The sequence below is a fragment of the Perna viridis genome, chromosome 4 (assembly GCF_037379345.1).
Source record: "Perna viridis isolate PV_CMFRI_1.1 ecotype Kerala chromosome 4, ASM3737934v1, whole genome shotgun sequence".
NCBI classification, from domain to species: Eukaryota; Metazoa; Mollusca; class Bivalvia; order Mytilida; family Mytilidae; genus Perna; species Perna viridis.
Window position 1 is genome coordinate 10004712 of NC_142448.1, and position 111661 is coordinate 10116372.

A 111661-nucleotide genomic window follows, 5' to 3' on the forward strand; every position below is an offset into this window, starting at 1 on the left:
GATGGAGAAGTGGGGGACCAACAGTAACATATGGTACAAAATACTGATCATCTGTTATTATCAAGTCAATCAGTGAGGAAGAATGTTCCGTAAAATGTGTAGGCTATTCAACAAATTGTTGCAGGCTAACCTGGTGCATACACTTTTCATTTTGGGGTTAGCTAAGAAATGATTGTCATTAAAATCACCAGTAATAATTATATGATCACGATTTATAACATTTCTTGCGGACTCCACAGAGTCCTCGACCTTTCTCCAAATGTCAACAGGACTGCCAGGAGGAATGTAAAAAGTCCCATATAGATTTGTTTTTAGTATGAATACAGACCTCGAGCCAAATAACCTCAACATCTGTCGGCTCAAATTCTAATTGTCTAATAGTATGAATATTTTCTCTAACGTATACATTGACCCCGCCCATTTTTATCAATGCCCCTATCCCTCCTGAAAGGTCTGTGATAATTTAAGAGAAATAACTCATCATCGGCAACAGAAGTATTCAACCAAGTTTCTGTGAATGATAAAATATCGAATTCAGAATCTTCAGCAGTTACTACATCTAGCTTTGGAACTATACTTTGGATGTTCAAATGCAAAAAAGATAACGAGGTGGAAAATGTTTCAAATAAGCTTGAAATATCTGAGAATTCAAAGATATCACCTTGTGAGCCAGTCTCACTACCATCAATAAATGGACCAGGATTAGTTTCCACTCCCGATATAATAAGTAGCATTTGAATAATAAAAATGACAAAGGAAATGTTAACAATATTGGTCGGGTCCACATACTTAGAACAAAATTGTTTTCCGAATTACACTTGGCTCTCTCAAAAACAAAAGCATTGCAATATAACAAGAGTAAAAATCTAATGGTTTTTATCTATACTAAAAAATACTACGTACACAAACAGCACTTCATTTACATTCAATGAATTTTTTGGACCAAGTTTATGGGTCATCACAAAATTACCCAATCTAATGCGGTATTGCTCTACACATATACCCATGATCAATTATGTAACACCAAAAAGGTGTGAAAAGAAACCGGGAGAGCGGGTTTTACGCACATTTTGTAAAATTTAGTGATGTTTTACAAATCTCATACAAGTTCAAAAATACTACATGTAGTATCGGATATTTATACAACAACTGCACCTCAGATAAAGAAGTTGTGAAGGATAAATAAGGATAAAAAAGAGGCAAGACGTAGTCATGTGTAAGAAAGTTTCTATTGAAAGAAGAGAAAGTGAATGTACAAAATATAATGAAGCAAAGTATGAAAATCTGCATCTTGGATGTATAGCAAAAGGCAAAATCAACACCACAGGGATGTTATCTCAGGATAATAGGATGTAATTCAACAAAAAATTGAAAAATAGATCTTTGATTATGGAATAAAAATACGTTCATATAAATAAATGGTAAGTACTTAAGTCTTTATCACAAATTAACTTAAAAATAATAACGAGTTTACCGTGGACCTACATTTGCTTGAAGTCAGAAACCTATCATTAAATTTAATTACAGGTCTATGACAAAGTGTACAAATTTATTAATAGCATGAATGGAAGGAAATAAATGTCATGTGACTACGAAATGATTAGTTACGCTTGATTAGCGATTCTAAACTTACATCCCTGGAGGTTGTTGAGTAAAAATTAGTTCATGAAAAATGTCATTTTCACATAAAAATCACAAATTTTAGGCTCCGAGTAAAATATGTGTCCCTTTTCCTTGGGCATGCGTCTTTTTCAGACCTTCTTTGACAGCTGTGAGTATAGAAGTTAAAAGTTTTGGAAGAGGTTTGGTGGTGCATTTTATTTTGCAGATCCAGCCATGTAAAGTTGTTTGTATGGATTCTTGTGGAGTTTAGGAATTCAGTACAAAGACTGTTAATCACAATCATCGTCCTTGGTAGAGAGACCAAAAGAGGATAGCACAGATTTATGGTTTTCCACAATCTCATCTTTGGAGAGTGTGGTAGCAGTCTTATCACTGTTAATGTTTTCTACGTCTACCTCAGATAATATAAACATTGGATGTAAAATCTTTGGAGACAAAAGCAATGTTGTTTTGGGCTTTGTCTGTTGGTACAACATATTTGTCATGTATAGTGTTTTTGCTACATCGGGGTCTTTGAAAACTGATGTAGCATTGGCACTTATTGACCTACTTAAAACTTCCATTTGTTTCAAAATAAAGACCTCAGGGCCTTTATCCACTCTGACAGAGCATTAATGTCTTCTTGTTCTCGTTTTATCCATTTTCTTACGATATCCATAAGAACTTAAAAGTTATAATTCCAATTTATGGAGCATTTTTCACGGTACTTGAGACCTTTAGAAAGGATATTACGCAGAGATTCGTTTTCGATGATGGACAAATCTCCTGTAACGACGTGACCGGAGGGACCATATTTGAATGGAGAGTTTTTGAAAGAACAGTAAGGTGGTTTAGCCTTGAAGTCCTCAATCTCGAGGTTCTGCAATAACCTTTTATAATTGAAAATTTTGGATACAATGGGTGAAGTATAGGAATATGGAATAATTGGTATGGATTTGTCTTTGATATGGAAAATATGGGGGAATTTTGTTGGTAACGTTTTAGTGATGGAGGATGTTAGCCAAATTAATTGCATCTATACCTTTGTTGACAAACGGTAGTGGAAGAAATGATCGTTTTTCTTCATCTTGACTTTTCACACAAACTGATTTAAAGAGTCTGTGGAAACCAATATCTAAATGATGGCAAGAAGTCTGTATAATAATGGGGTAGGATCAGAAACGGGAGTGTCAAGGCTTGTTTTGTAAAGAGAGTGTAGTAGAGTGAGAGATATAGAATACAGTTTGGTTCTAATGTGATGAAGTACAAGAGGTTTTTGTATCAAAGGAAGGAGACCATCTATGGAGACATCATGCAACTTAGGTGACGTATAGCGGCGATGGCCAAGACTCCTTTCCCGTCTTGGATTTTTGCCAGATAAATTAGCACATTTATGCTATTGTTGTATTGGCTTGAAAGGTTTCCTATACTTTTGGGTTTTCATAGTTTTCCTTTCCTCTTTCGACTACCCCGGACTTGACTTTTCATGAGCAACTCGGCGGGTGTTTCTAGAAAAGCAGAGCACGCTTACCCTACCGGTGCACCTGGTCCATGCTCCCAGTTTTTAGTGGAGTGCGAGTAGCTCGTTTGCCTTTGTTACTTTGTATGTATGAGTTTAGTTACTTTATGTTCTTTGTTGTGTATGTCTATTTCCATGTCTGGTCTTTGTCCCTGAATTACATTCTTTTGATTACCGCTATAACCTTGGTTCCCTTGGTTACTTTTTGATGTTGTCATTACATCCGTACGGTATTGCAGTACCTAGTCTGCGTATCCAGTACTCCTCTCTTTCCCTACGATAGTTTTTTACTTAGAACGGGACTGTTCGTACGAAGGTATTTTTTTTTCTAAAATACGAAACGATTGAATGGTCTTGTTGATTAAAATGTTGATAAACTGTCGGGAATTTGGTGGTATTTATTCCCGAACGATGACCACACATTCTTTTGTTTAATCGTTCTTGTGTTTCACCGACATATATTAGACCGCATAAGTTTCATTCTAATCCAAATACTAAGTTTGTTGATTTGCAACTTAAGTCATCGTGACTTCTTGTATGGAAGGTTTCGTTTGTAAGGGAACTAGAGAAGTAAGAGTCGGTTATAAGAATGTTCCATGTTTCGCAATTTTTAATACCACATTTCGATATAGTACAATGTGGTTTGTCATCGTTGTAGTCAAATATATCATTTAAAGTGATGGTTTGATTATTGATTATTTTGAAATAGTCAGAATTTTTGTACTGGAATAGATGGTCTACAGGCTGGACGTGTGATTGTGTACTTTTTGTTTGAATGGTCGGGGCACTATCCATACCTGATGTGAGTGTGCTAAGATTCCCATCTGGGGATACCACAGTAAACTGCCTTTTACAGCGATAATCATTTTTCTTCTTAATCGACCACAACTTTAAGATCTGAGCTATGAACAGATGTACATTTTGTTTTTGTAAGATACAAATCTAATAAAGATCCTTACTCTGTATTATTGACTGTCAGACTAAATCGGGCTCCTCATTACTTTAAGGTCTAATCCTAGACTAGTATTGATTACGTTATGAAGACTTCGTTCTCTAACACCTTATACCACAATTATTCCATATCTATGATTTTAACAATTACAGTAGTATTATGCCTAATATCTGTTACAGTTGTTAAAGGTGTTTTTAACTTAATCACACGTTTTGTCCTCTTATTATACATATTGTAATCGGACCTGCTAGGTATGATAGATTTTGAATTTTAAATCCTCTGTATACTTTTATTCTGACACATACAATGGAAGTTAGATTTGCCTTGAGATAAAAGAGTAATCGAGGGAACCAAGATTCTAGCGAAATGTAATCCTGGGGCAAAGACCAGAAATGAAAAACAGACATACACAACAAAGAACATGTAATAAATAATATAATACATACAAAGTAACAAATGTAAATGAGCAACTTCAACTGCACAAAAACTGGGAGCATGGACCAGGTACACCGGTAGGGTAAGCGTCCCCTGCTATTTTAAAAACACCCTTCGAGTTGCTCATAAAGAGTCAAGTCTGGGGTAGACGAAAGAGGAAAGGAAGGCTATGACACAGTGAACAGTTTTCATGGTGCAGAATGGTACACCATAACGATCCACGAGTTCATGATGTAATAAAGAAGTATTATTACCTTTTTGATGTTATATGGTTCGAGGGAAGCTTTTTTTCCTGAGATCGTCCCTAACAAAGCTCCAAAGTCCAATATTGATAAGTAAAGACTGCACTTCTTGGGAATTTAAACTAACGCAAATATATATACTGCCTCGTAGGTCAATAGACGTTTACTGACCGCTTCCGAACCAATATCATGTCCGTCATAAAAATAAAACTTGCTGTACCGCATTAATACTAACAGTTAAAGTCAATTGAAGTTCGTAATCTTAAAAAAAAGGAACACTAAGGGTTATTAGATTTAACGGGAGAAAATGTACAGAGGTGAATAATATATGATTCCTTATGATATAAAACATGAACCATCTGCTTGGTTTCAGATTTCTTTGCTTAAGTTAGTACGTTTACTTGTCATCATTAGTGATACATATTCAACATTGAATGTACATTTTTGACAAAACATATTTCACTTCTTTGCTCATAGCAGAAGGTCTCGTTTTAATTCCATCTGTATTAGGAAATGAATTCCTAATATTGTATCGATACAAATCACTTCACAAAAAACATTATATTTGAAAGCAAGTTTTGCAGTTTCTGATTACTGATTGGGCTTCTATGTATTCCATATGACATGACATCTGCATGTTCCTCAAGAATCCGCCCGACCTAGATAACACGTCTTTAACGAAGTGCGTTCTTGAATTGCCTGGTAGGAGTTTCAGATTTAAATTTATTAGTTGTTTCGTTAGACCGTTATTCTGCAATAAAATTTCCTTTTGGGCATATAACGATAAGTCCGTTTAACACATGGCAATTTCAGGCTGAAAACCGGAAAGTTCGAAACCGCCACAGTGGTCCTGATTTGGTAAAGTCAATTCAAAGGGGAAGGTGGGTAACGGTCCATTATTTCCAGTATATTTCAACACAAATAGGCAGCATAAAACTGCCGCCGGTCAAAATCGGTAAAATCAATAGTCAAAACAGATCAGATGAAATTAAAAATAAATAAGTGAAAATAAAAGGAACTAAATACAATAAAAATTATGTAAAGTTTCAAAAAGTCTTGAAGTTTTTTTGGGAAGGTGAGTTAAATTCAAAATGAAACTGCTAGCGCTAGAGCACGTACTAATTACTCAGATTTTCTACAACGCCATAAAGATCTGCATTACAGACTCCTGAATCAGGGGAATCCTTGAAATGGCTGTTCCAAGTCAGGATTATTGCAGTACCAGCTACTCCGGTGGTGTAATATCTATTTTGCCAGATTTAATTTGGACTTTGATAATGGATAGGTTAAGTGTTCGGTAATGTTGTTGGTACCCTCATTTATTGAAGACACTATGAAAATCTCTCATCTACAATTTACTTGTTAGAAACAGATTATTTTTCAATAAGATATGGATATCGGAAATAAAACTTTTTAGGCAGCGTAAGAGTCTTTTGTTTTTCTTATAACCTTAGTCCAAAAGCCGGTCTTGAATGTAACGGTGGCGTCTTAAGTCAGAATAATCGCTACTAGTCCTGATACCTCAACAATTGAAAAATATGAACACCATTTGCAAAGGAAACTGGTATATTCCTGAAGAAGAAATGGAAATTTACGATTTTAAATCAAAATTGTCTCGTTTGTCATTTATTTTTGTACTGAGATGACTACTGTCATCAAATTCGAGGTAAAGTTCTACAAATGACACTGTGTCAGTAGTCTCCTTAATTTATAGTTTTGGTGAATGAATTAACAGTAACTATTCTCCAATATTTAGCATTATAAATCGAGAGAACATATCGATATGTGAAATTAAAGGATCTAGCCTTTCAACCTGTTTGTCTTTATCAAGATTTTGGAGGAACTCTAATTAATGAAAATATAGAAATAGATTGGCTAGGAGAGGGGAACAACTAGTGTCTATTGGAATGCTGATACTTTTTTTTTTTGAAAAACTGCCCCTCCAAAGTGACAAATATATTGAGGAGAAACTTTTGCATACTGATCACTTGTTCTTCGGTGCAGATTTTTTTTTTATTTATTTATTTTTTTTTTATTATTTTTTTTTAGTGATACATTGTAAAATATGTAGAATCGTAGTATAAAAAATTGTGAGTATTACTACTCTTGCAGTAAAATGCTTTGTTGGTGATTTCTTATAGACATGTGTTCGATTTATCGTTTTACAAAGTTGTATATAATGTTATAAAGTCAAAAGTTTTAAAAAGTGTTAACTTCAGCTGAGGGTCAGATTTAAGATAATCTAACTGATCTTCAGAGTATTTCAGAATCAATTTCTTATTAATGTCACAACGTGAGTAAACAGTTTCACAGTATTTTTGTCCTCCTTCCCTCCCAGTGGACAATATTTTGGTAAACAGTGCAGACAGCTCTTTGTTGAACAAGAAGATGATCTTTCTATATACCTTTGCTTGTATGGGTTTTACGTAATTATAGAATCAGATACAAATATAGAATCCTATACAAAGTAAGTAAGTCCTCAGTTTTCTCGCTTGATGGAATATTCAATGAGGCCATAAAGGACTTGTGGTTAGCTGGGATTTCATCCTTGTTGAATATAGGGAGTTTGTATGTATGTTATCTTTTATTTCTAGCTCTTTTATCAATCATTTGTAAATGCGCTGTTCATACGCGGGTGTGTTAAGGAGTTTTCTTGTACATCTGGTTGAGGTCTGAACACGCACACAATACGTGACGTTTTAAGATGGGAGAATTTTTTCCGGAAGTAACCAAAATCTTTGTAAATAACACATAAGAATATTTTAGTGTTAAATGAAGTCCTCAGTTCTTTTGATATATGAAATTAATGATTGAATAAACCCTCATCTTAATAAAAGAAACACAACATAACAAAACTGGCAGCATTTTTTGTATCGATTTTGACGTCACAAAAAACTTGAAACGTTATAGCACCTGTAGTAAAAAAATGAGACGTCATGCTTGCTTTTACCGAGACATTACACTTCAATCATCGATGAATTCTGAAGTCATACATGTTACCAGTAAAACAGTTCTCCCAGTTTGGGTAAGTTGTACTTTAAATTCTCTGTTTTGGTAAAGTACGGTTGTAACTATGTGCGGGACCGGCTTGGCCGGGGTTCATTCATCACACATGAAATGATAAACATCAGGACAACCTTATATAATATATCATTTTAGTGTCAGTATGGAATCTCAAGTTAGAATATTACCAAATTTCAACAGTTTTCAGCTGAGATTGACAAGAAATTTGACTTTTTATTTGTGAATAAATATTCCCTGGATCTTAGATGCAGGATTCAATTTTGATTCCAAGAACTGTATGTAAAGTTAAGAGAAGGAAGCATTTACTTGCCATAATTCATGTGTACATTATACATGTACATTGAAATTGGATGTATTAGTGAAATACAAGTAGTTATATGTGTTCAATGGAAAGTGCATTTGAAAGAAAGTTTTGTGTCAAATTGTGTTTTAACTGCATTCCAATGCCAGGATGGAGGTGGTAATGGAATCATATTTTATAGGACAGGTACAGTGATCAATGTGATAAACATATCTTTCTATAATTGTGCTACATGTAACACTTCATGTTGTTTATACATAGTTAGTTTGAAAATAAAATGTTAAAAAGAACATAATTCATATCATAAATATTTTGCAGGGAATTTTGTTTCTAGTACATGTTCAAATTTGAAGACCCGTGATCCTGTAAATCACACATGTGTTAACTATGAACATTAAAACAGACCTTGAAGTATGTTCATAGCCATATTATACAAGAGAAAAGCATTGAACTATTGCATGAATATACATGTACGTATATAAACACATCGCCCTAGCATCTTTTTAAAATAAAAATTTGTGTAGTGGTGTACAGACATATATAAAGCTAAATATAGCTAGTTATGTACCCCCTTTAAATAACTGTTGTAAACATGTATTCCTTGAATGATGATACTTCATTTTGTACTGTGGTGAAGTGTATGTGTGTCTGTGTGTGTGTGGGGGGGTGCGGGGTATGTAAAAATAACAATCAAATTGCACTTTCAATTAATATAACTATTTTATTTTTGTATGGAGCAAAAGCACCAGAATGTTGTCTCTTCTTTATAGTTGATAAATTGTTCTTCAATATGATGATACCTCCTTATAAAACAATTACTTAAGAGAGTTCAAATTGTACATGTACACCCATGCAATGTCTTAAACATATCACATTTACACCAAATGCCAAGCCGCTACATACTTTAGTTATCTTGAAAAAAACCTTCTGTATTCACTTATGCAGATTTCGGAAAATGTCAAGTCATAACAAATTTTGAATGAAAGGAAATATTGCCAAGAAATTGTTGGATATGGAATATTTTCTAAGACAACATACAAAAGGGGAAAGGTAACCATGTTTTGTTCAGCAGAAAAAAGGAGACATCTGAAACACAGGTTATCGACTTTTCTGCAAATTATATTATGAATAACTACAATATTCAATGAAAAATGTTTTTATTTGTCAAAATATACGAAACTCAAAGCGTAGTCTGCTATCGCAACTAAATCGGTTCTTCACACGTATCCGTCACATGTCAACGTGTTTGAGGTCGTCGTTGCGCTTGTTTCAATGTCGCCGCTATGTGAATCAAAGCACCGAAGGTGCTGAAACTCGGAAATCGCTTGGCGTGCAACCTGCAAGATAGGTTCCTGATGTTTATTTTTCAAGCAGTGCGCTAGAGTGCCGGTCATGACATGGACCAAGGTTTGAGACTGTTTTGGTGTTGAACCCATATTTCCCTTGCAACCTGCAGCAAAACAAAACAAAGATGTACACAAATATCGTGAAAATAAGATTATTGCATTTGTTTATGTTCTTGAGATCTTAAACTTGAAAAAAAGGAAGCTGATGATGTTGAATGTGACGCTTCTTGACAAAATGATTTTGATTATAATACCATCCACGGGGCATAGTTAAAATCCAACACCCCCAAAGAGAGATAACTCCAATTAAATTGTATTGGCTTTTAACTAGACTGGTTTCCGATCACAATATTCAGTAGTCCCGGAAACCATGATTTTAACTATCTTCTTTGAAATTACTACGCGGCCAAAGGGCAAAAAAATAGTTTGGCGTCTCGATTTACCAGTTCGACAATATTTAGCTAAAATTAACACTTGAAAATGTTTGAAAATAATATCATTCACTTGGGATATCGGCAAATATTTAAAGTTTAAAAGAGAATCACGCATTAATTTGAAGACAGCATTTCCGTCCGTGAAGTTATCTGCCGGCAGCCCTTTTGTCATTCTTATACTTACAATACTCGAAGCCATTCACGTGACTTCCGAGTAAAAATTATATGGTTTAGAAAATGCAAAAGTGCAGTGGGAATACGCTACGTCGATTTACTTGATTTATATTTCATTTTATTGAGCATATTATATTTTACCTGCAAACTGCAGCGGGAAGTTATCTATCGGTAGCGTTTTGTTTTAATATTCGTTGAAATACAAGAAAACGCAAAAATATCTCATCACAAGCAAGTTCCAAGCCATTTTTTAAAATCCATGTAGTTTTCTTACACTTCCCACAGTACTTTTTGAAAAATATACATATTCATTGACCTACTACTGCACTTTTGACATTTATGTGGTCCGACCAAGGCTTGATTAACCGATCGCGTGACTCTTTTTTTTGTTGTTGCACATTTTGACATTTTGTTAATCTTTTCGTGTTTGGGAAGTTTTATTTTATGAACTTGTATACTAAAAATATGAACATCGACAAAATTTCACGTATTAAGATGAGTTTAAAAGTAGCTTGTTTTCATAGATGAAAATATGACAATTTATGACATTTCTGTTTAACACACCCGCGTACAAAAATAATTTTGTTAGAGCCTTTGTCCACAGGAACAACAACATATTTTTTATTGCAGAGAAGAGAGACATTTTGCATCTTCTACGTTCTTGAATACTGATTTGTGTTGATCATTCATGCAGCATTTGAGGTTGTGAATGCAACGCCGATCAAAGACCTAACTGCTTTTGCTCTATCTGAGTCGAGTTCTGGTTCCCGTTCCTTCTTTCGCTTTATCCACCATTTTGCATAATCTTCAACTTCGTCCAATATATTTTTAAAATTATTGTACCAATTTAATTGTTGCGCATTATCTGAACTCCTGATCGTGATAAATCACTTTTCGGCGATTTTCTTTTTGAATAATATTCAGATCACCATGGCATAACAAGAGGGGTTGTAAACAAAGGAAGATTTGGAATGGTCACAAGTCAAAAGGTTCTCGAATTCCGCTGTTTTATTTGATGGCGTTGACTGAATATATTATTTTTTACTACTCATTAATTTGAAATGTCAAGCATTGTGGGGTATTATTCTCCTTAACAAATATCGGCAAAAAAATACCGAAGCGTCAGCGGTGGGATTATTCAAATACTTTAAAATCCAAATACATGACCTAAACGTGAACACAGTAAAAAAAGGAAGTTCTACAGTAAACATATAAACAGTCAAACTTCATGAAAACTCAAAATTTTAACCATTTCTGATACGTAAAAAAATGTAATATATTCAACAACAATCGTTAATCATATATTTGATCATTAGTCAATAATAAAAGTTAAAATGTCGGTTAATTAAACATGATAAAGATTTAAAATGTCGGTTAATCAAACATGATAAAGATTTAAAGAGTAATAAGAGATTTATTGGCGATTCCGCAATTGTTTACGGAAAGTTTTATTGCTTTTAATAATCTTCTGACAGTATTTTTGGAAGTTAATTTTGAGATAGAAAAAAAGAGTGAAGTTAATTTTGAGATAGAAAAAAAGAGTGATGTGAATATAATAAATAAAAACACAGTGTTATTGTTAGTGCAAATCAACCATCATAAAAAATCAAGTGATATTTATCCCCGTCCTGAGTATGATCAATGATGTGTAAAACGAAATTGAAGGTATATTGACGAATAACAGTTCCCCAAATGTCTGTAAATGTGTTGTTGATACTATTATCCGGCTAGATCTTCTTTGTGTCTGCATTTGAATACAAACGTTGTATTGTTTACAAAACAAATTCTACAATGTAAGTAGAGGCTCAAGAGACCCTGAATCGCTCACCTGCTTTACCATTGTTTTTTTGAAAAACATGAAAAATGAGACAGGCTAAGTTAAACGAATTGTCAAATGCAGGAAATACTTTTAATAGCATTTAACATTTTAACACCTGAACCAGAATTTTAATATAGGCAACAGCTTTTGAGTTATTTTCAAAAATTGGTCTTCTGACCCGTATGTTCGCTTTTCAGTAAAGGCAGCCATATCTATTCACGGATTAAAATAGCAAGTCATTTCGAGCACAATACTCTAAAGAACTAATATGCTTTATTTTCATAAAATGATCTTAAATGGTTTTAGAGAAGAAGATTTTCAAAGTTGTACACGTGGGAAAAAAAATTAAGAATTGTTTCAGGAGCCATAATACCTACATCAGTAGACGAATTGTTTCGAAAATTTCGGCATTGGTCAGTCTCTTGATGCTGAACAATATTACTCTGCCATAAATTTGCTAAAGGCAACAGTTTTTGAGTTATTTGCAAAAAATGCCTTCAGACCCTATGTTCTATTATAGTAACGGCGGTCATGTTTTTTTTTCGCGGATCATAAATCCCAACGGTCATTTTGTGCACAATACTCTGAGGAACAGTCATACCAAGATTGCATCCTGTCGGTCCAATAGTTTCAGAGGAGATTTTCGAAAATTTGTGCCCGATGACGACGACGCCAAGTAAAGGCCTATCTCATAAATACAACCACGTTGTATAGGAACAATGTTCAGATTATCCACTGTTTAGGTACTACCGTCTTTATATTAGTTTTGCTAATCTGTATATTCATTTAATAGTTTTTTATATGCGTTTTATTAACTTATGTAGAAACTGTATCGTTATTGGCCGTATTCAAAAAGAAATACAAGATACGTTTCAGCAATGATACCATAGATAAGTTTTACGTCAATTTATAGTATGCTTAGAAAGAAAATTGAACTACCAATAATATTTCACAATTAAGAAATTAATACTTATATTGTAATTTTGATAATTATTTTTCTTATTTCTACCTCACCTGGCCGAAGGCCATATGAGCTATTGCCATCACTTGGCGTCCGTCGTCGTCGTCGTCGTTAACAATTTTTTCAAAACTCTTTTCCTCTGACACTACTAGACCAATTGGAAACAAATTTAATATGAATGTTCCCTGGGGTATTCTGCATAGAACTGATGTGGGGATTTTTGATCTGTCGAAAAACATGACCGCCGTTACTAAAAATAGAACATAAGGGTCAGACAGTTGTTTTTCGCATATATCTCCAAAACCGTTAGGTTTAGGTAAATTCTGATTTGAGCAAAAGTGTTTAGCATGACGAGATCTATCTGCGGTCATATTTTGATTTTAATCCGTTAAGCCCTGTTGGAGTTATTGCCCTTTTTCAATGTTTTTTGTTATGTCTAATGCTATTTCTTTCAAAAATCTTCTTCCTTGACACTACTTTACCAATTGAAACCAAACTCAGTACAAATGTTTCCAGGCGTATATTCCATAGAACTGATTTGGGGATTTATGATCCGTCAAAAAACATGGCAGCCATTACTAAAAATAGAACATAGGATCAGACAGTAGTTTTTGCGTATATCCCCAAAACCGTTAGGGTTAGCCAAATTCTTTCAATAGCTGAAATAATCCTTATTATTATGACTATAAAAGTTGTCAGTCGACTCCTTGTAAGAGTTATTGCCCTTGAAAGTGGAAAAATGACGGGTTTTTTTTACAGTTTTCAGCCAGTATCATGAAAGAGTAATCAAGGGAACCAAGGTTATAGCGGTAATCAAAAGAATGTAATCCAGGGACAAAGACCAGACATGGAAAACAGACATACACAACAAAGAACATAAAGTAACTAAAATCATACATACAAAGTAACAAAAGTAAATGAGCAACTCGGACTCCACTAAAAACTGAAAACTATGATAGATAGAAAGAAACTTTCAATTGCTGAAATGATCCTTATGATAAGTCCTACCAAAGTCTTCTTAGTTGAAATTGTTGGACAACTTCTTAAATTTATTGCCCTTGAAAGACAAAATTCAACCAGGTGAGCGATTCCGGCCTCTTGTTAATTTATTTTATTTTTGTATTATTATTGTTTTTATTTTGACAACAGACGTTTCAGAGATAACAGCAAGAAAATTACTGTTATAAATAAATTACAACACAACTACACGTACATTTACCAAAATATATATCTTAAATTAATATTTGTATGCCTACTAGCCATTGGCATTGATGAGCATGTTATTGGTGGACGCATTCGTGATGGTTCAAATATGAAATCTTTCCTTCAATAAACTTAATTGAAGAATAATAACAATTATCAATATTTGATGTATCTAACTTTATTTTACCCTTATTACTAATATAGTTTATTGAATTATTCCAATTATATGACGGCTAATCGAGTTTAAATAACGACATAAAATTTTAAAACTTTTAATGAATGATGTAAATGACAGTTAAAGTTCTCCTACCACTATAGGATTTGATTAACAGGTAGAAGCATCACTCGGCAGATATGACCTTAATAAACATTACAGAATTTTCACGTTATGATAAAACATTTTTTTTTTTGTTGTTTTGGTCTTGGTGGAAGATATCATGTTAGTTCCAACGGTTCTGGGAAATGCGTTACTGCTGTATTGTATATATCGGTTCAAATCACTCCACAAGAGAAACTACTATTTCATATCTAATCTAGCAGTCGCAGATTTGCTCTTTGGTATTTTATTTTTATCATATACCATGACATCTGCTGTGGCTCCTGAAATGCGCCGGAATAAAAGTTCATGTCTATTACGGGCAACGCTTTTATATTCGTTGATAGGAATATCAGCGCTAAATCTGCTTGTCATTTCACTAGAGCGTTATGTCTCCTTGAGGTATCCGATATGGCATCTTCAACGTTCAAGTAAGTGGAGTATTGCTCTTGTTGTTTCCACCTGGTTGCTCTCCATTTCCGCTTCATTGCTTCCCTTTATGGAATGGAAGAGTAATCAAGGGAACCAAGGTTATAGCGGTAATAAAAAGAATATAATCCAGGGACAAAGACGAGACATGGAAAACAGATATACACAACAAAGAACATAAAGTAACTAAAATCATACATACAAAGTAACAAAAGCAAATGAGCAACTCGGACTTCACTAAAAACTGGGAGCATGGACCAGGTGCACCGGTAGGGTAAGCGTCCTCTGCTTTTCTAGAAACACCCGCCGAGCTGCTCATCAAAAGTCAAGTCCGGGGTAGACAAACGAGGAAAGGAAAACTATGACCCGTTGAATAAATCAGTTTTCATGGTGCAGATGGATACACCATAACGATCCACGAGTTCATGATGATGTTCCAGAAGCTTATTCGTTAGAGTTCTAGCGCAAAAAGTCTGCGTAGTTTCGGCAAGCTCTGGCATAACGTATGAGTTGTGATATGAACACTCCATACGCAGGTGCTGAAGGGATGTTGCCACAGATGAAAGGAAAGTTGACAATTTTGAATGAAAAGTTATCACGTTTGTCGTGAAGTTTGGTCAATAGTTTTCCTTTACCATCGATTTCTAAGTGTAGGTAAAGAACTGAGGCTGACTTCACAGTGTTTGTAGTATCCTTTATCTGAAGTTCTTTGGGGTCGATGCGATGTATCAAATCCCCGAAATTAGGATTGTTTAAAGATAATACGTCATCTACATCTACATACTACGTTCATGGTATGCATATGTGATAAATAACCTTTATTTCATCTTTAAAATGTGTGTTTTCATTTTTGTTACTTTTTCTGAAAGTACGCAACTGCGTATTTGCGTATAGGCAGCTACGCCCCTGTTATAGGAACTATATTAGTATACAACGAAAAGCCAAGGGCAGAAAATTGTGGTATCGTACCTGCATGCTTTGTTTTCTATTGATTTGAATAGGAAAATATTTATTACTATATAATAATATAAAATATGTCATTGTGCAGATTTTATTTATACTCAGACAGTTTACACTGTAACAAGAGACAATAATATTATTCATAACAAAATGACAAACTAGATAAAGATGAACAAATTAACATTATGCCAGTATATAAAAAAAAGTTATTCACTAATTTAGGTGGTTGACAACTTTATACTAAGGTACTTAAAAGTTAATTTTAATATTCAACATGCAGATATATTAATTTCTGTAGTGTCGTTCATGGTACCAGAAGTTGCTACAAAGCCGTGAATAGTTTGTATACCGTTGAAACTGGCCTGTAATCCCACATTTTTGTGGAGTCTGGGTTGAAGATTTAGGGTAAGTACCGTTTGTGTTTATTTTATTTCGTTATGATATTTGTAAGGTCTGTCTTTGTACCTAATATAATGATAAACAGCGAGTTATTTGAATTGATATTGAGCTAGATCTTGTTTAGATTAAGTAATGCTTCTCCATCTTCTGATCTACTGTATTTGTTATCAACATTGTGATTTGTTGTACTGGTATTGTCTTGGCACATCTATATGTGTAATAAAATTATTGTGCAACAAGAAATGTAATTTCTTTATTGTTATGAACCTTTCAATGAAAACAGTGGACTTAGGAGAAATGCAAATTATATATAAATATTCCTTTTTTAAAACCTAAACAGCATAAAAACTTATAGTCTGGGCAAGTAAGTCTGAGTAAAACTAAAGCTAATCTATCCCACAAAGGTAAAAAAAACTTGTACTGAAACAGAAATAAAGAATAATTACTGGTAAAAACTCTTCACTAAAGGCGTGGAAAAAATGATGGAAGAAACAAATATTTTAAAGACGATATCTTTATTTTCCTTATAAAATTAAAGTAACTACAGAGATGATTGTCAGTAAGTTTGTTAACAATTAGTATCGGTTACTAGATATTAACCACTGAATTTAATAATCAAGAATATATGGCTTCAAAAATAAACAGTTAAATATATTCACTGCACAGAATAATAAATCATGAGAAAAAAGTGCCTACTGATCAAAAATATCAAATAAGTTATAATTAATTAATACATTAATTGACATATATAATGCATGTTCTAAATACATATGTTTATTAGATAATAACAATAACAAGTTTAATAGAAAAAAAGTAAAATTAAAGTTTGTATTTCAACCTGACTTTATATTGGGAAATTCTAGAATTGTAGAATCTTTTTTACAATTTTTTTTATTAAATAACCCACAAAGTATCAAACAATGAAGTAATTCTTTTTTTTTTTTTTTTTGCAATCACCAAAAGCATTCAAATCACTCAACGTATCAGTCTATATGCTAAAGTTTATGGTATTCACAATCAGGTTGAAAAAATAAAAATATTGAAAAGGGCATAAGAATTTATGATTTTTTTTGCATGAACACTTACAAGTGAATATAATAAAGCTCAAAATAAAATTTAAAAAAAACAAGCACAACGTCAAATTGTACTGTTAATAAATAACAGGTAAACAATTAAGAAATTTTTCATTGTAATTTTGTAAATCCGAACAGAACATTACGTATTTTAATAAACATATTTTCAATAAAAAAAATCATCATGGACAGAACAAGTATAAGAGAAAATATAAAGACATGAAATGAACCACTTATACACAAAAAGGGCAAATACAGTACAACCTCCACAAACTGAACCGGACTAGAATTATGCAGATATACCATTTAATAAAATTACACCGTATTAAAAATTAAACATTGTTTACTTCTTTTATGTGCATTTTCATAATAGTAAATCTTGCATTTTCAGTTTTAAAAAAATCAATAAGAAATTCTTGACTGAAAACTTGAATTCCACTTACACCTGAAGTCAATGCATTAATTGATGCATGCAAACATTTCAGAATTTACCCAAATTATCAATATAAAGTTGTGAAATAAAAAGTAAAATATAATAAAATGTTTTCTTTCATTCTAAACCAGTGATTATAATTTCATATATTTTTTTACCTCCAGGTGCCGATTTAATTTCAGAGAGAGATTTCCTCCCATTTAAAATCTTTGTTCAGATTTCATGGGAAAAACCAATTCTCCTTCAGTCTTTTCTTGATGTGTACTATTTCTCCACTCTCTATACTTAAATTACGATTTTAACATGCTTGCTAAAACTGGCATGTTGAAAATCTTAACTTAATATCTACTATTTGCATTTGATTTCTACATTAAATTCAAGAAAAAAGAAAGACGTTATAAATAAAACTATCAGTTCTTCAATGTTGCTTGGTTCACTTACAACAAGAAAACTAAATCTTTAAACGTTCCAAATAATCAAGGTGTATCTTGACCACATGCTTGTTGTACCCACTATATGCAGTATGCATGTACTCATGTGGTCAATCAATATAGGTAAGAGTATTGTCATAGTTGTAGATCATAGAAAGCTATTCATACTAATACAAAAAAACAAAACAAAACCAATACCAGCAATGAGATTTATAAACTTATTACATGCATCTTTTTTTAATTAAATTCAAGACGTTAAATATTCATACATATTAGCTAAAACATCATTTTATTTTCTAGACAGTAAATCATATGATCACTATGGCGATTAGTAATTTACAACTATATGAAAAGACTACTGTGATCTCTGCCATTTCAAAATTCCATAAATCCAGTTGGAATGACACAATATGTTCATCGTCATACCTATAGATCTATACAGGAATCAGACATGCCATACAAAACCAATATATAAAAAAAAAACTTGTATTTTGGAATTACATTACAGGCACTGCGGAAACAATCTCTTTATAATTGGTAGTGCAAGATCAAGAATGATAGAAAAAAAAATTAATCATTTCAAAGTTCACAGAAATACATTGTAAAATTGTCCTGCACTTTTATTTTATTTTCTGTTATTTCTCTTCACTCCAATATCACAGCACTTTATTTTACAATTGTTTTTTTTCATGTTTAACCGCCTTTTTGAGTCCGACAGTGACATGTACCTTCAGGATTGTATTATAATAAAGAAAGACAAGTGAGCACTTTATCAAATTTTACAAAAAGTAAGTAAATAAATATTGACATTGGTGAGCTAAATACAGAAATTTACTTGAACATAGTTGAAAAAGATGTGCTTTACACACAAATATACTTAAACACAGAAGAAAAAAGAATATGGAATATATAATATCACTGATATGCTTCATACAGAAATATAGTTAAACATACAGAAGAAAAAGGAATAGATATATGGACAAAATAATATCATACACTGTTTCATACAAAAATATACTTCAACACAGAAGAAAAAAAAAGAATGCATATATGGACAAAATAATATCACAGATTTGCTTCATACAGAAAAATACTTGAACACAAAAAGAATATAGATATTTGGGCAAAATAATATCACAGATTTGTTTTATACAAGAATTTACATGAACACAGAAGAAAAAAAAGGATATTGATTGCAGAATAAATAAATAATTTGATTCAAACACAATATGATATATAGTCTTTAGTCACTTATAAGTATTGCAATAGAACTTCAGAATCTTTGATTCATTTTAAAATCAGTATATTCAAGTATAGTTGTCATTTCATTTAAAACGTGAACATTATAATAAATTCATCTAACTAATATATGAACTCTGAACTTTCAATATAAATTTTATTGTATATATACAACTGAGACATTAAATAATAGCAATAATTGTATAAATATAGCAATAATTTTATTTTAAAAATTCCATTCATAAAAAATCAGAAATAATCTTATACAGCAAAAAATAATGTTACAAAAACATTATATAATAAAATAACAGTTGGAAGATGTTTTTTTTTCTTTGGCACAAATTGAGAATAAATATATAATGTAACATAAAAACACAAAATTTTTTCACAAAATACTTGTTTGAAAGTATTGCACCAACCTCTTGGGAGTATTGACTGAACCTGCTTAGAAAATAAGCATGGAAGGTCTCTATTGTACAAGTACAAGTAAAACTATTGCGAAAGAGATGTGTGTACCTTTCTGTAAGTCAATGTTACCACTTAATCTTTTCTTCTGTAGAAAAGTTTTAGTCCTTGATAGCTTAGAGATTGCTAATTCTTAATTTTTGTTATATATTTTTTATTTCATTATTTGTAGTTTTGTCAAATTAAGATTATGAATTAATATGATCATAGTATTGTTGGAGAAGATTTAGCATTTTCCTCCAAGAAGTACCGAGTTTACTCAAAAATAAGTGCAAAAGAGCCTATTCTATTTTAACTAAATCACTGTCCAAATACCCTATTCTATAATTACTATTTGGGTTGAACCATCATTTGGGTGAGTTCAGTAAACAGGTATTTAACTATTTAGGAAGAAAAATCATCTGGGTGACTTCAGTCAGCAGGTGTTTAACTGTTTGGGTAGAATCATCATCAGGGTAAGTTCAGTCGGCAGGTGTTTAACTATTTGGGTAGACCCATCATCTGGGTGAGTTCTGTCAGCAGGTGTTTAACTATTTGGGTAGAACCATCATCTGGGTGAGTTCAGTCAGCAGATGTTTAGGAAGCCCTATAAATGACTTGTGTCGGACTACTTCAGCCATGTTGTTCTGCATAAACTGTTCACACAAACCTTTTATGTGATCTGAAACAAAAGACATACAATAGAATAATTATGCCATCTGCCATTGAAATGTTTTTTTTTTATAATTTTGCAATAGAACTGACATCTCAGGTTTGACCCCTAGTAAGGCCAGTAAATTGCATTTTATTTTCATTTAATTTTAAAGAACATAAATCCACTTTTATACAAACTATCTTTTTTGATGACGAAATCATTTTTATTTATGGCCGCTTTTAAACATAACCCAGAAGAGGTCCGGTTTAGCAAACTAGAACAATTGTCATCTTTGTATTTTCTGAAGTTTCTGTTCAGTGCTATGAATATTGGGCTAAGAGCCATTCCCTAGAAGCATGTATGTATGTATACGGAGTTATATACATACTCTTCCTACAAACCATTTTGGCTAGTTCTAGAGACTGAAAATTTCAAATCTATAACCAACACTCAATGTTTGTGATTTTGTCAAGCAATGTCATAGTGAAATATATTTGCTTTTATTATTTAAAAAAGGGATCATTAACATTTTTATTATCTATAAGGGTTTTCATGTTTGTATGATGCATTATATTAGATGCATAAAAATTTAGATGAGAGTAATCAAGGGAAGCAAGGTTATAGCGGTAATCAAAAGAATGTAATCCAGGGACAAAGATCAGACATACACGACAAAGAACATAAAGTAACTAAAATCATACATATAAATTAACAAAAGCAAATGAGCAACTCGGACTCCACTAAAAACTGGGAGCACAGGACAAGGTGCACCGGTAGGGTAAGCGTCATCTGCTTTTCTAGACGCACCCGCCGATTTGCTCATAAAAAGTCAAGTACGGGGTAGACAAACGAGGAAAGGAAAACTATGACCCGTTGAATAAATCAGTTATCAAGGTGCAGATGAATACACCATAACAATCCACAAGTTCATGATGACGGCCATAAAACTTTTGTAGTGATGACTTCAATCTTGTAGCAACATAGGCCTGTTCCAGAAGCCTATTTGTTAGAGTTCTAGCGCGATAAAAAAAAGTCTGCGTAGTTTCGGCAAGCTCTGGCATAACGTATGAGTTGTGATATGAATACTCAATACGCAGCTGCTGAAAGGATGTTGCCACAGATGAAAGGAAGTTTAACAATTCTGAATGAAAAATCATCACGTTTGTCGTAAAGTTTGGTCAATAGTTTTCCTTTCCCATCGATTTCTAAGTGTAGGTCAAGATATGAGGCTGACTTCACAGTGAAGTAATAAAAATGAAATAATAAATCAAGATAATTTTTAGATGAAATTGAACTACAGGAATATTAAAAACACCTTCAGTTCAGCATTTTTCTGCTCAAAAGAAAATGGCAAACAACATATATATAGATATATATTTTTTCACTAAATGTTAATAGTTTTATTTCACTTCAGACTTCCTCTATATAGTTTGGTGTCCCTGTAAATTTTCTGTTGATATCATACATATCTATACTTTCTAATCAAACAGATACAATTGATTTATCATGACTTTCTCTTGCAACACTTGATTTCTCAGGCATAAAAAAGGGTATCTAATGCATCATGTACACATGGTGTACAAAAAATTTACCATCCACTTCATATCAGGCTAATGCAAGAGTAATCAAGGGAACCAAGGTTATAGTGGTAATCAAAAGAATGCAATCCAGGGACAAAGACCAGACATGGAAAACAGGCATACACAACAAAGAACATAAAGTAACTAAAATCATACATACAAAGTAACAAAAGTAAATGAGCAACTCGGACTCCACTAAAAACTGGGAGCATGGACCAGGTGCACCGGTAGGGTAAGCGTCCTCTGCTTTTCTAGAAACACCCGCCGAATTGCAACAAATTAAGTTTAATTAACAACCTCAAACCTATCATGGCAACTTAGTATAGGTAAAGTCCTATATAGGAGAAAATACATACGCTTTGTTGACACAAATTACATTGCTGAAACTTCAGTATATGGAAATAGCTACTATGAACTTACTCACATTTGCACAATGATCTTAAATATGGGTCACTCTATATATCACCACATATACAGTTTATCTAAATTAATGATTTTCTTTAATTACATTAAGTGGAGAATGAGCATGATTAGCAGTGAAAAAAACGGTGATTCACAAAGAGAGTTTTTTTTTCAATTCCAGTATTCCCATTTAATAGCATATAGATGAAAACAATCTTTTAGTCATATTCAAAATTCCTGAATGCAAATGTAATAGAATAAGAGCTGACACTAGGTTGCACAGATAACAAAACTTGAAAAGCTTAAGTTATCTTCAATTTACAATGTGAAATTAAAATATAACTAACTGCTTATTAAAAGAAAATGTCTTTAGCCCAAAATAATCGTAACTAACTTTATTCAACCTACATTTTGTCATAATGGGCAATAACGACTACTTCACTCACTCATGATTAATTGATGATTCACAATTTTATGGTATGAACCAACCATTACTGCACAGTAATAAAACTAAGTATAAGGAAGGATTTCATTTGATGGTAATGGGTAATATCGTACCATAAATTAAAAACAGTACAATAAAGGCTCAATTTATCAGTAAATTAAAGTAGATAGTAATTATCAATCTTACATAAAGCAATGATAAAAGCATTGTGGAATATTAAAGTCATATAACATGCAAAAATGGAAATATGTTCAGCCACAGGCACATGGGGCATAGATGATTCTGACCATCCCTCTTTTTTTCAAGACAACCATTATTTCTGTGCCTCAGTTTTTTGCCACAAATGTATGTAATTTTCATGCATTTGATATAATAAGAGTCAATTTAGTAACTATACATTTCTAACTCTGTGTTGATTGTAAATTGAATTTTATAATATACTGTAGTTAACCTGTCAGAGTTGCCAATAGATTGCAGAGCAGTCTATGCATGTCCAATAGTTATAAGTTATTGGTAGGAACGTTCTTGAATAGAACCCTGTTAGAAAAGACAATTTCAAACATCTCTGTGCCATTATTTTTTGTCTATATATTTGACTGTGGGATAGTCAAGGGGGATGCATCCCAAATACTTCTTGGGATTGAATATATAAATTTTCTTTGGATTTATTTTTTAAGAAGTATGAGAAATTAAAGTCATTTAGAAGAGGGTCAGTGTTCAGTGTACAGTATTCTTTAACTACTTCGGGGTTTGATCCTAGTTTACTGTAATCCTTCCATAACAGCACATTAGTAGTATAATTAAGATGAAATATATAACAAAATGTAACAAATATTCAAGAATGTTTCTGCCAATTTCTTATAACTATTACAAAAAACAATTTTGGTAAATATCCTGTACTGTTGAAATTACATAGAATGCCAAAAAATATAAGGGAGGTAACTTATTTTGTATAAACAATGGTAATATCATAATGTGTTTACATACATGGTTCTACATTTAGACCAGTTAAATTGACAGTATTTGTTTTTAGAAAATGATTGGCTGCTCATAAAATAATGGTAGATCCAATCAGGATTCATTTACTAATAGTCAGTCATCATGGATAACTGGTCAGCTGATTGCTTCATGGAGATCATTTACCTATCATAAAACATACCCTTAACTGTTCAGACAGCAATTAACACCTTTTGTCAGATTTATGGCTCTTCTTATCAAAGAAATGAGATTGAAACAAAAATTTAGAGGGTTGAATTTGGGGTTTTCTGAGTAATTTTGACAAAATCAGGTTTTGGGAAAAATTAGACTTACAAAATCGTGTTCGCGGGATAAAGGGTCAAAATCATGAAAACACACTTAAATCGTTTAAGTTGGCAGATATGATTATGTTCCTTTTTGATAATCACCCTATCTAGGTTCCCTTGGTTTGCTTAACTAAATTGATAGGAGACTAGAGTTGTTCTTAGCTTTATCTTATGATGATGTACTGTCTACTACAATACAGTGATCAATCCATACCTATTGGCTGGTTAGAAATCACCTCCTGGTATATCTCTATAACATTGTTGACATGCAGTGATTGGTTGAGCTTTAGTAACGTTAGATTCTTCAGGTCCTCTATACCAAATTTATGAGCAGCTAGTAAAGAAAGAAGAAACCCGTAAAGTTTTACAGATAAATTTCAAACATAGAATGAAAAAATGAAAAGTTACGTCCAAGGCTCCGGAAATTTTGACAGCCCATGTCGGTCATTTTATCAAACTTTTAGCAGACTAAATGTTGTGTCTGTCCTTTACAGGCTCAGATTGACACTGAACTGGAAAAAAAACTTTTTAGTAGCTATTTAATGATAAATATTGGAATTGTGTTATTCCATCATATACTATGTCTGTTACAAAATATCTGAAGAGTGAATGAGGTCTGTTTCGACCACACAAGGAAGTTCTAACAAGTAAACATTGTATCTCTTGGAAGCTGAAAAGTTTTGTGTGATGAAAAATGTTGATAAATAAAAGAAAATTGTGTATACATTTTGTATATTGATTAAATGGGTTGTTATCTGTGTTAAAAGAATGATATTGATAAATTAATAATTACAAACTCCAACTGATTCATAGTTTCAGCACCACATGCTTTCATTACCACTGACAGATGAAAATGATGTTGTGTGTAAATTTCTTGGTAAATCTTTTTCATAAATCAAGTAAAAAATGTATGAAAAATTCTCAAAGTCACTTCAATCCATTGGTATACACAATGGTGCTTTATGTGTACCATCAATTTAATTATGCAATCATCTAATCCTTTGCAGGTAAATCGAAGTCACAGCTGGCTGCACATTGGCTAATATTGAAATGCACACCTGTCAATCAGTTTCCAATAAACAATTAGGAGACATGAAGACAGGTATATAGACACTTATATAACCATGCTGACTGTAATTTATACGGAGTTGACAATTTTTTTAGTCCGAAAATGGTCCTTAGTCATTACCAAAATTTGTCGGTCAGTGACCAGCACTTTTGACCTTTTCAGGAGCCTAGGTTCAAACAGTGTAAAGACATTGAATATCTTTTTGGTATGATATTTCTTCGAAATTAAATAATTTCATATTTTCTTTTAAATACAAAAAAATGTTACCATGTGTAATGGTACACTGTGCACCAACTGCTTTCATAAAAGTAAGCATTTCCTGTGTGTTTAAATATGAAAAGATATGATAGATAAAAACTGCAAAGTTCCTCTTTAAAACAATGCTAAACTCAAATAAGTTTTTTCCTGCAACTGAATTTAATACACAAGTAAGTATGAAACAAAACAGAAAAGAGAAAAAGAAAAGTTGTAAGCTATAAAATAAAGCTTGAAAAAAACTGAAACATATGTATCAATTTTCCCCTTTAGATCAAAATTTATTCTAATGAACAGAACAAAAACACTACCTTGGTAAAAATTCCTAAAAACCTTAGTTTTGAAAAAAATAAACGAAAAATACTTGCTCCAAATAAAGAATTAAAATTAAATTTGACAAGGCCTATTAAAAATATATACAATGATTAAGTAATTCTCTGTGTAAAAACCAGACAAAGTGTGAATACAGTGTTGCACAGCAGGGAAAAATCACAGAGTTTTATTGTATTTTCTAAGTTCTTATACCTTTAATAACCTCAGAAATAAGCAATTAAGTGTTTGTAAAGTTTGCCTTTTTAAGATATTGATAGGTTGAATTTAAATAAAATACACTATGGAAAAATAGCAGGAACATTTTTCCGCACTTTTTCCCTTTACCTTTTTGGTTGTTTTCCAGATGTATTGTATATATCTGAGGCAAAAAAGACCACATTGAGAATAATGACATGCCACCCATTGCCTCACTCTTAGAAAGAATGGTACTTAATTATTAATCAATCTAATACAAACCTCTCCAGACACCAGGTAGAGCCTGTGGTAGACAAGATGCTGGTAAGTCATTACTGTACAGATAAAACAACACCATAAGGAAAGCTGTAGGTGTCACATCATTTATCTCTATAACTGGTTGGTCCTTATAATATACATGTATCAATTAGTATTTGGTCAATTTGCATATACATATTCAATCAAAATTACTAAATAGCAAATATTAATTAAATGCAAATTATTTATCAGTAAAATAGAATACATTTAATAGCAGTTTTGTATGATAGTATCCATTAATGTGCCATAGTGTTATGCTGCAAGGATCTTAAAAGCTATTTTTCTTCTCAATTGAGACATATTACACATAGAGATATAAAAAAAATACCACTGAACTGAACTTACCACTATACTAAAATTACCACCAAAAATCTTTATTCTTAAGTTGTAAATCAAAGCATTCATTTTCTGAAAACTAACCTGTGATTTCTGGTTGTAGAAAGCTGGGTCAGGCACAGGGCCAATTGGCATTATAGGTTGTGGGTTGACTACTGAATCATATGATGGCAGATAGAGTGCTGTAGCCTCAGGTTTGGTATCCATAGGAGGGGCTGATGGTATGACTTGGGTCTGTGAGCCATGGACACCTCCTCCAGATTGCTGGTTATACATAAAAAAATGAACACAATTAATATCTACACTTAACTATGTACCATGCAAGGGATAGTTTTAAAAACAATATTCTACTATGACTTACTATGATATATTACTCAATAACTCAACCCTTGGTAATTCAAATGCTGAAAGTCTTTTTGTCATATGAGAAAGAAACAATTAATGTTAGGTATGGTATTATACTCATTTACCCACAGGATGGCCTTTAAAATTTTGTATTTTATAACTCTCAGAATAAAATAATTAAATATAAAGGCCATACCTCACATGAATTATTTCTTAATCCAGATCTCCTAATTACTCAGAAATATGTTATGGAATGGTTTGGAACATGTATCATACTAGATACACACTGTATTTAAAAGCTGTAAGGTTAATATAATGACATTAATTATTTCAATAAGTGTAAGAAATCTAAGAGATCCAATGGGTATGGGTGGAAGAACCTGTTTATTCTGTAAAACAAGGTCATTCAATATGCATAAAATTTCAACCATCGAAATGATTCTTAAATTTACAATGTTAACAAATTAGTCTGAAATGCTTTGAAAAACACAGGGATGAACATGAAATATCAAAAATGAACTTGAAATGTTCTGAAAGCATTCTCATTGCATTCATATTGGTTAAGTGACAACTTCATTAAGGTGACCTGATACAAATAAGGCATTGTCAATATATAATTTGTTCTTAGTTTTAATTTTCCTACCTTTTTAACAGCTTGGTTAAACTGAGAACTAAAGTAGGTAGACCTTGCAAACAATATCATCTTGTGTGCATAGTAGATTGTTCTATTAACATTAAATTTAATGTCACTAAACATTGGATTGTTGACCATCTTCCTTAAGTCAATACCAATATCTGTTTGTGGTGGAGCAATATCTACAGAAAAAAGTTAACCAAGTCATTAAAACATGAATAAGATGAAGTTACATGCATTGTCATGCAAAGTAAATCCCCACTTGTACAGGAAGTTTATATCAGACAGCACCCAAAAACAATGTATGTCCCATTTATATAATGCCACGTCAATCAATCCAGTTAGGGTGAAGAAAATTACAATGAAATACAGACGATTCCAATAAACCCTCTACTTTATTGACTTGGCTTATAATAAAAACATTATTTTCAATCCTCTCAGCATAATGGATTTTTAAGATAGATATAATTTTTTGTAAGGATCTCTATATTCAGAAAATTGAGTTTGTAATAAAAAACAAAATTGTAATCAAATAGACTAGAAGTTTCCTAAAACTAAATGTAATTATTAAGTTTTATGGATAAACAGACCCAAATTTTAAGTTTTGTTGACATTCAACCAAAATTGGAGAAAAGACATTTAAGATACATTCACATAATATTTTATCAATTGTAAAAATTGTACACAAAAATGAACTGTTTGTGTCATTAACCAGAAAACTGCTGTCATAATAATTGGCAAAAACATCTAAATATGTGAAAATTGTCTGAAAGTGTAAATATTTATTTCTTTTTAGAGGTAAAGATAAGCACATTTTTTTCAAATATGAATATTTTGCTCAAAATAAAAATGAAAATAAATATTTCCTTAAGGAAAACAGAACTCAACATGGCAGACAAATGGTCACCCTGATAATGATATAGTTGATAAAGATTTTTCTTGACTATAGTCCATGGGCAGGGAGGGTCCACTGTGCACCCAACCCCCCCACTCATCAACTTCATGGTGATTTTTAGGTACCTTTATACCTCCCATTACTGAATCAATTTGTTGCCAAAGAATATTATCGAATTCTTTTTCAATATAAGCCTATATTTGTACCCCACTGGGTCAAAAAGCCAAGATTTTTGTGACTTAATTGTTTGAGCGTCTTAGCCTTCCTATGATAGCATGTGCAAGAAAACTAAACAAATGTAGGTATCATCTCATAGCCCAATGTCTCAGCTTTACAATAGTACCAAGTTGCGGTTACACTTAGGGTTTTGTGGTAAAATCAAAAAAATATACCCTACCCTGCTGAAAAATTGCTTAAATTGACATATTTTTCAATGTCAAAACCCATAGAGTATTTATGCTTCAGTAAAAAATGGCTTATTTGGTATATTCTGTTTAGTATTATCACAATTTATACTTCTGGGGTTCTTTTTTGGCGATTTTCATAGTAAGAATTTATTTTTAAAAAAATGCGAAAAATGGGATTTTCAATTTTTTGGTCAAAAGTCACAATAATTTGACTCTACAAGTTAAAAATATTTGAACTTTTCTAAGTCAAGTTAGGTGGAAAATTGCCACCCCTAACCTCCATGAAAACAAATGCATCAACATGAACCCAAATGTTAATAATTAATATATAAACAGTGTACAATGGACATGTTGGGTACCATTGTTTTAATTATCGATGTATCCAACATGTCTTCTCATTTCAGGGCATATTTTTCAGTTTCAATGTGACAATAATGAGTTTTTCATAGAAAGTGGAATTTTCAGAATTTCATTTTTCCTTCCATTTCATCTATAATTGGCTTTTTTTTTTCAAATACCGTACTTCAAATAAGCTTTTGCATATTCAAATACAATTATATAGTGTCTTACCTTTGTAATGAGCCCAAGTAATAAATATTTGAACTTTTCAATTAGGTGAAAAATTGCCAGAAAGAAAATATTAAAATCCGAAAATTCCCAATTTTAAGAAAAACTTGTTATTGTCAGCTTAAAACTGAAAATAACTAGTCTGAAATGAGATAGGTTGAATACATTGATAGTTCATTTCTTCTTAGAATACATTTAGTATTATAAAATATAAATAATTAATCACATACCAAACTTGAACTTGGTCCCTCTTAATTTGATAGCATCAATTTCCACCCAAGAGCCTGATACAGTACAATCAATCTCTATCCTCAATGTATTGCAAGGAAAGTTTAGCTTCTGAAATATTGATATGTATATATGTATATGTATCATGAAAAATTAGTGACATAAAGAACAGAACTCAGACAGCAGTTGAATAGTATGTCTCTACATCTGATAAGTGTTAAATTTTGAAGACTGCACAGAATGTTTAATCCTTACTCAGTATGATTCCATTTCCCCAATGCTTCATAAAGTTTCTTAACAACTAAACAATAATTTTACCCCTGTGTTGACTCTCCTTGCATGATGTCACAAAACCTATTTTCATAAAATAAATATTAATATTATGTAAATTAAACTTCAAACATAAAAAAGATGAAAATAGTGCATATGTATAAAACAAGTCAAAACTAACCACTTGTAGATATAGATCACACACCCATATGTGGCTTGAACAATTTTTAAAAACAGAAATTGCAGAAATAAAATTAGAGAGAATGAAAATATCAGATCTATGCATAAACTAAATGTATCTAATATTCTATCTCCATTTTTACATGAATGTCATCTTGTGTATACATTGTTTTGACAGAACTTCAAAGAGAACTTCTATTGGTCAGGTTTGCCCACGGTTTGATGGAATGAAATAAGTACCTTAAAAGAAGGTGAGAAAATCCTGCTGACTTCTTGACATTGCACCCTAGGTGTTTCCCAAACTGTATACCATTCAAAATTTGGACGCTTTGCCAAGATCCTCTTAACTCCACATGTGTTGTAAGTCTCGTATATATCAATTTTATCTATAAATATCTTCTCTGCAAACTCAACCTAAATGTATGATAGCATAAAGTCTTTGTTAAAAAGTATACATGTATTTTATTGAAATACTTTGACAAAAGAAAAACAAATGTTCTATAGAATCAGAAAACAAGCTTTTACAGACTATACCTTGAAGACACATCCTTAGCTTTTTTAAAGGATAAGAGTACATGTATTTGGTAATTACACCAGGTTAAAAACATATGATAGTATGAACCATAAATATAGTTATGTGATCAGAACTAAATACTACTTAACAGTTAAACTCCTTTAAACATGGAGATATAATGTATGTATTAGAACAGATCAGTACATTAAGGTTCATCATTGCCTTTCAACAAATATGGACTCATTTTACCATTGATATATCCCTCTGACTACAGACAAACATGTGTATCTTAAAGAATTTTGAAGCATAGCATAGATATGAGAAAGTTGCATTCATTTTATGTAAAATTATATCAAAAACTGTAAAATTAAAACAGTCAAATCATTTAGTTGGATCACGTCCCTTTACAGTTACTAAGATCATATCCATCTACATGAGTCCTTAATTTTATCAAAATCAATTGAATGGTAATGGAGGAGTTGTATTTACAATGTACATGGACAGACGGATGGATCAACACAGCTTTATATGCCCTAAAGTTTTATTGTAGGGCCTAGAAACATTACCTCTATAAACTGTTTGTCATCAAGGTCTTCTGATGCCCAAGCTCCATTTATATCACCATACCTAGGGAAGACCTTTGGCTCACCTATCACAGAATCTGCTGCCCAGCTGTAAAAAATGAAAACACTGTACTTTGTAATTTTTTTTTAATCAGATCTATCAGCTTTAAACGATTTCATTGGGTTGGAGAAAGATTAGTTCTATCATACAAGACTTGTGTATTGTTCTGAAATACCAGTAATGATTGTGGGAAAGTTTAAATCTATCATACAAGACTTGTGTATCGTTCTGAGATACCAGTAATGATTGTGGGAAAGTTTAGTTCTATCATATAAGACTTGTGTATTGTTCTGAAATACCAGTAATGATTGTGGGGAAAGTTTATTGTGACATTTAATGGATTCTATGCAGAATTGTTTGTCCATTTAGCATTCTATAGCCCTTAGTACCAGTCAAAACCAGGAAATATAAATGATTTATCAAATTGAGTTATAAGAATGGGGAAACTGATTTTTTTGTCAGTGCATAACTATCATATTTCAAAAGTTGAAAACTCTAAAAAGAGGCTCATTCTGAGATAAAAAAAAAATCAGAATTGTTTTCAAAGTAGACTCTGTTTCTCTTTATAATTGGAATCCATGAGTTCCTCCATTCATTATTTTAAGTTATAATAAAAATAAAACTTATGAATATAACTATCACAGCTATGTCCCACACAGAAAGTTACCCAAAAAATATCTAAAAGCCATCATGAAGTTTTTTTCACTGGACACGTACCCAGGGTAAATATACAATCTAATAAAATCAGACCTAGCAATTATTCCATTCAGTCAGTTCATGTAAGATCTAAATTCTACTTTCTGTTCAAACGACCTTTTGAGCAGCCAATCAAAAGCATTATCTAAAGGGAAAAAAACTGAGGATTCTGAAAAGGTAATCTGAACAAAAAGTAGAATGAAGTGTTAGATCCTACATGCAGTGACTGGATGGAACAATTGATAGGTCTGATTTTAATTAGATGTAGAATGCATATCAGGTGCTTATCAAAATATTTGGAAAGGGGAGGTTCCAGTTAAAAGGAGGTTACTAGGCTATTACTTGTCCCCCCCCCCAAAAAAAAAAAATCTGCCACAGCTTATCAGGTACATACATTTATTTCTAAAAAATCTGAGTCTTAACAGCTTTACCTTGATCGCGCTTACCCAAAGCTGTCATATTGTGAAGAGAAATTGATGACTCGTGAAACAAACAGTTCAATTTTATTGGAATCAGTTCTTGCTGGATTTGTCAAAGTTCCTGTCAGAGGTTCCCTTGGTCTCAACACATCATTTCTAGTGGCAGGGGGGTATACTGGAGGTCCTGCTGGAATGTAGTTCTTTGTAAGGGTTGGTTGGACCTTAGAGGTGGAGATGTCACCAGGAGTCTTTGTGCCTATTATTTTTACTGCATCAATCTCGACCCATGACTGACATGCACTACAGTCCACCTCTAACCTTAATTCATTGCATGGGAATGTCAATTGCTGAAAAAAAAAAAGCATTTGCACAGATAAGAAAAACAGGTGCATTTGTAGACACACTGTGTTTTCAAAAAAGTACAGCTGGAGTATTTTTTCCAAAAACAGAACAAATATTTATTCAATAATTGTTTGTTGCAATATTACCAAGAATCCAAGCTCTTCAAGGTGATTCCTGTATATTCAACTGACTAACCAGGAAAGTAGCTAGCTGCAGTATAAAATCTTTTAAAAAATATTACATACATTCCAAATATTTTTCAACCACTAAAAAACCTTAATTTATCAAACATCATCTTCCTCTCTTCAAATTTCTTTTTTAAAAATAAGAAGTATATTATTTCCCCATAAAATATGTTTATTTTACATGTTTTAAACGTAAATAAATATACAAACTTTTCATCATCAGATAGAGTTAAAAACTCGGGATAAGAACTTGCTTGGTCGTATAACTCAGTTCATAAAAGTGAATAAAAAGGACAATTAAGTATAACATGTTTGTCATCTTCAATTAAGTTGTTTAAAACACACATACCATTAAAACATAATCTAGTCATAACATCGACACCCTCATAACGACCAGTTTCAATTCTGATTGGTGCAACACCACATCTAAATTTAGTGAATGTACTTCTACGTTTACCAGGCATATTAATATTCAGATACATGTAACGTTCTTTGCCATATTCTTGTTTAAACAACCTGTATGTTGGAAGTTTACTTCTATCATTTAAATTCAGATCATTATGCCATTTATCTTTGTATACATTAAAAGTTATATTTTTGATATCTTTTATCACATTCTTATCGAAAATAAATTCTGTATTACTCAAATATGACATATCATGCTCTTTAAATTTACTATGAACTCTAAAATTCCAGTCCTTTATTTTACTATTACTTGCCCATAAAAACTCTTTCTTATCCAACCTGTTATTAAACATCTTTGTATATCTAGACAATGTTCTAAAAATGCATGACCATTGTTTAATTACACATGGCATCCAGCCCATATCACTTTACAGAGACAAATTTGGGGTGTATTTTCCTACTCCCATAAAAAAACCTCATTGCTCTGTGGTGCAATACAATGCATTTAACATTTTCAAACTTATACCAAGAGATTCAAGTGTAGTAAATAATAAATTTCTATTGACCCAACTACTTTTTTCAAGTCTATAAAAGCCACATAAGCTGATAACTTTTTCAATTTTTTTGTCTCTATTATGGATGTTCAGGTACTCAAATGGTCGATAGTACTTTGGCTCTTTCTGAAGCCATTTTGCTCATTGATTATAAAGTCAAGATCAATAAGTTTTTGGGTAAGTCCAGCATTCAATACGCCCCACAACAAAGTTTATATGAAGACAGTGCTATTCCTATATAGGACATCAGGTCTCGAGGGTCAGCGGTCGATGACTTTGGAATAGGCGTTATAACCCCTTTACTCCACATAACAGGAACTTTTCCAGAGTCATAACAGATGTTAAATATAGGAGTAACAGCGTTCAACGCAGTTGGATTTATATAAAGCTCCACTTGAATATTTTCATACCCGTTGATTTACCATTTTTTAGATCATTTTAACACATTAAAAACTTTTTCAGTAGTAGTTACACTATCTAAATACTCATCACAATATATCACACTATCTAAATACTCATCACGATATATGTCACTATCTAAATACTCATCACAATATATGTCAGTATCTAAATACTCATCACAATATATCACACTATCTAAATACTCATCACGATATATGTCACTATCTAAATACGCATCACGATATATGTCAGTATCTAAATACTCATCACAATATATCACACTATGTAAATACTCATCACGATATATGTCACTATCTAAATACTCATCACAATATATGTCAGTATCTAAATACTCATCACAATATATCACACTATGTAAATACTCATCACGATATATGTCACTATCTAAATACTCATCACGATATATGTCACTATCTAAATACTCATCACGATATATGTCACTATCTAAATACTCATCACAATATATGTCAGTATCTAAATACTCATCACAATATATGTCACTATCTAAATACTCATCACGATATATGTCAGTATCTAAATACTCATCACAATATATCACACTATGTAAATACTCATCACGATATATGTCTGTATCTAAATACTCATCACGATATATGTCACTATCTAAATACTCATCACGATATATGTCACTATCTAAATACTCATCACGATATATGTCAGTATCTACAATTAAATGGTGTATTACTAAGATTTTGATTTAACATTGCATTCATTACTACATTTTTTTCACTACTAATTGATCCATCATTTAAATTAACTTCCATTGGAATTTTATTTTGCCACTCACTTCCTACACAGATTTTCCCAATTTTTCGTAAAAATTTTTTTTGGGATTACTAGTAGAATTAACCAGATCCTCCTGCACTGTATACCAATATTGACGTTTAGCTCTATTTACAATTTTGTTGAATGACTTCCTTGTCTGAACATATATATGACACAACTCCTTTCTATGGTTATTTGAGACACACTTTATCCAATCTGTTTCCAAATGGCATACAGCATTCCAGAGATTAGTTAACTTGTTATTCCACCATGGTTTTTGACATTTCCTGGCTTTGTTTTTGACGCCTTGAGTAGCACAGTTTTATGCGGTAACTTCTCGGACATTTCATCTTTCAAGATATTCACAAACTTACAATTGACTGCATTTTGTGTAGTTTCTGAGTCCACTAAATTAGCGATTATTTCGTTTATACCCGATTTAATGTTCTCATCATTTAGCGACGTGGTAAATTACGAGTGTCATATCAGGTTTTCTTAGTGGTTTTTCACACGATTCAGTCTCTCGACAAGGTAGTCCAAAATTTAGTTGTACATTCCATGTAAGTAGAGAATGATCAGGCACGATTCTTCTCAAATTAAGTTTATCTGCTATACCAATACGTTGGATAATATTGGATATTCTAGCGACACTAAAATCTGTAAAACAGTCAAGCATCTCGTAGGGAACAAAAAAATAATATACGACGTTACAACCTCGGGTTGAAATAAATGTATAGTCATTGTTCAACATGTTGCGCCCATTCACTATACAGCAGTTTACATCAATAAGGAAGTAACAGAAACTGCCACCATAGGAGTTGTGCTGAAAGTCAACTACGTTTCTCTTTGGAAGAGTATCTACACCTTGGATAGAATCCTGGAAGTCTGCACATCGACTATTCCAGTCACCACAGAGGTAAAACATACGTCCATCTGGAATACTGTAAATTTGAGACATTAGAGTCTCTAAGAATTTGTGTATATTTATAGCACGGGGTAGGGTTTTCTGGTGTTAGATACACTAAGCATATGAAGAAACACATAATTCTCTTTGAATCGTATCCATATTCTACCATCTGTGCTGTCCTCCACTATATGAATGCAGAACTGGTCACATATATTATCTCATACCATAAGCCAGACACCTCCAGATCCACATTTTGCTCGAACATGAATATTTCTCCTGTTATGCCCGAACCACTTTTATCCATCAACGGAAACACTATTTGCATCAGTTAAATGGGATTCAGCTATACCCACAACATTATAATAAATATAATCCTGTTCTTAAGACAAAAGAATATTTGAATGAATGAGCAGATGCCCAGCCTGTTCAAAATTAGCAATGAGTTACTTGTGTACCCTTACGTTGTCTGCTTCTATTGAAAGACGGTTTTTTTATTGCAAGAAAGGTTTTAATGTCAGAGAGACTTCTCTTTCTGACAAGACATTTCATGACATGATCAAATGTAATGATGACATTTGAAATTTATCTTGAAATTGGTCTGACTATAAATAGTAACTATCAGATTTCTGCATAAATGTTGTATTTGAGTTTTTACTTATTTATTATGTAGCCAAGAGTAATCAAGGGTACCAAGATTCTAGCGGAAATCAAAAGAATCAAATGTAATTGAAAAGTAATTAATTACATTGACTAAGTAACTGTAATTTAATGAATTACTTTACTAATTTTGAATAATTGTAATTGTAATTTAATTGAAGAATTTGGCAAGTAATTGGGTTGTAATTAATTACTTTTGCATTTAATTTATATAACATTATTCATCACAGAACAAGACAAAATAATCATAAAACACTACACATTTCAAAATAAACAAACATGAGTGAGTTTGCTTTTACAACTTATTAAATGCATCCAGCCAAAAAAATATGCACTGATCCAGAATGTTTTAATCCTAGCATCATGAAAATGACTAACACAGAATTGTACATAAAATGTTCTTCAACATAAAAATCCAAAAGGAGACAAAATAAAAATAATTACTAATAAAATAATTAATTGGAAAGAGTGAATAACCAAAATATGATCACGAGTGCCGAAGAACGCCTAGATTTAATGAGTGCTGAACTTATTCCGTGCACAAGTTAAATCTTCAAGCGTTCTTGGCACGAGTGATCATATTTTGATAATTAATGATAATTGATTATCCTATTTATTATATAGATTGTCTCCATTATTCTTTGTTATTTTCAGCATAAATGTAAAATTTAGTGAATGGTGGAATGACGTTTTGGCGGGAGAAAGCACAAAAGTGAAATTATCAAATTTATTTCACAGTGTGAATTATCCAAACAAAATTACACTGGGAACATTCGGTAAATCACGGCTATCTGTACAATAATTCTCTATAATAACTTTAATAAAATAAAGTGAACTGACTTATTACCTAGGTAGTATCTTAAAAGAAATGCACACAACTTGTTCCCTTTCAAATCAACCAAATAAAGACCAATAACTCTCTCTAAAGAGCTAATCTATATAATTTTTTTATCTCAAAAACCAAATGACAAACTTAAACTATGCGGCCTGTAACTGTTTCTAAATTCGATATTTCAGTATATATTTTGTGGGTTTTTGATGTGCATGTATCACCTTCTGTCTGCTCTTAACCATGTAACACAGGAGGATGCCAGTGTTTACAACACTAACCTGAAATGATGGGGAAAGTATCTGGCTACTTTTGATATCTGTCACCCTGGAATTAGTCCACACTGTAAACAAGTTTCCATTAGGCTGTTTTGCTTTGATACATTTGACACCTCCTGCATGGTAGGTTTCATAAATTTGTATTCCTGTAATGTATAACTTCTCAGGAAATTCAAGCTGTAAAAGAAATAAATATATGAAACAAAAATTAAATAAACCCAATAGTAGTTATTGTAAATTCAAAAATATGTATTAACAAATGCATCATTTTTTTAAACTGTAATCATTGTATTTGAGCAAAAATAAATGCACAGACAATATATTTAATGATGATACAGTCACTGACAGTATATAACGGTAAGCTCCACCTACTCTACTGTTGTTATATTAACAATTTAGCATCACCATGATTACCAGTAAGGTGAAAGTGTTAAATAGTAATTGTTGTATTAAAATTAAACTTGATAAAAAATTATTAAGATTGCAGTATAAAGACAGGTCTACATTAGAGATATAAGGTTTCGAAAGTTTGGGTGAGAATTAAAAAAAAATACATCATTGAAGCCTCATATTTTATCCAAATCCTAAGTCTTATTGATATATTCTTATTTTAAGTCAATACCTTCAGTCACTGTCAATGTCTATTTGCTCTAAAACAATTTCAGTTTAGAAGAAAATGTCACAACATTCAAAGTCCAAAATGTGTGCTTATGGTTATTACAATAAAATGCAAAAGATGGTAAATATATTGTCAGGAAAAACTTAAACTATTTCTTTATTTGATACAGGTTTGATGCTAAAGATCCAGTACCATAATTTATTTAATGCTTAAAATTACCATTAAGTATTGATTTCCATCTTTAACTTTTGGTGCCCAGGCTCCAGGGATATCACCATAACTAGGATATACTTTTGGTGGACCTATCACACATGTAGCAGGCCAACTACACAAAAACCAAAATCACTGAATGTCATGCTTATCAAATAGATTTGGAAACTTAAAATATACTTACAGTGAATATGTATGGTACATGTTAAAGAGGTCTGACACAGCTTGAAGGTTACATGGTTTGTCAAACTTTTGTTAGTTCTTGTAGTTTTAAGTATTCTTTGTGGACATGAGCATAAGGTTGCAATGAACATGTTTATATTTGTTGGGAATTTGGAGTCAAGGATTGACAAATTCTAATACCACAAGGACTTTTACCACATGAACAATAGTAACCCCAAACAAATGTTGTAATGATATATAAAGGGGAACAACACTTGAACAGAGATACTTCCCCAGACTACACTTGCTTTGGAAACTTTCATGATAAAATGGTATTTGCTCATTTTTTTCAATTATTGTTACCATTGAATTAAATGTTTCTACCCAAGAGTGTCCATGATTGGTGAATAAAACTATCTTAGGATTTCATGTGTTAAAATAAGGGTATTCATAATAATTCAAATGTAATGTAAAAGGTTTTTTTTTCAATTTGAAAAAAAATGAACAATTACCGTAGCATACAGAAAGATATATAATTTTTCTAAAAAATTTTCAAAACTAGTCATATGTAATAATTCAAAATGATAAAAAGAGCAAACAGTATAAACTTAGTCAAAAAGGGTTATGACTGGGATTTTCAACAAGAGAAAGACAAACAACATGAAGATGCATGTACATATATTTTATTGCTTTTGCATTCATACCAAATAAGAAATTATCAATATTTAACACAGTGATTTAATAGAACAGAAATTTTCAAGTCCTTTGAAGACAGTATTAGGAAATATCAATAGAGATTCTTCCTACTTGTATTTTTTTTAAATACATATTAATATCATAGTTATGTGAGCTGAAGAAGAAGCCATAATGACAGAACAGTTAAGAAATAACCAAAAAAAATCAATATTTCTTTAGAAAAGGGCAATAACTTCTACAAGGAAATGACCAATCTCCTGCACAGAGGTATATTAGTTACATTTTTTATTAAATTTATTACACCTCAACTGTGCTTAGTACTGTTCTCAACCTCTTTCTTCAAATTAGTACATATATAGTAATTAAGCCAGAGAGAGCTTAATAGAGTTTTCACACCTCAAGGAACAAACCTTATGGTCGTAATAATTAAGACAATAAACTAGACATATGTTTAAATACATCTGTAAGGAAATTATCCATCAGAAAATACAAAAGACAATTTGTACTAACTAAGTGACTAAGTTTAGTTTCTTTGATATTTTTATGTAGTATATATACCTTTTGTTATCATACTGTGAGGAGTAGTTGGTTACAGCAGAAACCCATTGTTCAATCGTGTCATTTCTATTAAATGCTGTGTTGTTTGTTGATGTAACTCCACTTGTTTTTGTGCCTGTAATTTTCACAGCATCTATTTCCACCCATGATTTAGAAACTGAACAGTCAACCTCTATATGCAGTCTACCACATGGAAATGTCAATGCCTTGAACAAGGTAATATACACTTAACACTGAATGTACATGATCTCATCACATAATATCAAATCTTAAAATATGAACTGTATAATGTATAATATATATTGTGTAGAAAAGATAAAGGGATAAAAGTAAGGAAGACTGCAGCCTACATCTCTACCATTGTCATTTTTTTTTCATTTAACTCTCAATCAAGACTCTATTTGTTAATGGTTTCTGTTTGACAGGAAGGGACACCTCAATTTAACCTGTAATATCAAGCATGGATCTTTACTGGTTTAACATCTTTAACAAAAATGAAATGTTTACCCTTCTTTTTTTAAATGCTTTGATAAATTATCAAGAAAAATAAAACAGTTGATTAAAACTGTAAAGGGATGATAAGTTTTTAAAAAATAATTCTGAATTGTCAAATGCCACTAAATCTCTAGCTTTGACATGGGCACGTAAGAGGGAGATTATGGAATTTAATATGAAATATGAGGAGGCTCCAGTGGGAGACTTAACACCTACAAAAATATCAATTCATTCAACTTTGTCCTCTTACAGGTTATATCTGCCTCATATTGTTCTTCCTATTTATGAAAAATGATGTGAACATGTAGGTGTTATCATTATAAAAATATTTACCTGGAATTCGGGAGAGAATATCCTAGCTTGATCAATATTTTTAACAGTATTTGTTTGCCATACAACTTGATACTGATTGTTAGGGTTCATTGCCAGGATTTTCTTCACACCTCCAGCATGGTATGTTTCGTAAATCTCTATCTTTTCAATATATACTGGTGTTTTAAAGCCAACCTGAAAAATGAGTATCAGTAAGATAAACTATTAACCTGTTTACCAATAGAAGGTGTCATTTTTAAGTGTAATGTAGTGGGTAGATATATAGTGATTGTTTTTCTTCACACAATAAAATTAGTATAAGATGTGACTTACTTCACACATGGCTGAGATAAAACTTCGGATTTGTGTGGCTTTACAGAGAAATATTTATTTTCACTATGTCAAAATGTAAAAACAAAGTATGCCTTTCTGAAGAACAAATATTGTCAGATAGAGCACATGTCAGGAAATCTCAGGCTGTCTGAGGAACAAATATTGTCAAATAGAGGGCAGGTCAGGAAATGTAAGGCTGTCTGAGGAACAAATATTGTCGGAGAAGAGGTCAGGAAATCTCAGGCTGTCTGAGGAACAAATATTGTCAGACAGAGCACAAGTCAGGAAATCTCAGGCTGTCTGAGGAACAAATATTATCAGACAGAGCACAGGTCAGGAAATTTCAGGCGGTCTGAGAAACAAATATTGTCAAATAAAGCACAGGTCAGGAAATCTCAGGCTGTCTGAGGAACAAATATTGTCAGACAGAGCACAAGTCAGGAAATCTCAGGCTGTCTGAGGAACAAATATTATCAGACAGAGCACAGGTCAGGAAATTTCAGGTGGTCTGAGAAACAAATATTGTCAAATAAAGCACAGGTCAGGAAATCTCAGGCTCTCTGAGGAACAAATATTGTCAGACAGAGCACAGATTGGCTAGATTTATTTAATTACCTCAATGTACTGATTAGCATTAATATGGCCTTGCGCCCAAGCTCCCCTAATATCTCCATACCTGGGATATACACTAGGATTCCCTACTACTTGGTTTGCATTCCAACTAAAGAAAAAATAAAAATATGAAAGGTAAGTGTGAAAAAATGTGATAGAATGATATTCAAATACATTATTTAATATTTTATGAAAATTCATTTTGATACACGTATGTTGTGACATTAATCCTCAGATGAGCTAGTTCTCAATTATTCAGTTTGATTTGACCATGCTTTCTAAGTGATTGGTTCTTTTTTAGCAAAACAGGTTATTTTGTATAACATGGCTTGTGCACTATGATGTCATTAACCTTGATTGGACCATACTCTGGGATTCAAATAATACAAAAAAAAATGTTTTGATCACAAATCAATTATTAAAATTTGGACTGTCCTCCATTAGAAATTAAAAGGACTGATTTCTGAACAGATTATACTCAATATTAGAAACATTTCTTAATTAACTTCATGTTTTACATACGCACATTAAAATGTACAATGTCCATTGAAAACAAGTTTCAGTCATTTGGACCAACAATCTTAAAGATTTCTGATGACTGAAAGATGTCTGTTTTCTCGTTTTAGCAACATTATTTCTGTAGGACATAACTAAAAGAATATAGAAGAAAATAGTCACAATTGCTTGATTCATAGGTAACAAGCCTACATATTTTTATTTTTCATATTGTGTTTGAATTGCCATAGTAAACAGAAATTAACATTCAGTTTTTCATATAACCCATGTTCTTAGGAGATAACAATTATATAGAATGCGCTGTAGATTTCAAAATTAAGGGAGATAACTCTGTAAAGAACATTCAAATACAATAGAATCTATTGGATTTTCAATGTTGATTATCTTCTAAGAGCAGGCAGATTTGAATGAATAATTACACATTTCATCATATAGACCCACAAAACAACTTAATTATAAAAAATAAAAATATGTAGCCTTTTTTGGGGTGTATCACATTTTTCAGATTTTGCATGATTCTTACAATGACAGCTAATTAATAAAGAGCTTTGCTGAGAGCAGCATGATGCAACCACAATGGTAAACCCTGAACAGATACAATACTAGTTTTGGCACACTTAATCATAGGACTAAGAGATCATCATGGGCACAACAACTGGTTTTGAAACAATATAGCACAAAAATTGAAATAGAACTAAAAAATAGACCATAAATAAAGAAGCCACTTTTTTTTTTTTTTTTGGAGTGGCCTATTTGACTCCTTATTAATCAAAAACTGTAAGAGATATCTGAAATCTAATTGATAAATGTAGGAAGGGATTTTCATAAGGAATCAAATAAAACAAAATTGAAATTTGACCAAAAATGCAAAAGTTGATTTTTTGGGGTGTGGCCTCTTTGACCCCTTATAACTGATAAAAAAAAAACAAGATAACTGAAATCTGATTGATTATTGCAGGCAGCAATTTTCATAAGGAATCCAACAACAAAAATTTTGAAGTCAGACCAAAATTTAAAAAGTTTTAGGACCATGGCTTAATTTTGTACCTCTTTAACACCAAAACAGTTAAAGACAGACCTACCCTGTAATAAGTTTTCAAAACAGGATTTCAAAAGGAACAGATAGAAATCTGATTAACAATAGGCTTTTTCTATCAATTCTAATGATAACACATATTTTCCCCCTTTTAGCTCCTTATTTCCAAAAGGGGTGGATCAAAAACCTCCAAAAACTATAGAGCTCTCTCCAATGTCCCTAGAAATAATGTGTTTAAATTTCAAAAAGATTGGATAAGTTTTTGTAAATAAACTAAGGTTAACAGACAACAACAGGTTGTGCGGTCCTATGAAAATAAAATTTTTACAAGCAGGCAGTAATTTTAATTTCTGTTTCCCAAGATTTTGCATTTTCCTTGGAAGAACCTGATTCCTTTAAATTATCCCTACAATCTCTATGGTAAAATTTAGATTTTAACATGCTTGCTATAGCTCACATGTTGCAAAACCTAAATTATACCAGCTTGAGTGGAAAATAATTGTAATCACTCATTACTTAAGAAGAATCTAAAGGAGAAGGGGCCATAAAGGCTCTCATCAGCCTAAAATACAACTGAAAATTAATCAAAAAGTGTTAAAAGATTTAATAGTTAATTCGGAGACTTCAATTACTCACAAATGAGAAAACATAAGCATTTAAAATAATTCTTGCATTCAAAGGACAAAAAATTGCATGAAGTTTACCAGAATTCAAATATTCTGTCAAACATCGTGCTTTATGGTCACTTTCTGGTCATATTTTTGGCAAGAAAATTGTATCCACACCCAAGAAATAACTTCACATAACCATTTACAGTAAATGTGTTAGAATGAATAAATATTTGTAATTGTATTTGTATTACTGAATACATTCATTATAACATAGTTTATCATGTGTGAAAATATAAAGTTGTTACTTGGGAGAGTACAAAGTTTTTGGGATGTAAACAACGTATGACAGAAAAAACAACAAAATATACAATTCTCAGCAGTTTTTGTTCAATGATATATAATTACAGCACCATTATGATGTTATTACAATGAACTAATGCCACAAACCATTAATTTTCCTAATATTTATATATTTTACTACATAATTTTAATGTTATTACAACTAAGTTGATATTTTTAGGCAATATTCATAGTTTAATGCCCCTACACCCTTAAACACAGATCAGATCTTGAATTCAAGGATTTAACCACTTCAGCCCACTGTTATAAAAACTAGGAACAATTAATTTGCACTTTGCTAGATATGATTTACATGGAAACTTTGGGTGTGTAATACAAATCTGTTTACCAGTATTTGATTAATTGTCACATATTTAGTCTTATTAAGCAAAACATTTCCTTTCCCCATCAGTTTGAATTACAACCATCAATTCTGTTATGAATTTATGGTATGTAGAATGGCAACAGTAAAAAGGACTGTTAAAGTATATAAAACTTCTTGCTTTATTCAACAAGGTTGAAGAACCTAAACAACATATGTAAATACCAAAGGGTAAATACAACCAGGCTTTATTATATGAAGGTTAGACGGTGCATTCCTATTGTTTGGTATATCATATGAAGGTTAGACGGTGCATTCCTATTGTTTGGTATATCATATGAAGGTTAGACGGTGCATTCCTATTGTTTGGTATATCATATGAAGGTTAGACGGTGCATTCCTATTGTTTGGTATATCATATGAAGGTTAGACGGTGCATTCCTATTGTTTGGTATATCATATGAAGGTTAGACGGTGCATTCCTATTGTTTGATTGGTATATCATATGAAGGCTAGACGGTGCATTCCTATTGTTTGGTATATCATATGAAGACTAGACGGTGCATTCCTATTGTTTGATTGGTATATCATATGAAGGCTAGACGGTGCATTCCTATTGTTTGGTATATCATATGAAGGCTAGACGGTGCATTCCTATTGTTTGATTGGTATATCATATGAAGGCTAGACGGTGCATTCCTATTGTTTGGTATATCATATGAAGGCTAGACGGTGCATTCCTACTGTTTGATTGGTATATCATATGAAGGCTAGACGGTGCATTCCTATTGTTTTATTGGTATATCATATGAAGGCTAGACGGTGCATTCTTATTGTTTAATTTGTATCTCATATGAAGGCTAGACGGTGCATTTCTATTGTTTGTTTGGTATATCATATGAAGGCTAGACGGCATTCCTATTGTTTGATTGGTATATCATATGAAGGCTAGATGGTGTATTCTAATTGTTTGATTGGTATATTACTGCTTCAGTGGTTTGTCTCATTTACATTTCTCCTTTATTTCACTATAATATTTCCATTCTAACAAATAACAAAATAACAAGCCTTACCTGTTTGCATCATACTGTGAAGAATATGACAGGACATGGCTTACCCATTGTTCTATTCTATTTTCATTCAACGGTAAGTTTTTTCTGCAAAAAACACAAAAAAATGGAATAAAAGCAGACATTCTACAGCTTATTTGAATAGCTGGCATAGATCTTTGATATATAGTTTTCCGTCACAAAATATCAAATTCATTATTTTCTAAGAAATTATCATCATATCATATCAGTGAAAAACACATTTCTGGTATGAAAAGTTTTCATTACTGGATGTTAGTTTTCTGATTTCTGTAAATATTCATAATTTCTATCTCTATTTTTTCTTTACTGCTTCTTTATATAATTTCAATTCACGGTTTTGGAAGGAGTCAAGAAAAAAAGTTCAAACAAATTCATTACAATTGATGAACAAGATAAGGATCATTATATTATGCCAGTCTGGCTAGGGGTGGTGATTTGATAGACTCTCCAAACCTATACATATTTAGACTGGATTATCAACCTTTGGCTTTGTCCTACAGTAGGATACAAATATAACGACAAAGCCAAAGTTATACTTCACTGAAGGTATCAGCTAATCTGTAAAACCAATTTAACTAATCTTTGATAATCCAGTCCAGTTTAGTCGATACCTTCTGTGAAGTAATAACTTTGGCTTTGTTATTATATTTGTATCCTACTGATTTAGTTTGGCCAAAGCATTGTAATTCTCCACAAATTTCATTTGGTTTTTGTACTTTTCCCTTTGATTTTCTGAACAAAATTTTGGCAAATCTTGAACGCGAGCTGGACTCCCTACATGTTGATTGGATGGCCGACAACAATAGTGGGTCCAATAAGGGGGGTTCAAGGGTAGTTTTGTAATTTTTTATTTTAAAAAATCCAACAAAAGGGAGGATTCAATCCTTATAACCCCACCCCTGGATCTGCCATTGGGCAATTACAATCATACTCTGAATCTTCAGTTTTTATCATGATTAGAGGTCTATCATGGGAAGGCTGTGTTGAATTTATTGTGGACTCCTTTGTTTGAGGCTCAACAATAAGGGGTTCTCCATATCTGAAACAAAAAGAATTATAAAAATAATATTCAGGCATTATATCAATCAACAATCATAAAAATTAAGTTTACATCTCATCCAAACATTAAATCATGATACAAAGATATACTATTTGTATTGCTGAAAAAAAAGAAATACATACATCAACTTGCTCTCCAAATGGAGTTGTAATTTACATCATTTATATTTACATACAGCTACAATGACGTAATTGTGTGAAACTTTAAATCTACACCTATGCACAGCAGCAATATATGCCTTGTCAAGTTTGTTTTTAAAGCATGGCTATAGAATGTTTAATTTACAAATTTAAAAACACATTATGTAGAGCAAAAATAAATCACTGTACATGTGTAATCACCTATATTTGTATTAACCTCACATGCATTGGCGCATGAGGGCATAATATAACAAAGTCAATATCAAAAATTAGGAAATTTTCATTGTAGTGTACCAGTAAGTTGATTTTGATATACCTGTATTTGGCATCTTTAACCAAAGTGCCAAAATTAAGCATGCAAAAAAGTATCTTACACGAAAATATTTACCTTCAAATTTTGTTGGAAGAAAAACATTTGACACATACTACCACCTATGTTATGTATTGAGACAATAATTAACACATTTTTGTGTCCATATATAGTTACTATTTAATTAGTGAAGAGGTTGGTCTGTCAATCATCATGCAATTACAATAGAAATTTTTTAGGCTTCATTTTTCTTCAAGTTATAAAACTAAACATATTAAAACATACAAGCATGATTTCTGTGCCAAATTTACTTAACAGATCCTGTCAAACAAAATCATGCCCAAATTTCAAGACAAAACATTAGCATTCTGTACAGAAGGTAAATGGAAGCAGCTGGCACACTGCCCTTTTTGATGGGTTTCATAAACTCCCTGCCCTTTTCTGTCAATTTTCCATGAATAGATGTTTACACTTTGCCTCTAACATGCTACAAATGTAGAGTGTGTCCTTTATACCTGGATAACCTTGTCGTTTTGAAAACCTGCAGGAACATACGACAGAATGTTTATATTTTGCTCTCTAAAGTGATACATAAATGCTTTTCATTGTGGAATAAAAATTTGTGCAAGCAGATTTGGGGGAAATACTTCTGTCGTAAAAAAGTAAAAATGATAAAATGTACTCTCTATTTCTGAATGATGTCAGCAGTTATCTGTGCATTGATTTTGGTTGGCAAAAACACAAGCAGTGGAATTGTATTAATAAAAACTTTTAACAAAGTTTAATGGTCGTCATCATGAACTCTAGGATCCTTACGGTGTATCCATTTGCACCATGAAAACTGATTTGCTCAAGGTGTCATAGTTTTCCTTTTCTCTTTCATCTACCCTGGACTTGACTTTCTATGGCAACTTAGCGGTTGTTTCTAGAAAAGCAATGGACATTTACCCTACCTGTGCACCTGGTCCATGCTCCCTGTTTTTAGTGGAGTCCAAGTTGCTCATTTTCTTTTGTTACTTTGTATGTATTATTTTGGTTATTTTATGTTCTTTGTATGTGACTGTTTTCAATCTCTGGTATTTGTTCCTGGATTACATTCTTTTGATTTCCCCTAGAACCTTGGATCCCTTGATTACGCATTAACACATCATAACTTATAAATTCCATTTTTTATAGGAATTTTGTCATATATACATGTATGTAGACATTGTATGAAGTTATATGAGCTGCTAAAAATTTTTCTGTCAGAAGTGATGTATTTCAAAAATGATGTACATGATGTATGCAGTCAGGAAATCATAGTTCAAACTTTTTAGAGCTGATACACAGTGTGTTTCATAGGAAGTATTGCATGTTCCCATTGGTTGAGACATCAGTAATACTACAATGTTCATAGCAGTGCATTATCAACAGAGTAAATGATAAAGAGTGTACAAATATCTCTGTCCCTAAAACTTTTTTTTTGCACTGGAGGTTATGAGATTGAAAAAAAAATCCTGTAAAGTATTTATTGTTCTTGCTATGCAACACTTACATAATCATTAAACCCTTTTGAGGTCAAGGCTGATTGTTTTGCTGATTTTTAAACACTGCTATTTGTTTCATGATTAAAACATGTCAAGTCGTAAAGCACATAAAAAAGCACATATAACATGTAAGGTGTCATTGTTCAAAACTAACCCATGTCAGTCTGATATCTTTTTTGGCATGAAGTATATAAGTGTTAACTGGTATGCCTGTACAAAACAATTATTTGTTAAAAGTAGTCCAGATGGCAGTTTTTATTATCTGACTTTTATGCTTCACTAACGCCACAGTGAGGTGACCAAGCAAAATAAAAATTAGCCTTCCATAACAGCATAATTATTTGGACAATGTTTAATAAAAAAAGGGAAGACTATACCAGGGCTTTCATTACCTTTTCAGTGAACAGGCTTATTAGAGAAAATGGACTATTTACACCTTCAAAATATATCAAAGGGAGAATGGGGCCAATTGTGATTTTGAACCGTCCATTTTCACTTTTTTAACTGTCTAAATTTTGATAGTAGCCAGTTCTTAATGAAACCTCTGCTATACGCTGTACATATGAAAACCAAAGAAAGCACAGATCTCACAGAAAGTAGATCTCACCATTTTCAAGACAGAGGCAAATCATGCCAACCTGCTTACCAAAAGTTTATTCCTTAATGAAAATAGTTGTACATTACATGTATGATAGCTCATTTTAAATGTCAGCAATCTGTCAGTAGCTTTGTCATAAATTTTAGGCATGAACATGTTTCACAGGAGAGGATGAAAAATCTATTAGTGAGAATTTCTTGCCAGTAAACTACTCTTCGACCAGTATAATTCAGTTATAAAGTGTTATGTCACTGCAAATTACAATGAAAAGTAAGTGATTTTGAACTATGTGGCTGCACAAACTGAGTTAGATTTGTGAATATATATACTCCCTGATTACTCCTACAACATAAGAGGTTGGAATTCTATTCCTCAGGATGGCACCAAGTCAGAAAATAGCTTGCAACCTCCAGCATTGCTAACTCCCTGGTTAGAATTAGATGCATCAAAGTGAAGACAAACAAATAAAACTTTTAAAACACAAAAAAACTAACGTAGAGCTACCGCTTCCCATACTAAAATGCAATTAATACCAAATGACTCGGTCTTTTTCTGGTCAAGCAAATTTTTTACAGTAAACTCAATAAGTTATTTGCTTTTAAGTCAAGATTTCTTAACAACGGAAGTAAACAATTACTGAGTAAGCAACGGCACAACTGCGGAAACCAGTGTTCCGGAAAAGGACCACAGTCAAATAAGCTTTATTTAAGTCGACAAGTTCATTACAATATGATATTTAAAGCTCTTAAGACCTTTTATTACCGACATAAGATACATAAATAGCTATACATTGCATGCATACATGTATCTGAAGTTATGCAAATGATTTTGTTTACATAGAACATATAGAACATAGAATTAATAATATTGCCAATTAAGGGCCCACTGGGGGCTACATGAGTATAGTATACATACAAAGAAGAAAAGCAGGCCGGTAGCTGTCGTTAGGCAAAAAAGCTTTTGCCTGCACTTAATTTTGCCAATTTTTTTTCTTTGAGATAAAATACATCCAGGAGAGGCATAAATGATGCTCTAAAACGCGATCTCCGTGGAGCTTCGGGGGCTTCGCCCCCGCCCCCCCCCCCTGGACCTGCTGGGGGCCTTAATCGGCCCCCAGACCCCTGCCGTAATTTTGCCTACACTTCAATTTGGCCTCAGCTACGCGCCTGAAAAGAACAATTACATAGTACAGTTTTATATTATACGTTGCTGCAAATAATTTTTTCAACTGCACTGGGCATTTTCCGGTTTTCAGAAGTAAGAAGATAAATAAATTTTTGTTCATTATTTCAGAAATGGAAATTTGAAACTTCGTTTTCAACCAACTCAAAAAGAATCTTTCAACATTAGAAAAATTTTCATACACTATCAAAAAATGAGTTTCATCTCCTACAGCATTTATTTGACATTTGTTACAAAAAAACTTTCATTTATAGGAACGTTAGAGTATCGACCTATTTCAGTCATAAGTTTATGAGCTGAAATACATAATTTAATAATAGATTTTCTTAGTTCAAATTCTTTTTAATTTCAGCTAAATAATTCTCAAACCAAAATGCTGTCCCAACTTAAAGTATGTGCATAATTTGCCATTTTCAAATTTAGCTTTTGTGGAGCACCAACTATCTCTATATGTGTTGATCAAGTTGTTTTTAATATCTTTTTAAATTTATATTTAGATATTTAGATATTCTCTTATTTTAATTACCATTTGCTATGATGAATAGATTTACAGCAAAAATAAGCATCCTACCCCCCCCTTAAAAAAATGTTGAAAAATTGTGTGCGTTAAATCATGAAAATCACTCACTTAGTGATCCGCACCGGTGATCCTGTCAAGAATTCCCCCCCCCCCTTATCTAAAACTCTGGACCCCCCACTGATACTAAATCAGATAATTACAGCTGGAGCTTGACCATGTAATATTTTAATAGTTTGTAATGCCATTACTCTGATACGTCTTGCATATAAAGTAGACATCTTGGCCTTTGCTGAAAAATCATCAAAAGAAGAGTTACAATCAAAATAGACGTAACACCCTTTCTTGTATTTTATTCTATTTTCTTTGTATTAGTCATTGAACAAAGGTGCCAAGAGAGAGGGCAAAATTGAAATTTGACAAAATGAATGTGTGAAAATAGTTAATTTACATAGGTTTCTGTCAATTCTTTTTAAAATATCAAGCTGTTTCACAGCTTTCGACCAGATAGATTTATTATGGTTGTCAAAATTTAAAATTAAATCAAAATCTACACCTAAAAGTTTTACAGTATCTTTATACGGTATATTAATATCAATATTAATATCTAGTGCTCTATCTGCGGTCTTTCTACCTACAGCTATCGCTTGACACTTCTCTGGGTTTACTTAAAATGGAACCAACCTATTAACATTTTGCTGTCTAATTCTAAAGTATTTACAAGTTCATTATACTTATTAGAAGCAAAAGATAATGTGTTATCATCTGCATAACAATATAAATTTCCTCTATCAATTTAGTAAAAAATATCATTGATAAATACAGTAAAAAGTAACGTTCCCAATAGCGAGGCTTAGGGTTCACCTTTATAAATATCTGTCCATTGGCTTACAATACTACATATCTTTATTTGCTGTTACTACTAGAAAGGTATGGTAACATTTAATAAAGGGCTTCCCCAGAGAGGCCATCGGAGGGCAGTCAAACTCTTGCTAGGTCCATAAGAATATGTAGCAGCCAAATATGTTTTTTTCGTTCCAAAACAAGTTTCCAGTCTTCCAGAAGTTTTAAGTAGTGTTGTTTGACAGCTATGTCTTTTCCTAAATACACAGAGAAATTTATCAAAAATATTTCCGAAAAATTCCTAAAGTTGCTCTGCCAACATTTTTTCATAAAATTTAGAAGGAATGGAAAGAATGCGGACAGTCTTATAATTGTTTTTCAGGAAAGAATCACTCTTCTTGTAGATCGGGGTAATTTGTGCTCCTTTAGCCTGTCTGGAAAAGAACAGGGATTCAATTGAAAAAAATATTATAAAAGCAATTAGTTTCACAATTGATGACTTACAACATTTGACCAATTTCAACTAGAAACAACACAAATAAACCTCTTATTTTGAAAAAAAATAAAGTTCGCCGTAACAGAGACATATAATTAAATTACAGGTCTATGGCCGTATACAACTTGTTAATTAATATTGCGTGCACACTGTCGATTGTACCCAGTGATCAAGATTTCAAGATTTATTAGTTAACCTAGGTTAGACATGATAAGTATGGAACACGAGTATACAAATACTATTGTAAGATTTTGCGTTGCGTTGACCACTTGTAATTGGATAAAACCGTTCGTCCAAATAATCCAAGCAGCAATACGCAAATGAAATGATACCTAAAAAATTCATTCACCATTGATGAAAATATCTGAATGAACAATATATGCAAATGACCATAAAAGATAAATACATCCACAAATGATAACAATAGTTGCAGAATCAGTCTATCATTCAATAATTTGACAATGACGTTGAGACTAATATAGTCCAATAAATGAAACGACGCCCGTTAAGTGTACACGTTCAAACAATTCGAAAGATTTCCAAAAAACGTCGGTTCCAAAAAACTTCGAAGAAGTATAATGTTGAAAGCTCCCGTAATTAACCGTCTGTGATTATTTAGACAATCAGTAGATTCTGTTGGAGGGTGAGGCGTTAGCCATAGACGGTCATCTGGTAGCTTATAACATAAAAAATATGTAATTTACATCAATAATCAATGATTCAATACAGATGAACATATACTTGTACTGCAAATCTTATATATTTATGTTAATTTATAATAATTTATAATGAAAATAGGCAATTGAAAAATTGATTTAAGGAATTAAAATCTTTATTTGTTTGGAAAATTTCTTATAAACCCCAACACTACAGATTGGCAACGACCCAGTCATTATAATTACTTAGTCTAGAACATTTGAATTTTTGTGTAATAAGCAGATAAATATTTGTCTCTAAAATCAACTAACTTTTCATTTGTACATTTAAATAATATGAAATTCAACACCTATGTAAAATTGTTACATAGAGAACACATTCTGTACTGTACTTTATATTGACCCATTTGCTTGTTTCTATTGGAATTCTCAAATTTGATGTTCTCAGCTTCTATTATCCATACAATTCTTCTTTTTTTTCAGGTAATCTAATTAAATCACGTACACACCAAAATTCATTTTTAACTGTAAAAGCGACTGCGTTTCGCTGAACCATGGGGCAATGAACTGATCGCATACAGTTTTCATTGATCACGGATCAAAATCGGTGAGCATTTAATTTATATTCACTACAAAAATCATGCAATTTTTAGTTTCCCTTTCCAATATCTAATATTGTTTTGTCTGCACTTAGCTATACCAGAACAGTTTAAGCATAGACCAGTTCCTTCTCGAGGGAGGGAGGGGGCTTGGATTTTATTTCCAGTTTTTTTGGGGGGATTTTTTTGGCACAAACGCGAAAATAATATTGCTTTTTCAGCAGCAGTCGGAGTTCAAATTTTTATTTGAAAATCTACACTGTTAAATAACGGGTGAAATTGAATCACTATATTTTTTTCTGTCCTTGGCTGAGTAAACAAATAATGATAACATCATAAATGCAGTTGCTGGCCTTCACTTCCAAACTAGTATATAGGCACGTCAATCAGTGATGCGATCACCTGGACACGCTGACCTCACACTGTCCTGACAACGAATTCGAAGTGGATTTGATTGACATATTTTCACAGCATAAGTAGTGTGTCTTATGTTATTCCGGTTTTCCCTGCCTTTTTGGTGATTTAACATGAGACAAATCGACTATTCCTCTCATCATTTTTATGCCCAATTAAGAACGTCGGCTGTCTTTTCTAGGGGTAGACTTTGTTTCAAATTATCATTTATATATGGTGATGAAAGTATGTTAATTGTTAATGATTTTATGCACTTACGAGTAGTATTCTCTAAGACAGGCAGCTTCGTTATAGCAAAAAAAGCACAATACAGAAATGGCTATCAGAGCTACATAAATAATGTATGTAAAGGGAGATTACAGTTGGACTTATTTGATAAAATTATCCTGTCGATTTTTTTAATTGGACGTGAAGTTCGCGGCACAGACAACAATACTATTATTCAACGTGTCCACTTGAAATTTTGCTGAATTCTTTTGAATGCAAAGAGTAATCAAGGGAACCAAGATTCTAGCGGAGATCAAAAGAATGTAATCAAGGGACACAGCCTCTAGACATGGAAAACAGACTCGCACAACAAATAACATAAACAAGCAAACTATACATACAAAGTACAGAAGTAAATGAGCAACTCGGTCTCCACCATGGACCAGGTGCACCGGTAGTGTAAGCATCCTATGCTTTTCTAGAAACACTCGCCGAGTTGCTCGTAAAAAGTTCAGTCCAGGGAAGACGTTGAACAAGTCCGTTTTCATGGTTCAGATAGATACACCTTAACATAAAACTTCTGTAGTGATGACCAATCTTGAAGCAACATAACCCTGTTCCAGAAACTTAATTTTAATAAGTCTAGCGCGAGATACAAAAAGTCTGTGTAGTTACGGCAAGATCTAGTTTTGCTTTATCATTTTAGTTATTGTTCAATCCTAACTGATCATTAAAAAATTATGTACATGTTTGTATACACATCTCTCCGACATTACGCACGATATTGCATCAATTGCGGTTACGTCGGAATTCGGAATTCCGGCAACACTTTTCGTTCTCGCTTGCTTGCTTATTGAAACACGTGTACAGTATAGCGAAATATACAACAGTTTTTGATTGCCACTGGAAATAGGGAGAGATGGGTAGGGTCGGGCAATTTAGCCTCCAGTGGCGGAGCCCTATGGTTCCTACTCCGGGAGAATACCACAGTAGGGTTCGTGAACGTGCGAGGAACGTGGCATCTTTCCCAACACGGTGCACCACTATGGTTTGCGGTCAGGTTTTCCGTATTATAGCCTGACAACCCCAGCCTGTAACACGCCAGGGGTACCCCATTCCACCACCTGGGGCACACATCCCAGTTGCTTTGTGAGCAGAGCGCCCTAGCACCTGGCTAGGGTTCTGTGCACTATTTAGTCGCCTTTTACGCCAAGCTTAGCGCTGCTGCAGGCCTATATTCTTTTGACACCAGGACCTGCACGGGGACCGCGTGGAATGCAACCGCAATATATATGCATACTCTGTCTAGAGAGAGAACATTGCAACTTTCTCCTAAGATAACTTAAAATGTTCATTTGATATACATGTATGATTTTATGTTACATGTACCAACAGCAGAATTTGGATCTTTCTCAACTTCGTATTTCGATGGAAAGAGCTTTCTATTCATCAGAAAATCGGGCTTTCATCGAAACCCATTAGATAGCCGCTCATTGATGAAGATTTTCATTTCCTTTGCTCATTTGCGCTTCCCGAAATAAAAAATGTTTATGACTCCCCTTTTTACTTTCATCCTATCTATTAGCATTCTCTTTTCTATTCCTTTTTATATTTCATTTTACTCTATGTTCCGTTTCAGTCATTTCACTCCGATCGAATTCCTCATGTCTAAATTAAATATTTATTCAATTCCTTTCATGGTTTATTCATATTCTTTCGTTTGTTAATAAGGCAAAATAAAGATACTTTTAGTCTTTTTGTATCCTATCGATTTCGATTTTTTTTTTTTTTTTTTTTGTCTTTAGTTGCATGTTCTATACTTGTAATTGTAAAAGTGTCCGGTTCTTGTTATCTAAGGCGAAAAATATTTCCGTTTTATTTCCAAATTTCCCGATCGACGGAAAACATTCCGAACGTTCAAAAAGTGAAAGTTGAACAAATCGCTACACATGTTTTGATCGAATTTGATCCGTTTTAAACGGTTTAAATCACCAAAAAATGAAATATGTGTTTTCCTAAGTATTACAAAGTATCATTATTTCATAGAAGAAATTTCCAATTGATTGTAGAATTGCGTTTCAGTATGGATTTTTTTCAACGAACACGGAAAATATTGACATCTGATTTTTCTTGAGACATTTTTGAAAAGACGTAACTTTTTTGTTTGTACAGAAAATATTATCAATTGCCGACGAAGAATTGCTGAAAGTATGTACATTTATAAGAAATATTCGGAAAAGAATATTGTGTAAATAAGTTCTTACTTTAATAATAGAATTTGATTACTAACACTTTTAGAAATCTGACCATTTACTAACAATTTCCTTTTTGTATTGAATATTTGTTACCTGAAATTAACGCAATTTCGATAATTATCTCAAAAGAACAAATGGAGTTCTTCCATGCAAATTTGGCGAATTTCGTACCCTCTGCAATATTTTCACTAATTCAGCTTTTTTGGACCTACAGTCGGAATTTTGACATTTTTTACGGGTTTTTGACAAGTTTAATTGATTATAAAGAATTAGTCTCATTTGTGACAAATATTTAGAGATAATATTTTGCCCTGATTCCAACAGTATACAGCTTTCACATATTCACAGTTTCGATTGTTGGCAATAATTTATAGTTTGGATAGGTCTATAGTTCTTCACTTCGCCCTGAGAACCATTCTTAATAAACTGGAGTTACGTTCGTCCTCTTCCATAAACCTTGTCGAACACAGTAATAAAGAAATTGTATGATAGTTTGGAACCTTCCACTTCCACTAAAATATGTCGATACGTCCACTGGTGCATCCATATAATCTATTTAAGGGTGGGGTGGCAAAAAATATCACTGATTAACACTTTTTAATGCATATAAACGCAAAAATACGCTATTTTCGTAAATTTATAATTGTGTTGGCTAGCAAATGGGCGTGGAAATATATAAGTAAATGCGTAACATCTTTAATGACAACAACCAGAGAGTCCAGAGATTCCAGAGAGTACATTTCATTAGCTGAACAAAATATAAATGATGTTGACGATGTTGACGATTTACTGAAAATAGAAAAATGAAATACAATGTACCTATGTCGTCAACCAAGAAAATAACCAATCGAAACAAAAAATACAAACACAATAGTAATACAATATCAATAGAAAATCAATAGAAAATGACACAAAAGCATGAAAATACAATATGTAAAAAGAACTTAATTAAGATTTAATTAATTAAATCGCTATTAAGCTTCACTGAGGAAATAATTTATCGATCGGCACCTAACACCTAACATACAGTGAAAAATTGCGGTGCACTCGAACATCAATCTGCCTAACATTAAAATTAAAGTAAAAAAACCTACAAAAATTATACCTAATTATCAAAATGTATGTAATTAACCATCGGAAGTATATTTATACAAAGATAAAGTAAAAAACTCACCAAATTAATAATATTTCCACCTAATCAACACAGAAAAAACAATCGTGAAATTACAACGGAAGTACTCGAAATAGTAAACAATAACACTGGATGGAAAAGTGATAATCGAAAATGATGATTAATGATATTTGGTTTAACGGTGGAAATGAACTCTACAATAATCTCATAAGTCCCTACCCTGGATCCGCTTATGACACATCTCTAACCATCTCACGGGCACAATACCAGTATTGGAAATCTTAAGGTTATGCTACCAGCGAACCGCTTCCAGCAACCACCTCCAGATCCAGGAGGATATCACCCCCTCTTTGGACTTGGGATTTTGGTCATTTTTAGAGTGTACTCTAGATTTAGGCACACAAGTCCGTGGACTTAACATTTCAAAACAGTACTTCAAATTTCATGGAATTCGGACTTTACCAAAAAGTAAAATTGTACTTGGGACTTCACCCAAAACATGGAGTGTACTATACATATAAAATGTACTTATTACAGAAATCAAATTTAATAAATAATATACACGATCTAGCTACACATGTGTTTATCTTAATAAGGTTTGTTTGTAGACTGTTGGTAAGTATTTAACTTGAAGGAATGAAGGAGAAAATGTAGAAGAATAAATTACTACAATCTTTTCCGTTTACTGTAAATACCCATCCCACTCGATGTAGATTTACTAAGTAATGGATTCTTTCTGCTTAGCCTTTCCATAGCTTGTTTGAACTTATAGCGACATCCTAAAAATTACCCAAGAATTTTAAGCAATTTTTACTATTGATATTCATTACCGATTTTTTGTACCGTAAGCAGTCAATCCCAAGAAAGCGTGTGTATCAAAACGTACTTCTATTGAACTGCATAAGGACCGAGTACATTCATGAATTGCAGTTTCATGATCAAACCAAGCGCGGGGTCACTGAAATATTCGGGAATATTGTACTGAAAAGAACACTTCTACTTATAGATAAAATGCGGGTGCATTATAGGATATGTCACCAGTCTGGTTCCAAAAATTCAAAGCTTAAAACTTTAAAATAACAAAAAAGTCTCAACAGGATGCGTATTTCAATTAGATGTAGCAGTACCTGTATTTTGTCTCCAAACTAAGACTGTCATCCTTATATTTTTATTGGTCTAGAAGGTGAATCAACATGATTAGTAGTAGTTTACCGACATTCATGGGGCGGTTGGTTGCCCCGCAAAATTATTTCGTAATTAATTTAAAACATTTTTTATGTACGTAATCCTAACTTTCAAAACTTTCTCTGTGATTTGAGGCTTATAAATAAATTCATGTCTGGTTTTGACAAAGGTATTTTTTACTGTAGTACATGCGATATTGAATTAATTGTAACTAGTAATTACTTAAATGGGTCAAATCAATTTACCTAAGCTAACACCTGCACATCAGTCACTTATCAGTGTACAAGTTCGCCCATACAATCGAATGTTTCATATCAACCGTATCCACAGTTTCCACAATTTCCAAGCACTCCCCCGCCGCCTCCCCCTCGACCACCAATATCGCCCGGGATCGAAACATTACTTTTAGAGATGAATGATAGATTGAAAGGGGTCGAAAATAAACTGACAAAACTCGATTCAATAGAGCAACGTATAAATAGTGTAGACACGAAATTCAAAAACGTTGAAAAAGAGTTGACTCAATGTAAGGACAGAATACGTACTCTAGAAGAGAGCGCCCAGTTCTTGTCAAATGTCCATGATCATCAAAAATCGATCAAAAGTAAACTAGATAATCTAACGAAGGCAATAGAATCAAACAAATGCATGAATAAAGATGTTGAATATGTCAAAGATAGACTTGTCGACGTTGAAATGCAACATTTTAAGAACAATTTACTTTTTTTCGGTATAGTCGAAAAACCAATGACGAGCGACGGTGTGGACACGAACGAGAGCGAGAAGAGAGATGCCACGGAGATAGGTAACACACAAGCAGGAAGACCACAAACCGAAAATCGAATTCAAAAGGAAAAAAACGATGAAAACTGTGTTGAGCAAATTCTCGATTTTTGCGAAAATATGCTAAAGATTAAAAACGCGACAATCTGAATATAGATATAGTTAATAGGATCGAAGATCTAATTGATTACGATAATGATGAACCTTTAAATGATAGAACAACAGAGGACCTTAAACCACCCAATACATTCGGTCGCCGTGTATTAGATTTGTGTGTTTCTACTGGATTAAGAATATGTAACGGACGATTTGGAGATCAAAGTTCAAAGTATACATTTCAAAACAAAAATGGATGTAGTATTATTGATTATATGTTATTATCTAATAATGCATTTTCTATTGTAGACAACTTTATTGTTGGAGATTTTAATACCTTTTCTTGTCATGCTCCGCTTTTGGTAGATTTGAAATTGAAAATTTTCGTTCCTAAACCAAAGTGTTCATGTAAAACGATAAATTATGATACGATACGATGGAATGACGAGTCGAGGGAGGTAATAAACCATGATCTTTTGGCAAACGCTCACAAGTTTGATGAACTGTGTCAAAGTATATCTCCTGATCCTGATAAAATCGATGACGCTGTATCGAATATGACTGAACTCTTATGTGATGTTTTTGAAAAATTTACAAAAACAAACGAATGGCGTACTGTTAAATGTGATAACTGTGCTAACGCTAATTCATCATGTAATATGAAACGTGATAAACCGTGGATAACGACGAGTGTAAAGAACTCTATATAAACTATAAAAGTGCACTGAAAAGATTCAACGCAAATCGTTCAAATGAAAACAGACTTAAATTGAATTTAGAAAAACAAAAATATAAGACTATTGAGAATAAATTAAAACGACGTTATAAAAACGGACAAGGTGATATGTTTCAAAAGATGAAGAAGATCAACCCAAAACGATTCTACGGTAAATTTAAAAAACGGAAGAAGCGTATTAATAACGATTTATCAACAGATCAGTTTGTGAAACATTTTAAAAAACTGATGACTTTAAGTGATGAAGATAATCCCGAAAACGGTAACACTGATAATACATGTATTTATGATGAATTGGACATGCCTGTAAGGAATTAGAAGAGAGTGTGAAAAGATTGAATACAAATAAAACTCCAGGTGTAGATAATATTTTGAATGAATACATTTTAAATAGTAAACCCGTAATATTACCAGTTTTGTGTAAACTATTTAACGCTATTCTTGAAACTAGACATTTTCCTGAACATTGGGTAAAATGTGCAATAGTTTAAGAAGGGTGATGCTAATGACCCGGGAAATTACAGAGGCATATCGCTGGTGTCAAACTTACGTAAACTGTTTACTTCTATAATAAATGCAAGACTTACTAAGTGGAGTGAAGAACATAGTGTACTCACTGATGTGCAGTTTGGATTTAGACCGGGGTATGGTACCCACGACGCAATATTTGCTCTACATTCCATCGTATCTAAATCTTTAAGAAACAAAAAAAGGTTGTATTGTTGTTTCATTGACTACAAAAAAGCCTTTGATAGTGTTAACCATTCAAAATTATGGCTCAAATTATCTAGATCAGGTATAACTGGTAAATTGTTAGATTTAATCAAATCCATGTATGCAAAATTGAAGTCATGTGCTAAACATAACGGTACTTTTTCCGAATTCTTTGAGTGTAATGTTGGCTTAATGCAAGGGGAGTCTTTATCACCTTTTTTATATGCACTGTATGTAAACGATATTGAAATAGAATTGATAAAACAAGATTGTATTCCATACGAGTTGCAAGCTCTTAGTCTATATCTACTAATGTATGCTGATGATACAGTGATTTTTAGCGAAAGTAAAGAAGAGTTGCAAAAAATGATTGATGTCATTAATACATGTTCAAACCAATACAACTTGTATGTTAATTTATTAAAGACTAAAATTGTTGTATTTAGACATCGAGGTATTGTCAAGACTGAAGAAAAATGGTTCATAGATAGAAAACCTATTGAAATCTGTGATGAATTTGTATATCTTGGAATTATGTTGAAATATAATGGTAATTTTACTGAAAGTCAAAAATTATTGTCTGATCAAGGACGGAAAGCTGTTTATCATTTATTCAGCAAGGTACACGATGACTATTTCAACACAGAGACAATGTTGTCCTTATTTGATACATATGTAACACCTATTTTGAATTACGGTAGTGAGGTATGGGGTAATCACAAAGCTTTAGATATAGAAACACTCCATTTGCATTATTTGAAAAGAGTTTTAAACGTAAAGAAAAGTACTACGAATTATATGGTGTATTTTGAATTGGGCAGAGTCCCTCTATATATAAGTAGATACTGTAAAATGATGAAATATTGGATAAAACTTTTAAAAACAGAAAATTGTTTGTTGAAAGATTGTTATAATGAAATGTTAGCTTGGTTTTAATGATGTATGGTTAGCACAAAATGTAACTATGGAAAAGGTTTTTATTGCTTTATTCAGGCAACGCCTTGTGGATGAATTTATATGTCAAGCTACTGCTTTTTTTGACACTTCACCAAAATGTCGTTTTTATAGATATATTTATGATAGATTCAATTTACAATTTTATCTTGATAGACCAATTAACTACAGATTTAAGTATGTTATAACCAAATATAGAATAAACGCACATAGTCTAGCTATTGAAGTTGGAAGATATTATAATGTCGATAGAAATGCAAGGATATGTAGAATGTGTCAACTAAATTGTTTTGAAGATGAGTATCATTTTGTTTTGGAATGTTCAAAGTATACTGATATACGTACAAAATATATCAAACCTTATTATTATAGACGCCCATCTTGTTATAAATTGATGCAGTTATTCTCTGTTAATAATATAAAAGAGTTAAATAACCTTGGAAAATACTTATTTTTAGCTGAAAAGATTAGAAATTCTTAAATATGTAATATGTTTGTCATGCTCCGCATCTTATTTTAATTTAATTGTATAGTATTGTATTATTATCCATGTTGTAGTCCTATAAGCTGTTTTGCTTCTGGAATAAAGAATACATATATATACCTATCGGCTTAGGACCGTTAACTGTCAATCAAATCTATCTCATATTGAAGTTCCTCCAACTAATTATTGAATCAACAATTCACCTACTAGATAATTAGATAGGGGCAAACTTGTAAATCCTGTCATAAAATTTAGTCCAAGCCAAACGTACGATTTATTAATATCTCCGTGTCACTATTTTACTATTTGAATAATTATCACAAAACAACTAAATGCCAGAGAACTTTTTTTTTATTTTTCATAGCTTACAAACTTTTTGTATGATGTTACATGTTTCCATCATGAAACTCGCTGTATCGCGGCACCAATTCCGTCGCGGATTTATCGCAGATAGTCGTCGTGGTCTATCGCGGAACTAGCGAGTTTCGTTACCAAACCGCGATCGTCATCACGGAAATCGGTAATGATTACTGCTGTCGCCTCCGTCACGGATAATGACTAATGTAAAATCCGCGAGTTGATGTCTGTATCTCTATCAGCTGTCTTAATTAAGGAAAAATAAACACTTCTTTCTCTAAAATAATTCAAATTTATCTTAAATAAAACATAACAAACTTTACAAAAATGTAGTACAGTGTACTTCATGAGCACATTTTTGTTTCAATAACTGTTAATAACGGGTAACATAAGTAAGAGTAGACTAGGTTACTTTTCACCTGGCTGACCGGTGGTCATTGTTAAAACAACATCCTTCATAACCAGGAAGATCATTTAAGTGGTTTGAAGTGGTGAGTTTAAAACAATAAATTAAAGTCATTTCATGTACTAGACAAAACTTCTAAATGCAGAAACTAGAAAGTTTACTAATGATATTGCTTTAGGGCTTCTCACATGTATGGTTTCTAGTTACCTAATGATTTATAATAATGTCTGGAACCCCCCCCCTTTTCAAAATATCTGGATCCATCCCTGTATGTTGATTTATTTATTAGCAATTAATGTCACACTGTAAAGTATATAACAAATCTGATACATGTATTATTAAATTATAAATATCATAATTTCATTTATGAAATCTTTAATTAATACTCTACTGCATATGTCAGTGTTTTTGTAGTTTTCAGTATAAATTTCCTGTTCACATACATACAAATGTAAACTGCAAATGTTGCTAAGACAATGACAACTGTTCTACATTAGCAATGTTTACAATAGACCTATCACCAGTTCTGAAAATTTTAAATCATTGTGTACATTGGAACTATATGAGCAAACTTATGTATACCTTCACTTACCTAATACAGTGTACATGTATGAATGTCCCTGAAAATCAGCTCTTAGGAAAGGTCTACTTTTGGCTGCCTCGATATCCATCATATTTTCAATCCACCGTCCTTCATGTGTCATGAAAATCCTGTATCTAACTTAAGGTCTGCATTTTAACTGTATATCTTGACTAAAAAAGAACCATATTGATAATCAATTATGACTTACATGTACATGGATATAATACACATGTACATTCCATACTGAATATTACATGCCAAAATCTGTATCACATGCGGTATCAACACAAGACTCCTATGCCAACCCACTTAGGGCTATTGGTCGTGGGGTGATATAGGTCGAGGATTGATACCGCATCCGATACAGATTTTGGCATGCCATGTTCATCAAAATATATATTTTAATTATACTTCAAGTGTGTTCTGTGTAGGGTGTGATATAAGGTATGCAATATAGGTCTAGGGGTGTGAAATAGGGTGTGCCATATAGGTCTAGGGGTGTGATATATGGTATGCCATATACCCGGTAGGTCTAAGGGTGTGATAAATGGTATGCCATGTAGGTCTAGGGGTGTGATATAGGGTATGCAATGTAGGTCTAGAAATGTGATATAGGGTATGCAGTATAGGTCTAGGGGTGTGATATAGGGTATGCCATACAGGTCTAAGAGTGTGATATAGGGTATGCTATATATATGTAGGTCTAGGGGAGTGATATGCAGTATATGATGTGCATATCATTATGTATGACTAAGGGTGCAATATAGTCCAGCGGTGTGATATAGGTTATGCGATATACAGGTAGGTCTAAGGGTGTGATATACAGTATGCCATATAGGTATAGGGGTAGGGCTTATGATTTAGGATATGCGATATAAGTCTAGGGGTGTGATATAGGATATGCGATATAGGTCTAGGCCTTGGGGTGTGATATAGGGTATTTAAATCACAGGTCAGCCACAATGATAATGATTGAAAATTTGAGGATGGGGCAATTTCTAATACAAAGTGTAATCAAATCATTTTTAACATATTTAGGAAAATTTTCAGCAGGAAAGTCATAAGCGGGGACTCTTTATGCTCTAAAAGTTTGTGTGGCTACATATAAATACCTAATTATTACTAGTAAGATATCCCTCTTTTTGATAGAGCAAGATCAACTACTGAATGTAATAAATATGCAACATGGCCTCATTTCATCCCAATCTAATTCAGATTGGATTTCAATTGCTCCCCTTTGTTTCTTTGGTGCATAACTTCATGTGACATAGAAACAAGAGGCTCAAAGGAGCCTGAATCGCTCACCTAGTAATTTTTCACCATTGAAGGGCAAGAACTCTGACAACTTTTATCCCTGGAGACTTTTTTAGGCATTACAGTAAGGATCAATTCAGCAATTGAAAGAATTTGGCTAAACCTAAATGTTTTGGAGATATATGCGAAAAACTACTGTCTGACCCCTAGGTTCTATTTTTAGTAACAGCAGCCATGTTTTTTGACGGATCAATAATTCCCACTTCAGTTCTGTGCAGGATATCCCAAGAAACATTCATACCAAGTTTCGTTTCAAATGGTCAGGTATTGTCAGAGGAGAAGATTTTTTAAAGAAATAACATTAAAAATGACAAAAGACGTTGAAAAGGGCCATAACTCCAAGATGGCTTAACAGATTAGAATGAAAATTTGACTCCAGACAGATCTCATTATGATGAACACTGTGACCCCTATGTCAAAATTTAGCTAAATCTAATGGTTTTGGAGATACATGTATATGTGAAAAACTATAGTCTGATCCCTAGGTTCTATTTTTAGTAACGACGGCCGTGTTTTTCGACAGATCAATAATCCCCACATCAGTTCTATGCAGGATACCCTTAAAAAATTCATACCAAGTTTGGTTGCAATTGGTCAAGTAGTGTCAGAGGAGAAGATTTTTTAAAGAAATAACATTAAAAATGACAAAAGACGTTGAAAAGGGCCATAACTCCAAGATGGCTTAACAGATTAGAATGAAAATTTGACTCCAGACAGATCTCATTATGATGAACACTGTGACCCCTATGTCAAAATTTAGCTAAATCTAATGGTTTTGGAGATACATGTATATGTGAAAAACTATAGTCTGATCCCTAGGTTCTATTTTTAGTAACGACGGCCGTGTTTTTCGACAGATCAATAATCCCCACATCAGTTCTATGCAGGATACCCTTAAAAAATTCATACCAAGTTTGGTTGCAATTGGTCAAGTAGTGTCAGAGGAGAAGATTTTTGAAAGAAATAACATTAAAAATCGCAAAAATCGTTGGAAATGGGCAATATCTCCAACAACATGGCTTAAAGGATTAAAACCAAAATTTGACCAGAGATAGATCTCATCATGCTAAATACTTTTACCTACGTCAGAATTCAGTTAGACCTAACGGTTTAGGAGATATATGTGAAAAACTACTCTCTGACCTCTATGTTCTATTTTTAGTAACGGCGGCCATGTTTTACGACGAATCAAAAATCTCCACATCAGTTAAATGCAGGATACCCCAAGGAACAAGTTTGGTTCTAATTTGTTAAGTAGTTTCAGAGGAGAAGAGTTTTGTATAATTGTTAACGACGACAGACGACGACAGACGACGGCGGACGCCAAGTGATGGCAATAGCTCACGTGGTCTTTGGCTAGGTGAGCTGAAAAGGGGAGCAATTGAGATCTAATTTTAATTATATTGCCTTCCATTCTTACCTTTGAAACAGACATTTTATATGTTTCTGCTTTGAAATCATATCAATTTAACAATTCCATGAACCGAATATTTATTTTCTAGTTTAAATACTTCATATTGTTTGCTACTTGTACATTTGTATATTTATTCATGTACACGTACACATTGCTTGCATTTTAAATTCCTGGAATCAAATCAAACACACATGATATATGTATTTATGATTTACGTGTATTTAACAGTATTTAACAGTATATATATATATATATATATATATATATATATATATATATATATATATATATATATATATATATATATATATATATATATATATATATATATATATATAAACTCTTAGCATGCAAAAATATTTTTTATCAAAATTGTTCACAAAAATACCTGTAATTTACAAACACTACACATAGAACACTTTCGAACCATCAGGCACAGGCGGATCCATACACTTCGAAAATGAGAGGTGGCAGTTTGGGTTCCTCAGAAAAAGGGGGTGCTAGGACATTATTTGCCATTTTTGTCAATTTTACACATGAAAATTATAATTTTCCCATAAAAAGGAGGGATGCCAACTCCACCCCTCCCCCACACCCTCATTGTAATCATAAACATTAAAACTATACTTACGTTTTTCGTACATCACAAAAAGCGTACATTGCAGCTATTAGAACACCTTCAAGCCTACAGGACCCATCTTGTAATGGTACACATTAACAATATACTAACGATTCAAAGAGTGTACATTGCAGGTACAAAAAATCCGTCATTAAAAACTTCCGACATCTTCTTGTGAATGTTTGACTGGGTTGCTGGAACAACCAAAAACCTCGGTATAAACCGAAAACCAGATTGAAAATCGGAAAACCTCAATAAAACACGTTTTAGGGTGGTATAATTGCTCATTGTGTTATTTAAACACACTTGCAAATAAGTTTTTTTTATTTGTATTCCAGCACTTTCTAGATACCTAACGAAAGTCTGTAATAATCAACATGGCGTCAGTACTTTGAAATTAGTCACTTGTCTTTCCGACGCCATATTGTTTTCGGTTATTGGAGGTACCGTGTTTGACCTGCGTCAGGCCAATTAGAAAAAAAAATAGTTCTCCTTGCTGAGACAAAATTCAAATAGTTTAAAATAAGCACATAATCATAGAAATATTGCAATTCGACAAATATAACAAAAGCTTTGATGTCATAATACTTCCATCTCTGACGAAAAATAAAGCATCACATATTGATCGGCGGCGGAACGATATACTAACGTAAATTTGCAAGGTGGACAAGGGGTGTAAAGAGAACAGACCGCGGAATATTTAGGCGGTTCCATGTAGCAATATCCTACTTCCGGTTGAATCCCAATTGCCGACGATCTCGAAGTCAAGTTCAGGCTATAAATAGCCTTTCTTGACAAAAATAGATATTCCGTCCGTGCGAGACACGACAGTGTGGTCAGGGACATTAAAAACACCCTTATTAGTATCAAAATAGATAGACACTTAAAGTATTACTTATGTTACGGAAATTCGGCAAATAAGTGGCTTAAGATATAGACTATTTTTTAAAATATTCTCTACGTCTAAGTTGAAAGCGGTCGTGTTCAGTGTGTACCTGATTTGATATGCTGTCACGTAGTGCCAAGTTTACAAATACTGGCTACATTATAAATAATAGTTATGCAATGCATCCTAGGAACTACTTTCATGGACTACTGAAACTTGAAACTTTTTATTTCTTAAGTATATTTGAGAATATAAAACAAACAGTAACACATTACATATGTATATATAAAACAAGGAATGGATTGCATCATATACATGTAATTATTACATCTTTAGAAATATCAATACATAAGGTCCACTATTTCGCTGTACCAGTGTATAATATTGCTGTGGGGCAGCTACAGCTACATAATTCGCACTTGGGACAACCACGCTCTACACATCGACCTTTTATTATTGGCAGTCTATGATTTAAACAAAGGGAGCTACGTAAGGCCTTTCGCTGGTCATATCATAGTCCTCAAAATTATGCACAGTTTTAAGAATTTAAACACTAATATAGGTGAGTCTTATAGGGTGGAAAACATATTTGTTTAAATTGATCACTAAGACTTTTTGTGAAAAGATTACATACGTTTACATTGTTTAATATATTTTGTGACAACCAATATTGAGATAAACCACAAAAATTCAATATTTTTCCATACATACAGTCCATTTAGAATGGACAAAGTTTGTTTCAATGCATATTATGCAACAATTTGTACAAAGGCTATTTGGTCCTATTTATTACAAAGGAGGGTTTCTTATTGTAGAGTGCTGAGTATCGAGTCAAGAAAATCGAGTACCGAGTTTAAAAAGTCGAGTATCGAGTTAAAAAAGTCGAGTATCGAGTTGAAAACGTCGAGTATCGAGTAAAAAAAATCGAGTATCGAGTTGGAAAAGTCGAGTATCGAGTCAAATAAGTCGAGTATCGAGTTAAAACAGTCGAGTATTGAGTCAAGAAAGTCGAGTATCAAGTCGAAAATGTCGAGTATCTTGTTAAAAAAAATTGAGTATCGAATAAAAAAGTTGAGTATTGAGTTGAAAAAGTCGAGTATCGAGTTAAAAATGTCGAGTATCGAGTTAAAAAAGTCGAGTATCCTCTATTACAAAATATTCTTTTTCCAAAAACCTATAATGTTACATTAGTTGAATGAATATATCAAATAGAAATATACCAACTTCATATATGATAATTTTTTTGGTGTAAATGTCTTCAAACCAAGTATTGACTTGCAGAATTACAAGTAAACGAACGCCATTTTGGTTTTGCTCAAGATGGCCCTGTGATAATGCCTAGTATTTGAAATCATTACTTTCCAACCAGATTATTTAGAGAATTTGTTTCAAACAGAATTTCACTTTATTTTTGACATCTTTTGTCATTTTTTTCTTACTAAAATCATCTACAATTTTTTAAAATTATATTTGAACTGAGGAAGATCTGAAAAAAAAATCAATTGAACTGTCTTGTCATATAAATTTACAAGGCATTGCTCCACTTTCGTTATGATCTACAAAAACACGAAAAATGCATTTAAGCAAACAAAAATTGAAATCTTAAAATGATCTGGTTGTATTTGAGTACTTTGAAATATGTAAAAATGGTACAAAATCTTGTGATTACAAAATGTACTCCCTATAGGTTGGTGACAAGTACTTGTATATGCACCTAACAAATCACTTGAAATGTTCTACCATTGACGGAGTATACGTAGAGTAAATGATATTCACAATGATAGTAATTGCCTCCCCTGCTATACAGAGTGAGATCTCGACTTATTTTGCCCACAGGAACTGTAACTATTGTAAGATTGGCTGAACCGTTTACAAAGTCATAAGTAATTTTTGGGCAGCCAATAACAGCGGTCACATGACTTCTTTTTGCTCATTAGAATGAATAAAAGAACAACATAATGAACTATCATTTGTCGAACATAATCCTATGCACGTTGCATGGGCCATTATTTATATACTATAAATTTGCTTGCAAATGTTTGGCTCTTGTTTTCTTACTTTATTATTTTTTTCGTGTAATTGGTATACAAACTCTTCACATCCATAATGTAAAGGTTGCTTATGCCATTGTTGTTCCGACTTCGGTTCCACGTTGACTCTGTGTTGGACAAATGTAGAAAATGACAAAAACCAAACCATTATTTTGGTAAATGAAAAATAGAAATCCAACTTTATTCTTAGGTAGAGGTGGCTTACTTACATTCAGTTATTGCTTGGATGTAGGTGGGTCAACTTCGTTCCAGGGTATAAATGATATTAAATATAAACTGTTTAAGGGATGTGCATGAAGACAAATTACTTTTCATAGCAATCTACAACTACGTTGGGCAAACGTTTGTACACTATTGTATTAATACCAAGGAACCAACCACAGGACAACGTTGACGTTGTCCTTACTAATGGCATTCTGTCTGGGAAATATTTACATTTTTCTTTGTGCCAATATATAGTACTGATTGCCTTGCCAATGACTGGCAGTTAGATAGGACCTCTTTCAATAGTAAAAGAAAAATGGAACTAATTTTGTATTTTATATGTTACCTATTGAAGTTTTCAATATATAAAACCATGAGCAGGACTTTTTGTATTCGTAAACAACTTTTTTCATGAATCTAGATTTTATTGATGTGCGAAGCAATTACATTATGATGATGGATACTATTTGTTTGATTTTGTTCAGCTTCGAAGTTTGTGATAAAGTCCATAAAATGCAACGAAACATTTAAAACGATAAAATATTAGAAAAGGGAACAAAATCGAATAGTAAGTTACCCATACCATCTTACCATAAAAAATAGTGGGAGCGTCATCAACAAATACCCACTGAGCAGCTAGAAATGAATCTTCTGCCCAAATAATAAAATTCAAAATAGATAAAAATATGCAAGTGTTCTCTATCGAAAAGCACGATGGCCGAGAATTCCGTCTTCTGTAGGTATTCATTTGTAAAATAAAGACTGTTTGGAGGTACATTCCAAAGATGGAGGTAACGTACGTGTAAGTTTTAGTTATATTTTGTTCGTCCTCATGTAATAATAATATGTACGGTATCAAACGCATTGTGTCACAGGTAATCGCTCCAATAAAACTTGCCAAGATGAGATATTCCCTTGAAGTAAAGAAGTTTTCTTTTTCAACGGGAAGACAGTCGGATTGGATCAGAATAAAGCATCTTATTAACACAATCAAAATAATTGTCTCTTGAATAGCGTTACAAATATTGAGACCGGTGTCCACTGACCTCTGGCGCCCTGCGTAAATTTTTAGAATTAGCAGTATCAAACTTGGCAAAGAAACAAGCACAGAGCAAGCAATGTTAGAAAAAGTCCAAATGTTTTTGAAGGGATCGTGTATTCTTCCTGATGAAAAAGATAAGTAAAGGGGTTCGGTTTCATTTGATGAACTATTGTCTCCTTCGTCCTGTTCGTTACCCGTCTGTATATCACATACGGATACGGCTGGCATTCCATCGGCCTGCTTCTTAAATAGTTTAACATCAGAAGGCCACATTTGCGCTATGAAAAGTATCGTCAACAGCGAATATTCCAATCCAGCGGGTTCTAGAAAATCAGAACTTTGTTTCAAAAAAGGAGAAACGGATGAGTTTGTAGCGCACGAGAATGGTTCGACATTCGTTGTAATATTTATGCTGTAGTCATTCACGTCTCTAGCTGATTGAGCAAAGTTTACTACAATCACCGTTATATTCATAAGAAACAGTACCAATAAACAGTAGTAGAAGCGTAACTTCCTTACAAACCTTTTCTGACCAAAATGTGTGATAAATCCCGTCTGAACCAGTCGGTAGGTGAATAGCAGGACATCACATAGTATTCTGTTTTGCACTCTGTCGATTGGGTAGTTATTCATGTAACAATCTACGTGTTGGGCTATATACACAGCACTGTATGCTAGGTCAGCCAGTGTAAACAGCCATAGAAATTTAAGCATAAGTTTACTGCTACGATCCCAGTGATCGTTAAGGGTCATTATTCCTGGACGTATAAAAGCATGAAGAAGTAAAATGATGCAAATAACGATAGAAAACGCCGCAGTGATTTCCATCGTCATAACAAATAGAAATGTGGAATCTTCATCAGTTCCGAACGATCCAACCAATAAAATGTTGCATAGAATCACTACCACACTAACAAGAAAAACCACACCTGAAATACTGCCGTCATGGTCAACCAAGTCACCCCGATTTTTAGTTTTTGGATTTCCGGCAGAAAAGGGAAGAATTAAAATTGCCCGGAATAGTTTCTTGCATGTATCCATTCTTTGAACTGCAAAAAAATCAAATATTATTATAGCAGTGATCGTCATTCAGCTTATTTACAGTGATAAATAACCTACAAGAAGCCCTTACCTCTAATCGAAACTGTTCTGTTTGTGCAATCAAAGCAAAAGTTACATCTACATACTGACAGGCATCAGGGGCTGATCCAGGATGTCAAGTAAGGGATGCATAAAACCTTTTAAAGGTCGACAAAGCTATGTAATAATATTTTTGTAAGTATGATTGATGAAAAGTTAAGATTTTGTGCACAAAAGTTAGGGGTACGCAACCAATGAATCCGCAATTTAATTGACATTGTCAAAGATTACATGTAAAATGGAGCTACTACATTCTTATAAACCTGATTTTTGTCTAACATATGTAACGAAGAAGTCTATACACTAGGTCGTCCTGAAATGGAACACCAAGATCATTAATAATACAGGTACGAAAACCTAGTTATCATTAAACATTAACGCAAAATAGCGAACTGATCCCTCGGTGCACAGAAATGTCGTTGCTATGACGTTAAACGATGCTTATCCATTAAAACTTCAATCGGTGCTAATTTCTCTTTCAAAAAACTTACCTCTACTTTTGTTAGTTTAATCCTTCCATTACATCATAATATTATGATAAATTAATTCATTATATTGTTTGAATCACAGATCGTCTGTGAACTAACTTCCTGTCTATATTTCCCTGTCTATAAAATGTTATTAGCTTGAAATAAATATGTTTATTATGTACAAGGAAGAATTTATCAAAATCCCACACGTATGTGTTCGAATTAGAAAATGTAGATATAGCAACTCCAAGTTTTAATGCTCCAACTAGCTATAGCTGGGAATTTACGCTTGTTACAACCATGTTTTGGGTTTTGCCTTGCATGCATTAATTTACATTGAAAGTTAAACCAGGACAGACCTGTGGTCAATTACATGCAAAATAAATTACATCCCAATTATTTGCCGAATTCTTCAATTAAATTGCAATTACAATTACACAAAATTTGTAAAGTAATTAATTCAATTACAATTACTTTGGTAATGTAATTAATTACTTTTCAATTACTTTTGCTACATAATAAATTAATAAAAACTCAAAAACAACATTTATGCAGAAATCTGATAGTTACAATGTATAGTCAGACCAATTTCAAGATAAATTTCAAATGTCATCGTTACATTTGATCATGTCATGAAATGTCATGTCAGAAAGAGAACATCTCACTGGCATAAATATCTTTCCTGTAATGAAAACAACGTCTTTCAACAGAAACAGACGACATTGGTATACACAAAAAACTCGTTGCTAATTTTGAAAGGGTTGGGAATCTCTGCTCATTCACTTTCCAGTATATCAAAGAATCATTGTCTATGGCATTACGTTCCTCAGAGATATATTTGTCAACTTCATTAATAGTACCAGAGGTGTGCCTCCTTCTTAATTTCAAACTTAATTCATTGGTCTGTTCAGTCATGGTCATAACTTTGTCTATCAGCAATATTATGTAAGTGTTAAAATCACTATTGCTACACCAATGCAGTTTGAATCTTGGATCCAACATGAAAGACAAAATTAAAAAGAATAACTTTCATATTTGATAAGCCTACTGTACTTTTCATTCAGAATTGCCAACTTTCCTTTCATCTGTGGCAACATCCCTTCAGCACCTGCGTATGGAGTGTTCATATCACAACTCACACGTTATGCCAGAGCCTTTTTGTATCGCGCTAGAATTCTAACAAATAGGCTTCTGGAACAGGGTTATGTTGCTACAAGATTGAAGTCACCACTACCGAAGTTTTATGGTCGTCATCATGAACTCGTGGATCGCTATGGTGTATCCATCTACTCCATGAAAACTTATTTATTCAACATGTCATAGATTTCCTTTCCTCGTTTGTCTACCCCGGACTTGATTTTTTATGAGCAACTCGGCGGGTGTTTCTAGAAAAGCAGAGGACGCTTACCCTACCGGTGAACATGCTTCATGCTCCCAGTTTTTAGTGGAGTCCGAGTCGCTCATTTTCTTATGTTATTTTGTATGTATGATTTTAGTTACTTTCATGTTCTTTGTTGTGTATGTCTGTTTTCCATGTCTGGCTTTGTCCCTGGATTACATTCTTTTGATTACCGCTGTAACCTTTGTTCCCTTGACTATTCTGTCAGAATATTAGAATTTATGCTGACTTGAAATTATCTGCTATACAGTAATTATATTTTTCTTTTATTCCACACATTATGCCAATTTTAATCATTCTATTAGTCAACAGATATCAACTTGTAGCTTCTGATTCTGACAAAGGCTAATAAGATACGGTGTCCAATTCATGCCTAATTAAGAACTGCTTATTTATAGCACGATCTTACTAGTTATTTAAATAGAGAAGTCTATTTGGATAATGATGATTTGTGGATTTTAAGGAACTTGAATATCAGTACAGGCCTCTCAAAACCAATTAGTAGAACCAACTAGTGTTGTGGCGGAGCCCAGCCTTCGGGATTCCTAACCGAAGAACTCGATCAGAGTATGTCCTACTAGCGGTTGGGCTGAGCTGTGTAGACGCTCTGGCCTACTCTTAGACCCCACGTTGGTCTGGGAGCGTTTCCCCACTTTGTCCATGTGCAATATTCATGCTAATGAGGATGGGTATTGCATGACTGTTTTTCAATGTAGTTCTATGGGAACACGTGACCTTTCGTGCAATATCATAGAAGATTTCTATTTAGAAAACACTTGGTCTTCTCATATTTATTTGGGAAAAGGAACAAAGTGATAATCTTACAAAATACATTTACTCAATGTTCATAAAATTTATTTCAAATTATCTACCACTACCTAATTTTGAAATGTTCACAAATAAGTATACATTGGTGATAGAACCTATGTGTATTAAACATTTTATGCACTTGTCTACATTTAAGCCTGATGAATATGATATTAATTGATAACTAAAAGTATTAAAGATTTGAAGCACGTGTCTATATTTAAGACTGATGACTTTGCACCACTAACATGACACTAAAAATAAATGAGCAACCATTGACTAAGTTCAACGGTAGGGTAAGCGTCCTCTGTTTTTTCTTGAAACACTCATATATAATGTCATATCCGGAGTAGATGAAAGTGGAACACTGTGGCATTGTGAACAAATCGTGTATCACGCTGCAGTTGGATACACCATAACGATCATCGAGTTCATAATGGAGACCCCATAAAACTTGTAGTGATGACTTTCATCTTGAAGAAGTATGACCAAGTTCCAGCAACCTGCGTAGTTTCGGAAAGCACTAGCAGAACGTAGACAAAACGTTATCTATATAGTAGAAACTGATGTCATAATATGTCCCGTCTTTTTTTTTTAAAGATGAGCTCATAAGGGTGAAGTAATGGGTCAGCGAGTAGAGAGCTCACTTTGTTCCCGTTAGAAGGCCGTCTCTTGAATAACCATGACCATCACACTGGAAGATATGAACAAAATTCCAGCATTTGACAACATCTGTCGTACATTAAAACAAGATAATTATTCTTATGTTTTCTCCTTTAATTGTTTATCTTTTTCATGTCAAATAAAATGTCATAAAGTCAATATAGACAATAAAAATACAGTATTCACTTCCATTTCATGTGCATATTAGGAATTCAAACGATTTTTTATTCTGTTATAACTATATGAAGATAAAGTTACATTGTATGATCAGGTAGGTTTCGAATGTTGAGTTTCGACATGAACAAAAAAATCTTTGCAGTAATAATCCTCACATTACTAACAATGAATACTTGCAAATCGTGATATGATATTTGTCGTGAAGATCGCCAGTTAATATTAAAACAATCTTATTGTTACTTTATCTTGTTCATATTTTCCTCCGGAACGTACTTGTTAAACTACATAGTGTCAATTTTACTTGTATTTTGTCCCGGTTTGACCTTTATAAATGTGGATTTTACTCGTTTATTTTTCATAATTTTGTTTGGTTAAGCGAAGTCTTAGCTTATATAATTTTTTTATACAAAGAAATTTTACTATTTGTACAACTTATCTACTAGGAAGTGGGTGTGGCTAGTTGATAGATACATGTTTATTAAAACATGATAAAATTCAACGATTGCGGCATAAGTTTTGTTGAATTGACTGACATCTCTATGTTTTATATTCATTCATTTGTGGATTCATTGTGAACCGAAAAATAATATGACATAAACTGACGAACTGCCTTGATGCCACATATATATCTTGCTATATTTTTAAAAGATTTATTGAATGTCATTTGTAACCAGGGTTCACTGCTAACAATCTACAACAAGAACCTTATGTTAAATTAAGTTCACTGCAATGTGTCCTTGATTTTTGTTATTGTTCACGTTCTAGTTTCACTTTTGCTTTTTATCTTTATGTTTTAGGGTATTTGTTGCCTCATGCAATACTGAGTTATTTCAGCTGTCTTCGTTAGCTGATTTCTTATTGAAAGCCTCCTACAGCGACATGAACTGGGAAATGTGTGCAAGACAAATATGTGCACATAATGTCATGGTAAAGATACCCTATCATGATGCTGGAGTACGTACTACGAGATCGTAAAACTTATCGTCATAAATACACACAAATTATAAAATCCTAGATAATTAGCGACTAAGATTTGTTTATTGAAAAATGGGTGGATGAGTAAGTTGTCCTTTTTACGCAAAGAAAATGGACATATAAGCGTACTTGCTCTCACTATCAAATATGCTGCTGACTAGTTTCTAAACTGGGGTTTGCCTCAACTCATTTTTTTTCAAATAAAATCGAATATATTACTATTTACTCTCTGTTTAACAGATATTGAATCTAATAAGTAAATATAGGTATCACCATCAAATACTTCTAATTTAAACAAGGATTTGTACATCAAAACTCCATATTCGAATTTCTACAATCGCTTAGATTGAAAGTGTAACTACTGCGACCTTCGACATTGCCAGATAAACTCTACACTTTCAATGTTTGCAATAACACTAGGAACACAAATTTTCCTGCGCTTTCTAGTGTGAAAGAGTAATCAAGGGAACCAAGGTTGTTTACGGTAATCAAACGAATGTAATCCAGGGACAAATACCAGACATAGAAAACAGACATACACAACAAAGAACATAAAGTAACTAAAATCATACATACAAAGTCACAAAAGCAAATGAGCAACTCGGCCTCACTAAAAACTGGGAGACATAGAAAACAGACATACACAACAAAGAACATAAAGTAACTAAAATCATACATACAAAGTCACAAAAGCAAATGAGCAACTCGGACTCACTAAAAACTGGGAGCATGGACCAGGTGCACCGATTGGGTACGCGTCCTCTGCTTTTCTAGAAACATCCGCCGAGTTGCTCATAAAAAGTCAAGTCCGGGGTAGACGAAAGAGGAAAGGAAAACTATGACACGTTAAACAAATCAGTTTTCATGGCGCAGATGGATACACTATAACGATCCACGTGTTCATGATGACGACCATAAAACTTTTGTAGTGATGAATCTTGTAGCGACATAACCCTGTTCCAGAAGCTTATTTGTTAAAATTCTAGCGCGATACAAAAAGTCTGCGTAGTTTCGGCAAGCTCTGGCATAACGTATGAGTTGTGATATGAACACTCCACACGTAGATGCTGAAGGGATTTTGCAACAGATGAAAGGAAAGTTGAAAATTTTGAATGAAAAGTCATCACGTTTGTCACTTCTTTGGGGGTAGATGCAGTGTATCAAATCCCCAAATGTTGAAAAACGCGTCCACCACACTTGTCAGATATGTTGTCTATTAAATTTCCAGCATGACGTCGATTTTATTTGAAAAAAAAATGAGTTGAAACGAGCACCCCCTTATCTGGCATCACCATTTTTCGTGTTTATATATTAGTAGGGCTGGATTTCTGATAGCGGGAGCTAGTAGGGCTGCGCATTTGATAGTGGGAGAAAGGCCCTGTGCTGTAATATTGTTTTGATAAGAATTGGTCTTCGCACGTCTTAGTTTTAGAAACGGACAGTATTTGTCAAATATAGGAATTTGTTCTGATATTCGTTCGTTTTATACTAGTTAAATAATATCAAGATTCAGAAATAACTAATGATTTCAAAATGAGTGGGGTAATAGGTACAATTTAAGCTTTCCAATAAAACACATTTTTATTAAATTTACACAAAGTCTAAATTTCCTTGAAATCTCGAATCGGTTTTCCACAAAATTTCAAGTACTTTTCCTCATGATGACTAATAGGCATTATCATTACTTAATACAGAGTTGATCGGATTAAACTTCCCGTTTAAGTTCTAGATATGCATACACTTACATGTACATTTATAAGTATGTTAACAGACTTGATAGCTCGAGAAAAAAGAAGATATATCGCCATCCATTGTTATTACTTACGCATTGCTTCTGACACCCTCATGTGTTTACATTTTGAATCACGATTTTGAGGTGAGGAGACACGGAGGAAGAAGGTTAGTTGATTATACACGTACTTAATCAACAGCATTGCTGTAAAAATATAAGACATCGCAAAACCTTTGTGCATGTTTACATAATGTCTCAGCTACTTAAAATGATCTTGTTTTAGCAAAATTGAAACTCTAACAAGCAGAAGTATATAAATTTACTTCGCTAGTCTAGACCATGCGCGAACTTATTTATCACTGTTTATTTAAGATTTATAGAGTATTTGTATGATCATTGTCAGTTCACCAAAGCCAGTTACTTTGTTTAATTAATTCGACCCAGTAAAAGTAATGCCTATAAACATCTTTTGTACAATTTCAGGATAAACTTTGAATAAGACGTTATGGAATTCTGCAGAAAATTATGGAAATCTGTATTTGTTCATCCGTTTTCTGCTGGACAAATAAGGCTCAAAGACGGGTCTGTTACGCATGATGGAAGTATTTCCGGAGTTATTCTTTTAACATCAGGCGTTGCAATACTTTGTGAAATTCTTGCCTTTGGGACCGGGGAGAAAGTAGAAGGTTTTGTCCATTTCAACATTTTCTTTTTTATTCTAGATACTTTATCGGTTTTATCGTGTGTTATTTGCGTCGTATTACACTTTGTTTTAAGAAACAAAAAACAAGAACGCCGTCGGCAATCAACACGTTTCTGCATAAAATTGCGTGTTTTATGGTTGTTTGGTTTTGCGTGTATAGTGTATGCCATACTGAACTTGGCTTTTCATGTCGACTGTCTAAATCGATCATTACCATTAAGGCATATAGGTGAATCTATCTCATACGACGCTATATCAATCTTATTTTTTATCATTCAAACAGGCTTTTTAACGCTTTACGCTGATTTACGTTTGAACAGTAGTGTAGCAGTCTATTATGCAATGCTGTTTTTGTTTTTGACGAACATTGCTGTTATCTGCAGAGTGTGTGCTTCGTCCTTCGCTCAAATACAAGAAGTAAAACATAATAAGTCACATGTTAGTAAAGACAACAAGACATTCTGTCAATACAATTCCTCAATTTACCAAATTGTAGACAAAACTGCGTTTCTGGAACCCGTTTTCTGTGAATATGCTTTATTGTCTATTTTGTTTTTGAGTGAAATGTGGCCTATCGCTTATGAAAACGCGGAGAATTTAAAGTTAAATACTTTGAACATAAATAGCAGCAGATGCAAGAATGACAACTCAGAAACGGATCCACTGATTCCTCGAGGATCAGACCAAAACCACGATGACTCGATGAATAGAACCAGGAAATTTATAAATATTTCTTTCGGAACGATATTAATGATACCGTCTTTTGTTCTTTACTTTCTTCATGAAAAGTTTAGAAACGATAGTGGCTTGCATTTAGCGGAGACTGCATACATAAGTATTGAGGCTACAATTTTCTTTTTGTTCATCATTAAGTGTTTTTATGGAATTCAATCCCAGTGTCTGCCAAAGGATGGCAGGAGCACTTTCAATGTAACTGACATTTTACTGGCTGTCTGTTCAGTAGGAACTATAGCATACTATTGTATGAAACTTATTTCCATTACTTTTTGCCACCTAGATGAAACAGTCTATTCTTTGAGAATTTACAACATCGTTATTTTAGTAATTGCAACATATTTCCAGACTGTTTTTATATTACAAATTAAAAACTATGTAAAAAATACCGCCATGACCACGTGGTCATCTATTGAGTACACATGTTTGCTTCTGGCCTTTGAGAACTTGTTCACATGGGCATTTGATTCATTTGTCAGCTCTGAAAACATGTTTTCTTCAGTTTCGGAAATGGAATATTATGGAGAAGATTCGTGGATAATACTTTATACTTTCATTTTCCCGTTTGTGATATTCTATCGTTTTCTGTGCTTTGTATCATTCTATGATCTGTACATTATATTGTCCAAACCTTTCTAATTTCAATAATAAAGCGAAGTTACTAATAATAACATACCATAATAAATCAAAGTCTCATTATTTGTTTCATAATTTTAGCTGGTTGTATACGGGACATTCAGAATTTTCTTTTAAAAAAGTCTCAATTTGAAATTGAAACGACCGAGACTTGTGGCTGAAAGATGATTAACTCACTATAAAACAAACTTGATTTTAAATGAGATAGAGAAAGTAAATGTAAAATTAGAAGAAATCATAGATACAAAAAAAAAGAGGTTCTGTCATTCGTGCAGAGCAATGTGACAGCTTTGAAATTTCGACAAAATATTTTCTGGCTTTAGAAAAGTTAAATTGTATAAATAAGTGCATTACAAAATTGTGGATTGCTGGCAAATATGCAATCTCTGCTGCAAATATATCAGAAAGCGAAAAGCAGTTCTATTTTTAAGAAAAAAGTATGAATTTCAGTAACTCGTGTAGCCGTTAAGTTTAAAATCATTTGTTGAGTACCACAATAGACTTATACAGAGTAATTACTGCATGTACATGTACTAAGGAGACATGCAAAATTGCTCAAAACGGGAAGTGGGAAGAATACCAACAAATAATATCTTTAGAATTTAAGATAGTCGACGCAGTAAAATTTCTTCTTTTTACTTATAAATTTTTACATTTCATTCAGGAAATACCACATGGCACGCAATTTTAATTTTCCTTACGTTTTTTTTTCGACTTTAGTTATCAGGATTTTGCCAATCATTAAACAGAATTGCGGTCAGGTGACTTGCGTTTCCATGAAAGGGCGTCTTTAAGGTGAAAGGGTAAATAACGAAACTATACCGACCGAGTCAGAAAAACAGAATCGTCTTAAGATTAGCACATCCATGCAGAGACACGCCTGATTTTTTTACGTGGACAGCCTCTTAATATAAGTCGACAAATTAAAACGGATAGTGTATCATACAAATATGAACTGTTCGACAAGTATGTGGTAATGTTCAAATGGAGTTGAGAAAGACGTAGTTAATCGGTATCTCATGACAGACTAACACGTATACGTGTGTTATCTTTTACACCGATGGATATTAGTTGTTAGTTTAACCATGTGTCAAATTGACGTTTAGATTAAAAAAAACATGAGTTCTTAAAAAAAACTTAAGTTTTGGCTTTTACGAACTCAAAATTTCAACTTTTATACATGAAATTTTAAAATTTAAAATGATTCAATGTAAAATTTCTACTTCTGTAAATTGATAACTTTTATAATTCAATAAGTTAATTTTGGCGCACGAAAGAACTGGACTTTTAAAGACAAAGCACAAGATCGGATCCATTGAATGTGAAAGGGGTTCAATAACGAAAAGTTGGATTCCAGGTTACTATTGTCTCGTTTTAGCCCACACTATGCACAAAAAATAACAAAGTTTTCCATAAAGTATGGTACCAACCGGCAGAATCCCCACCACTGGTATAATACATGAAATTCTGAATTTAAAAGTCGGAATTACAAGTGTGCAAGAAGTAAGACCTTTCACTTAAAACACTATTCGGATGTCTTTTTTATATCCAGGAACGATGAGGGTTGACTTCTTCGGAATTTTATTATTTTTTTCATAGCAATCCATAATTTAAGTACCAGCGGATACAATCGGTTATACTGCTGATGCTGCACATAAATCTAGATCAGAAATCAATGAAATATAATAAACTTTTGTTGAAATTTAAATAATATACATCAGAGTCTGTAATTAACCATTAAATCTGCAAATATTTATGTTGTTTATTTTAGTCAGTTATATTCTGAATATCTTTCTGTCGTTTATATTCATAGTTTAAAGCTCCACTATGTTCATCATACATCAACCCCGCATTAACAACCACTGAGAACACCAATAGGTAGTCACATATCTCAATGTCAATTTAACGTATGAAACCATGTACTGTTAAGAATATCTTTGATCAGTTTCATCGTATAATTATCATTTGTATATAAGTAAATGTTGGCAAAAATTATCGAAGCATCAAAACAAAGGAACAATACAGAGACATCTGAATCCTACATACACAGCAAAGACGCAAGAAAACAGGAAACAAAGATCATCTACATACATAACGAATAAACATATTACAATACTATTACATGCAAAAATTAAAAATAAGAAGAAGAAAAAAGCACACAAAAAACTAAAGCACTAGCTTAAAATACACTAAAGACATGATTTATGAATTAAATTGTTTTGCTTTAAACATGGATACGTGTTGAAATGGTGAATTTCGAGTAGGCATGGGTGAATCGTGACCTATCAAAATAACCCGATCTAGTGATTTAAATTGGGTCGAATAGTTACCATATATGTATTCAAGGTTGTTAAAAATCTGCGGTTTGCGTCTTTTTCCATTCGTTTATTTTAATGTTTTTGTTTTGTTTTGTTTTTTATGGGTTTGTTATGTTGTTTGTTTTGTTTTAAATTGTTTGCTTCTTTTTCATTTTATTTTTGTCCTTTTTTTGTTTGCATCGAAACAAAGTCCCATAACACATGAAATAAAGGTAAATTAGTAAATTAAAGCTCCTCGATCGGCACTTCAGTCCGATAAGAATTGGCGGCTTCAGTTTCAGCATCAATCTAAATTTTGATTGGCTGACTTTCTCCTTGAAATCATACGCAGATCTTTATATATGCATGCACAGCACGTTTTCTTGTAAACATTATTGTCTAATCATCTCACCAAACATACACGTGCGTTCAATAGTCTTTCTTACATGTGCCAGATATCATATGTCTGTATCAATTAGCTATACTCATTGGAAGTTCTTTCGTGACGTTGTGGAGGTCGGATTTTTACGTAAAGTAGGGGTAAGTTCAATTTTTGATTCATTGCATAAACTAAAACTCAACATCTTGTAGCAATCTCTGAACTTAATTTGTCTTGAATGGATATTGTATTTAGCAGGAAAAGTCATCCAAGATAATTTAAAAAAAAAAACATTTATCTTGGTTTTACTTCATCACTTCATAATTATTTTTACAATAAGCTTTCATTAGGAACGCGAATTGTCATTTTAATCAATTGTTGCAATACAATTTTTATTGTGTTCTGTGTTCGAATATAGTTGTGCCACGAGCCCGAACACTCCCTTTTTATGCTCGAAAAGTTTTGTTAATTATATAATAAGAAAAACGAAAGTCGCTGGAGTGCCCCCTTAGGCCATTCAGCGACCCCCCCCCCTTCAACTTTCGGAATGTCCGGATCCGCCACAGGACAGGTTCTTTGGTCGGATACTGTATGCTCCAGACAATATGTTAAAAAAAAAACAAAAACCACTGGAATGCCCCCCCTCCCCAGAGGCAATTTCGGAATATGGATCCACAACTGAACATGTTCTTTGGTGGGATATTTAAAAGTAAAGCTATCGAACGCTTAGATGAGATCTCATATTGCCAGACAAATGTGTATTACTCCTTATACTTGACTTGTATGTTATCCACACGTTTTACATAATTACACAACTGGGATAATAAAAGTTTGATTGCATGTCATTGATTGCCAGTAATGATGAGATGATAATCAAAAATGTGATCAAACAACACACACCGCTACATTATAGGATTAGAGCATCACATTAAAGCGTTATCCTTTCGTTTTCTGTGATTGGTTATTGAACCATTATGTCTGTTATCGCCATAATTGTACAATCATGTGTGAAGAGCGTTCACTTCATTACTTATTTATCAATGAGAACACTATGAATTAATCAAGGACCACAAATGCGTGGTAGTTTATTCATGAGACACAATTCCTAATAGAATGCAAAACCCCTATGTTAGAGTTATCTCCCCTATTTTAGTTAAGACTGCCTCGTTGGTCTCAGGGTACCGTGCTCGCCTCGGAAGGTCGTGGGTTCGATTCATGGCCAAGCCACACCAAAGATTAAACTTCTCCGTCACCGTATTTAAAGGGATAGAGTGACAACTGGTTGGCTTGAGGTCAAATAATATATCCGAGGGGGACGGCATGCCTACCTGTGGGCTCTTGCTTCAGTAATTCAGTAAGCTAGCCCAATAAAGGCCCGGTTCAGCGTCTGTTCGATTGGTCAATCGTTCACAGCACCCTTTGATAACCCCTATTGATTTGTTTCCGGCCTCTATCTAAATATAGAACAGGTGTTTGAAGTTTCTATGATATTTGTAAACAGGCTTTTTCCAGGATATTTATAAACAGGCTTTTTCATGATGGGGGGGGGGGGGGTAATACAAACAACTCTGTCGACCCACTTTGGAAATGAAAAGAAAATAGATAAATTGTGAATTTCACATGAAACTTGTCGCTGACCTCTTACATGTATTTGATAACAATTCAAATCAACTTCTCTGTTGTCGTAAAAACTTCGTACAGATGTTAGACATATAAACAGAACAAAAGGGTAATGATAACTATGAACAAATAAACAATATACCATATAACTATCTTGAATTTTCAACTTTATTCTATGAAATAAAAGCTCTGCTTGTAATGCTGAAATGCATCCACCTGTCAAAAAGTTGGTTCGTTCAAAAACAAAATGGCCTCTATGCAAAAAATACTCTCCATTCTGCCAGCGCTATTTGTTAATAGTGCGAGACTCCTTAACCAACAATGGAATAGTTTTTCTAACTTGAAATTGTCCTCTGGTTTTCATTTTGTTCATTCAGGAGCAATACTTAGAAATTCTAAGATATCCTTGTAAATTGACTTCTTTAAAATGATGTACCCGTAACCATTATCACGCTGAAGAGATCGATAAAACATTCTTACGTTAGCTTATGATGTACGGTTTGAAAATATTGATGTAAATGTATGATCTAGTCAAAGTAAAGTGCAAACACTAATCATTTATTGTTTCTCTTGTTACATGCCATAATATTAACATGTACAGTAAAATATTTTAAAAAAAAAGATTAAACCTTTTATATCTGATAACGAGTAACATGTCTGCGGGGCACTGAAGGAACCTTTTTTTTCTTTTCGAATTTCGTTTGGAAGACAATGTAGGGAAACAAACTGTATAATTCACCCTGCAGAATTGTATTCAAAATAATACTTTTGCGAGGACAGCAAGTATATGATTTGCCAAAGTATCACTATATTATGGTCCTTTTTTAAAGCAACCAAGAAATAAGTTCATTAGTAGAAATTATTATCGACGTCCCAATATAATTAATTTGAAATATGACCACGACTTTAAACTATTGAAACTTTGTAAATGTCAGAAATATTAAGAAATGAATAAAGCCTCCTGGCTAGCACTTTTGTTTAGTTGTGTTAATCTGTATATATATATTGTACGTACTCTGTACTTCTATTGTACATGATGGCGATGAGAATACAGACAGTTATGTCATAAATGTTAAACGAATCGATGTTTAACTTTAGTTTAATCGCATTCAGTTTCGGAGTATGAGTCGATTTATTTTTACAACCGTATCCTTTGGCTTTGCCAAAATATCTTGATCGTTTGATTTTTTTCGCTAAAAACGAAATTGGCTAATACCCCTATCAAGCAATTACTCCCGAATTTAGCCGTGTTCCTTTACATCTAAAATCAATTGACCTTTCTCACAGTAATTATAATAATTATGATGTCTGTGAACTCTCTTTTTTCTCTCGTTACAATTCGAAAACGCCCGATCGATATATAATCTAAGTATGAATGTATCTGAAGTAGTTGTTTGACACTATCTGACCTTTTGACCTTGACTTATTTTTCTCATATTTTCAGTCGGGCGTATACCTTGTTTGTAAACTTGGCACAACATCTTCCAGATAAATATCAAAGAAAACAGATGCAATGTGTTAAAACCATTGATATCATTTATCAATTCTTCAAGGAAATCACAAATGCACTATTGTGCTTCGAAAGACGTGTTCACGGAGAGTCTTTGGCCAATATCTAATTTTCTACCTACAATGATGATGTTGTCTAGCGATGTCTAAAAAATGATCAAATTGAATGCAAATGAGGTCTTATGCAGCCTACATACAAACCTACATACAAACATTAAAACTAAATTAATTATCATACTTATACTACATGTGTATGCTGCAGACTGTCTCACTGTCTGAAAAATTCCGTTTCTGAAGCGTATCACGACGTTGTATGCTGATTCTAAGATTTAGAGTCAAAAGAACCAATCTTATGAAATAAAGATCAGAACAACATCGACTTCATTTTTTAGAAGAATTTTATCTGCATGTTTTGATAAATCTCAAAATATTGTATGACCTTGGAGTCTGGCAGAGCAAAGTAAATTGAAGAAAACATTTGTTTAAATCATATCGAGTTGGGTGCACTATACAGCTATAATTTACAGTGTATACACGGACAGAGTTGTTGCACTGTACGGCTGTGGTTTATAGAGTATACACGGGCAGAGTTGATGCACTGTATACGGCATTTGCATGGTCTGTTCTAAGGTAACCGGACTGGGTGCACAGTATGGATAACGTTAATAGTTTGTACCGAGGCAGAAGGGCGGGGTACACTGACTGACTGCAGGATCGTGGTTGGTGACGTATACTGGCGTAGTATATTTTTGGCAGTAGGGCTGGGTGCACTGTATGGCAATGGTTCGCAACATATGTGTAGTCAATACACTGAGGCGGTATTAGTTGGTACTATGTACGACTGTAGTTCATGACGTATATATATATGAGTGGTCTATAGTGAGGTGGTATGGCTGGGTATACTCTATACGAGTGTGGTTTTTGACGCCCGCATTGTCAAAAATGAGACGGTGTGACTATGTTCATGGATTAACTTGAACACTTCATAACCATTAATAATTGTTGTTTGTTTTTGTGTTTTTTTTAATTATGCCTTTCTTAATTCGTTCGGCATTCAGTTCTATTTATGTTACTCCCTACCTGAAACCGTTGATTTCAATCTGTATTGCCAGTCCTTATACCTTATAAACAGAGATATGTGTACACACCAAGGTAAAATTGAATTTAACAGTGATGTTTAGAAGGTCGTGAATTGACCACTAGGAACCCATTTTGAACTACATGTACATTAAGTATTTCCTCAAATGTCATTTTTTCATCGTTTCTACGATTTTCATCTATCGTATATGTTCTTATTTTTAGAGTGCGTGGTGATTAATGTGTTTTACATGTATGTTTATGTTTTTTTTTGGCTTCGTCGACAAAATAAAAAATCCAGTAACAAATTGTTCTCTTTCCTGAAGCGACTAGGTGTATTACAACTTGACGGATATTATGCATAAAGCTAAATGTTTTTTTCTAGATGATGATGTGATGTGTATGTCATAACAGCCTAAAAACGTACCTTTTCCAATGTTTTGTTGGAATGTTACCAGAAAATTGGATATATGTGAGAGATTATAACATTACGCACGCTATTGCGGCACACTCGGTAACGTCGGAATTCGACGTTTGTCGACACTGTTCGTTTCTTGCTTGGCTTGTTTGCTTATTGAAGCACGGGTACAGTAAAGCAAAATATACAATAATTTTTGATTGGTAACAATTAAAACATCTTGAACATTTCTTAGAAAAAACGAACAGATTAATTAATTTGATTATCAGTACTACTGGTAAATTAAATTTACACATGCATTTGCACAGCAGCGTGGAATGCAACCGCAACTGAACATATATGCACACTCTGTCTGTCTAGAGAGGGAACATTGCAACTTTCAAAATTAAAATGTGCATCTATGATTTTATGTTACATGTACCAATAGCAGAAATTTGACCTATCACAACTTAGTATTTCGATTGAAAGAGCTTTCTATTCTTCACGAAATCGGGCTTTCATCAACATCCATTAGATAGCCGCTCATTGATGAAGATTATCATTTCATTTGCGTTTTCCGAAGTAAGAAATGTTTATGACTCCCTTTTCTACATTTTTTTTATCTATTAGCATTCTACTTTTTATACCTTTTTAAAGTTCTGTCAACTTTATTTTGCGTTTCAGTCACTCCACTCCGATCGAATTCCTATAAACTATGAGAATTTATTCTATTCTTTTTTTTTTGTTTATTCTTTCGTTTGTTAATAACACAAAATGAAGATACTTTTAGTCTTTTTGAATCCTATTGAATTCGATTTTTTTGACTCTTCCACTTGCATGTTCGATACTTATAATTGCAGAGACGAGTATAAGTATCTGGTTCTTGTTATCTAAAGCAGAAACTATTTCCATTTTATTTTCCCATTTCCCAATCGACGGAAAACGTTCCAAACGTTCAAAAAGTGAAAGTTCGACAAATCGCTAGACATTCGGTTTGTTCGAATTTTCTCCGTTTTAAACGGTTTAAATCATAAAAAAAAATGAAATATGTGTATTCCTAATCGTATGTACAATTACAAAGTATCATTATTTCATGGAAGAAGTTGCCAACTGATTGTAAAATTGCTTTGGAGCATGAACTTTTCTTAACGAACCCAGAAAATATTGACATCTGACATTTCGCTAGACATTTTCAAAAAAGACGTAACTTTTTTGTTTGTACTGAAAATTTTATCACATGCCGACGTAGAATTGCCGAAATATTAATCGGAAAAGAATATTGTGTGAATAAGTTCTTACATTAGTAATAAAATTTGATTACTGAACACTTTTAGGAATCTGACCATTTACCAACACTTTCATTTTTGCATTGAATATATTTTTTGCCTAAAATTAACGCAATTCCGATAATTATCTCAAAAAGAACACATGAAATTATTATTCCATGCAAAATTTGGCGAATTTCGTACCCTCTGCAATAGCGCAATTCACTATTTTAGCTTTTTTGGACCTACAGTGTGTTACAGCTGACATACGGAATTTTGACGTTTTTATGGGTTTTTGGAAAGTTTAATTGATTATAAAGAATTGGAATTACCATGTGCGACAAATATTCAGAAATTATAATTTGTCCATTATATGCAGCATGACAGTAAAAATATTTTAAAAAGAGTACCGGTGCATATGTTCAAAATCACCAATGATGGTAAAAATTAAAAAGAATATCTCGGATAGAATATAAAAATACAAATCATATAAATAGCAAATTTCGATACCCTACATAAACCAACATCTCTCCTCAGCATGACATAAATGAGATTTTTAATTTTTGTAATGATGAGGATGAATATCGGTCAACCGAAATATTCGGTGTGGTTTTTACCAAGGTGATGTTGAAGTTGTTCAGACATTTATTTAACTTTTTGTTATTTTCTGCATCTTTTACAAAGATCAATCACCTCATAAAACTGGTTTTTGACCATTATCTAGACGAATGAATTTATATAATATATGCATTTGCCCGTTGCTTTGACAGTTCTAACATCGCATTATAGTTTTCAGACTATTTTTTGCTTACTTTGTTTCCCTATACCAAACGTGGTCCTATTTAACAATGTATCCAATAGACTCGTCACATTCTGAGATGGAATTTGAAAAGAATAAAAAGAACAAAACTGAAGTTTCCCGTTTTTGGCTTTATATAACAGTATAAATGTATGGGGCTTAGAATTTGCATCATTTGTGTAGGGGTGGTCGTTACGGTTTTTAAAAGTTCTTATATTTTTCCGCTCAAAATATTTTGGGTTTTTAGCGGGCTTTCGTTAATCAACAGTGGTGTTGTCGTGCGACTATCCACTTTACCATGACTTTACATTTATTCCCTTTAGAGATTCTAGGTTAATCGGTGTTTAGTTAAAGCAATATTTTGTGTCCGTTGCTTGTTTAATACACAATGATGAGGGGTTGTTACCAGAAAACTATAATTTCATTGAAGTATTGAATTAGAATGAAATTAATTTCTCCTGGGTATTTGCATTATTTGTGTAGGGGTGGTCGTTACGGTTGTACCCGTTCTTGTAATTTCCCGCTCAAAATAGTTCTGGTTTTTTGGTGGGCTTTCGTTTAAATCATTCATTCAGCATGACGACGTCGTACTGATCGGTTCGGTTAAATTTTATATGTTTTTTTACTGTATGTGGCTAAGTGTTTCATTTGGAATGTATACTATGTATTACACGTAATAGTAAATTACACGCCGCAGCAGCTTTATCGTGCGGCTATCCACTTTATCGTGACTTTACATTTACAGATTCTAAATGTTGGTTAATCGGTGTTTAGTTTAAAGCATTATTTTGTGTCCGTTGATTGTGTAATACACAATGATGAGGGGGCGCTGTATCGAGTTTGATCGTTGTGTATACATGTACACACATACGTGTGTTCCATCTGTACAATGTTGGACCTCTGCGGTCATATCAAGCTGTGTCCCGCGAATCATTTTAATTCAATTGTCACGCTCCCATTCCTTATGAAATAAAGCTTTTGGTTGATGTTTATCTCAGAACAATTTTGTACTTTCTTATTCTTGTTAGGGATTATAATTGAATTTTAAATAATCTATCTTGGAGACGCCTTTTATTTACAATATTTTCTTTCAGTAAACGCGGTCGTCGTAAGAGAACTAGGATTTGATTATGATTGGGTTGTGAAATAGAAAAGTGGGATCCTAATTTTCTTGAAATGAAAAGACACGAATGAATCGAAAGAAAAATAAAATGTCAGGATCTCATTTTCCATATAATGTAACTGTTTATATTTCTTGAAATTCTGTGTCGAAATGAACTTTGAGAGTAAAGACAGTCACAATAGTCAAACTATAAAACATGGTCCGCCCTCACTGACCTGGATATTTGGCTTTGCTGGGGCAGAACATACGGTTAACCTGACTTGTGTTTATTTTACACACTTTTTTGTTCTATTTCTTGCTAAATAAAATAATACGTTCGAAATAATTTAAAATGCCTGTAGAAATGATGACTTTTACTTGGTATATACATTGAAGATTGGTTAAGACATTATACGTTTATCTGTCACCATTCTGTATAAATGATTAAATCGTATTTCCCAGAGTGCTATTAAATTAGAATTGTCCTACAGAAATAAATCTGTCAGAACTAATTTCAGTTACAATCATATTGATTCCATACCCCACAAAATTTACAATGCATTTCTTTGTTGATGCACAATGTAAGATTTGTTTCTTTCTTACGTAGATAAACGATTTCTGGTACATGCGTATGTAGGTTATACAAGTTATTTGCTGTCAATAGCAAGTGTGGACACAGAGTGGCATTGCCCGAGGGGCAAGTATGGACACAGACTGGCATTGCCCGAAGGGGCAAGTGTGGACGCAGACGGTTATTACCCGAAGAGCAAATTTGTACATACATACGATTTGTCTTGAACGTGTTTGCATTGTCTAGAAAACTTCTCCATTTATTGATATCGATAATTGAATTATGTACATGTTGATAAATATCCATTAACATGTCTTACTAAACATCTAAATGGGGAACAAATTCCACCATGGATTGCCATAAGACAAGTCATATACATATTACAGTGTTTCTTCCTTGAAGTTGTACTTGCATGGATGTGTTGAACTTTATACATGTTAGCTTAACAAAATTCTGGACTCTCAGTTTTTTTTTTAGATGAACAGAAACCTACAGTGTGGTATCTGTCAGTTACATGGATGGCCTTTATTTTAGGAGCCATAACTCAAAATCAAATAAGAACATTTCTTTAGTGGTTAGTAAAATCATATCAAAATTTTCATAAGAATTGATTAACAAAAACTATAAAGTCATCGCACGAAAACCAAGTGAATATGGAGACGCCGACGCCGCTGTCAGCACCATGCCAATATACAATGTTTTGCGGTGACACTATTATATAAAAAAAATACATATATATGTGTATATATAGGCTAATTTGGGGTTTGTGAATGCTCCGTTTTCAATTTCCTAAAAATCCTGTCAATTACTCTTCCTTAGGATCAACTTGTGTATGATTTGCTAAGAATTTACATCTATAAGATCTTTGTTTTTATATTAGTCATAGTTAAACAGTTCTCTAACAAAGGAGAATAAAACTGCGTAATGGAAATATTTCCCACTTACAGTCATGTACTCAACAGAAAACATTCGAAATTCTTATGAAACAAAATTACAATACCGTTATTGGAAGGACTTTAAGACTAAATCCACCGATACTGTCTCACAGTTAACACTTCAAAATCAATATTCCAATTAAATCTTGTATCAAACAATTTTAATCAACTTCTAAATAGTTATATACATTTGTAGCCTGAAAAATGTTTCCTTGGACAAAAAACTGTATACTATAGTACTTGTTTTGCAGCGGTATAAAATATATCCAGAGACACTGCCAGTATCATTTGGTTTCAGAACCAACATAACATTCACTATTTCATTAAATCCTGTAAATTCACAATTTAATACAACTTAGTTATATTTTATTATTATTATTATTTTAGTATTAATGTCGTGATACTAAACAAAACCTTCATCCATTTAACGGAAAAGCGATTCATCCATATTTGTCTATCTGCAAATATAACATAAAAAGAGTAGACATTTATTTTCAATACTTTACAAAAATAATCAAAATGGTTTTTTTTTTTATTTTTTTTTTTTTTTTTTTTTTTTTTAACATACATGTAGTTGTATATCAATGCCTGCTTTTGTTGATCGAGTGTATGGTTTTACTGTACATCTATAATCATATACAGTAAATCTAACTGCAATTCAAAATCAATGTCTGTTGAATATTCTAAGAAAAACATGGCATCACTATGGCTATAAAACATTTTTTTAAAGAACATTGCATGTGCAATTTATTTTATCTTGCACATATATGAACAGTATCATAATAAAATGAGCTCAAACCACAAAGCAAAAAATATCTGAAGTGCCAAATCCCAAATGAGATTTGGCCATTGACTATGTCTAAAATTATTACAATGTAGTTGTTTAGACTTTGCATATTTGGTTTTCATTGTATTCTGAGTTTGGTGTCACTATAACGACTTATTTCATTTCAAAAGTTTTAAATAAAAATAAATCCCTACCTACCGACCCTAAAAAATTTCAGAATGGTGATCGGAGACATAACTTTATTTTTTTTCGGCCTTGGAGATTTCTCATCACATTGACTTTCATGCACCAGTAAGGTTGACTTACCTATCTGTCTTACATGCACTTGAAACTGTTGATTTTATCCCGAAAAGTATTTTGCTGGGTCAAAGATTCAGCAAATGCTGTAGGCTGTACAATATAAGCGTGCAGATCACAAATTGGACCACTCGGTCACGGATCGACATTAAATCTTTAATGAATTGAATGAATGAACGTGGTCACATGACTACTTTAATTTCCCAGAATACACCATGACCCACATTCACGGTATTACGATCCTCGGGGACTGTGTAAACGCTTTGTTGCTTTACACCGTCCGTGAGAGACCCAAAATGATAGCCAAGGGCTTTAACAACTCTTCAGTCCCGCATGAATTACAAATACCACATATGAGTGCAAACCACGTCTAACAGCATTGAGTATATATATGTTAGCACGAAAACAAAAATTAAACCAAGTATAGGAATAGTCAGCTAATGGCCAGCGTCTCTCATATCGTGCAAATGATTTTTTTTTTTCTTGGGGGGGGGGGGGGATTCCAGTGGTTTATATCCACAAAGACAGTCAAATTACCAACTGAATCTGCTAGAAGCAACGATGTCATAGCTTTATAATGCACGAAATGAAGGGTGTAACGGATATACGGAAAGTGCTATCGTTTTCAACTTTATTGTTACAGTGCTTTTTAAAAGCATAGCGCCGTAGCCCGAAGAAACTTTTCTTGCGATGAATTTTTTTTCTTGCGATAAATTACATTTGTTCTTGGTGGAAAAAAAAACTTCAAAAGGTCCCATTCCACAAAAGCTAGATCGGTCGTAATTTTGGGGGTTAAGACTAATCAAAACGGTCAAAACAACAAAATTTATAAACTACTGACTTAAGTGCATATATCTCTACGAAGATGAAACTGGGATTGATTGTATTGAAAATTGCTAAAAACAAGCTTTCATGTTTATTAACAATAATCAGGTTGAGTGAAATGGTATGGATCTCTATACTACAATGTTTATTCCACCCCACAGAAAGGTTTTTTATCCTTTCTACCCCCACAGTTTAAGATTTAAGGTACAAGTGGGGAAAACAAGCATTGTTTTAAATATAAAACTGAACTATTACTTTATAAAATGTGTGGGTTTTCATGAAATTCCATAAATGTATCATAAAAACATTATTTGCATGACATTTATTGTGTGGTACTGTTGAATGGTATAATGTATAAACATGCCAATTAACACTCAGGGTTTCATCCTGATCCTCAGAGATTTTGACCCTCTTTCAAGGTTCAAGGTTGAGAAAAATATTCTCAGGGTTTTTTTTTATAAATTGTTAGGGAAACAAATTTATATCCGTATTCCCAATAAGGAGGCTACCTTACAGAAAAAAATAGTTGTCCAGATCAAAGTTTTTCCTTTGAAACATAATCAAATGTCCTCAAATTCCTTGTTTTCGTTTTCGGACCGGGGGACGAGGACCTTGAGCCTTCCCCCAGACCTCTCGCTGTCAGGGTTTTCATCATTGGTATGTTGGGAAGTATGAATTTATAAGCATTAATTTTATTTAGCATGTGGTAAATACCTTTCTCTCGGTTATTTGGTCGTGTGGATGACTGAATCGACTTTAAATTACCGGTATAAAGTTAACTTGATGGCCAACCATCTTTTTAACCTGGCGTGTCAGATAAACATTTTTCTTAATATACCAATGAAGCGGATATTGTTCTGGTACGTAGTGCTTGAGTTCATGTAATCGGATTTGAATTATAAATCGGTTACTAACTGAATTAAATAGAATCAACAAGCCCTTATCAAAATCATCAACAGATACCATGGAGATGACTTGTCTATCAACAGGCAATATTTTTTACAGACTAATGCCGATGTTGACAGATGTAATGTGTATTGCGATATAAAACTCTGTTTGGCTTACAAGTTATCGGTAAAATATTCTAGAAGGTTCAGACCCTCTAAACCACCCCGGCATCTCCTCCCCATCCTATGTTATCATCATCTTCAAAAAATATAATTTTTGGTGTTAGGCGTATGAACCGAGTTATTATTTAACGAACATTATTTTTTTTTAGAAAATCTGTTATTTTATTTAGTCCTGCTAATTTTTTTTTTTTTTTTTTTTTTTTTTTTTTTTGCAAAGGACAAATGAAACATATTTATTGGCATTAGTTTCAGTGGTGAAGCATCATTTCAATAGTACATCGGAAACATTTATTTAAGAACTAGCTCTGTGTACATAGACATCACTCTCGAATACTTAAATATATACAGTAAATTCTTCACTTTAGACTAGCATTTATTTTCATCTTTCTGTCTTAGATAATAACTTGTCATAACTAATCAGCACCGTTTCTATAGCTAAGTCATATGAACAATCTGGTTACCTTCCCCAGCGTGGTAGCAGCCTCTGTCCTCTGAGAAAACAACGGGATTAATCATCTAGAGGATAATGTAAACAAACGTTCTAACACCTCACCATTTGGATTACTTTTTCAGGGCTACCGACAACAGCCTGCATCAGAACAGTAGACATGGCAGTGTAACAGAATAAAACATAAAAACATGGGCATTGGAAATAGATTTACCATTACACTAACTGGAGGTAGCCCATGGGGGTTTCGGTTGTTTGGTGGAGAAACCATCCCACTACAAGTCGCCAAGGTAAGGTCATTGCTAGTCTTACAGCATGTTTTTAGTTTATATTTTCTTACAAAAGTTTAAGTGTGTGTTTTTTTTCAACACTATTAGCTTTACTTTCATGTATGTTTCTCTTTGACGACCAGTTAGTGGTGACTGACAATTATTCCATGTGGTACATGTAGTTACCGTAACATGTTACTCAAATATCAGATCCCTTGTAGAAAAAAAATCAGTCTTCTCGTGGGAATGTTTGTTGAACCTACAGAAATATGTTGTTGTGGTAGCTACTTCTTAGCGGTACGCTATCAGTAGTTATTCACGATACACAGCCATTATATTGGCGATGCATGACAGCATATTAGTATTTAACGTCGTAGAACTAAATATATGTTATTAGTATTAATATTACCTATCTTTTAAAATAATTTATGATTAAGTACATCGGATGTTTGATCTCACGTTAGCATTCTTGTCTTCGAAATTAAATGCTTTTTTCACAATATTTTATAGCCTTCCCTCTTGTTCAAATGGAGATTCGTTTTTTTTCTGTTGTTTATTATTTATACTTTCTAGATCATATTTTTATTCAGAAGTAGTGAAGTAATGTTTACTACTGCTTATCATAAATCATCACTCAATTATGAGTTAATTATGAATCAACGATTATCTTCAAATCTAATTGATAGAAGGAGTAAACGTTAGTATCATAAAATTAAAAACAGATGCACTCTATAACCAGCAATTATTAGTTACATAAATGTTATTACGCGCTTCACAGCCAGTGGTTGCTATGTCTTGGCAGTTATACACAAGGATCAGACAAAAATATTTTGTTCCCATGGCAACGTAAACAAAAAATACTCAAGCAACAGTAACGATGTAGAAGAATTCCATCTTGATATATACTTGATATATTTTTCTTTGCCTTTTGCTGAGATAAGCAAATAATACAAGTAGAGGGAAAATGGAGCAACACAAATGCATAGAGAGCCCAGAATGGTGTTGCATTTAGCATTTTGTAACCATTATAGCAAACATTGGATGGTACCTATAGCCCTACCTGTATGAGATAAATGTTTTTATAACATTTGAAAAAAGCTGCGTAATAAAGCAATCATCTTGATGTTAAGCACACGGTCTGATTTTTATCAGAACTATCATAGTTTTTTTAATCGAATATTTAGCATTCAGGTACATCTTGTGTGTGTATCTGATAGAAAAAACAAGAAAATAGTTTTCCTTGACAACTCGTCCGGCACATTTTGGTCAAGTCAAAAAAGTTGAATATGGTTCTACAAATACAATTACGCAGAAAAAGTTTCAAGGGCATATATCTTGTGTAATACAACTTACGAATTATAAAAAGATAAAAACAGAGCTTTTTATAAATACATATCAATCTGTATATCCAATCTGACAGAGTAAACTCCTTTACTGTAAGTAAGAAGTTACATGTATATTTTTCGTTGGTCCTGATTTCCGTAGATTTTTTTTTTATTACACAGTTTTGTTGTGATTACTTTTTTTTTAATTATTTTTCATTGCCTTTTAATCAAGCTAGAAATTCTTTTTATTTCTTATTGCTTATCATTATCATTTCTCTTTAATCTAATATAGTCATAATTTCTAGGTCCGGAAGAAGAGCAAAGCTGATTTGTCTGGTATAGAGGAAGGCGACGAAATTTTGAGTATCAATGGAATTTTAATGTCTGGAAAATCTCATGAAGACGCCATGTTTCTTGTCGATAATGCCGGAAGCACGTTAGCGTTTGAGCTTTCCAGGTAAGTTTTCCCGTACTCTGAAAGGAAATCTAGTCAGGCTTGTGTCCTTTCACATTATAGAGATACACTTAAACGACCAACAAAAACGTATTTCAACTTCATTGAAAGGATTTTCGATCTTGTTCCACTGTATAAGTTAACCTGACCATTAGTTGGCTTAAGTCCATTTATGATCTAGGCAAGCTTTATATTCTAATCAACTTGTATACTAAATATATGGAATAACATTATGAAAAGATTAACTGGGTCGGTTACATAAAAAAAATATTAGCCTTAGCGAGCGTTCTCTTTTAATTGAAACGCCAACAGCATTGGATAATTAAAGGTTATTGAATGGCATTTTCCATATCGCCCTTGGCATCAGCCGGATTCGCAGTCGAGGGCTCATACCAGGGCGATATGGAAAATTCTATGTGATAACATATTTTATCAAATATTTTCTGGCATAAAACAGAAGGGTATAATAATCAACAATTTGATAAACCAAAAGTTTAAATAACAAGAAAAAAAAGAAAGAACAATTCTTTGTTTAAGTAATTATGAACAAGAAATTATATCTTTGCTGTCTTTTGTTGTTGTTTGTTTGTTTGTTTGTTTGTTTATTTGTTTTGTTTTGTTTTTGTTTTGTCTTTTTTGTTCAGTTTTATAGGGTATAATTATGCGCAAGCTTATTCAATAACCGAAACTAAAAAACGGACTGATAATTAGGAATATTGCCAACGACTGATAACGATATTGCCCTAAGCTAATGACTTTCCTTTACACCCAATATTATTGCACGTATCATGAATTTAAATTTGTGACAATGAAACTTCAGATACGTGTATTTACGATATTACCTGCTGTGAGCGATATGACTTTTAATTAAAAACTCAAAATGCCGGAAAAATTCTCCCGAAGGCTTTTATAAAGACGATGTAAAAGAAAGTGCATGTCCTTCATCTTCTAGTATGCCCATGAAGTAATTTCAGATGCTAAGATTTATCTATTGATAGTTAATTGAAAGGGTTCCTCTAATTTAAAAAATGGCATAGTAATAAGAATATATATTCTTTTTACAACTTCATTCGTGTAGTCCTAAGGTTTTTTATTTGATAAAAAAGATTTTATCCAACATTGATTTCTCAAAACTACCATGTGGTATCATAGTAGCACATCTGTCTAAAATAAAGATATTTAAAACAATAACTGTTCGTAGTCGCCCTAGAAACGGAGAATGCACACGCATCAGGCAAACGAATGATTTACAAACAGACTGCTTGGGGTATATCTTGTTTTTTTTTTTTCATTTCTTTTTCTTCAGTGGAGTAACAGCCTATGGTAAATAAATATGAATGCCATTTTTAAATTTATATATTTTTCAAACAAGTTTGCCTTGAAACTCTCTTACATATTTTTATATTTGAGTACTGCATATAGTTAGAGGGTTAGCATTCGTCTTTATATGTTTATTTACAGGGGCGGAAAAAGAAGTCAACCAGCGCAAGTTGTAAATGGTCATGATGTCACACTCCAAGCTGACGACAGAAATCCCCAAAATTTAAGAGCGAGTCCTGTGTCGTTTGGGCAAAGATCACAAAGTCCATATCAACAACAGATTAAAGTACCAACACCAAGCTCTAGTCTCAGGTCTAGTCCAATAACAAATAGAACACCGAGTCCGTTTCAACCAAAAGTTACGAAATCGTCCTTTACCAATGTTAAAGGAAATACAACTACCCATTTCCAAACCAGACAATACCAAGACCAGACGGCTGACGGTAAACAAAAAAGGATTGTGTTTCAGCAGAGACAAACAATCACTCATGCTCCAGAATTTCACCCAAAAGTTGCCACTCAATCATCCCCTAATGTTTGGCAACCAAAACAATTTTATTCAAAAGAAAATGTTTCACCAGTAAAAGTTCCGAATTTTAGCGTGAGAAATATTAAGAATACGATTATGGCTTCACCGACCTCTGTGAAGCAAGGACCGCCTCTTCCGCCAAAGCCGCTGCAAGAGAGGAAACACTTCGAGAAGAACATTCATGTCTTTGATTCATACGACCGTCAATATTTTCCAGATCCGTGTATGTTTAGTCATGATTATCACTTTCCAGAGGTAAAAATGATCGACGATGATGACGAAATAATTGATACCCATCCTCATGAAGATGAATTTCACCATCATCAAAGTCACTTACCTGTGTTTGCTCCAAAGGTCGAGATCAGTTACGAAGATTTTGTCAATGAACAGAACCTTTACAACCAGCAAATGGGCCATAGCGAAATACCTCCAGCACCTCCTTTGCCACCGCTCCCAATCCGAAGGGTTGTAAGTTTGCCCGAGAGCGAGGGTACTTGCCCAGGTACGCCAGATACAGAATCAACTGGCTTCACCATGAGAAAAAGTAAGAATTGATGTCATAATATTCTGACACCCCACAATCATTTTAAGATGTCAATATCCGATGATTTCCATTTGAGCGTGTTTATTATGATTTCTTGGATTATATTAAGGCATGGATTCGCTGAAATATTAACAATGAATATGGACAAAATTTATTGTTTCAGAGACGTCAATTACTGCATGATTTCTTTATTTTTTTCCTTTTTTGTCTATAAAATTTTGTGATGATTCCAGTTCAATAAATATCAAAGAACCTTTGACCGCGCAACAATTTAAACAAACATAATGAAAATATTCCACTTGCTATTTTTTTAGATTTGGTAGGCTAAAACAATGAGAAACATATAGTTTTTATACGTCCGCAAACAATTTGCGGTTGTTTAATGGTGTGGCGCTATCGTCGTATGTGTATTGTCGTCCGTAGACATGTTGAGTACCAATTAGAATAGCTGTCTTCATATATTTCATGCAGGCCCAAGCGGATCCAAATATTTACATTCCGAACTTGTATAACGCCGGTATTAAACTGATAATCGTAATTGCAGTTACCATAATCGCATCATGGCAATGACAGAATCAGTTCTTTCAAGTCTTTTCTCGAATAAAACGCGCTTTTGCCAAGAGTTACTCAGTTACTCAGCTACATGGTTCCTCTAATTAGTTTTGGTCTACGTGTGTCGTTTCGGGAAATAATTTCCTTTTGTCACTTAGAAAATTGCAAAAAAGGATAATCGTAATTTCAATAATAAGAAGTGAAGTGATAATCAAAATTGGGTAGAGTTTTGTTGAAAGAGGTTCCAGGCTATTGTTTGTCTCGGTTTTACAAGTGTGTGTGTGTGTGGTTTTTTTGTTCTTGTCAAATTTTGAACAAAAGGGTAGCCAAACCCCCGAAACCATCTTGATGTATCACCCAGTGTATCGTGCATTTATAAAATACGGAGCCTTTCTTTGCATTAGACCGACATGCTGGTCAATACTTTGGTGTTCATGTTATTGTACGTGTCTCTGGGACTTGGTGTCCAGAAACTAAGCGCTTTTAACTGACTCATATGTGTCTATGCGACAATTTGTAGCACTCGAGATACATTTACATAGCTCTCCAACTGAGAAACAGTAGTAGTTGTAGCTAGTTGAGAGGTACATGCATCTAAGGACAGGGTTTATTTCAACGATTGTGGCTTAAGTTTGAATGATTTAACGGTTTCGAACTGGAGGTCGATAAATTGAATTTCGACTTTAGAATTTAGAAACTTGGAAGGACCTGACATCCAGAAGTTTGTAGTTCAGTTATGCAGGATGTAGGAGAGGTCTGTGTTCATTCACCTAGGTGTTTCATGTCCTATTAAACCGACATCGGACCTGAATATTACGGAAACTGGTGCACTGCTACGATGCCACGTGAATTTTGGTTAACTAGTGTCCTTCGTAATCAGTATGGAGAATCTAATTTAATATTAATCATTTCCAACTATAAGCTTGTGCCTAGATACGTTTCAAGTCGATCCACGTTCTTTACTTTTAGCTTATGCCTATTTTTGAAATTTGACGTAAAAATTCAAACGATCGATATGAATTGATTCAATACTTTGATTTTTCTCAGCATATGCAGATGGAAATCAGTAGTTGTTCGTATTTGTTACCCCGTTTGTATTATACCCAAGTGCCAAAAGCTATTAAAACGACCGCAAAAAAAAATGCGTTGCACGGTCTTATATTAGTTTGACGCTGTCGTCGTCAATCCGTGTCGTCGTCTGTAGATACTTGGTTTTCCTGCATAACTTGAATTTTAGTTTGATGATCTTCATAAAAGTTTACAAGGTTCCAAATCACGAAAGAAAGGTTGATATTGATTTTGGTTTTGAATTAGGGGTAAAAAAAAAAACCAGCATTTCATATAATTTAACTATATAACTCCAATAAAAGCAAAATAGGAGTTAGAACCAATCAGTTTCCTGATGTCTTGATGGTAACACTAGAAAAACGGGATGGATCTATTTTTGTTAAACTGTATCGCAATTTGACATTCCACAAAGGAAAGTTAGGGTTGATATTAAGTTCTTACTGTAACCGCATATAGGATTTAGGGCCCGAAAAGTTTACATTTCAAATCTTTCTAATCGCAATCAAAATGAATGACCGTATCAAGCTTCAGTGGTGTGGCCATACTCACCCAAACTATAGTCGTCTCAAGCTGCACCCTTCAAAGTATTTTGTTTTGATTTTATTTATTTGATTTTATTATTTACTTATTTTTTTTTAACTTTTCCAGGAAACTGTTTATTTAGAAATAAAATATCAAATATTTTACTCATAAACATATATCCCAGTCTGTCTCATACATGTGTAGGTTATAAACGTCTAAAATTTGTTCTGGACATCGATATTTATTTTTTTTTATTGAATGTTAAGTTGAATGAAGTACAAAAAGTGTAATATCAAAAGAGGATTTTAATATTAAAACTATTTATTATTTTCTATCCTTAGTTGGATTTATACCGTAAAATGATCTGTACTAGTGCTGTAAATTGGAAATTTTCTACATGTATCTATTTTCGTAAGAGAGCATACGTGCATCCTTGACTAGCAATTATTATAATTAGCTTGTACATAACGAATCCACATAATTAGGGAAGAACAAGGACAATCAGAGTGATGGGTACCCGAGGGGTAATCCTAGGGGGTTATTATATTTTATTATATATGTAAACAAAAACACTACTATTGTAGTCCTGAATTGAACGAAACTACAAGATGTTTTTGAAGTATTTCTGAAAATATTTATTTTGCCGAAAACTATTTGAAAATCCGTCCGTTCTATGAACGTTCTCCCCACAATACACTACTGATATGCAGTTCATCAAAGCAAGAATCTTATCGATCAAAAGAATGTAAATATAGTATAGCTCGTTATACCAAACTAATGCGTACAATTCTGGTGTACAACAATGTTAGACAGATTTCTCCGACGTCTTAAGTTAAGATTCCTTCGTTACATTTTCCCCTCATCATAGAACAACATATAAAATTAGAGTGTCATTTGCTTATATTCCTATGTCAGATTTCAGAGACTGGCTATACTAGTCTTTTCCATAACCGACTACATGTTGTTGATCGCAAAACTGTGAAATATTTACATACTAGTAATAAAAATAATTATATAAAGTTACTGGTCGTGCTTGTAAAAAAAAAATATATCAAACTACTGGCGACAGCCCTATTTGCCATTGATGTTAGCATAAGTAATTTCTAATCTATGTTTTAATCTTTTCCACAGTATTTTCTTTGGAATGAGGCTTTCTTTTTTTTTATTTTTCTAGAGAAGATGTACTCTGATTCTGCCTTTTTTGACACACCTGAGTCTAATTACCCCACTATCGAGGAACAGATGGAACTATGTAAGAAAATTGCCCAATCACTGACGTCGGCTGCTAATCGTAAAGCACGTGGTGCCAAGATGTTTGCCAAGAGAAAACGAAAATCGGCGAAGTGGATACACGACGAGGAGACGAAAGCATCATCCGCGGGCGACATAGCTGACCTCCGCGACCTGGATAGTGAATTTATTATCACGGACGGGGGTGCCGGGCCTTTGTTTACCTTTCGTATACCAAATATAAAGGCAAGGCTTGCAGTAACAGATCCGGAGGGCCACAAAATGAGCTTATCCCAAGATGAATTCGAACGACTTAGATTAAACAAGAAGAGGTGTGATCATCGAGTTGTGTCACCAAATACATGTCACAGTTTGGTCGCGGATCTTCAGTCTCCTAAAAACCGTGGTGCCAAATTATTCCAGAAGCGTCAGGCGCGGTCAGAAAAATGGGTGATCGATGAATCTAACGCAAAACGACCAGATATTGTTCACCGGTCCACTCGACTTGAGACCATGTTGTCACCTAAACCTACCAAATCACCTTGGGAAGCAGCCATGGATAACCCTCTTGGTACTGTTGACGGAGCTTTCAATCATTTGGATCATAAGGACAATTTACAACAAATAAACAGAAGTTTGCAGCATGTAGGACAATTTTCACCACAACCTGTTTCTGTGCCCTACGGTGCGTCGCGTCCCAAAACAAAACTCGTCAATACAAGTGAGTTAGAGTTATTGCAAGGAGAAGACTTCAACAGAAAAGCTAGAGGATGGTGTCCTGTACAACAAACTACAACACGTAAGTTTTTAATGTTTCGTGTGTTTATCTTGCTCGTTTGATAAACTTTTTTTTCTTTCTAAAATATTTAAGTTTAAATGCTTATGGAATATTTAATGTTACTTTACTAATGCTCTGACTTTGGAAAATTGTAATTAATTGTGTTTCTCGCATGGGTTTAAAGCTTATTAAAGATTGCAGTTTGCAGTTCAGCTTCACAAAGAACTAAACTTCCTTTAATCGAAAAAACGGAGTTTGCTTACAATGACTTGATGCAGGTTTGTTTTTTTTTTTATTTATTATGAAACTTGAACGATTCTTTGAATGATTTGCTTGAATGAACGTGCGTTTTAGAGCTTATACTGAAGATTTATTTGCTTTCAGCGACAGTATTGTAAGTATACACCCATCTGTTATTAATGAGTACTTAATCATACTAATACATCCAAACCATGACTATAGTTATCTGCCATTTCATTTTTAGGGGCTAGGGTCAAATTTCTTTCCTGCTTTTTCAGAATATTTTTATTCTCCAGGCGCCGGAATTTTTTTTTAATATGAACAAAAAACTTTCAAATTTCAAAGTTGACAAAAATTTGAACCTAGCTCCCCTTATAAAGATCAAATGGTATTTCCATAAGTCATATTGATGAGAAACTTCTTGACAGATGTAGAAAACCCCTATCTATTGTATAATGTATTGACAGCACCGAACATAAACAAAATTGCACCGAATAACTTCTGTTGACCTTGGTGTTTTGAGAAGTTGATAACCTACCAGAAACGAAATAAGTGACACGTACGTAAAAGAGATGTACATGTAGGTCTAATTAGTTTGACAACTTATTGCTAATCCCAACAAATATGTTTAATCTAACCATCAGCTAATGTTATTTTTGTTTGAGTTTCTGCTAGTAGACCATTTTTTGTGTATAATTAACAAAACTTCGTTTAAAACATATGGAAAGAATGGGAAAAAGCATGCAAGTAGCTTATTTTCAACTTCAACAGTACCAAATTGCAAATATGACACGAATTTGTAAGTCAGTGTGGGAATAATATTTGTTAATGCTATAATTATGGTATTCATGAAACTTTATATTCCTATAAAATAATTTTATTTCATGTGAAAACTTTTGCACCGAACATCAGTATGTCACTTTATCTGTTTGACGTCACTTCCATCGTATGCTAAGCACTGATTACGTAAAATATCAGCTTGTAGCTGAACATCTTTTTAATCGATTCTGGCATCTGCAAATGTTTACCATTACAAACAGATTTTTATTGATAATGCTATCAGAGTTCACAGTGATTCGATAGAAATGGTTGGCATTAATGGTATCTAATTTTGTTTTTTTTTTTCTAACTCTCATCCTTTTAATCGTGGAATGAGAACAATGTGAAGTCGTTCACGACATTGGCTTCTAAAAGTAAAAAAATGTTCAGCCACTGGACCCATTTCATAAAATTTATGGAACTGGCGTTAACAAGTACTACTAACAACACGTAGAGAAGATAACAAGAAAGATCATCGAATGCTTCTTCCCTAATTACTATTTAGAAAATTAGTCTTGGATAAATGCCCCCTTTTTTCAGCACATCTTTGTTTATATAATGTAATAGGTCGATGTTGCATGTACTTGTGATACTCTTAGAAGCACAAAAAAAAATGGTATCTAGTCAAAGTTCCTAACCTGTAGACTGTTTTGTCTCTGAAGTCGCCGGTCTCGAGCGAGAATTTAAAAAGTTGTTTAAAGATGTACTTTTACTAATTATGGCACATTTTAATGCAGTACATAATGTTTGAACATGTCATTGAGTTTAATACATAACAAGTATGGCAAAAGACGGCTATTCACAAGTTGACTATAGACTACTGTAACAAACTACTGCAGATTGTATCCTTGATATCATGTGATGTTAGACTCTTAATTCTCCCCACTCTACACACACATTTACGAAGAAAATATAATGTTAAATTTCTTTCAAGTATTTGAAAAATAATGGAAAAGGCATAAGAAGGGTCAAGTTGTTTTTCCTTTTAATTTTCATCATGTTGATCGTATGTTGTTTCTTTTGTAGGTACAGAAACACGGACATATACGCAGTCAGAGAGCTACCCGCAACAGACTTTTAGAGAAAACCCCCCTCTTGCTCCTATGTCGCCCGTAAAACAAGAAAATTATAATAGAAAAATTCGTGCATGGAATTCTGGTCCGCAAACATCAAATTCATCTACAAAAACTGAAACTGTTAAACGCACAGTAACTACGGAAAGTAATTACGGAACGCATCCGGGACGGAATCAGAAAAAAACTAACTATAGTTACAGCCATCAGCAAACTATGGGAGAAATCCCGGGGAGCGATTTATGAGTTGGATTTATCATGGTTTGGTTTCAACTGTATTCAATGTAATCACACCTTCCAACCAAATGTTCCGATTGTAAGTCTTTCCGGGTGGTAACTTAGTTGTGATAACTATGTGAGACAGATAGACTGAGTGATAACGTTAAATTTCTACACTCGTGTATATATATATACATATATTAACATTGTTCTTTTATTTACTTTTTTTTCGTTCCTATGGAAACTTAAAAGCATTCCCTCTTCTGTGTTATTAGCTTGCAGCTACCTCTCCGTGATCTCGATTATCAATAGACTTGCTTCTTATCTGTTTTTGAGCGCGTGCCAAGCAGAGGATACCTTCTGCACTGCATTGTGGATTTTGTCACAGGTAATATCGCAAGATCTTTTACCTGAATAACAGCAGTGATATTGGTTTACATAGCAACCTAATTTGGGTTTGAGCCATCCTCTATAATGTGATAACCGTGGCAGTAATTACTTAGATACAGTAGTTTCTAACTACTTTCTGTGTTAGTTATGACACTGTTGTCATAATAATTCAGAATGGTTTCATCATGAATGCAACTTGCTTGCTCGAATAGTTTCTTTTTTTTTTATATATATGTGTGTCTTTTAAACAGATAGTTAATGAAAACAATTTTCAAGGACTGAATTCATTTATTTTATATCTATTGCTCTTCGATCACTTTTAAACCTTTATCATATTTTCTACTGAATCTAAATTTCGACAGTTCAGCTTTATAGCACACATGTAATTCAGTGACATAAAATGGCTGTTTTCTGGCCTTTTTAACTAAAGACATTTAGTTTGTTAAACTTTCCTTCATGATTTCTAGTCACTAGACATGTGCCTGTTATGTTTTGGTATATCTTAAGGTACTATAGTTATGTAGACTAGAAAGTTTGGAATGTTCTCTCCATACGTTGTGGAAGTATTTATAAAAGTAACACACGCATTAGTCTTTACACTGTTATATACACATGTGTGAGAGTACAGTAAGAACTGTTTGTTATATTACGAGTGTAGCCCTTGTTTTAAACAAGTTCTCAATAAATTTGAATGGCGTTTTCTTAAGTGTTTTATTTGAATAGAAAAAAATGTTTATCAAGAAAACAAAGTGCACCTTGATACATCGTACCCCCAGTCGTTTATAGATGCATCGTACCCCCAGTCGTTTAAAGATACTAGTACATCGTACCTCCAGTCGTTTATAGATACATCGTACCCCCAGTCGTTTGAGAGGCCGTATTTTGTATTCACTCTATCTGTCCAATCTTCTGGACGAAATATTTTCCATTAAGAGTGATTCCAATACTTCCTGTTTAACGGTGATAAAAAATTGTCATATGTTTCTTTGCTCAAACATTGCAGAACTACATGTATTTGTTTTGGGGTATTTTTCTTAGTGAGAACCTCTGATAGAAAAAGCAAAAGTTCGAAGTTTTTGTTAATTTTGATCCTTTTCTAAGTTAATATTATGGCGTGCGCGTGAAATCAACTTGACCAAATAGACATTGTGATGGATTGACGATATTACGCATAAATATATGTTCGTACAAAGTGCGCTACTTTCCATGCACAACATTGTATGTAAAACCTCTCAATTTTTTAGGGCTTTGAGTAATAATATGTGTACTTTGGATTGTAACTTTATGCGAGTTGAAAATATTTTCGAAACAAATCCACGAGTTCGAGTTTTTAATATCTCGAGATAATCCATGCCAAGACTGTTTAATTTGGGGTAAGAAACTTATTTAAACGAACGTCTCGAATGCTGCATTATCGTCGTGTGTTATGTTTGGATTGACCCGGCTGAACCCGGAACGAAAGCCTACAAATTATCTGGAGAATCTTCATAACTCATATTGTACAGCATTGTCAGTTTATTATTTACCTTCTTTCTGAATTTTTTCAAACAAATCTTTTCATATAAATTTATATAAAGCTTTATGTCATTTGTAGAGCCTGATATACAGTAACGGACCTAGAATTTCGAAAAAAGGGGAACGCGCTTCGGTGATTTCTAGTGATTTTCTATACAATCAACCAAAATTTTCTACAATAATGGGACGCACAACCCCACCTGCACTTGAATCCGCCTATGCTTAATATGTGAATCATAACCCACTAAAAGGAGGTTTTATAGGAGACTGGTACATTTTGTAGTGGCATTAAATCAGTTTTATCAAATTGAAAATGTCTTTCGAAAGTCTGTTTGAAACAACAAAAGTACTTTTTATACATTGAAAAAATCCTTATTGACGACATAGATATATGTTTTGGTTATGATATTGTAACTAGGGACTCAGAATTAGTTACAGAATTAGATAAAATCTAGGCTCGTGTGTTCAATGCATCTTTGTCACATTTTCTATTGGTGTAAACGGTTATGTGGTTCCAAATAAAGTGTTCATAATCCTTGGTTATAAACACGCTTTTTTATTTCATATGTTTTATTTATATTGCATTTCTTACTACAATGTACTATAAAGTATATATCATACGTACTTCACTGTGTGTTCCCCATTGTTAGCTTTGTCTTGAACTCGTTTGAAATCTCGGCAGATGATTTTTTTATTGGAGGGAAGAGACTCGTGTTCAACTCTGATACCATACCTAAATAGAAAAATAACATAAAAAGATAAAACATTTATTTCAGGTGAGTCAATGAGATCGGTCAAAGCAATGGAATGACGCACTGTCTTGTGCATGTGAATGTGTAGTCTCAAGTAGAGACAAGAGTAAATTACATCTTTAAGGTTCTGCTAAAGTCAAAATCCGGGACATTAATTTTCCACACAATTTTAGTCAAGAATTTAAAAATGCAATTATTATATTACCGAAAACGTTGCTTAATGCTTTTCTATATCTTTTCTGGTGCGCACAATATAATTATTTTAATCATATAATATCTTTTTTGCGCGCACAATATTTTTTTGCGCAATATAATTATTTTGTCAGCACAATATCTATTTTGTGCGAAAAAAATATTTTTTTCTTTGTACGTCCCTATCTGGGCTCCGTAGTATTCCGCATATTACGGCCATATTTTCCTAACAACAGAAGTGTAAACATCAAATTTTAAAATAAATGTAACAGATTTACCAGAACATATTTTGTTCGGAAATGCAAGTATACTGTAGCCTAAATATTTAGTGCAGTGCAAGCTAGCAACAATTTGTGACAAATTGACAGATTTGAATGAAAATTTTAATATTTATGTTTATTGGTGTTGTTAATTAGCTGGATCATTGGCATAAAATATTTCAATTCATCTAAATTTAAAGAAATGGCATTTTTTGCAAGAAATCAATGCTAGCTTGCACTGCATAATACATTTAGAAACAGAACTATATGAACTTCAGATTTCAAGTCTTGTTTTTGACAGCTGTATATTTATTCTAAAATATGTTGTTTACACTTTTGTTGTTAATGTTATATAGAAGTTATCAAACATTTTTTCCTGAGTTTGACCTGAGTTTGTGTGTTAAATATATATAAAAGATGCATTTAGCAATGTTTCAATGTTTTAAGCTGAATCTAATGTATTTTTAAAACTATGAATGAATCAAATTCATGCAGGAATGTCCTGGATAGTGACTTTAACTGAACCTTAAAGTGTTTGAAATTCAATTTGGACTAAAGTTTCAGTATACCGGGCTACATAAAACATAACAAGGACGACATGTATACATGCGACTGTGTGTCTTCACTTAATTCTATGCCAATGAAAATTACGTCTATCGTCGTGTAGCAATATAGTTCTTATTCTGTCAGTCTGTGTGTAAATTAGAATTGTACCCCAGAGAATACCACGCGTCCCTAATATCAACTCCCTGATTACTACGCATCACCGCGGCTTATTGACTCCACCGAAACTACTCTGTAATTGCGCTGAAATTTAACAGATAAAAGCTCTTTCCACAATCTTAAAAAAAATGCAACAGAAAATTTTTCGATTCAAATATATAGCATTATTCCCCATATACACAGAAAAAGTCTAACAATATGGAAGTTGTGGAAAACTCAATTGAATCTTAAGAATCGCGGTGTAGGTGCAAAGGGTTTTTTTTAATTTACATGCGCGTGAGACTTCAGTGTTTTATGTATCTTCCCAGGGTAATTTGACAATGAAATTCGAAATAGAACACTTCTTGTTGTTCAACAGACATACGAACCTTTGTATATGGTATGTTCAGTTATGTTCTATTCTGACTAAAAATGATATAGTCATTCTGATTAAAATATAGTGTGTCGAGCTGCAAACTATCAAATATTCATAAAATGTGCTTGCCAATTAATCAGTGCCTCTGGTCTGTATATGCATAAGAGTTCGCGTTAATTTAGAAACTACGAAGAATTGGTTTAGTACACTAAAACTGAAGTATCCCCGTCCAAAAAGTGGAATTATCAGAAATACTGTTTATAACAGTCGCTTTCACGAATACATGATTC

General features: G+C 33.1%; 4 protein-coding genes across 8 annotated transcripts; 2 read left to right on the plus strand and 2 right to left on the minus strand.

The window, feature by feature from the left end:
* Positions 1-17045: 17045 nt before the first annotated feature.
* LOC148618787 (uncharacterized) lies at positions 17046-49934 on the minus strand. 4 transcript variants are annotated; one of them, XM_088577995.1, is made up of 17 exons: positions 49832-49934; positions 46596-46703; positions 45647-45730; positions 41753-41858; positions 40826-40999; positions 39998-40203; positions 38591-38696; positions 37756-37929; positions 32414-32733; positions 31214-31319; positions 30374-30547; positions 29686-29794; positions 27596-27768; positions 26692-26871; positions 26236-26359; positions 24337-24456; positions 17046-20418 (listed from the first exon to the last, which is right to left on the minus strand). In XM_088577995.1, the coding sequence occupies exons 2-17, from the start codon at positions 46616-46618 to the stop codon at positions 20288-20290; spliced, it is 2310 nt and encodes a 769-aa protein (XP_088434121.1). In that variant the 5' UTR covers positions 46619-46703; positions 49832-49934; the 3' UTR covers positions 17046-20287. The 4 variants fall into 4 exon arrangements, with proteins under 4 accessions (XP_088434121.1, XP_088434119.1, XP_088434120.1 ...); XM_088577993.1 differs by having other exon boundaries at positions 49793-49922; XM_088577994.1 differs by having other exon boundaries at positions 49628-49922.
* Positions 49935-70724: 20790 nt separating this feature from the next.
* On the minus strand, positions 70725-73194 carry LOC148618788 (uncharacterized). The gene is made up of 2 exons (XM_088577996.1): positions 73059-73194; positions 70725-72476 (listed from the first exon to the last, which is right to left on the minus strand). The coding sequence occupies exon 2, from the start codon at positions 72466-72468 to the stop codon at positions 70867-70869; it is 1602 nt and encodes a 533-aa protein (XP_088434122.1). The 5' UTR covers positions 72469-72476; positions 73059-73194; the 3' UTR covers positions 70725-70866.
* Positions 73195-78817: 5623 nt separating this feature from the next.
* On the plus strand, positions 78818-80913 carry LOC148618789 (uncharacterized). Its single transcript, XM_088577997.1, has 2 exons — positions 78818-78957; positions 79274-80913. Exon 2 carries the CDS (start codon positions 79296-79298, stop codon positions 80865-80867), a length of 1572 nt encoding a protein of 523 aa, XP_088434123.1. The 5' UTR covers positions 78818-78957; positions 79274-79295; the 3' UTR covers positions 80868-80913.
* Positions 80914-83644: 2731 nt separating this feature from the next.
* Positions 83645-108275, plus strand: LOC148618790 (uncharacterized). Of its 2 annotated transcripts, XM_088577999.1 has the most exons (6): positions 83645-83701; positions 96368-96532; positions 98142-98293; positions 99752-100683; positions 104000-104854; positions 106919-108275. In XM_088577999.1, the coding sequence occupies exons 2-6, from the start codon at positions 96434-96436 to the stop codon at positions 107209-107211; spliced, it is 2331 nt and encodes a 776-aa protein (XP_088434125.1). In that variant the 5' UTR covers positions 83645-83701; positions 96368-96433; the 3' UTR covers positions 107212-108275. The 2 variants fall into 2 exon arrangements, with proteins under 2 accessions (XP_088434125.1, XP_088434126.1); XM_088578000.1 differs by lacking the exon at positions 83645-83701 and having other exon boundaries at positions 96299-96532.
* Positions 108276-111661: the final 3386 nt, after the last annotated feature.

What these genes read in the sequence shown, in the direction of transcription:
- LOC148618787 (XM_088577992.1), bottom strand. Translation starts at nt 46,741, where the DNA reads ATGCCTGAATATTATTTTTATAATTCTTTTTGTTTCAGATATGGAGAA. An exon ending in ATGCTAATCAGTACATTGAG is followed by an intron (nt 41,000 to 41,752) that starts GTAATTAAATAA and finishes CTCATTTTTCAG; the next exon opens with GTTGGCTTTAAAACACCAGT. An exon ending in TCTACAACCAGAAATCACAG is followed by an intron (nt 26,360 to 26,691) that starts GTTAGTTTTCAG and finishes GTATATTATAAG; the next exon opens with GACCAACCAGTTATAGAGAT.
- LOC148618788 (XM_088577996.1), bottom strand. Translation starts at nt 72,468, where the DNA reads ATGGATACATGCAAGAAACTATTCCGGGCAATTTTAATTCTTCCCTTT.
- LOC148618789 (XM_088577997.1), top strand. Translation starts at nt 79,296, where the DNA reads ATGGAATTCTGCAGAAAATTATGGAAATCTGTATTTGTTCATCCGTTT.
- LOC148618790 (XM_088577999.1), top strand. Translation starts at nt 96,434, where the DNA reads ATGGGCATTGGAAATAGATTTACCATTACACTAACTGGAGGTAGCCCA. An exon ending in TTAGCGTTTGAGCTTTCCAG is followed by an intron (nt 98,294 to 99,751) that starts GTAAGTTTTCCC and finishes GTTTATTTACAG; the next exon opens with GGGCGGAAAAAGAAGTCAAC. An exon ending in TGTACAACAAACTACAACAC is followed by an intron (nt 104,855 to 106,918) that starts GTAAGTTTTTAA and finishes TTTCTTTTGTAG; the next exon opens with GTACAGAAACACGGACATAT.